At 45.2% G+C, this 121,896-nt stretch overlaps 1 protein-coding gene across 1 annotated transcript; it reads right to left on the minus strand.

The window, feature by feature from the left end:
• Window positions 1-81,789: 81,789 nt before the first annotated feature.
• Window positions 81,790-115,797, minus strand: LOC146776017 (uncharacterized). The gene is made up of 26 exons (XM_085637750.1): window positions 115,678-115,797; window positions 114,298-114,418; window positions 112,919-113,038; window positions 111,601-111,722; window positions 110,283-110,404; window positions 108,901-109,022; window positions 107,593-107,714; window positions 106,212-106,332; window positions 104,903-105,024; window positions 103,594-103,715; window positions 102,219-102,334; window positions 100,839-100,960; window positions 99,459-99,579; window positions 98,079-98,199; window positions 96,699-96,819; window positions 95,319-95,439; window positions 94,012-94,132; window positions 92,631-92,753; window positions 91,250-91,371; window positions 89,870-89,990; window positions 88,554-88,673; window positions 87,238-87,357; window positions 85,858-85,978; window positions 84,479-84,598; window positions 83,161-83,282; window positions 81,790-81,910 (listed from the first exon to the last, which is right to left on the minus strand). The coding sequence occupies exons 20-24, from the start codon at window positions 89,978-89,980 to the stop codon at window positions 84,585-84,587; spliced, it is 486 nt and encodes a 161-aa protein (XP_085493876.1). The 5' UTR covers window positions 89,981-89,990; window positions 91,250-91,371; window positions 92,631-92,753; window positions 94,012-94,132; window positions 95,319-95,439; window positions 96,699-96,819; window positions 98,079-98,199; window positions 99,459-99,579; window positions 100,839-100,960; window positions 102,219-102,334; window positions 103,594-103,715; window positions 104,903-105,024; window positions 106,212-106,332; window positions 107,593-107,714; window positions 108,901-109,022; window positions 110,283-110,404; window positions 111,601-111,722; window positions 112,919-113,038; window positions 114,298-114,418; window positions 115,678-115,797; the 3' UTR covers window positions 81,790-81,910; window positions 83,161-83,282; window positions 84,479-84,584.
• Window positions 115,798-121,896: the final 6,099 nt, after the last annotated feature.

A 121,896-nucleotide genomic window follows, 5' to 3' on the forward strand; every position in this document is an offset into this window, starting at 1 on the left:
AGTAAGGTGTGAGAAGAGAAATCTTGGCAAGAAACATGAAGACCTAATAAGGAGATGAAGCTTCCTATTCATCGCATATCAGGAACAGAGGGATGTTCAAGGTTACAGAAACTGTCCAAGTTCTGTGGGATGGTGTAATGAATCTGCTTTTCACAAAAAGGACACACCCAAACCCCAACACTCCCAAAAGGCAAGGCAAGACCTAGCACTTCCTTAAGGCGAGGTAAGAAAAACAAAACAAATGTAGGTAAAGTAACACACACACAAGTTTATTAAGGAACGGTAGGCCAAATATATCAGTAAATGCAGATTTGTTAGTATCAAACACTTTTAAATGAGTAAAATAAAATGAAGGGACTCTGTCTCTTTTAGAATACGGCTTGGGGTTTATTACACAACGCTCTCTAAACAAAGGCTGTCTCAGATGCCAAATGCACAAGATTCAAATATATGTAGCAAACTATTAATCAGTATTATTCATGCATTTAGATTATAAACAGGCAGCAAATAACATGTTGATATACTGGACGTCCTGCAAGAGGTTAGAAAGATGCACATCCAGAATAATCCTCTGCTGTATATATATGTACAACTCCCACACCACAAAGAAAACACCTCAAAGAATCAAAGCCACTGGCTAAACATCACAATGGCAATACCCACAAAACTCAATACATCACCTGGTGCAAACACTGCATCTGAGCCCACTTCTGAATGGGTAAGTTCACAGCCGGGGTTCAGAGCTTTAGCTACCAGGGTCACTCTGAGAAACTGGGAGTTTGAGGGCAGACGTGTCTAAAGCTGAGGGTTGCAGACTGAAATCCGAGTGAGATAAACATACTAGAAGATTCGCGAAATTCCTCCTCCCAGCACCAGAGGAATTTTTACCAGAACTGGCCAAGTTCCAAACAAGCGTCCCCATGGCAGTAAGGAGCTCTCACATCCCTTCCTCCATTCTCGCATCTTCCAGCCTGTATCTGGAAGGCCTTGTGAGAGCTTCGTCAAGAGTACATTCAACTAAAACAATCGCTAGGAAAACAGAAAGACCTTGAATCTGCATAACCCAAACAACTTGCAAGCATTGATGTGCACGCCGCAGCAAGGTAGAGTCAGACATGAGGCCCTGTCAAAGCCAATAGTAAGAACTCATAATTCACATAACCCAAACAACACCATACACATTTCTGCATCACATACTTCATCTCTCAATGTACAACACCAAGCACATGAAGTGCAGTGTTGTGAGCGGTGGTGCACACAAGACCAAAAAGTACATTCCACACCTCTCTCTCCCTCTCACGCCTTCAAATGCACATCACACACGCTCTGCTCTTGGCAAGACTGTTCCACTCCGTGACAGCTCCCACTGAAAGACAAGCAGGCATATGCAGGATCCAGGCTGTCTTCTGTCCTGTTATCTTGCTAAGGTAAAATAACAAACTAAAGTCAGTTAAAATGGGAGTTGAGGGTCATCATAGGGTGCTAAATCACACCAAGAGCGTCTCTTTACTTACAGATGGGAAAGTCTGGTAATGTTGCAAATGCACAACACAAGGAAAGAGTCTCTTGGTTCCAGGTGGTGTTGGTAGAGATACAATTGTTGCTGAATTTTCTTTTTGTTTTCATTGGTGTTCACACTGTTAGGAGTTAGAGAGGTCTCAAAGTCTAAGGGAATCTGCTCTGCTTTCTTTATTCTCGCAAGTGTGAAGCTTCATGATCCATACGTATCCCAATTCTGGGAGACTTCCACTGTAGTCATCACTATGCTGACTCCTTCTCGCACTTCCAAATTTCTCTGAGTGACTATTCTACAAACCGTCCATATTCTAAACTTAGAGCCTTGATTTGATAATTTTAGGACTTATTAATGTTTGAGAGAGAGATTCAGAGTTTTTTTTTAAGAAAAACCTTTTTTTAATTCTCAGTTTCCTTATATGCTGTGGCTGTTATTAATCTGTACCTTATCTTATTGAGTCTGAACCAATTGTGATATTTAAGCTTCCCAGCTGTAAATCTGTATCTTTATAATATTTTCCTGACATGTAGTGGATTGGCTATTAAATGGATATAAAACTACTTAATGTTCATTACTGATTCTTGGTCCTTATTGTGGGGCTGAATGGGCATCACAAACGTTGTCTTCTTTTATTAGTTCTAACTCCCTTTACATCTCAGTTAACTTAAAAAGATCCATCAGATGTGCAGGCTCAGATGGTAGCTTGATGGATGATTTAGTTATTGAGACAGAGGTTGTTACTGTATCTATGTGAAAGATCACTCTTGCCCACACCCAGTCCTTATACCAAAGACCATTTCCAGATTTCTCAAACACAGCTGCTCTTCCAAATAAGGACGAGTGCTGCAACAGCAGAGGAGTGAGAATCAATAGACTTGTGCATTGCAATTGCTTAGGTCTACTATGCTGTGTTTGGATGAGATTGCGTGGTGTGAGGCAGTGATGTTTTAAATTGTTGTACATATGTGGAAGCACTTAATGCAGAGAAGGTAATGCAATTTACAAGATTTGAAGCACATGCTACTCAAATGGAATTACAGTGTGATACCCTTTCAAAAAGTATAACACAACACAAAAGCTTCTGTATCTACTGTGGTTTTTTATTCCTTTTTATTCCTTACATGGTATGTAGTAAGATTACATAAAGTATGTGTATTACAACATTGTATTACTTTGAGCCCTGAGGAAGTCATAGGGTAACACCCCATATCCACGAAACGCGTTGGCTAAGGCTAAAAGAAGTGGATGGAATAAGGAATAAAAAACGCACAGAAGATATAGAAGTTTTTGTGTTGTGTTATGATACTTTTTGAAAGTGTATCACACTGCAATTCGATTTGAGTATCGTGTGTTTTGAATCTTATCAATTCAAGATTGCAAAAAAGAATTTACAATTAGGGGAAGTAGGATGTATCTCCCCATTCTGAAGGCCCCGCTAAAAACAAATATTATATTGATATTTGTTTGTGATATCCATATGAGCGCCTGATACCTATGCACCCATAGCATTAACGTCTTTCACTACTGCAAAGAAGTTAGATCCCTGGATACTAATAAGTTATCAGGCTTGATTTTAGACTAAAGTGGTTAGCAGACAATTACAACACAGTGCATTCTACACTGATAAGATTTTTGGTGCAAGTTGTGAGACATCGTTGACAGCACAATTGAGCTATGTAGATTTATCTTTGTGTGAGAGTAAGGAGTGTTTGGTGTAATGAATACTTTTGCGCAGGGGTGAAGCTGCACGAAACTGAGTGATTGACTCTCACTCGAGTGAAACCTCGACCAGTGGGGAGAGTAGCACGGAAAGTGTCGCTCAGGAGTATTTCTTGTGTGGTTGTCTGCTCCACTAAAGAATCAATAGTATTTAAAGTTGTTAAATTTGTTTTGCGTTTGTTGCAGTGTAAAGGAGAGTGAGCTCTCGCGAGGAGTGAGAAGATGTCACAGTGTGCCACACTGAGATTGGACAGTTGCCGTTAGTGCTGTGCTTATTGGTTGCTGACGCTGAACGAAAATTGTGGGTAAATAATTGTTTTCTGGTCGTAAATGTAATTCTATATGTGATTGTTGACTTTGTATAGAATTAAAGATTTTCATTTTCCAACAAAATATGATTAGGGGAGATGTGAGGATACCTGTTTGTGAGGGAAAGAGGCTCCACCTGGAGACATGGCAGGTCATTATGTAGTATTTCCCCTTCTGGGCCCACCTTGGTTCTCAGTTACACATAACAGCTTAAGGCTGCCTTTGCTTTGCACAGTCACACATATTACATCTGTTCTTGTGACATGCTATTATTTTAGAAACATGATACGCATATTTGTTATTTCAGTGACTTTTCTTGGGATTCAGCCTGCACATTTCATACAAGGTCGAACAACATGGTGTACTGTTTTTTTGTGCCTGGTCAGCAACATCTCCTAACATTTTTAGACATAACACAGAAAACCTGTAGATGTACTATCTAACACAACCCTTTTTATTATATAAACTGTGTCTCATCCCATTGGAGGTTAGTGGGGAGAATTCCAGCAGAGAGCCCAAAGAACCGAGGCAGCAGCCTTGAGTAAACTTAGTGTACACCTAGAATGCGGACCACCTAACACCGAACCCAATACCTGGTATGTGTAGTTAATCCAAGAGACCACTAATCTATCCCTGTGCTCACATAGTGAGGGGTATGCTTAGATAGATATTAGTTGCCATGGTCGGGTTGTTCCTATTTTACAGCCTGTTACTAATGTTATTTACTTCCTTAGTCTATTATGAAGCATGTTTGCTGCGATTAGTAGATAGAAAAGAGACACAACTACTATAGTTTCAATAAACATATTGTAAACTTCCTCCGTATCTGTTTACTATGGACATGCATGAGTGAGAGGGAAAGGTGATGATCTGTTTCCACAGTTCCCTTGGGGACTAGATGTTCATGTTCTAGGTTTGCCAAAATCGCCTGTTACGCTTGAGGATTAGGAGTTCAGGTGAGGGACAGTGAGCTAGTCAGATTTGAGCCTACAGGTACTGATGTGGTAGAGTGCCTTGAGAAAACAGGACATCAGAATGTAGGGACTGAGTCAGAGTTCTGTTTCCAAACAGCATCCCTGCAACAATCATATGGCCATAAATGTAGGCCTTTACATGTATTGGGCTGATTCAATGTCATAAGATCACAGAGAAAGGAGGTACATAAATTGATGATTCCATGCTATGGAACATTTAGAGAAGCATAGAAAATTTGAGAAGGGTATTGTAAGAAATTAAGCTGCCTCCTAGGCCCACAAGACAGGAAACATACAGAATACAGGCAAAGATATTGATAGCATATCCAGGAAATCATTGCTAGAATCACTGTTATCAATGACATATCTACTCCAGTAGGGACTATCAGCTAATGCACCTGTGGTTCCAAGAATGGGAGGAACTCCTTTAGTTCCGACTCAGTTAAATACCCCATGTGTTGCCTGTGCAATATCAACCATGATTTAGACAGGAGGGTCTGCCCAAAGATCGCCATGTTTATTTGGAATTTACCTCCAAATGTTAACCACAGTAGTCCCAGAGATTGGATTACTAATACCATTCTGTACTACAGGGGTATTAGGCACTATCCTATCATCTAGTTCTCGGGCACTTTTTTCAATAGGTCCCCAAGAGAAAGTGAAGGTCCAGGATTAGGCAAAGAAATAATTCAGAACCCGATCAGGAAAAATGCAGTGGATGTTGTCAAATTAAAGTTAGAACTGTATGAGATGATACAAGGAAACCTTGATCTTTCCTGATTAGATGCCTACCAAAAGAACAAACGTGTATTCATGTGCAGAGATGTTATCAAATGTGCAGTGCAGGCTCATGAAAAGCTGTCTGATCTTATATTTCGGAGCTAATTCAATTTGAATAGAGACAAATCTCTGCAGAAGAGTTACCATGTATGCTTTGATGAAAATGACATAACTAGCATAAAATCAATAGGAATAAAATTGCAGATTAAGGAATTAATTATTAGCATCCGAAAGTGGAGTGAGCTAGTTAAGTGGGAAGACAGATGGGTGAAAAAGAGAGAGTAAAAGAAAACAAAGGGAGAGCCACCTCCATCTTCAATGAATTGAGTGTGTGCTTCAACTTTTCACTTGAGGGAAGTGCCCGTTGGAGGTTATGTCCGTATGCCTTGGATTAGGAGTGATCTTGAATCATTCACTAATGATTTGCCAACATTGAGAGAAAAGCCACTGGAATGATATGTGTAGGTTGAGAGATTTGCGAAGATTTCACAGGTCTTGTGGGTGGATTTGAATACCTTCTTTGACAGTATGGTACCAAGGGATTTGTGGGTAGAATGTAAAGTGGTCACAGAGTGTCTAAAGGTGATGGGTCATGTGATACCGGATTTCTCTCAGGTTCCCACTTCAGTGATGAAAAAGTATCAACAGGTGGTGACCTTTCTGAAAGGGGAGATACCAGCTAAAGACATTTATTGGGTCAAGATTGACAGTATGGTTTAAGAGCTCAAAGAGTCAGTGCATGACTTTGCTGATTAAACACCTGAACCAATCTTTCATAATAGTGGTTTGGAGAATCTCAAAACTGAGGACTTGAGACATTTTTTCTCTCGGTTTATGACGGTGCTGAATCACCAAGCTAATCTCAGGACTCAATCCTATTTGGTTTGTGTTAGAACTGGGGGTCTCTAGTTGGCAGAGGTAGGTACCTTTAGAAGCAAGGGTCCTTTTTTGGTCAGTCAGGGATAGGGGATTACACTCCTGGATAACCCCTGTTCACCCCCTTTGTACGAGCAGACATGCTTAACACACTGCCTCTGAGATAAGCCTGTGTGAATACATACAGTAACGCAGTGAAAACACTACAGAAGGACACCACACAAGTCTATATAAAGAATACTTATTTTTATAAAACCTAACACAGGACCGTAAACAACAAAAATCCACTATACTGTACTCAAAATAGACTTTAAGATGGTAGAAGAAACTCCAGGAGACAGGGTGAGTCAGTGTCACCAGCCCCTCACAAACCAGACATATAATACACAAGCTAGCAAAGGCAGGCTGGATGGTTATGCAAGAAAATATCACTTTTAGAAAGTAGGTATTTTCAAACACAGAATGTTAGAATGATAAAATACATCTTTTAGAGAAGTTGGTAGAAATTCGTGTTTAGTATGCCAGAACTCAAAACCATGTTCCCTGGGTCAGTTAGGATTATAAAATGTTACAATCAAACTGCCCATTCTGGCCTATGGGAACAGGTAGCCTTGCAATACTGAAAAACGAAATAGGCTGTACTTCAGGGCATGACCTGATAGTGATGTGTGCGCCATGACCTATCTTTTACATACAATGCACCCTGCCCTAGGGCCTACCTTATGGGTGTCTGATATGTAGAAAAAGGAAGGTTTAGGGACTGGCAAGTGGGTGTGTCTGCACTTGGCAAGTCGACATGTCAGACTGCACACAGGCTCTGCAATGGCAGGCCTAAGAAACACTTTACAAGCAGCTCCTGTGGGTGGCACAACCAGTGCTGCAAGCCCACCAGCAGCATTTGATTTACAGGCCCTGGGCACACATAGACCTTAGTATAGTGCACTGACAGGTAAATCAAATAATCCAATGATGGAGTCACTATTCAATACATGAATTTACAATAGGGAACACTTGCACTGTGGCACTGAATTGCAGTGGCACATTAACCAAAGCATCTAAACCAGCAAAACATATAAAAAACATAGACCTGGTACCATTGACAGGAGTCTCCCTTCCTTTTTCACTGATTGCCTCCTAACAGTTTGTTTCGCAGAACAAATTAGTTGGTGAGATCCTGAGGTATGCAAAACATTGTAGTATTGAATAGGAAATGACCCAGAAGTGAAATGAAAGGGAAATTGGTAGTGGGACAGATGAAAGCAGCACAAAGGAGTCAAAGTCAACCTTTTGTAGGGAATGTTGGTTCCATGCAAGTGATGTATCAGCAGGGAACTCCTATGATGCAGAGTGGAAATGGGTTCCTGTAACACGGCCATGGTTGTGGTTTTTCAATTGACCAGAGTACTGGGATTGATGTGGCAACTTTGAAGAGATTGAATCCTTGTCAATATTGCAATAGGTTAGGGCATTTGAAGCAAGAATGTTGTCTTAATCCCAACACAGTGATAAATGAGACCAGGTTCAGAATCCAGGGTTTACTCATTCTCAGAGTAAAAACTTCATACATTTACATTTTTGCATTCTCTGTACATTCTGTAATGTGCCCCAAGCTGCAGTAATGCAGGTTCCACAAGCCCCAATACAACAGCAAAATGCAAATGGTCCCAGATTTAATTCCAATCAACTCCCAAATTTAAATCAGAATTCCTTCCAAAATCAGAATGCATTTCAACAGTTCCTTATGTATGATCCGCTTGAGGTGTACGGCTATGATCAGTCACAATGAATTTGCCTGTTGGCGGGAGGAAGGTTGCGTAATTGACAGAGTTGGAGGTAGACTAGAGTGTTCTAATCATAGAAGGTAAGGTGAATAGCCACCCTGTATCATTCTTGATCGATACTGGTGCTACCCGCTCTACTGTTACAAGGTGTAGGAGTCGTAAATAAGCAAATGGCAAACCACGTAACAGAAGAAGTACCTGTCAAAATAGGGTCCTTTGAGGAGAATCACCAGTTTCTGGTGTATGATTTGAGTCCTGTGAGTTCACTAGGGCGAGATTGATTGCGCAAGTTAAATTGCACTTTCTATTGGACTTGAAAAGGAGTAGAATTGTAGACCCATTGTAGAAAAGTAATATCTGCTTCTTATGGTTACCCCCACTTTTTTGCTGATGTCACACTGTTTTTGGCCTAGTCTGACTGGGATCCTGCTATCCAGGACCTCAATTTACAGGAGAAAGCAGATAGGATTCTGGGGTAAAGTACATGCATCCCAGTCTATCTGGAGTGTACCTACTGTTATCAGTCTCTAGCCCTGGGTACACCATGAACCCAGGGCATGGTACCCCAGAGGCCTCCCATGGGCTGAAGCATGTATTGTGCCAGCCCTGAGAGGCCATCCAAATTAGTGCTTGCACCAGTCTGCTGTAGAAGGCTGGTTGTGTCAGCTTACACACTTACTTAAGGTATAGTTTCACTATATCTATCGAAATCACTACACTTAAAGCCTCCCATAGGGGTGACTGATAGGTATTTAACAATCCTGAAGGCAGGGTGCTGGGTTTTACGTGAGAGGTTGCTCCTGAATGAGCAGAGCCACTCTGCAGCCTTCGGAGACCATTTTCCGGGGTTGTCTGTGATGCAGCCAGACATATATGTTTAAGTGCATTATAACCTTGCGGTAAATGCTAACTTTAAAATGGCAGCTTGACACCAAACAAGACGTGTCTAAACACCTTGGAATCAATACCTCTCCGTGAGTAACTGGTGGGGGAGGTATGATTCCACCCTTCTGAACGGACATATGTGGGTCACCGGTATACCCAGTCCCAGCTTTCTCGACCTGGGCAGCACAAAATGGATGCTGCCAGCCACAGACACTATTTTGCTCTCCTGCTGCTGAGCCAAGCTCAAGCAGAGGAAGGCATGACAATAGGCATCCTGTCACAGGGAGGTGTACACTGGGGGCACATTTGGTGTCCCGTGCATAGTCCAGCTCAAACCAGTTCCAGGAGCACTTTGCTCCGGCTCTGGCGCGAGACTGTACTAAGGACAGGGTGTAGCCACCCCTCTGTCCTGCCCATCCCCTAGGAGGGTCCACAGAATTTTTCTAACCCCTTCCCATGGGTATAAAGTGGTTACCTGATCACAGGACTTTTGATTTTACCTGGACAAGATTCTGTTAAGAAGAAACCAAGTACTTCAATTGCCTGCACGACTCTACTCCACGGGAGATTCTTCCGTTGTCCAAAGGAGTTACTCCCCTGCAGAAGCAGGCACCTAAACGCAACTGACCAGTTTGCTTCTCCCGAGCTCCGGAGGACTCTGAAGATTTCAGCACCACAGGAGGTGGGTTCCCGAAGGTCCCTGAGGTTGAGCTGCCCTCTCAACGATTCTGAAACCAGTATCCCTTGTGGAGACCGTGCAACCCGAACCCCTGTGCACTTTTGGAAGTGCATGTATTAGTGACGATTCCTGAGACTGTGATTTGGACTCCGTGTAGTTCTGACCCTGAGCAGTATTTGCACCAAAGATTTCCGGCCTCCACTCCACGAGTGTCCTGGGGGCTGGTGCTTTGCAGACTTCCTTGAGGTCTCCTCGCGATCCCTGGTCCGTTGGCCTGTGGGTCCTGGCGAGGGTCACCTTGTTAATTCTTGGCCTTACCTGGTTTCTCCAGACGTGCCCTGACTCCCCATTGCTTGGAGAGTCCCCTGGACCTTGCTGGTCCACACCGTAACCGGTTTCCTCTGACCTCGTTGGTTGTAGTTGCCAAAGCTTGTTGGTGCTCCAGCCAGTCATCGACACCTTAGCTCTTGACATCCCTCATGAGACAGCTCACCTCCAGAGTTTGCAGCCACTGGGACCAGGAGACGTCAAGGATGACAGAGTTGAGTGCTTCAGGAGTGAAGAAGGGTTGCTTGACATCGGTTAGCATTCGACTACCAAGCTCTGGTCACCCGAAGTGACCCAGACTCTGTCCCCTCTGCTTTCAGGTTCTTCTCACCCTGAATCCAGGCTTGGATTCTACTGGACATTCTTCGCCCTCCTGGCAGCAGCACTTCTTTGCAGCTCTCCATTGAAAATGACGAAGGTTTCCAACCCCACTTGACCCTTATGCACCTGGTTCCTCTGGGATAGGTAACATGGGTACTTAAGTACTCGCTGGTGGGTTGGCCTTCGAGCAAACCCTTTGGAACTTATGAGGTTCCAAGTCCTCTTAGAAGTGTCCTTAACTTGTAATTTTCAAACCGCAACTTTCCCATAAAGTTGTACGGAGCACGCATCTGTGTTTCCTCACTGCACCCATCCTCCGCGGGCTCCCTGTGCCACTCCTCGGGGTGGTTCATTGGAGTCCAGGCGATTTTACGTGCTCTAGACCCGGGAAAGCACCTCCTGGCGTGGGTGTCTCTGGGGGTTGGAGTCACCTCCTTCCTGGCAGCTCCGGTAATGCGGAAACCCTTCAGCACGTCTCCAGAAGTCATCACAAGGGCCCCAAAAACCTACATCGGGGGGGGGGGGGGGGAGTCACAGTCTACTAAGGGAATAAGCAAAAAAAACCTTGGTGTCATATCTGTAGAGAGAAGACACATTGGACAAAAAATGTCAATTGTCCAAGGGCCAACAAATCTACTCCAGCCACCACTGCCCCTAAGGCAACTGTTCCCCCTAGCTCAGTTCAAAGTGGTGGTGTACAGAACAAGGGTATAGTAGAGTTAACCCTGGTATCTGAGATGGATTCTGCCCTAGTCAGAATTCAAACTCAGGCTGTGTTAGTCTGAGATTGCCTCCTTGTCTGTTCTTGCCCAGATTACTGGGACTGCCAAATAACAGCCTTTGGTCAATGGTAAGAAGGCCATGGCGTACAGGGAAACAGGTGCAAGTGTCACAATGGTGACAAAAGATCTTGTGAACCCTGAACAGATCATACTTGGTTCAGATGTACCAAGTGACCAATGCAAGCGATGTCAGGACAGACCATTCCTTGGCAGTTGTGAATTTCACCTGGGGAGGGGTACTTGGCCCTAAGAAAGTTGTGGTTAGCTCAGACCTCCTTGTTGAATGCTTATTGGGCAATGATTTGGAAACTTCAGCATGGGCTAAAGTGGCACTCAGGACGCATGCAGAAATGCAGGGCATCCCTGAAGATATTTTTGCCTGTGACCTAGTCATAGCAAACACGTCTTCCACTGCACAGGCCCTGGATCCTGAAAAGATGGACCAGGTGCCTTCCAAGAGAAGGAGCAGAAGCGGTAAGGCAGTGTCTTCCCCCCTGCCTCAGAGTGAGGATCAGTCTCTTGAGGGAGATGATCTCAGCCCCTGTGCAGGAACTGTTTCAGAGGAACTTGAACCTGATCAGGTTGAGTTCTTGGGGACAGGGGGTCCTTCCAGGGTAGATCTGAGCCAGGAGCAGCTGAGCTGCCCCTCTCTTGAACCACTCAGACAGCAAGCTGCAGCTGAAGCTGCTGGGAGTGCCAGTGGATTCCACAGGATCTACTGGGAGGATGGACTTCTGTATTCAGAGGGTAGAGACCCCAAGCCTGGTGGTACCAGGAGGTTGGTTATACCTCTGAAGTTTAGAGGCTTCCTATTAACACTGGCCTAAGTGTCCTGCTAATAGGATGTCATGTGCCAAAGTAAGAACTGGGACAGGCTTGGCCCTCATTTTCACTGGCCTCACATGTCAGAAGACACAAAGGAGTTTTGGCGCTCCTGTATCACCTGCCAAGCCAGTGGTAAGGCAGGTGGCACTACAAAGGCCTCCCTGATACCACTACCTGTGTTGGGGGTTCCCTTTGAGAGGGTTGTGATTGACATTGTTTTTGCCCAGATGCAGTTGGAGGATCCATGGGACCGATTCATACTAGTGGGGGTGGACCATGCCACTAGGTATCCAGAGGCAATTCTCCTTAGGACTACCACAACTCCTGCTGTGGCTAGAGCTCTCCTTGTAGTATTTCCCAGAGTGGGTTTCCCCAAGGAGGTAGACGGAGATGCAAACTTTATGCCTGGTTATCTGATACTGACTGCTATGTGGAAGGAGTGTGGAGTGAATTACAAATTTACCACACCCTATCACCCACAATGCAGTGGGTTAGTTGAGAGATTCAACAAAACCCTCAAGGGCAAAAGGATGTCCCATCTGTAACTAAGCTTTTCAGGGAGACCTTTCTTTTGCCCTGCCTTCTCTTTGCCTACAGAGAGGTTCCTCAGAAGGGGGTTGGTTACAGCCCTTTTGAACTTCTGTTCGGACATCCAGTTGGGGTCCCTTATGTCTAGTTGGTTTGAAAGGTAACTCCCATCCCTCCTCAACCAAACAGACAATCTACATAGTCCACTATGTCCTGTCTCCACTACAACTCAACCATGCGGGAGCGCAGAGGTCCAGGTACACACATTGCTATGTTAGCATAAGCGTCTTAGAAGTTAAAACGCCATCTTGCCGCTTTTGCACACGACACTGCAGATAGATGTTTTTATATGAAAACTGCTTGCTTGCTTTTTCTTCACATGAGATCGGTCTGTTGTTCACATCCCTAGACGTGCACCGTGACCTTGATCTGAACATTGTTGCTTGGCCCTGACTGTTTCTGCACATAATGTATGCTTTTGAATTCCGGTTGATCTGCCCACGCTCTAGCCATAACACGCACACAGCTGCAAATATCTGAAATTCAAGCGCCTTTAATATTGCAGTTTGCATGCATGAGATACACACTTTGCTCTGTGTCTGGAAAAAGTCTTCTCCAAAGCTGATCCTGTGATGTGATTCACCTAAGCTGATATTTACAGTATGGGGTACACCGTTCACACCTAGAGACCTTCTATTAGTCTAATAATACTAGATTACTAGCGAAGGGAGGGTGGTTGTTATTCCACTATCATTTGTAACATGATTTCTCCCTTCATTTTCTATGGTATTGTAACAATGCTGATGGTTTTATTCTTAATCATTTGTCTGCTTATGTTAGCCAAAGTACTGCATCTTAGGACATGTAGTTTATAAAATAAACATTTTAAACTTTACTATGTCTCTGAGTACTCTTGTTGTGGACTGATATGAGAATAATAACTAACAGGTATTTCTAATTCCCACCATTCCTGAGAGTACTCCAAGTCGCTTGTTCTGGGTTGTCTCATTTGTTCTCCGTATCATCTCAAAGCTACCATTGATTAGACACTGATGCTAGTCGGATAGGGGTTCTGGGTACTGAGGTGAGTTTTTGGTACACCGCAATTGACTGAGGTCCTGGTTTCCTGCGCATAGTTCTGTGCATGAGCAGAATCCCTGCAACAGATTACATGAAGAAGATCAAGAATTAAAAAACAATTTCTGACAGCTACAATGGTTTCCCACTTTATGGAGAAACATCATACTGAGGAGGAATTCAGATGGACAGTGCTATCTGCGTTCAAACAGCCACCCAGAGGAGGAAATATAGAAACTCAACTTTTAAGGATCGAGGCATACCTTATCCTGAAATTTCACAGTGCCCAGACGGGGCTGAATGAAATTACAGAATTAACAAAAATTCCGCCTGAATAAACTACAAGACTTGTCAACACAACTACAATACCAAAAATGCATCAGTCGTATTGATATTGGAACCTGTGATGTCCCACAACATGGAACGTTAGCTTTACAAATGGATAGTTCAAAGTATACACCGTTTCTATCCAGAAAGGTTCACAAACATCAAAAATAAAAGGTCACGAAAATCATTCCAAAGTCTCATTTTCATAATTTATAAGACCACTTTAAGACTAACGCAATGAACTGGAAAAAGACCGGAGTCCTCCGGAAGCCAAGCCGAGAAGAGACAGAGCCGAGTACGTGCCACTTCCTTGCCGAACAAAGTAAGTGCATTTCAAATTAGCCTCGCCAGACGATGTCATTAACAAGAATTATACAAACATAAACTAATGAAAGTGTGTCTTTCCGCTTTCAGACTTTCGAATCAGCTGGCTATAAAGGCAACGGAAAACATTTTTCACTTCCGCACCATCCATCACGCTGCAACAAGTGAAAAGGAGTGAGATACAATGTTTCAGGAATGGCCCTTCTTTCCAAATTGCTAACAGACACTAAATAGCTTTCTGAATTCTTTACTTTGTAATGTTGACCATTTCTGTAAAGACAGAAAAAGCATGCCACAGGCAGTAGAGGAATTAAATAATCAAAGAAGGTTCATGCAACTGAGCTGCTTACTCTTGTGATCATTCGTGCTTAGGGAACTCCATAATACTCATTGTGTTTAAGTGAATTTTCCTCGTTTCTAGATCAAATGAAATCGTTTTATTTTTACAGAATTATAAATACCACCACCAGAAAAAAGCTTTTGAGACATAACCACAAGTAATAGTTAAGGTACTTTTAGGTACTTTTAGTCTCAACTGTTTATAGAACATTACTTTTGCCCCTTTAGAGACGGTGCAATCTGAAAAATTAAGAAAAACGTGATTGAAATTGCACCCAAGTCTATTTGCCCTGAAGATAATCCCTTGATAACACAGGGATTTGACACGCGTCGGCACTTTTCAGGATACCATGAAGGCTATGTACATAATGTAGCCCTAACGCACGTTAGGGATATTCAAACTAAAAGTACATCCCACAAAGACCTTGAGCTTAGCCCCATGGTTCAAGGAACTCGAAAAAATGCTAAATAGGTGCTAAAAGAGAGTTCCTACAAAATATGGATTTTGACAAATTGTAGGTGTAATGTGACCGTTGCACTTTTGATTAATTTGATTTATTGTACTTGTTTACACAAATATTTGTTTTCATCTTATGTATTCATCCGGTATGATTGCCATTACTCAATCTTTTTTAGATGTTGTGTGAGATTTAGATGCATGCTAGAACATAAATCAATACATTTGTAAAAAGAAATAGACAGGACTAAGATAAAGTACTTCTATTGCTGCTTTGCAGACTTGCTTGAGGTCTCCTCGCAATCCCTGGTCCATTGGCCTGTTGTTCCTGGCGAGGGTCACCTTATTAATTCTTGGTCTTACCTGGTTGCTCCAGATGTGCCCTGACTCCCCATTGCTTGAAGAGTTCCCTGGACCTTGCTGCTCCACACCGTAACCTGTTTCCTCTGATCACGTGGGTTGCAGTTGCCAAGGCTTGTTGGTGCGCCAGCCAGACATCGACCCCTCAGCTCTCAAAATCCTTTGTGGGACAGCTCACCTCTGGACTTTGACTCTGGTCATCCTCGACGTCTCCTGGTCCCTGTGGCTGCAAACAACCCTTCTTCACTCCTGAAGCACTCCACATCGGTGGGCAGTCGACTACCGAGCCCCTGGTCATCTGAAGTGACCCAGACTCTGTCCCCTCTGCTTTCAGGTTCTTCTCACCATGAATCTAGGCTTGGATTCCACTGGACATTCTTCGCCCTCCTGGCAGCAGGACTTCTTTGCAGCTCTCCATTGAAAACGACGAAGGTTTCCAACCTCAATTGACCCCTATGCACCTGGTTCCTCTGGAATAGGTAACGCTGGTACTTCGGTACTCACTGGTGGGTTGGCCTTTGAGCAAACCCTTTGGAATTTAGGAGGATCAAAGCCCTCTTGGAAAATTACAAGTTAAGGACACTTCTAACAGCAACTTTCCCATAGAGTTGAAACACCGACGCGTGCTCTGTACCTCACTGCACCCATCCTCCGTGGGCTCCCTGTGCCACTCCTCGGGGTGGTTCATTGGGGTCCAGGCAATTTTACGTGCTCTAGACCCCGTGTCTGTTGAAGTCATTGTTGTTAGAACCATATACTAAATAAATGGTATGTCTCCTCCTGGAGCCCCTCTGTGTATTTTGCAATTTACAAATGTTCTATTGATTAGGTATTGTGTGCTCTGTGCCCTAGTCTCACATCGAGACTAGTAGAGAGTGTTATATTCTTGTAAAACAAGCTGCTTTACATTCCTTCAAGATTAAGCCTGAAGGCTGCTCTCCATAGCTACCACTGGGATAGCTTTCAGTAAGGTTATCTTTGACCTCAGACATCATAAGTTGTGTGGCCTGGTACAAGGTGCCCACTTTAACTAGTGAACAGCATATACCAACCCACCTTCTCACATTCCATGATGAAGATGTCACCCTTAATCCAATGGTTTGCCCTTGACTCGCCAATTTGTCTCTTTTGATGACAAATGAGTACTTACTTCCGGACCTTAAGGAGACAGTGAAGCCTGAGGTCTGGGATTTTTCAGGGAACGATATCTGTCTCATAAAGGGAGTTGAACCTGTTCTTATAAAAGTAAAACCCAGTGTTGAGTACCCAAGAATCCCATACTATAATCTGGTCCCTGAAACTATTGCTGGGATTACTCCAGTGACTTCTTCAAAATGCCTTGTTGTATCATTGACTCAGATAATGGGGAGTCCATGTAATTCATACATTATGGGCTTGTGTAAGCCTAGCTGTAAGTACTGCATAGTGCAGGACCTGAGAGGGATTAACAGCTGTATTCAGTACCACAGCACTAGAGGGAATAGCAATGCTGTGATTTTGTTTCAGAATCCATGTGAGGCTAAGTGGTTCACTGTCATCAATTTGTGTCTCGCCTTCTTTTCAGTTCCCTTGCATGAGGACAGCCAGTACATCTTTGCTTTTCGGTTTCAGAACTGTGTTTTGGCATGGTGCAAAGTCTCACATGGGTATACGGAGAGCCCCTCAATTTATCGGATCCTCAAAAAGAAACTCTATGCTCTGATCTTGCCCTGTAACTCTGTCTTAATCCAGTATATTGACAACCTTTTAGTGGCGTCAGATACTCGGGAAGCTTGCAAACGAAAAACCATACCATTGTTGAGCCACTTAGTCGGGGATACTTTATGTTTATTTTCAGCAAAGTTGCAGTATTGTTAGAGAGAAGTCTTGTATCTCGGACATCATATTGATAAAGGAGCGAGGAAGATATCACAAGAAATAATCTGTCATTCTTAAAATGAATCTACTAACCACCCAGAGAGAAGTCAGGATGTTTTTGGGAATGGCAGGCTACTTATACCAGTAGATACCCAACTTTTCCCTCATGGCTAAGCCTTTACACAGGATGACACACAAGGATGTGTCTGATCCGATACCATGTGTAGTGCTAGAGGCACTCTTGTAGTCTGACACCCTGTGATGACCTTTGACTACCATTATTTTATCCTAGTCTGAATGTATGACGTCCTGCACATGCTTCTCTTAAAAGTTTTTCTTTTAATCTTTCAGTGGGAGCTGTCACGGTGTAGGACAGCCTTGCCAAGAACAGAATGTGTGGGATGCGCATTTGAACGCATGAGAGAGAGGTGTGGAATGTACTTTTTGGTCTCGAAGTGCAGTGTTATCAATGTACAATACAATGCACATTTGTGCACTACTGCTAATAAGTATTATGAAGTTCTTACTATTGGCTTTGACATGGCCTCATGTCATCCTGAATTCAGACTCTAACCCAAACAAATTGCAAGCGTGGCTGCCTGGCTTGAGATTTATCTGGGACAATCACGTTCAAGGATTGTTTTTGTGAGAGATTGTTTAATGTACCCTGGAAGGCTTTCGTGAGCTTTGTTAAGATAAAGGCTGGAACATGCGAGAAGGTAGAGGGGACGTGGGAACTCCTTCCTGCCATGGAATGCTTGCTTGAAAGCTGGCCAGTCCTGCTAGGATTCCTTTGGCGCAGGGAGGAAATTCTCAAACCTTCTCGTGTGAGTTTGGAGACTCTAAAGCTGGGGTTTGTTGACAGCTGAGTTGGGTGCTCACTTGCAGCTGCACGTCTACTCTGTAAGACAAACTGATCTTGAGTCCCGGTCGAGAGTCCAAGCAAGCTGTGAACGGGCCCCCCAGCGAGAATTGGCAAGGATGTCAAGTGAACAATCGGGTGAGGTGATTTGTTTCTGACTGGAACCATGCATCACAATGGCACTAGTGGCTGTGGTCATTTGAGGTGTTTGAGTTTTGATTATTGTGATGTGTGGCCAGTCACACATCACAATAAAGTAATAATTTGATGTATCTAGTGTATATATATCTTTCTGATCTCTTCCAAGACAGCAAATAATATGAGAAGACTCAAGCAAATATAATATGGGATGCCTGTTTATTCATGGTATTATTCATGCAGTTAACTGTTGCATTTATCAAGTGCGTTATTATTGCTTGCATATAAACATATACATCTCTGTGTATTTCAATGCACTTGTCATCTGGGAAAGCCTTTCCTGTTAAAGAGCATTGTGTAAAATAAAACCCCAAACCTTATTCTAAAAAGAGTGTCTTTGCATAATGTTAAATAAAATCCTTTTCTAAAGGTGTTTGTTGTGTTTCATGTTTCCTGCTTCGCCGTGTGTGTTTTTAGCCACCGTGTGAGAGATTCTGTATTATCTGACAGGCGAAGCATGACACCATGGGATTACGACAGCTCTAGGAAGACAATCAAGAAGAGAGAAAGTCTCTGATTACAATAAAGCTTTCAGTCATTCACAGTGCCGGGGTACAACAGTCATTTCTACAGTGAGAGGTAGGGCTGTGCTCTCTCAGTGCTTACACAATTAAACGGAAATGCAAGACAATCTGTGGCTTACTTTTCTGCTACTCTTGATCCTGTAGCTGCAGGGCTGCCTGGGTGCTTTAAAGCCATGGCAGTGGTTGGTGTTGGCATAGAAAGGTGTGAAAGTATTGTGAATGGGCATCCCCTAATTGTCCTTGTGCCACTCTCAGTTAAAAGTTTGTTGACACGGAGGGTGTGGTTTGGACGTTGATGAAGATGGCGGCATGAGCCTTTGTCTCCTCCCGTGGTGATGCCGGAGTCTGTATTTCCACCTGTCTCCCGCATTGATTGATATACTCCACCACTATATTCTTGTCAAGGATGACATGAGGAGATTTTGTGGAGCTGCCACTGCCCTCACAGATGCCCAGTCTCTACCCCTCTCTGACTGCTACTTGGCCCGGCCACACGCCAGACCGCATCACGCCTGCAGTACAGACGGAGCCAGAGAGTGAGTGTGTGCCCGGAATCAACCCCAACTGAGTGACGGGGCAGCCCCTGGATGCGGGTCTGCTCCAGCACAAGATTCAGGGCAAGATAATTACAGGATTTGCAGGAATTCAAGCCTTATTAACTGTCAAGCAAGACTGCGCGCGTCCGCCCCTAAGATGGTGGCCATTCCTGCATTCTGTGACTACTGCTACAGTGGATTGAAAGTGCGGGTCACTTAGTTGGGAGGATCTGGAATCAAGTGTGTAATTTTTACTTACATAGCCTACATATGCACATAGCCTGAACTCGCATTACGCCACTGATGCGCATCATAAGTCAAGTACTACCCGTTTTGAACGCACCATTAGTTGCGATGAGGCTCATAAACAGCGTTCACCACAGCAGTTCTAAATGCGTTCACCACAGTATTTCTGAATGTGGAGGGCTGTGCTGCATACAGTTGGGAAGGTGTGCTGAAGCACTATTAACAGTCTGTGCGACTGGTAGCTAAGCGACAAACTGTGCAGGCTTAGTGTTCAGAAATTACAAGTGGCACTCATACGAAATGGCAGCCAAATCAGCACAAATGATGCAATTTTGATTGGCGCAAATGTTGATCGGCGTTATTGATGCAAAATCAACAACAGCTGATGCCTAACTAGGTCTGAATAAATGCTCTGAAACCAATGTAAAACAAAGACAGGCATCTGGTTGCATTTTCAGGATTCACATTTAATCATATCACAATAATCTTGTTTTAAGATGGATGCTGCCATAGGAAAGCCTTAATATGTCTTAGCATTAACCTTAACCTGACTCTAAGATGGCGGCTGTTATAGGCAGACCTTAGCATGTCTATGCCAGACGTGCTCTAAATCTGTGCTGTTCTGCTCTGTTTCTTCTGGTCTGCAAGCTGTGTTACCAAACAATACCGCCCAAAATGATGCACTGGAACTGTGCGCACTGCTGTACCATCATGTAATCAAGATTGGCTGCTGCCTTGCTACTGGCTGCAGGTTGTCAACTCACTGTAATCACTGAACAGCACTGTAACAACTGATTACAGCATGTAATCAGTTGTTAGGCACATCCAACCAACAAATTAGTCTACCAACTATGTTGGATATCCTTGTTTGTAGACTATCCTTGATCATCCTAGCTAATGCCTACCAATTAGGGAGCTACAAGTGCCGCTGCAATCAGTCTAAACAAGTTAACCAGTGCTTGTACGACAAGCGGCAAGGCCGGTTATATCACATTCACCACGCGCACCAAGCACGCTGCAGAAAAAAAAGGAAATCGCCCAAAAATGGCCGACAAGGAAGCTAAGAACCTCAAGAGACTCAAAGCTGATCCTCCTAATACAGACTCGCCTACAAAAGGCAAACGCGACATCAATGCAACAATGGATACCATATTAAGCAAACTGTTGACTTTGCAAGATCATGCACCTCTGCCAAAGGAAGAAATCTCCGCAATTAACCTGATGTTAGTGTCCCTACTATCCTGTCTATCTGAAACGGAGAGCAGAATTAGCCAACTAGAAGACACCGAAACTAAAGTATGTAAGTCCCTCAAAAACCTAACAATCAGAACAGACTCTCTAACGAAACGGTTGTCAGGGCTTGAAGATAGATTCCCTCTTCTGTTCCTAAGAATTTTTGGAATACCGGAAGGAGAAGAGGATCCTTTTGGCTCATGCATCACCTTTTTGGAAAACTGGTTTGCGCAAGCAACTAACTTGTCCTTTAGCAAACCTCTGGAATTCGACAAGGCCCATCGGGTCCCAACTAGAATTGTGGCAAGCCAGAAAACACTGTTACCAGCATGTATAATACAATTGGCCTTGGAGAGGTTTGCAAAGATCCTTGCCTTCATGTGCAAAAAGAACCATATCGTGTGGAAAAACAACAGAATTTTTATCTCTCAGGACTACAGCAAAGAAACTGTGGCCACTAGAAAAGGGTTCTTAGCACCCCGACCAAGACTACGCTGAATCTTGCTCGACCTGCAAAGGCAAATTGGTAATTCAAGGATCGTAATGATTCAAGGGACTACGCACTTTTTCACAGACCACCTACAACTAAAAAGATTCCTTGATGCGCCAGATGACCCCGGAGCCTTCCACCACAGGCTCTTAGAGCGCCTTAACCTAGCTTGATGCTTTGTTGTGAAAGTCTATATGCTCATGGGCCGGTATTTTCTATCTTTAAGCAGGTTGTGTCCTTCTGAATACGTTTGAGCGAGGTTATCTGTACAGACATATTCTACCCTCACTTAGTTACCTAGAATTCACTGAATCCTATTTTGAATACGCAAACGTAGGCCAGTTTAAGCTGATCTGATATGCAACTGTGCTCCGTTTTTGATGATTTCATACTTTACCTGGCTACCTGATTTGAAGCCCTAGGTAATGAGGACAGGTTTAATATTTGATGGGTATGTTAATGTTTAGCCGAGTAGCTAGCCATAGTCTAGTAATATCTGTGAGGCAAGTTTTGGGAATTGTCTTTCATTAATGTGTAATGCAGTTAATTAGCGTTATGCACACACTACAGTTTGGTAGATAGTGCAATGGTCCACACTACAATCTAACGTTTAACCGCACTCAGTTCTTAAAGTTTATTACTCCTTAAGCCACACAATGATCCCATGCGTCCAATATACCCTTGTTTGGCTCCCATGGGAGGGGAGCTCTCTTCCCTTGTCACTATGCCTGTTACGTACCTTGAGGGTGGGAAGGGAGGGTTAGGGGTGAGGGTGGGGACAGGTAGGGTTTTGGATCTTGTTTTTCTAACATTTTTCATTGCTTGTTGTCTTTACCATGTTGCTTATAATTGTATTCTTCACTCAAGTGCCTTATTCTTTACTCAAGTGCCTTACTTCTCTTTTTAAGTGATGATTGCTACAGCAATGCCCGCAGTGACAACCCCGCACAGACAGGTTATACTACATTGCATGAGATGATCTATAGATATGGTACCTGTATTACAATATACGTCACGTTTTCTTACTTAACCCGTTGACCACGACGTAAAATCCGCCGCGGTGCGGGTAAATTCTTGCACGGGCGGGCCGTGTCAACCGACAGACGTGCGCAGCACTACAGAGGTAGTGCTCGCGACGGCCGTTGTCCAACGGGCGCATGGAAAGGGTTAAGCGTAATGCCTAACAGAATGTGAATGGTGCACTTCGCTGAGTTATTACTGTGTTGTAAACGCCAAATATGTGTCATATCTCTCTGCTTGCGTACCATACTTTTCTTTTACGATATCCCTATACACAAAGGTGTGCCCATATGGTTGTGTATTCCCTATGTAAGTAACAAGTTTCTCGACTCAAGTATCATGCCTCGTGTCTCAAGCCCATTGTTCAATGGTGATAGCCGTGTGTACATGTCAATTATATGGGGCATACCATTCAAAGGTTAACCAATTTTACGCAACTTTGGCCATTAACTTCATGGCATACACAAAATGGGTCTACAAACTCTACTCATATAGGAAGTAAGTTGCACAAAAATTACTACAGAACCAATGATCCGCTTATAATGATTATAATGATTATAATGCACTTATGACATTGCAAACTACCCCAGGTGTCTTGGCCCATAACAGCCTCAAGATAGTCGCACTGATAGGGTGGTTTAGGCCCTTAACATTCAAAAAGAAGAAGATACTTGATTACCTTCATAAACAAAAGGGTGACGCCTTCCTACTTCAGGAGACGAATATCGATTCAAAACAATTTAATTCACCTAGAAATAGATCTTACAGCGACGTTGCTGGCTCTGACGCACTAGGAAAGAAAAAAGGTGTCCTGACTTTAGAACCGGATGTACTTGCCACCATATCAATGTTTGCTACTAAAGGGAGGTGGATTACAACAAAACTATCAAAGAAATCAAAGGGCAATACGGTATTTGATGTCACTAATATTTATGCCCCAAACAAAGATGAACCGGACTTCTGGGAAGACTTAAGCAAACAACTTGATGCAATCCCAGATACTGCCATGCACATACTAGCGGGCAATTTCAATTTACCCATGGACCCGACAGTAGACAGGGACTCACGCTGTCCTTTTCACTCCAACAATTCTCACAAAGCCCTTAATCAGGTTGAAATGTGTGCAGAGATTAATGACACGTGGAGGATACAAAATCCCACAGGAAGGGAATATACTTTCTATTCATCACCACATAACTCTTACTCATGCATTGACGAACAAGTTACTTACCTTCGAAAACGATATATCTGTAAGAAACATTAGTTAGTTAGATTCCTTACCTTAAAAATCTTTCCGGATCCAGCCTGACGCCTGGGGATATTCTGTCAGCAATACCCTTGCTCATCGCTAGGCATCGTCTGCGGCTCCGCGTCCGTCGTCGGCGTCGTGATCTCCAGGATGACGTTGTCTGAGTACTTAGACGCCGCCCTCGAGTGCTGACGTCAGTTCTTGTAGATAGCTTTCTGGGCCAGGAACGCAGAGCCATGCAAGAAACAGATTCATGGCACCAGTGTTTAAGGCCCTGAAAGGGATGACGACCTTAACCCTAGATATCAGTTCGCAGAACGGGGAGGATATATCGTTACCGAAGGTAAGTAACTTGTTTATCTGAAAGAAACATGTTAGTTAGATTCCTTACCTTAGAATAGATGGTTCGCAGACCCACCACCGGGGTTGGTATTGCTGGGGTAAGATCCGTTCTCCAGGACTTCCTGGTGTGAACGGCCAAAGAAGCCGTCTCTCCGGACTTGGCTGTCCAGGCAGTAATGCTTGGCAAACGTGTGCAGCGAGGCCCACGTTGCTGCCTGACAAATGTCCTGCAGAGTGACTCCCCGTCCCAGGGCAGTAGTAGCCGCTGTGGCCCGAGTGGAATGCGCCCTCAGCAGGTTCCTTCTTAGCCAAGGAATAACAGGCCTTAATGCACAAAACGACCCACCGAGAGATGGTCCGCTTATGCACTGCCCGCCCCTTCTTAGCGCCCACGTAGCCAACAAAGAGTTGGTCGTCCACCCGGAACGGTTTCGTGCGGTCCAGATGGAAGGAGAACCCACGTTTCGAGTCCAGACGGTGGAGCCTCTTTTCCTCTTTTGAGGGATGCGGAGGCAGAAAGAAGGTGGGCAATGTAACAGACTGGCCGATATGAAAGGCAGTAACGTCCTTCCTTTCTCCCTAAGGTGGAGTCCTGAGAACAACCTTGTCCGGATGGACAGAGAGGAAAGAAGGTTTAGAAGAAAGAGCCTGGAGCTCACTCACTCGTCTGGCAGAGGTGATGGCAACCAGGAAAGCAGTCTTAAGAGTCAGAAGACTAAGAGGACAATTATGAAGTGGCTCAAAAGGAGTGCACATCAGATAGGTTAACACCAGGTTCAAGTCCCACTGAGGCCTTATGAAAGGGACAGCAGGAAACATGTGAGTAATGCCTTTAAAGAATCTAGCAACAACAGGTGACTTAAAAAGAGAAGGCTGATCAGCAAGCTATTTATGCCTTCTTACGGCTTCCTGAAGTTCTCCTCTTTCTTCTTTCCGTGGCCCAGCAGGGCTCTGCTCTGGGCACCCTCAAGGGATATCATTCAGAGGGGCGGAAAGGGGATCCACAGCCTTTGCTGTGCACCATGCCACAAATTTGTTCCACCTGCAGGTGTATACCGTTTTAGTGGAGGGACGCCTGGCTGCCAGAATAACATCACAGACTTCAGGAGGCAAGTCAAATGGCATCAACTGTCACCGTTCAATCTCCACGCATGGAGGTGGAGGCTGGACTGGTTCGGGTGGAGGACCGTCCCCTGCTGCTGCGACCGAAGGTCCTCCTGAAGAGGCAGTCGAATCGGGGGATTGATTGAAAGACTGAGTAGCTCGGGATAACAGTATCTTCGTGCCCAATCCGGAGCCACAAGGATGACTTGGACCCCGTTGCGCCTGATCTTCTTCAGCACTGTGTTGTACGCCTTTCCACCTATACCACTTCGGCCCAGACCGCAACTCCACTCGTGACGAAAAGCGTCTCCGAGCGAGTGCCGCCTTGGAAATTCCAACGCGCAGAACTGATGACATTGCGCGTTCTCTTTGGTGGCGAATAGATCTAACCAAGGCTCTCCCCACTGCCGAAAGAGGCCTTGCGCCACGTCCGAGTTCAGACGCCATTCGTGATCCGTCATGCACCGGCAGCTGAGTTCGTCCGCACTGGCGTTTAGAGAGCCCGCCAGATGTTGAACTACCAGGGTGATGCCCTGATGTTCCAGCCATGTCCAGAGGCGCAGAGCCTCCTGACAAAGGGTCCACAACCCCACCCCACCCTGTTTATTGCAATACCACATGGCGGTGGTGTTGTCCGTGAACACCTGCGCTACACTTCCCCGTACAGAGGGAAGGAATGCCTTCAGTGCAAGCCGGATCGCCCGCAGCTCCAATAGGTTGATATGGAGCCGGACTCCGCCGGAGACCAGAGGCCTCTGATCTCCGCCTCTCCCATGTGGCCCCCCCCATCCCAGGAGGGACGCATCCGTCACCACTACATGCTCCGGTTGGGGTAGGGAGAGGATCTCCCACTGACACAATCGTTGTCCGTGAGCCACCACTGCAACTGTCTTGCAGTGCCCTCCGAGATCAGGACATGGGACATGTTGCCCCGATGTTGAGCCCACTGGAACTTTAGGTCCCACTACAGAGCCCGCATCCGCCACCTTGCGTGATGTACCAGCAGCCGCAGGACCATCCTGACCGAAACTCGGGATAAGGGCTGAAAGATCAGAATCAGAGCCTGAATATCCCGAACCCGCTGTTCTGGAGGATAGACCCGAAACAGCGCCGAGTCCAGAACCGCTCCAATGAAAAGAAGCTTCTGGGAGGGACTCAGATGCAACTTCGGCATGTTGATGGAGAACCCCAGCAAATGCAGTCGGTCGGCCGTAGTCTGGTTGTTGAAGGCGGGCTCATCCCAGGCAGTCGTCTCCCACCTCCAGTCGTTGAGATAGGGGAAGAATGGAACTCCCGATCTGCGCAGATGAGCTGCGACCACCGCCATCACTTTCGTGAACACCCGAGGGGCACTGGTGAGGCCGAAGGGGAGAACGGTAAACAAAGTGCTCGTGGCCTACCGTGAACCGTAGGTAATGCCGGTGGGCCAGCAGGACGGGGATGTGGAAATATGCGTCCTGCAAGTCAAACACTACCATCCAGTCTCCAGGTTCTAGGGCAGCCAGAACCTGAGCTAAGGTGAGCATCTTGAACTTCTCCTTCCGGAGGAAGTCGTTGACGCTCCTGAGGTCCAAGATAGGGCATAGACCACCTTTGCCCTTCTTGGGAACCAGAAAGTAGTGGGAGTAACAACCCCGACCTACTTCTGGGCCAGGAACGCGCTCATGCAGAAGTTGCAAGTGATCCCCAGACATGCGGTGGTACTGCGGTGGCATGGCTGGAGGGGTCGCCTCGAAGGGGAGGGAGTAGCCCCTTCGGACGATTTGCAGCACCCACCTGTCCGACATGATGGTACGCCAGTGGAGCAGGTGATGGCGAACTCTGCCTCCCACTGGCGTGGAATGGGCCTGAAGAACAAGTTACTTACCTTCGGTAACGATGTATCTGTAAGAAACATTAGTTAGTTAGATTCCTCACCTTAGAATATCCCCAGGCGTCAGACTGGATCCGGAAGATTTTTCGTCAGCAATACCCCTTGCACGTCTCTAGGCGTCGTCTGCGGCTCCGCGTCCGTCGTCGGCGTCGTGCGCCGGGATGACGTCGTCGGAGTACTTAGACGCCGCCCTCGCGCGCTGACGTCAGTTCTTGTACATTGCATGGCTCTGCGTTCCTGGCGCGGAAGGCTAAGACCGACACTGGTGCCAAAAATAAAATCTAGGGGCCTGAAAGGACAACCTTAACCCTAGAAGTCAGTTCGCAGAACAGGGAGGATGGGTGGGTCGGTGAGGAATCTAACTAACTAATGTTTCTTACAGATACATCATTACCGAAGGTAAGTAACTTGTTCATCTGAAAGAAACACGTTAGTTAGATTCCTCTCCTTAGAATAGATACCCAAGCAATACCATCCCCGGTGGTGGGTCTGCGAACCAAGATCACACCAGAAAGTCCTGGAGGACAGAACGGCCAAAGAAGCCATCCCTCCGGACTTGGCTGTCAAGGCAATAATGCCTGGCAAACGTGTGTAGCGAAGCCCACGTCGCCGCCTGACAGATGTCCTGCAAAGGGACTCCCCGTCCCAAGGCAGTAGTAGCCGCCGTGGCCCGAGTAGAATGGGCGCGCAGCCCAACAGGAGGGTCCTTTTTAGCCAAGGAATAGCAAATCTTTATACACAAAACGACCCACCGAGAGATGGTCCGTTTGTGCACAGCTTTCCCCTTCTTAGCGCCCACGTACCCAACAAAAAGCTGGTCGTCCACCCGGAACTGTTTTGTGCGGTCCAGATAAAAGGAGAGCGCACGTTTTGGGTCCAGACGGTGGAGCCTCTCTTCCTCTTTGGAAGGATGCGGAGGCGGAAAGAAGGTGGGCAAGGTGACAGACTGCCCAAGGTGAAAAGGAGTCACCACTTTAGGAAGAAAGGAGGGACGAGGCCGAAGGACAACCTTGTCCGGATGAACAGATTGAGCTCCAGGCTTTATCTTCAAAGCCTCCTTTTCTCTCACCCGTCTAGCAGAGGTGATGGCCACCAGAAAAGCAGTCTTAAGAGTCAGAAGACGAAGAGGACAATTGTGAAGAGGCTCGAAGGGAGCGCACATCAGGAATGTCAATACCAGATTCAAGTCCCACTGAGGCATTACAAAAGGGACAGGAGGGAACGTGTGTGTAATGCCTTTGAGAAAGCGTGTAACCACAGGGGACTTGAAAAGAGAAGGCTGATCAGGAAGCCGCAAGAAGGCGGAGATGGCAGCAAGATAACCTTTCAGGGTGCCCAGGGCAGAGCCCTGCCGGGCCAGAGAAAGAAGGAAGAGGAGAACCTCAGAAAGAGGGGCGGAAAGGGGATCCACAGCCTTTGCTGTGCACCATGCCACAAATTTGTTCCACCGGCAGGCGTATACCGACTTTGTGGAGGGACGCCTGGCTGCCAGAATGATATCACAGACTTCAGGAGGCAAGTCAAATGGCATCAACTGTCGCCGTTCAATCTCCACGCATGGAGGTGGAGGCTGGACAGGTTCGGGTGGAGGACCGTCCCCTGCTGCTGCGACAGAAGATCCTCCCGAAGGGGCAGACGTATCGGGGGATCGGTCAACATACTGAGTAGCTCGGGATACCAGTATCTTCGTGCCCAATCCGGAGCCACCAAGATGACTTGGGCCCGGTCGCGCCTGATCTTCTTCAGCACTCTGGGCAGAAGTGGTATAGGCGGAAAGGCGTACAACAGATCGCAACTCCACTCGTGACGAAAAGCGTCGCCGAGCGAGTGCCGCCTTGGAAATTCCAACGCGCAGAACTGCTGACATTGCGCGTTCTCTTCGGTGGCGAATAGATCTAACCAAGGCTCTCCCCACTGCTGAAAGAGACCTTGCGCCACTTCGGAGTTCAGACGCCATTCGTGATCCATCATGCACCGGCGGCTGAGTTCGTCTGCTCTGGCGTTCAGAGAGCCCGCCAGATGTTGAACCACTAGAGTGACGCCCTGGTGTTCCAGCCATGTCCAGAGGCGCAGAGCCTCCTGACAAAGGGTCCACGACCCCACCCCGCCCTGTTTGTTGCAATACCACATGGCGGTGGTGTTGTCCGTGAACACCTGCACGACACTTCCCCTGACAGAGGGAAGGAAGGCTTTCAGTGCAAGCCGGATCGCTCTCAACTCCAACAGGTTGATGTGGAGACGAGACTCCGCCGGAGACCAGAGGCCTCTGATCTCCGCCTCTCCCATATGGCCACCCCAACCCAGGAGGGACGCATCCGTCACTACGACATGCTCCGGTTGGGGAAGGGAGAGGCTCTTGCCCTTGACCCACTCGCGGTCCGTGAGCCACCACTGCAACTGCTGTGCAGTGCCCTCCGAGATCAAGACATGGTCGGACAGGTTGCCGTGATGCTGGGCCCACTGAAACTTCAGGTCCCACTGCAGAGCCCGCATGCGCCGCCTGGCGTGATGCACTAGTAGGATGCAGGAGGCCATCAGCCCCAGAAGCCGCAACACTAGCCTGACCGAAACCCGGGATAGAGGCCGAAAGATGGGAATCAGGGCCTGTATATCCCGGACCCGCTGTTCCGGTGGATGGACCCGGAACTGCGCCGAATCGAGAACCGCTCCGATGAAGAGGAGCTTCTGAGAGGGACTCAGGTGTGACTTCGGCACGTTGATGGAAAACCCCAGCAAATGCAGGAGATCCGCCGTAGTCTGGAGGTGGGAGACGACTGCCTGGGGCGAGCCCGCCTTCAGCAACCAGTCGTCGAGATAGGGGAAGACTGGAACCCCTGATCTGCGCAGATGAGCTGCGACCACTGCCATCACTTTCGTGAACACCCGAGGGGCACTGGTGAGGCCGAAGGGGAGCACGGTAAACTGAAAGTGCTCTTGGCCCACCGTGAACCGCAGGTAACGCCGGTGGGCCGGCAGGACGGGGATATGGAAATATGCGTCCTGCAAGTCCAACGCTACCATCCAGTCTCCAGGGTCTAGGGCAGCTAAAACCTGAGCCAACGTTAGCATCTTGAACCTTTCCTTTCGGAGGAAGGCATTGACGTTCCGGAGGTCCAAGATAGGGCGTAGGCCCCCCTTGCCCTTCTTGGGAACCAGAAAGTAGTGGGAATAACAACCACGACCTACTTCTGGACTCGGAACGCGCTCGACGGCCCCCTTGGCCAAGAGAGCCGAAACTTCCTCGCGGAGAAGATTCAAATGATCCCCCGAGATACGGTGGTGCTGCGGTGGCATGGCTGGAGGGGTTGTCTCGAAGGGGAGGGAGTAGCCCCTTCGGACGATTTGCAGCACCCACCTGTCCGATGTTATGGACCGCCAGTGGAGCAGGTGATGGCGAACTCTGCCGCCCACTGGCGTGGTATGGGCCTGAAAGCTCGGACTAGGAGGGCTTTGAGGCGGATGCTGCCGGGGTGGAAGTGGGCTGACCACGTCGGCCTCCATTTCCGCCACGGCGGAAGCCACATCCGCGCGCAGGTTGGTTCTGCGGCTGGTGGCTTTGCGGACGTGAGGAGGCGCCCCTTCCTTGGCCACGAAAGGGGCGAAAAGCGGAGGTGTGCGCCCGCGGAGCCGAGAGGCCCAAGGACTTGGCCGTAGCCCGGGAGTCCTTAAAGCGGTTCAGCGCACTGTCCGCCTTCTCACCAAACAGGCGAGTGCCATCAAAGGGCATGTCCATGAGGGTGGTCTGGACATCCCCGGAAAATGACGTGGACCGCATCCAGGCGTGGCGGCGGAGCGCCACCGTGGTGGAAATCGCCCGACCCAGCGAGTCCGTGGTGTCAAGCCCACATCGTATGGCGTGCCGTGCTGCATCCCTCCCATCGGCCAAAGCCTGGTTAAGACGCGTCCGGACCTCCTCCGGACACAGGGGCAGCACGTCCTCCACCGTATCCCACAGGGAATGGGAATAACGGTCCAAGAGACAGGCGGTATTTAGGACCGCAGGCCCAAACTAAGGGACGAGAACAGTTTCTTGCCAAACTGCTCGAGTCTCTTGGAATCCCGGTCCGGCGGAGCGGTCGGGAAGGAGGATTGGGAGGTAGAGGCCTGGATAACCAGACTCTCGGGGGTGGGGTGTTGGGACAGCAAACTGGGGTCGCCCGGAGCAGGGCGGTGGCGCCTGGCAACGTTCCTATCCACAGGAGGAACTGTGGAGGGCTTGGACCAGGTGCCCTGCAGAACGTCAGTGAGGGCCTCGTTGAACGGCAGCAGAGGCTCAGTGGAGCTTGCTGAGGTTTGAAGCACCTCAGTGAGGATGTTAGTCCTCACAGCCACGGCAGGCAACTCGAGCCCAAGGGCCTCGGCCACCTTGCGCAGCACCACAGAAAATGCGGCACCCTCCTCCGAAGCCACGGTCGGAGGAGAAGTGAATCCAGTGTCTGGCGAGGTGTCCAGCCCACTGGCCTCCCCCAGTTCATCTGCCCAGTCCTGAGAAAGCTGTGACTGAACAGCCATAGGGTCCTCGAACCCCTCCCAGTCGCCCCCTTCTTCCGATTCCTGATAAACAGGAGGAATGATCGGAACCGGACTGTAGAGATGGTAGGACTCAAGCGGCGTTGGATGCGGCGTCGGACGACGCCGCTGCGGCGCCGGTTCCGGATGAGGGCTAAACTGGGGCGGTGTCGGCGCCAAAGGCGTCGGCGGCGCCGGAGGTGTAGGCGTGTTCGCCGGCGGCGCCGGTGACGGCGTCGGTGGTTCAGTCGCCGGCGCCGGTGGAGGAGTGACCAGGTCAACCGGCGTCGACTGGGGCCCAGGCATGGGCCCCGCGGGGACCTGCGGCGTCGAGACCGGAGTCGTCGCCGGGGCCGGAGCCGCCGGCAGGCAAGTTCGCCCAGTCGAGTCCGCGGGGCCCGAAGGCGCGCCAGCGGGCGTCGACGGCGGGGCCAGGCTCCTCATGGCCGAGAGGAAGGCACTGATCTCCGCCGGCGCCGCGTCAGTCCCAGGGACCGGAAGGTATGGGGGCGGACGCGGCACCTGCGGCTCCGCCGGAGCCGCGGGGGTGGAACCACCCTGACCCTCGGCCGAGTCGCGCGACCGGCGAGGGGAGTCCGAAGAGCGGTGTCGCCTCTTGGACTTCTTTGAGCATTTGGATTTACCCGACGACTTGGAGCCGGACGATCGATGGCGTCGGCTAGGGCTCCGCGAGCGATCCTTGGACCTCCTCCTGGACCGGGATCGCGCACGACGCAGAGCCGAGTGGCGAAGCTCGAGAAGCTTGCGGGACCGCTCCCGCCTAGCCTTCGAAGTCAGGGCCTGGCAGTCATTGCACGACTCCGCGTCGTGGTCGGGGCCTAAGCAGTAGAGGCACCGGTGGTGGTGATCGGTCACTGACATCAGTCGATGGCAATCCTCGCAAGCCTTGAACCCAGGCATCCTACCGGCACCAGATGTCGACAGACAAGGATCAAAAATGATCAAAAAAGATTTAGTCAAAAAAGACTAAAAGGGGTAGCTCTCCCGGATCTGCGCTTACTGGCGCGGAAAAAAGAAGAACTGACGTCAGCGCGCGAGGGCGGCGTCTAAGTACTCCGACGACGTCATCCCGGCGCACGACGCCGACGACGGACGCGGAGCCGCAGACGACGCCTAGCGACGCGCAAGGGGTATTGCTGACGAAAAATCTTCCGGATCCAGTCTGACGCCTGGGGATATTCTAAGGTGAGGAATCTAACTAACGTGTTTCTTTCAGATAGGTCGGACTAGGAAGGCTTTGAGGCAGATGCTGCGGGGGCAGATGTGGGCTGACTGGCTCTCTGTCCCACTGCTCCGCCTCAGTGGAATCCACGTCCGCGACCGCGTTGAGGCTGGTTCTGCGGCCTGTGGCTAGACTGACGTGCGGGGGTGCCCCTTCCGCTTTTCGCGGCCAAGGAAGTTTGCGGGCGTGGGGCCGAGAGGCCCAAGGACTTGCCCGTAGCCCTGGAGTCCTTAAAGCAGATAGTGCGCTGGAGCGCTTTGTCGCCAAAAAGGCGACAGCCATCGAAGGGCATGTCCATGAGTGTGCTCTGGACATCCCTGGAGAAATGTTTGGATCTCAGCCTGGCGTGGCGACGAATCGCCACCTTCGTCGCAATTGCCCTACCTAACGCCACACAATGGGTAAGCGCAAACAAGCAGCATTCCTAGAAGGGAGTGGGAAGAAAGCGAAAGTGCCCCGCAAATCTGACTGTATTATCTCATATTTGTCGTCCGCTGTTGGGGTGCTATCTAAGGAAATTGCCAATGCCGAACTGGTACCTCCTATCTTGCCTTGTGACCCTAGTGTGGGAGTGGTCACACCAAGTATCCCCTTGGAGCCCCTTGTCGTAATTTCTAATCCGCCAATTATACATGAGCCTGTGTCTTGTACCCAGGGTCTGGTGGTTCAATCAGAGCCTCAGGCTTAAGCCACTTCGGGAGCTGTGAGAAACTCTAAGAAGAAGTGTACGAAACGGCTTAAACCTGCACCAGTATTGACCTCTGAGGAGCATCTAGGGCCCCCCATGGCGGCCATCCTAGAAAAACTAATTGCATCTCGGGTGGAACCCTTACTGGTTGGCATTGCGAAAGACATTGTGGAAACACTTAATGCTTGTGTAGCAGATCTGCTTAAAAAATGTTCCAGCTTGGTAGCGTCCATTAAGGAGCTTCATCAACAGCAGGTGGGGATCAGGGTGGGGTTAGATCCCCAATCCAGGTTAGAGAGAGGTATCCCCTCTGGGTCATCGTTACAATCATGCCACCCAAAGGTTGGATTTCCCACTTGTAGAGAGTCGGCATTGGTTCCCTCCGCTCCTACCCCACATCCGTTACAAACCACCCTTACAAATAGCCACTTGGTGGGCGGGGCTGGCATTGATGTTCCTCAGCCCATAGTTAGGACCTTGATATAGGATAAGGGCAGTCAGGTTACACTTGATCTACCTCCGGAATCAGCCCCCCTGGTAGCCGTTTTTGTTGGGGTCCCCCCGCTCCAAACGGGCGTAATGGAATCTACGCATGACCTACTGAGGCTTACTAGATCATGGTGTACTATGCGTGGTTGTGGTGGGCGGGATTTTTCTTTAAACATCATTATGGCCAGAAGGGTGGGGTGGGTGGGACGACGCCCAAAGCGATTGATGGGGGATTGTGTAATCGTTAACTTTAATAGACCAAATATTGCTGACAGTCTGTTTTGGGATGGGTCTGAGATCAGGCAGGGGGATATGAGAGCAGTCCCCCTGGGGTTTTTCTACCAACCTGCCCCTCTATCCCTCCCTGGGTTACACAATCATCGGGTTTTACCCCGCAACACCAAGTATATCCCACCCCCACCCTTGAAGCCTCACTCTTTCCCAAGAGTGCCTTACCTGGGAGGGACTCATAATTATGGAGCTCCGCATATGCCTGTAGTTTCCCTACCTCCTCAGAACGTTTTGCCACCACAGCCTCCCATTTTGACCCTGAACAATTACTATTCCCCACTGTCAGACTTGACAACTAATGATTGACTGCCAGACCTGGTTCAGACATCTGATCCCTGTTTGGACTACTCTCCTGGTGGGGCCAGTTGTAAATTGCTGAGTTAGAATGTGGCTGGGATAAGCTCTAAAAAAGCGGACCCATCCTGGTTGGATTTTTTAGGTAAACATGATATTATTGCCATCCAGGAAACGTGGGACCCCTCTAGCAATATTTGTGTGGATGGCTACTCCAGCTTTGTCGTTCCGGCTGTTACAGGGGGGGCTGGTCGTCCCAAAGGGGGTTTATTGTTTCTTTTGTCACTACACCTGGCGGGTACTTTCACCCGGTTGGCTACTGACTCTAACAATTTCCTTTGTGTTGAATGGCTGGTTTCCCACACTTTGAAACTTTTATTAATTAATTTTTATAATGCAAGAGAAGGTGCTGATCTTACACAACATGTGGCTGCCTTGCAAACTTTTATGTTGGAATATAGTCAGAAACAAAACACCGGTTTCGAGTTCATCCTTATGGGCGATTTTAATATTCATCCTTGCGTTGACGAGTTTTACCTAAAGGGGCTTGATGTCTATGAGGGGCCGGTAGACGCTGTGGCTCCACATTTCGAGCATACTAGCAGGGGGAGGCCCTTGAGGTTCTCCTCGCCACAACTAACATCTTTGAATCTAATCTCATAGAGGCTGGAGGTAGGGCCTCTACTTTTAAAGGCTCGATCCTGGGCTCAGTAATCGACTACTTCTTTTTATCCTCTGGCGTCTTAGCTAGGGTTCTAGCTCATTCAGTTATTCCATCTGTACATAGTGACCACAATCCGGTATTTTTAGAGGTGGCCCTGCCGAAGAGCTTGGGCGTAATGCACCTTCCCTGTCCAAGAGACCTTTCCCTGATTGTGAAAGATCAGGGTCGCAGGGTTAAATGGGCTAAGGTGGCCCCTGCCTCCTTTTTACAGGAGTTGTGTGCTAAGATGGATGGGCCATGGACCACCTGTTTGAACCAACATTCGACAGCAGAGGAGGTGGTCGGGGCCTTTGAGGCCATCTGCGCACAGATTTCTAGGGATCTGACTTCCACTAATTCCCGTCGAAACAACAGTAATCCCCCTAGATGGTTTGATGGGAGTTGCTCTAGGGCACATAGGATTTTGTATGATGCACTAAAAAAAGAGCCCTAGGGATTGGGGAGAAATCTCACACGCGAGAAGGGCCTATAAAGCGGCCATTGCTAATAGGAAAAAGGCAATAAAATCAGAAGCCTGGAATAATCTTCTATCTATTGATGTCCTTCGGGACAGCGGTAAGTTCTGGGCCACAATAAATAACCCATTCTTCTCAGATGTTGAGGGTACCACCCAGGACTGTCATCCAGGACGACCTTTGGTATGACCATTTTAGTAAAATCTATGGGACCTGTGGCGCTAGCGCCAATAGTGGTCTTCTTCCCTCTGTAGCCTGCTCCTTGTCTTCCCTAGTTTTTGAGCAGGGGGATGTGGAAATGGCAAGTAAGGAGTCAGCTAGTAATAAGGCACCTGGCCCTGATGGTGTACCAGCCGACCTTTTCGCCTCTTCTCCTAATGTTTGGGCAAGGATCCTAGTTAATGTTTTTAACGCCGTCTCAAGCTATAGGTTTCCAGCCTCATGGGCAACTGCTCTTATTATACCCATTTTTAAAAAGGGCCAACGTGATGACCCCTCGTGCTACAGACCTATTTCCCTGCTAGACTCTACCAAGTAAGACCCTGCCCAAGATCTTAACTGCAAACTCAGGGATGCCTTAGATAGCCGAGGTATTTTATCTAATCTGCAATACGGTTTTAGACCAAAAAGGGGGACTTTGGACCAGTGTCTAAATCTTCAGCTTTTAATCAGCAAATATACCGTGGCGAAGGACGGGTCCCTTTTCATGGCTTTCATGGACCTGTCCTCCGCCTTTGATTTAGTCAACCGGTCCAAGCTCTGGCAAATCATGCTGGATCTGGGTATTGACCCGCCCTTAGTAAGTTTTCTTGCAACCTTGCATCAGGATCTATCCGCATCTGTGAGGGTCACACAGGATGGGAAATGCACGAAGCACTTTAGGGCGGAGAGAGGGGTGAGGCAGGGGTGTATCCTTGCCCCACTCCTCTTTACAATTTATATTAACGGCCTGGAAGGGTCTCTGGGGGTCCCGAGAGCTTATGCGCCGCGCGTGGGGGAACTGGTTGTACCGGTTCTTCTATACGCGGATGACGCTGTTTTGTTGGCCTGCACGGCGGTGGGGCTTCAGAGATTGTTGGATGCCTTTGGTACATTCATGGCTGCCCTGGATCTTAGAGTGAATATTAAAAAATCTCACTTTATGGTTGTGGGGAAACAACGTAAAAAGCCAAAGTCTAGATCCCTATTTTGCAACGGGGAAGAGATTTCCAGGGTTAAGGTCTTCTGCAATTTGGGAGTTCTCTTTGATGAGAATGGCTCCTGGGGCCCACAAATTAAACTTAAACGCAACTCTGTAGCCAGGTCTTCCTCAGCTGTGATCAGCTTTGCTAAGAAGCTGGGGGCAAGGCCAATGGAGGCCTTGTTGAAGGTCTATACAGCAAAAAGCCTGGCTATCGCCACTTATGGCGCGGCTCTGTGGGGCTATGTTACACAGGACATGATTCAAGTTGCAGAAAATAGATTCCTGCGTTCTTTGCTATCAGTTCCCCAATCAACACCTGTTTTTTCTATTCATGCGGAGGTTGGTTTGGGTTATGTTTCTGATAAATTGAAGTTGGCTCCATTGTTATTTTGGGTGAAAACCTGGTTAAACCAGGAAATCACTCAGGATCTGATGATTAAGGGAGATGTTTTAGCCTTTGATCATGCTAATAGAATCCCCTGGCTAGAGTACATTAGAGTGGCGTTCTCTAGCATGGGGCGCCCTGAGCTTTTTTCGTCTCCATCTCTCATAGTTAAAGCAGATATTGCATGGACCAGGCAGTCTTTTTTAGATAGACTTACTATGGACCGCGAGGAGACGGAACTTCGAAAACCAAATGCGAGAGCACATTTTTTGCTTCTCTCGTCTCCTTCGCTGGAACCCTATCTAAGCATTGTTTCAAATCCTTTCCATAGATTTTTATTACTGCGTTTTAGATTCAATCTGATTCACTACTCACTTGGCTCTTATCCTCTGTGGGGCAAGCCCGAATGCAGCATACCATGCCACTGTGATGACTTTTCATGTCAGGATACGTTGCATTTTATTATGTTTTGCGAGTTTTATTCTGCTAGCCGTAAAAAATACTTACTTCCAATTCTAAAGGAAGCTGGCTTCTCACAAGTTAGACCTGCCCTGCTGTTTCTTCAACAGCTGAGTAGTACTCGCATTATCTTTAGTGTGGCAAATTTTTTGGTGGCTGATATGCGCTGTAAGGCGAAACAATCTTCTAGCTTGGGCATCATATGAGTAATTTTCTAATGATTTTTAAATATGTTGCATGTTGTTTTATTATATGGTTTTATTGTAACCATATTTTTTATTGATTATGTCATGGCCTATGCTTTTATGAATTTCTGTACTTTTATGATTTTAACTAATCGAATAAAGTGTTTTTGACTGACTGACTGGCCCTACCTAGCGAGTCCGTGGTGTCAAGCCCACATCGACTTGAGTACCGTGCTGCATCCCACCCCTCAGCATGAGCCTGGTCGATCCGTGTCTGGGCCTCCGCCGGACACTGGGGCAGCACGTTCGCCACCGTATCCCACAAGGAGTGGGTGTAACGGTCCAAAAGGCACGCGGTATTAATGGACCACAACTCCAAACTGGGGGAGGAAAACAGCTTCTTCCCAAACTATTTCAACCTTTTGGATTCCCGATCCGGAGGAGCGGACGGGAAGACTGTCTTGGACGTAGAGGCCTGGATAACCAGGCTCTCAGGGGTGGGGTGCACTGACAGAAAGCTGGGGTCGCCCGGAGCAGGGCGGTGGCGCCGGGCCACGTTCCGGTCCACAGGAGTGAGTGTGGAAGGCTTGGACCAGGTGCCCATCAGAACGTCAGTGAGTGCTTAATTGAACTGCAGTAGAGGCTCCGAAGAGCTTACTGGCGGTTAAAGCACCTCGGTGAGGAGGTTAGTTCTCACGGCCGCTGCAGGGAGCTCCAGGTGAAGGGCTTCGGCAGCCATGTGCAGCACCACATAATAGGTTGCACCCTCCTCCATAGCCACGGAGGGAGGAGAGATGAAGCCAGTGTCAGGTGAAGTATCGAGACCACTGGCATCCCCCAGCTCGTCTGCCCAGTCCTGACTTAACTGGCACTGCTGTGCCAGAGGGTCCTCAGACCCCTCCCAGTCGTCCCCATCATCCGACTCCTGGTAGACAGGTTGAAAGGACGGAGCCGAGCGGTAGATGAATTGCTCATCCATCGGCACTGGAGACGGTGCCACTCCGACGACGAACCTGGACTGGGGCGAAAACTGGGGACGACGTCGTCCAAAGACGTCACGGGGGGCGGCACCAAAGGGGTCGGCACCGGCGGAAAGATCATAAAGTCAACCGGCGTCGACTGGGATCCAGGCCTGGATCCCATGGGGGCCTGCGGCGTCCGGCCCCGGCATCGGTCCTAAGCTGCCAGCTTGCTAGGCCTCCCAAGCGGACCCGCGGGCCCGAAGGCACGCCAACAGGCCGCGACAGCGGGGCGAGACTCCTAATGATCATGAGGAAGTCTCAAACCTCATCCAGAGTCGCGTTTGGCCCCATACCCTCCGGTCCCTGGGCCCGACGCGACTCCTGCGGGGGTGGTGCCACCTGAACCCTCAGCCGAGTCGCAAGACCGGCGAGGGGAGTCAGAAGAGCGATGGCGCCTCTTTGACGACTTCTTACTGTACCATCGACTTACCTGAATGTGAGGACTTCGAACCAGACGGGCAGTGATGACTTCGGCTCCGCGACCGGTCTTCGACCTCCTCCTCGACCGGGACCTCGAGCGGCGCGGAGCCGACTGCCAGAGCTCGAGGAGCTTGCGGGACCGCTCCCGCCTAGCCTTCGAGGTCAAGGCCCGACAGTCGGGGCACGACTGGGCATCATGGTCGGCCCCAAGGCAGTAGAGACACAGACGGTGGTGATCCGTAACCAACATCAGGCGGTTACAGGCGTCGCACGGCTTGAAAACCGGGCATCCCTACCAGCACCAGGAGTCGAGGTCGACTCGAAAGATGAACCAAAAAAGTCCCAAAAGTTTAGTCAAAAAGTGGCTAACGGGTATGCTCTTCCCGGATCTCCGCTTACTGGCGCGGAAAAAAGAAGATCTGATGTCAGCGCACGAGGGTGGCATCTAAGTACTCCGACGATGTCATCCCGGCGATCATGACGCCGATGATGGCTGCGGAGCTGCAGATGATGCCTAGCGACGCGCAAGGGTATTGCTGACGAAAAATCTTTCCGGATCCAGCCTGACGCCTGGGGATATATTCTAAGGTAAGGAATCTAACTGACAGGTAATCTGAAAGAAACACATTTATCTCCGGTTATGCCATAGCCAGAATCGAAGAAACCTCGATTGAACCAAGGGTGATCTCGGACCACTCATGCGTCACCGTATCTGTCTTTTGAAAGGCTTCGGCTCCGATATAAACTCTGGAGGCTCAACAACGAGGTCTTAGAAAAAGAATCCCACAGACAAACCATTGAGAGCGCTATAAAGAATTACCTTATGGTTAACAAAACAGGGGACACATCAGACCTCACACGATGGAAGGCTCTGAAGAGCACTATCAGAGGAGAGATCATAAAAATTAGAACAGCCTTGAATAGGGACTCCACTAGCAATCTTGAAAAGCTAGAAAGAGAAATTGCCACGTTAGAGGGGAAACATGTAATATCAAGAGATACCTCAGTCCTGAATGAAATAGTGAAAAAAAAAATATGAATATAATAAAATATTCAGTGATAGAGCAGGGATATGGATAAGTACACAAAAAAGCATCAAACTCTGCGAGTCAAACAAGGCAGGGAAGAGCCTAGCTTCATACTTAAAGTGTAAATTACAGAAGAACACAATTAAGAGCTTAACAGATCAGAAACGTCTAGCTCACTCTGATCCTGACAAAATTGTAGACATTTTTAGGGATTTTTATAGCACTGTATATATAGCAAGAACCAGGATCTAGACGGCGCAAAAAGACACGACTATCTAAACAAATGCACGCTTCCTGCACTATCAGACCAAGAAAAAAAAAAAATCGAAATTCATAGCCCAATCACCGCTGCATAAGTTGAAAGCTCAATTAATGCCCTCAAAATTGGAAAAGCTCTGGGGCCCGATGGGTTTAATGCCAAGTTTTACAAATGCTTCTCATTGGTACTAACTCTCCCACTATTAAACTTGCTAAATTCATGGTATAACTCTGGCCAAATTAATGGGACACCAGGAGAAGCCATTATAGCAGTAATCCCCAAAGAGGGAAAAGGACCCAACTCTCCCAAAATATTATAGGCCGATTTCTCTAATTAACTTAGTCTGTTTTTTAAAAAGCCAACTTGTGAGGGGTGGATAAGTTTGGATAAAAATTTTTGAAGGCGTTTGCAAAATCTATGGAATGATCCTCGCCAGTCTATCTAGTGAAAATACCCGTATTCTAGCTCATGTCCTGGAGAAAGCAACTGTTGATGAGTCAGTAAGTTTGGCTATCACTTTAGATGCCGAAAAGGCTTTCTATAAAGTAGATTGGGCCTACCTGGAAGCAACACTGGATAAATTTAACTTGGATTAAAATAAAGTGCCATTACCACACGCGTAAAATTCTCACCCTTCAGCCAGAGTATGAGCGGGAGGCTGCCTCTCGTCTTCCTTTAAATTAGAGGAAGGGTTCGATTGCAAGTAAAAATAGGGAGGGGGAAAGAGGGCAACCTTGTCTTGTTCCTTGTTCTATCACCTCAGGAATAATAATCAGATCTCAGGGATATGTTTCAACAATTGTACGGTCAAAATAACAGCTTATGCCGATGACGTATTAGTTGTATCTGAGAATGCGGAAGCCGCCATCCCGGCTCTCATATCCTCAATAGAAGACTTTAATTTATATCCAGGAACTGTATCAAATAAGGACAAGACTGGTGACTCAGGTCTCCTCTGGTAACCTATTATTTATTTGCCGCCAAGGTTGTTCAGGAGTTTTATCTCAAAGTGCTTCAAATACCTGGGCTTGGACTTTACGAGAGATCTGATCACTACCCTAATAACCAATGAGAATGCCCTACACAGAAAAAGATCTACATTGCTAGATGGCTGGTCACCAAAATGTGTATCCTGGTGGGGAATAGCTGAGACCCTAAAAATGATGATTACCCCTCTTAATAACTATGTAGCTAGTATGCTACCAATGACGTTGTCAAATGACTTCCTGAATAGGATTTATAAACTTTTCAATACGTTCCTTTGGCAAGGTAAGAAGCCCAGAATATCAATGAAAAAACTCCAGTTACCCAAAAAAAAGGTGGTCTGTGCCTCCAGAACTTTAGGAACCATCAAATGACGTATCTTTGCAAACAAGGTTCTAACTGGCTAATCCCTCAAACTGACTACAACCCAGTCAGGAAAGACATAGAAACGTCAATCATCAAAGATATGTCCATGGTGAGGAGAGCGGGTAGAGGCATATCAGATCTACCCCACTCAAAATACATGTTGCTTACTACCAAGAGAGCCCTATTACGAATGGAACAGTTCTCCACAATAAAAATCAATAAGTCCAATCTGACCTCCCTCTGGTGCAACCTGAGCTTGAAGATAGATGGAGGGACGCCCCAATGGGAGCATCGGTCTAAAAACAGCATAAATTTAGTCAGAAATCTTTTTATAGGAGCCCTTCCACTACCTTTTTCAGTCCTTCAGGCTCGTCACGGACTAAAGCCGTTAGATTTTTATAGATTCCTAAAGCTAAAATCTTTCCTCTTGATGCGCTCCATTAAACGCTCCGATCCATCGATAGTCTCCGAGTTGTCACAGCTCCTAAAGTCAGGACACACCATCTCTAAAATATATAAGCTTCTTTCCCCCAAACCTCGCAAATCTCACAAGAAATGTGAAGCAAATTGGGAATCTGAACCTAACTCCAGCAACATCCCATTTGACTGGGAGAAAATACATATGACCCCATTCTCGGATAAAATAGCTCCAATATTATCACAAACCAAACTCATGTTAATAAATAGAACATACTGGACACCCGAGGTCTCGGCTCGAGGGCTGCGCTTGCGCAGTCTCGCTCCGAGATTTAATGACTTGGAGAAGAGGGGGCTTGAACCCGCCCCTCTTCTCTCCTCTTCTCCATTGGCTAGCCTCTTAAATGCTGGCCAGCCATTGGAGAAGAGGTTCGTCTCGCAAAACAGGCCCCGTCCTTTTCGGATTCGGGGGCGTTTTTTTTTTATACTTTTCGCTGGGCGTGTTTTTCTCTCCTCCAGCCAATGGCAAGAGGAGAGAAAAAGAAAAACATGCCCCCGAATCAGCAAACACGCCCCCGAATCCGAAAATGCCGCTGCCTTTCTCCGAGGCATTTCTGCTTCACCTCGGAGAAAGGCAGTGGTGTGCTTGTTATATATCAGCAAACTGTTCAGGGACTTCTGGAGTTACCAACACCCCTGGCAGTGGCCTGCGTGCACATCTGCCCGAGTGGCGCGCAGGTACTTGCCCCCTCCCACGGACGCACTCCCTCTCCCTGGAAGGACGGGCTTTGAAAGGCACAGCTGACGTGTAGTCAGTCACCTCCGATGCCTGGCTAGGAGGCTCCGGTATGTCTCAGCCCCTCCCCGGCAATCATCGGCCGCAGGGTACAGCTGTCGGACCTTCACCTGCACACAGCCGAGGTCACTGGGCTGCGTGAGTAGATGTGTTATTTTAGGCAGCACACACGACCTCAAGCAGTAAGCTTTTAAAACTGGAAAATAAATGTCAGACTGCGTACTCTCCTTTTAGTTAGCTGCTGTGGAGATTACAGACAGCCTCCCTTGCGGGGTGTCTAAAAGTCCATCACTACAAGGGATCGCATAAGACTTTGATGGGGTAATGAGTGGATTAGTGCCCCTCTTGTTCTCCCAGCTGTTCCTTTCAGTTCAGACATGCTGTTCCTTTGCACCCTTTCCGTTTCTGTTCCCGCTATTGTCCTGGCAGAAGATGCGCCATTGTTTTATCATTTGGTGAGGTAATTTCCTATGTCAGCGTCTTTGGACAAATTAATATTTTTGCAGTATTAGCTATGCCAAATAGACTTGTGTGAAATTCGCAGCAAGGCAAGGGGACAGGGTATTGGCGGGACATTTTGGTTAACCTTTTCAGAAAGCGTGCTGCTACAGATAAAAATTCAATCACCTTTCAGTGTGGCTGTGCCACAATTATCACTCATTTAAAAACAGTGAAGCGAATGGAGTGTTTTATCACGGCAGGCAGGGCCGACATTGTTCATTATTTAGTGTTTGCTAAGCTGATGGTACTTCCACGGCTCTGCCCTTATCTCCTCTTCTTCACAATTGGATTTTATATTACTGGGGCAGTCAGGTATGACAAGTCGTTTTCTTTCCTCTTGTCTTTTGAAGGGAATACAAACTTCTACTTATTCAAACAATCAGAGTCGAGGATTAAAGCTGCTAGAAGTATCTGAATTAAAAAGGGTAGACGTGCAAGTCAAGTGTGAATGATTATACTGGGCTCTAGGTTTAATAAAAACATTTCGCTAAGAGAATAGAAAAATATAAAGAGTTTTAGCACAGATCTTTATTATACGTTGGTGACTTGCATGTTGGAGGCAGGTGAGCGGCTGCCATGTGAGATGTGCCCGACAGTAGCGAAGGGGCTTCTGGGCACCTGCTCCGGTGTGAGCAAATTGGACGTGCAGGAAGGGCTTCGGCTGGTAGGGACGTCGACCTGCCACTAAAAAAGGGGATTTGTGTGTTAATCCTTTTTGTAAGATTCCGTGAGGCAGTCCTGCAAACTCTGAAAGACCAAGCTTAACAGAATGTCTGACATTGCCCTTCTAATGCAGCACTCTGTGGCTGCGGTACCCACAAGGCACACTTTTATGTGCCTCTCCTTCGGGGTTTGAGTTGAAGTACTTCCCTTATTCTGAGCACTCCTAACCCCTCCTCATCACAGTGGTGAATACAGAACACGACTATCTCCAGTCTTGAAACTTCCGACCACACGCAGCCTGCCAGGCCAGAATTTCCCTGCCTTCCTGTCAGGGCTCTGTGTGGGGGTGGCTGTGTGTGTGCGGGTGGCTGTGTGTGTGTGTGTGTGGGGGGAGGGTCTGTGTGTGGGTGGGTGGCTCTGTGTGTGTGGCTCTGTGTGTGGGTGGCTTTTTTGTAGGTGGCTCTATACGTGGTGGGTCTGTCTGTGTGTGGGTAACTCTGTGTGTGTGTGTAGGTGGCTCTGTGGGTGGCTCTATGGGTGGTTCTATTTGTGTGTGGGTTGCTCAATGTGAGTGGCTCTGTGTGTGGGTGCAAATGCAATAGGTCTCGCATTTGAGAGTGATTAAGCTATTGACATTGTAAATAACAATGCCGTTTCTTTAAATGTTTTAAAAACAAAAACATAAACAAAAATAATGTCATGAGCAATGCCAATAGCTTTAACAATGCCGAGACCATTGCATTGTAAATGCTTGTTAAACTTAATCTCAGGGAGAGCTCGACATGTTGGAACTGTAAATCTCACATAGAAGAGCATGTGAGCAAGGTTGTCTATTGCCCTACCTTACAATCATACTGGGATAAGCTCTACAAGTGTATAAACAAGACTTTCAACATTACTCCTCCAAAGGAATTTTCCTATATTATACTAGGGGCTTTGGACCCTAAGATCGCGGATGTACATGACCGATACTTGTTAGATCCCAGTATGACTTTACAGGCTAGAGTGAGCATGAGTAAACGGAAAAACTCCACAGAAGACTTCTTTAGAATGTGGCAAGTATAGCTATCTTTTCTAAGAGGAGCAGACAATGTGGCACTCCATTCCTCTCCCTGGCATAAATCACACAGGAAATTGTGGAAGTCCGTTGACGCCTCATCCTTCTCATATGACCCCCCCCGTGAAAATCGACAACTCAGTTTGTAATGCCTTTGTCATTGCAAATGTGGCATTAAACTCTTGTATTCCTACATCCACAACTGTGAAAAACCTACCTGCTTTACACACTATATACTGTATAGTATCTTTTGTCAGCACTTGTGGGGTAACTGTGCCTGTTTGACCACCTGTATGGCACTGCGGGATCACTGCGGCTGTTATGGCCAGGCCCTTAAATAAATGAGCAAACTATAGTTTTCAATTTATTCTTTATTTATCCTGTACTTCTCATGATTTGTATTTTTATGATTTAGGTATGTCTTATTGTATGATTTATTGTATTTCTATTAGTCGCTTGTTCATTTGTTAATACTCAATAAAAATTATTATAATAAATAAAGTTTGTTAGGCGACTGTTCGTACTTTGACACGTATCCGCACACAGCACTTGACGAACAGATAATACTTTCTTTGGAAACCTTACTACATCTCCTGGAGAATGAAAATGATGATGGGGAGATTGAACTATGCACCAAGCCAAGAACAGTGACATTGAGACAGTCATGCTCAGACATATTCGATGAGCCACTATTAGAACATGAATACATACTGCTTGTAGATGGGTCATGTTGAAGGGACAATGAAAGAAATTTGAGCAGACTGCGTAAGAGGCTCTTAGTCTCAGGGGTAGTCAAAGCCTCCTGGCTTTGAGGGGTGTTCTCCGCACAAGTGGCTGAATATTAGCTGTTACTAGAGCTTGATGCATTTCTGAACAGCTGAGAGTGAGCATATTTACAAAAAGACAGTATGGCTTTGGTGTGGTTCATGACTTTTGAAAAAAGGTTGCTACTGTGACCAATTGTTCATTGTACTGCATAAATGTCCAAACAAAAGAAATAGAAAGCAGCATTCACGAAACCAATGTAGCATAGTCTGCTTTGAAAATAAATTGCATTTACTGCAAATATTCACTTCAGTTTCTGCAACGCAGTTGCTCTTTCATCTAAAGTAGATTAACCTTAAACACCCCATCCTTTCCCAACACTAGAGCACCCAAAAATACTTTAAAGTGAGTAAGTGAAGGTGGTGGACAAGGGAAAGGTGATGTGACATATATACACATCAAATTCACATAGTGAGATCAATCCGGCCTAACGCAGGTCAATTTTTCCAGTTATACCACATTGAAATTCATTATCAGTGTCTATGCAATGCTGTCGTCGGGGCTTGTGCAGTAGTAGTAGCCGGAATTTTGAGGGGTTGAAACATTAAGGTGAATCAAGCCTTAGTCTTGATGAAGACCCCATGCTGTGTGAACAGGGAGCACCTAATCATTCCACCAGCGCATACATTTCGGCTGTGCGGTCAATGAGAATGGGCTCAGCTGAGCTCTGAATCGAGTGAGAAGTACGCCAGACGTGCATGTACGGGCCTTAGTATTCTACTGTGGGTCAAAAGATCCTTGCAGTGACAAGATAAATCTTGAGATCCACCCTTGCGGCTCCGACTCACAGGAGAGAATTGGAAATTTATGGTCACAAGAGAGGATTTGTGACCTCATCTGGATCCCTTATACACAATTGAGAGCATGTCATGAAACTACTTGAAGCCCTACAGGTGCCTGCAGAAATTGCAGTTGTGAATTGTCCCGCTCACCGCAGCAGTGATTATGTGACAGTGGGCAACCGTTATGCTGACAAAGTAGTCCAATACTGTGCTCAAGGGTCATGAACATTCAATGGTCAATCCAAAAATGAGTCTAAAGGTGAGACGAACTATAACCTTTTGTTGTCAACAACTTCTTCCTGCAATCTCTTCACTTCCTCCCAGGTATAAGTGTTAGAAGCATAACAGCAGGGTTGGATCCGAGCAGGATGTTTGAAGAGAAATGATAATATATGGGTTTTTGTGGATGGCAGACCAGTGCTACTAGACACCATGCTGTCCCCAATCGTAAGAAAAATCATGGCATCCCTCCCAATAAGAGCGGGTCCATGGAAATGTGGTTTAAACCATTGCTGCTTAAACAACTATTTAGGTTGGGTCACCGATGTTTTGTGAGTCAACAGATGTATACGAAAATCAGGAGGCCCATTCGAGTCTCTTTCACTGGAGTTCTTTTCCCTACATTCAACAGGCATTTTGATGAAGTCCATTTGCATTCTATGTGCAATGGGCTGAGATATGTCCTGGTGATTGTGTGCATCTTCCCGCGTTGGGTTGAAGCCTACCTGACCAGAAGAAATGACGTCTCACAGTGGCCAAATTGTTGTTGAACGAGCTCATATCAAAGTTTTGTTTCCCAACCTCACTAGTCAGGATCTCCTTATTGAAATGAGTCCCTTGGTCTAAGAATATTGTGTGCAGCGTTGCAAGTGGAGCAGAGATTGCATTGCAGTAAATGGCCAAAGGCTTCTGGCATCATGGAGCAGGTGAATGGGATGCTGAAAAGCTAATTGACTAAAGTTTGTGCATAAACGTCCCTGAAGTGGGCAGATGCTTTGCCTCTTGTGCTGATGAGTCATTGCAGTGTCCCTGATCAAAAAACAGGATTGTCAGCCCATAAGTTAACCATGTGCAAATCAATGAGACTGCCTACACTGCAATATTCACAAGCGTATTTGCGGGCAGATCACCTAGTCCTTTGCAGTAGTCAAGAACCATGTTATGTGGTCCAGTCTGTATCCTGATAGAGAAGCGTTTAACAGCTTCAACCTATGTTTGGAGCAGTGCCATGACCTCAGTCCTGGAAACTGGGTCTTGGTGAAGAAACATGTTCGGAAAACGTGTTTATAGCAGTATTCATCAATAGGATGATCTGGTACGGTCCACGCCATCTAGTCTCCAAAGTGTGGGGTCTTCCCAACCGGATCCAGGCAGCCCACAATCGTAGAGTGGAGTGTCCTCTTGATGATGTGACAGTTGAGGTTTACACTTCAGGGAGAGGTACTGAGAGACTGCAAGAAGAGGGTGCACATAGCACATCCTCAGCCTGAGGAGGGTCTTGATGAACTGTCACAAGTTCTTTCCGAATCTCGGCCTAAACCTCTGTCAACCAGTGCTAAGACTCCCCAACTGAGTCAGGCTCAGATCCTGGAGAAGGGCCTAGTGTTGTGTCACGCCGAGTAGAAACTGAGGACCGTTAGGCCAGAATCCTTAGTATCCTCTGGGACAGCACTCAGTAAGATTGCCTACAGAACGAGAAACTCTCTCTTCTTCTTGCCCAAGTGACAGTGAAAGTGGACAACCTGTACTCAGGAGATCAAAAAGAGCTAGAGTGCCATGTCGGAGGTATTCATCACCTACATGTACACACTTTGACACAAATGAAAGAGAGGGAGAACTTTGGTACTTGGAGAATAAAAGTGCAAATCCAGTTGAACCTCTGAATTTTGACTTCCGGCTGCGCTGTGTTTTGACTTCATGTCTACCTTGCCACAGAAGAGATTAATTATCATTAGATTGATTTCTAGAATGAACTTTGAGATGTGTTTAAGTCTATTCAATTGTCTCTATTTAAAAATAATTAAGAAGATTACCTAGGCCTGAGGCTGCTGAAGGAGAGCAAGGGTGTCATTTTAGAAAAACACAGAGTAGGGCTAAGGAAGACTCATGAAGACTTTGGTAATAAGTTCATGACATCATTTATGGACTTTGTCATTTCTATAAGTGGAGCACACTGAAGAAAATCTGCGCTTGCTGCAAACTTTCTGCTTGAAGGTCTGATTTTACAGAAGTCAGAAACTGATAATAAAACTGATATAAAAATAGAACTAGAATCACATCTATTAATATGAACCTTTGCTTACTAATTGTTTTGCGTGTAGGATTATCTTCATCTACATTGTCCACAATAGCTGAGGTTAAGTCTAGTGTTAACCCTAAAGTCCCGATTCCTACAGATAATAGTTTGCATACACTAGATTAGAAAGCTTTGCATGTGAAGGAGATTATTCTTCAAATGCCTATTTTAAGTTGCTTTATGAGTATTTTGGCATTATGGGTGCAAGGGATTGTTATATCTGTATGTAGTTACTCGAATCAGCAGCAGAGGGAATTACCCATCACCTTATTCCGCTTACGTATGGTGTTATGTGTAACCTTCTGCAAAGTCAGCATGAAGATGTCTAGATACAGTTAACAAAGCAAAGACGATATTTAAATACTTGAGCATAGTCTTCTTAGACCTACAATTACACTGGAGATGGCTTATTCTCATAGACACAAGATTTCTTCTCAGTCACAGTAAAAGAACATGTCAAATTAAGATTTGAGAGAAGACAGGAATAGAGCAATGAGGGAAAGGGGGGAAACAGAATGACATCTCACTATCCTTGATATTTCTTATAAGGAAGAAGCAAAACATCAAGACTGTGTTGCCACTCTATAAGTAGCGCAGGCAAAGAGAAGTTGTGTGCGAGTATAGAGAAATCAACCCTTAACACTAAGTTCCTGGGTAAAAGTGATTATGAGCATACTTTCACGTATGTAGAAATTGTCCTCCCAATAACAGAAGGCAAAGATCCCATTATTACTGGAGTTTATTTCATTTGTGGGGAGCATGCATACTTCAAATTGCCCAAGGGATGGTATGGTACATGTTATTAGGTGCCGTTTTCACAAAGATTTATCATATAGAACATTTTATTGATCCTGTGTGAGAAATGAAAACTAGAAATAAATGAGGTAGTAGTGGTGTTGAAATTCTGTGAGACAGTTTTGCTGCAATGATTCCACCTGTAGGTGTAATCTTGAATGATCTCATGATTCAAAACTTGTGACCAATTTATCAAGTATGGTGGACAAGTACAGCAAGCTCCTTGTTGGCTGTAGATATTGAAATGGTAGCTATGAGATCCATAGTTTAGCAAAATTGTCTTACTTAACTTCAGCCTCTCTCGCAAGGAGGATGTCTAGTCAGGAATATAGGTACAGCATTGCTGGACCTTTAACATCTTGCAAAGAGTAAGGACCTAAATAAGAACATTACCAATCTGAAAGGAGAGTTAATGTATTTCAAGAGTTAGAAACTGCAGGTGATTTGGAAGGGATTGGCAATGGATTTGCTGCAGTAGGTAAAATGTTTGAAAACCTTGGAAGTGGAATGCTTGGTTCCATTTTGAGACCCCTTGTGATTATTGTCCTTTACAAACAGAGATATTGCACAATCTTTAAGGGGTACAAGTACTTGAAAGCAAAAAGAAAAGTATAAGAGAGAAGGGGGAAAAAGAAAAAGAGAAAGGATATGGAAATGAAGAAGAACCAGTGTAGATTTTATGAAGACATGAAACATCTGGAAAATACTAGATAAAAGTTTGTGAAAGCTTCAAAATTTTGAATTGATCTCACCTGAAAAGGATTCCTATGTGTGTTATTGTGATGGCTTACGTCACCATCAGAGGGGAGATTGCAGGAATGCAATTTGGACTCCATCACTTACATGTCAAATCCACAATTTGCATGTATACTTTATATGCTCACACGTTAATCTTATTAAGGCATACAGTAAATATAATGTCTTGCACGATTTAATGAAATGTAACCACTGAGAAAATGAAGCTTTAACTGAGCAGTACTGCACACATTTATAAACAAGAAGATGTATACTGTATTCAAGTTTGCACTTTTAAATAAAATAAGACTCAATAAAAACAGATTATATGCAATTGTGACAGATTTTTTAACATTAACATACAAACAAAGAAACCGTGGCTATGCGATACATCATTTGATACTGTTAGACAACCAATATGTAAGGTAAAAAATATGCCATTAAATTCCCTGAAAAAGAACATGAGGTTAGATTCAAGTTTCATACATTTGTGATTAATGAGAGCTATACATGGGTTATCTACTACCGTCGACAATGGGTCAGAGACAACAATTTTCAAGACTCCTTCCCCGAACTCCCCATTATCAAATCTGCTATCGCCTCCTCATCGTCTATTCCTAAGCCACATTACTCTATCCATGGGGTCCAAATCTTTCAGAACTTTCTGGGGCATCCCTGTGCTTTATATGTTATTTTCTCGGCTACCATGTATAGATCTAGGCACGCTCTCCATTCCTTGAGTGTAGGGAGTTGGTGGACCCCCTATTATCTAGCTATGTCCCTCTTGGCTACGACCAACCTCAGATTGGCCGACATGAGTTTATAACGTGGCAGGTCTACCTCCGTGTAGATTCCCAATAGGGCATACCTGGCTTCCAACTCAAGTTGAGCTTCCAATATGTTATTAAGTTCCCTTGATCCAGTATGTTTTAATCAGGATGCACTCCCAGAGGGTCTGTGTGGCATCGAAGACACTCCGGGGTGTCTGCTCTCCCCATGTTGTGTAATCTGGCTCTGTCAAAATAAGTCCTGTGTAGGATTTTGTATTGGATCAATCGTAGTCTTTGACTGGGAAGCCGCCCTTATGCAAGCATGTAAAGTGGCAATAGAACAATGTCTTCCATTAGGCCTGTGATGAGCTCCCATTTAGCTCTAAGTGGACTTCATTAACAACATGCCTGACGTCCTGCAAGAGGAGATTCCTACAAGGCTAGTTTACCTTGCTGATGTACAGAAGTCTGCCCTCTAGGGGGAGTATTCCGGGAGTGTTGTGGCATCTAGCCCCTGTCTGCCAGGCATGTTGCAATCTATGATAGGCATAAGCTTGGGTGTCATGTAGTTGGTATGTGGCTTGAAGCATGCTGAATGGCACCTGGATGCCTTTTTCTATGACATCTCCTAGTTTGGAGATCCCTATCAGATCCCACTATCTAAAGCCTCTCAGCTTTCTAATCTCAGTCAATCTCGTTTCTTCCCACAAAGGGGTTTTTCTCGTACGCTTCATGTCCCATTTCATTGTCTTTTCAGCACTTTTCCACCCTTCCAACACCCTCTGGGTGGCCGGCAGGAGGCGACTCTTGCCCGTGCCTCCGTATATATAGTTCAATTCCAAGATCATACTCACTTGAAGTCGTTCCAGTGTATATGTGGGGTGGTCTCGTGTGGTGTGGATCCATTAATTAATTACAATGAGATAGAGCCTCTTATAAAGCAGCCCAACTTTAGGGAAGGCCAATCCCCCATTATATCTGAGAGTCATACTTGAACGTGTAATCATGTATGTATTTTAAGTGCACATAAAATGTTTAGTTAAACTTAGCCTGACTAAAGGCCTTGTGATTTTGAAATATAATCCGCTCGGTCAACGTGTCCTTTTCTTTACCTAATGAAACCTTGAGAATGCACCTGAATAAGAAAGGAGTATTGATGTCTGTACTAGTTTCTTGTTAGTAAGGTCTGAGAAGAAAAACCGTGGCAAGAAACAATGAGGAGATGAAGTCTCCTATTCATCATATAAGTCTTCATATCAGGAACGGAGGGCTGATCAAAGTTGCAGTAGCAGTCCACGTTATTTGGATGGGAAAGTCTCGTGCATTTGCAATATTATAACACAAGGAGAAAGAAGATTGGTTCCTGGTGGTAAGAGATACGATTGTTTCTGAAGTTTCTTTTAGTTTTAATTAGTGTTCTTACTGTTAGAAGTTAGAGCAGATTCCCTGAGACTTTGAGGGGTTCAGACCTTTCTGCTTCCTTTATTCTCGCAAGTGTGGAGATTCATGCTCAACACTTATTCCAGTTCTGGGAGTCTTCTACTGGAGTCTTCACTATGCGGACACTTCCAAATTTCCTTGAGACCCTATTCTATGAACCATCCTTTTTCGAAACTTAGAATCTGAGGTTCTTTAAGGAACACCTATTTCTCTCTCTCAAACATGAATAAGTCCTAAAATTGTTAAATCAAGGCTCTAATTCTCAGTTTCTGTATTGCTGTGGCTGTGATTAATTTTACCTTATCCTATTGAGACTGGACTTATTGCAATATTTCAGCTTAACGGCTTGAATTCTGTTTTTAATATTATTCTAACAGGCATATATATATTGGATTAACTATGAAAATTGATGGTCAAGAAGGGTGCATGGTGGGGGCTTCATTTACTTATTGCCTGAGGTTGGATTGACACGCATTTCTTACCTGTGGACACCATCACTGCTGGGGCCCTGACGCTGCTGTTCTCCCCACCGCCGTTGCCTGTAACACCACACGGCCGCTGTGGGGGAGGACTACAGCTCCCAGCTAGCACAGCAGTGACCAGCACCGCCCACTTCCTGCCGTGCGCGCCCGGAGGCGCTTCAAAACCAGCTACTTCCTCCGCGTCGCGCGGGACGCGCGCGGCCGGCGCTGGGCTAAGCATGGGCCAAGGGCGGGCCCGTTTAAGCCCGTTAAAGACCGGGTAAGACTGGGCTGGGCCCCCCCTCTTATATTTGAACTTGAGACTCTAGTTATATTTCATTGTATATCACGCAAATTCATAGTAGTCTCTGTTTAGAACCTCTATTCGATAGTTTGTGGGGGAATATATTAATGTCATGATGACTAGGGGTAGCAGGAGTAAAATTGCACAGGGGTCAGCGCATGTCACTGGCCCAATCGACCAGTATATTACTAGGGCTAATGAGGCGATAAACCAAGGCATATCACTCCTGGAGCGTAGGGTGTCTCAGGATCTGGCCTTAGCCAAGCGTTCATCAATGGGCTCTCTAGTTTTAGCCAAGTCACCCATTAATCCAAGGGAGAACAGACCCCTAATTGAAGCACGAGTAGAAACACATACTATGCCAAATTTGGCTGATCTTTCGGTATCCCTGCTACTCTTGGATACGCAGTTGAGTGAGGCGCTTGAGAAGACGCCCAAACTTTTTTCGAGCCCGAGGCAGGAGGATCACAACACAGACCATTCCAGGGGAAAGAGGGAGGGCGCTATATCAAAGCGAAAGAAGCCCAAGGAAGTGAAACATCGTAAATCCAATAAAAAACTTCCCATTATTCATACGCCAGGAAAAAATGCATCTACATTGAGTAGCTCAATCAATGTAGCAACAGATATGATAACCCTCTCTTTGAATCCATCAAATCTTAACGACCCTGGTAGTCTGGGTGAGGGCAGCAAAGTTTGTGAGGTAAACAACCAACTATTACTCAGATTGGGAGAACTTATCAAAATCTATATGCAGCCCATCAAACTATCTCTTTCAAATATCGAAAAGCAGATAGCTTCAATGAATGCAACTCCTAATATTCAGACGGGTGCCGGGTGGGTTAAACCAAGGGGGTCAAAAACAAATAGAAAAAATTCAATGGGGGAGTTGCAAACCAAAAAAGTAGCCACTGATGGGCCAAACAGAAAAACGAAGCCAACTCCAGCAGTATTGAAGAAGGTTATTGAGCCACTCAAAACCCCAGTCCCTTCTGACAATACTAAAGCTATGCCGGTTAAACCATCAGGGTCACTGTATAAAAATGATAAGACCAGGGATGGGGGTGGGTACCCAACACATCTACCACCAGAGGCAAGTCCATATGTTGTAATTATGACCGGAGTTCCCGAGCTAAGTCAAAATGCGGAGGAACCGACATGGTCTCTAAAAAATAAGGTACAGCATTGGCTTACTACCAATAGACCGCTGCCACCTCATTGTAGCAGCAGGATCCTAATGGTGCGCAGGGTACCCTGGATAGTAAATGAGAGTAAAAGGACTGGGGGGGGGGGGGGGATTGCGTCACAGTCAACTTTGACGACCCCCAAACGGCCGAACATATTTGCTGTTGGGATATGCGGGCAAAGAATGACGGAATAGAGACAAGAAGGCTTTCTTTTTTCTACCCCCCCACAAATCGATACAATGATGTCCCTGATTGGAGCAGGTCACAAGTAAGAAATTGGGATAGAAGAAGGGAGTGGGCTGATTGGTCAGGTCATGGAGGTGGTGACATAGCTCCTCTTGTAGGTTGGAGAGGCATACCAGTCACAAATAGGTTCAGCTGCTTAGAAGCAGTGGATTGACCACTATTGCGTACTGGACATGACCTTGAGGGCATTGAATTCCTTAGTCCCAAACCCTTACAATCCTTGGGTAGCTCTAAGACTAATACAAATATAGATATTAGTCATATGACCCCAGCGATGCAGACAACTGACCAAACAATCTCACAGGTCCCAGCTTTTTGTCCCCACCTTAACTCCGTACCAGGGCCTAGTATTGCTCAGTCCATGACTTCTATTAATCTCATGCCTTCTGCTGTACTCATGCCTTCTATTGAATGCCTGGGTCCTCAAAATAGCGATGGCCATGATCCTAGCGTTACATTAAAGATTCTTAGTTGGAACCTAGCAGGTATCCATAGGAAATTATGCTCACCAGAATGGAATGCTTTAGTAGAGGGCCATAAGATCTGCCTGTTCCAGGAGACCTGGAGCTTAGAACCACTCCATCGAGTTGGGTATGTTACATACTCTGTGCCTGCAGCACTCCCTAGAAATGGGAAGGGTCGCCCTTCGGGAGGTCTTCTCATCTGGGTAAGCATTTGCCTTAATTGCCGCATAACACCTAAGCATATTAATAGCCCAGATATTCCAGAAATTTCCTTGAGAGGTCCCCGCAGGGGGCTAACCCTCTATTTGTTTAACATATATGTTAGAGGTACCAAATATGGGTCTATGTCCCCGATAGTGACCATTCTTGAAACAGAGCTCAGAGAAAATACTGTTGGTGCCCAAGTCCTGGTTGCGGGAGACTTTAACTGCACCTATGAGCCTCTCTTAACAGATGACATTCTGGACCTGGGTGAGGATGATGTTAGAAGGGGTATCCCAGCCCTAACTATTCCTCCGATTAAAAGATGGACCCAAAGTGCGATACAGTTAAATGCTCCAACATTGGAGTTTGGCCTAAGAGCCACAAATGGTTGTACAAACTCAGACCCTATGGGTGCTGCTACATTTAATAGAGTCAACCACACCTCAAGAATTGATTACATTCTCCTAGATTTTTCACTGTGGGGTTTAGTACAGGATATGGTAGTTCTACCTACTGTTGAAAGCGACCATAATTCGCTTTGACTCTTAAAAACCCTTGGCCTAGCAAAACACTCGAAGTACCCTCCAAGCAAGCTCATAAAATTTCTGTCTCCTCTTGCGGCAGACGTTTGAAGTGGAATAAAGTTTCAGTTGATGAAACTAAACTTAATATCAATGAAATGCTTAAAGCCTCACAAACTGAGTTGGATACTATTGATCCGGCCCTGCTAACAACTGGAAGGGTTACATCTATTTTCGAGGGACCACTTAGGTTTATTGGGGATGTTTTCTTGAAAAAGGTACATGTGGGTAGGAACATGGGAACCCGGAATCCAAGGGGCAAGCATGATTGGTACACATCTGCATGTAGACACGCAAAATCTCTTTTGATTGAGGCTATTAAAGGCAAATCCCAAGCCCTGATACAGGGTGCTAGGTAAGAGCATAAGCGAACATTGGCAAGTGCAAGAAAGGAGTGGGAAGAAGAGTATTGGCGCACTTTAAAAGAGGCAAGCTCTGAAAATGATTCAAGGCGTTTCTGGGATACAATCAGAGCCAGAAATAGACCAGATAGCGACCTCATAACATGCAACATTACTAGCCAAGTGTGGGTTAACCACTTTTCTAAATTGTATACCCGCCAATCTGGAAATGTCACCACAGCTATACCCAATGATGAACAGGGCTGGGAGGTGGCTCTAGCAAACCCTGACTTCCCAACAAAAAGAGTAGAGCATGCTATTGGTACTACTATGCCCCAAAAGGACTGGGAGGCAGTTTCTGTAGACCCCGACTTCTCAATAAAAGAAGTAGAGTATGCCATTAGTACCATCATGCCCCAAAAGGCGGTTGGTCCAGATGGCATTCCCGGGGACCTGCTTCGCTCAGACATTCCGAAATGGGGGAAATTTATCTATTGCCTGCTCATTGCTATCTGCAGGGGTGCACCGATTCCCACATCCTGGAAAGGGGCGGAGGTTGTCCCTATTTTTAACAAAGCCGCCAGGGACGACCCGTCGAATTATAGACCTATAAGCCTGCTGGATGTAACCCAAAAGGTAGTCGGCAAGGTGCTGTTGGTTAGAATATTACAATGGATTAGCGAAAATAACGTTCTCTCTGACTACCAGGCAGGATTTAGAGCAGGCACTGGCACAATAGAACAAACCTTTAGATTGCTGCTAGTGTACTGGAAGGTGGTGGTCTTGGGCAAAGGCAGTCTTTATCTCGCGTTTATCGATTTAAAGATTCCAGAGAGTCTCCCTAGGTACAAGGTCAAAGGCAGAGTTCTTACTGACATGGGGATACCACATTACATTCTATTGCTACTTGTAAGGCTCCATGAAAACAGTTTTGCCCAGATAAGATGGGGTATAGAGGGAGAGAAAACTAGCAGAATCCCGGTAGAGAGAGGGGTTCGCCATGGTGTCGTGCCTTCCAAATCCGAGTCCTCAGGGCTGTGTCGATGCTCTATGGGGGCCCACCTCTGAATCGACCCAAGTCTGGCGCATGTAGAATACACAGACTCTTGGGGCAATTGAGCGGGGGAAGGAAAGGATGGGGACTGCTGGGAGGGAGACCTGTAAAGAAAAGAAAGGCAACGTGCAACACATACACATAGGCAAATGAAGCAAATGAGAAAACACAACTACTGCACAATAAAGTGCTCCACCCTGGAACACATATCGGAACACGTTGTTGCCTGTAGAATGCCCCACCTGGAGCAACAGATAAATAAGTGAACTCTGAGGTTGCCGCCTCACAACAGTTGCGTGGCTAAGGACCCCGCACCCTCTTTCTATATACTCAAAGTCAAAGTGAGGAGGACGGAAAAATATGGAGGTGTGTTTAATCCTCCCTCAAGTCAATTCACACACCCACACTCACTGCGATGAGCGTTCGCTCTGTTGTGTACTGTACTTCCAAAGTACGAAAGGCACCGCACACTGCACGCTCTCCAAACAACTGTTTATACTTGACTGTGCAGTGTCTTTCGTACTTTTGAAAGAGACACGCACTCTCCAACAACTGCTTATGCGAGACTGCGTGTCTCTTTCAAAAGTACGAAAGACACGGCACACAGCACGCTCTCCAACAACTGCGTAGACGTGACTGAAAGTTAGCTCGCGGGCACTATACCCTCCCTGCAATAAAGGACCACGAGTCGGCCTTTTTCCAACAGGGAGCAGGTAACCCACGCGCCACTACGGGCGACGACTCCCCTCTGCATGTAACGGCTAGGAAGCACGTTACGGCCAACAGAGGAGATCCCAGGACTTGGGTTGTCCGAAAGACGGACCAAGGCTATGAAATGGCGGTTCCGAGAGTAAAGACTCCAGAACCCTCTTACCGCTACCACGGAGGCGAAGACTCTCTCTCTGCCACTGGAGCAGACCACAATGGAGGAATAATCGGCAACGCCGCCCGGGGCTCTGCCGCTTTGTATCCTGCTTCTTGGTTCCGGCTCCGCCCTGCTGGCGCACGTCGCGTCACTCTGGGCATTCTGGGGATTGTAGTTCCTGGCCGGCAATACGCGCGTACAGCTAGCGTAACACCCGGCCAGGAATCGTGACACATGGATGTGTTCTAGCTCCCACCCTCTTTTCTTTGTATGTCAACGGTGTGGTTGAGCACCTGTTAAAGATCCTTCAGATGAACCTTCCCTGGCGGGGGAGCGTGTCCCCACCCTTCTCTTTGCGGATGATACACTCCTGCTGTCCAAATCACCAATGGGTCTTCAAAAACTACTTAATAACTTCCAGTCCTTTTGTGCAGAACGGGGCCTGGTAATCAATACTGATAAAACAAAATATCTTGTGATGAACCCCCCTAAAAAACCTGTACGTCCCCCAAAGTTGAACGCCGTACCTCTGGGGAGGGTGGATGTATTTGATTATCTAGGCATCCGTTTGTCGCACAATATGCAGTGGGCTCCTCATTTATGTAAAATGCTGCTAGCCCACAAGAGGTAACAGGGGCTCTTTTGAAGGAGCAGTGCTCCTGTGCCATTAGACCTATAGCCCCTGTTATTGAAATCTATGCAGCAAGGGGAGTTAGCTCTGCTCTTTATGGGGCAGAGCTATGGGGCTCATGCAACACTAGCGAATTGTCAAGATCTGAGAGGAAGTTTTGTAGGGCCATCATGTCACTTCCCCTGGGAACTCCCATGATTCCACTAATGCTTGACCTAGGCTGCCGCCCTATTGGTGATTTGGCAAAGTTCCGGCCTTTACTTTGATGGGCCCGGTTGTGGCGAGCCCCTGAGCTTGCCAAATATGCCAAAGGCCTCTCTGAAGTAATGTCACTCCCTGGGTGGCATAGGATAAAATGGCTGAGAGATATGAAAGCCCTCCTGTGTAACTTGGGTTTAAGTGAAGCTTGGGTAAATATGTCTTCCCCCCCAAAGGCAACACTCAAGAGTTTGTATTGGAACTGGATTACACCCAACGGAGCACTAATTGTACATTGGGTAGACTTACGGAGGACTTTCTGAAATTTAAGGATTTGCCGATCCGGGAACTCTACTTAGACATTATTGAGAGACCATTTGACAGGACGCTTTATTTTAAATTTAGGACTGGGACTCTTCCACTACATGCTTTTACATCTCGGTGGAAATCCCCAGCACAGACGACAGAATTTTGCCCTATTTGCATATCCAGACAAGAGACAGTGTCACTCTTTCTGTTTGAATGCCAGGAGTATGCACAACCAAGAAGAAGATGGCTCAAGCAATTGTGTCGTTTGTTGGGAACCAGGCATCATATTGAGGCACTACACATTTTAATGTCGGACTCTCGCCCATTGTATGTTTGTGCCCTTTCCAAATTCTTATTATGGGCCTGGTGCATTAGAAGCAAAAGGCTTACAGGAAATGTTTAATCTTTTTTTAAATATTTATTTATTTATGATGTGCTTCTTTTATTTGAAAATCAAGTTTTTAAGGTTAAATGTAATCAAATTCTTGCTTTTCTTTTTCTCTGAAGCTTTTATGATACGTTTTTTATCGAAATAAAGCCTTTGACTGACTGACTGGCATGGTGGGTATGACAGAGTTCACGTTTTGTTGTGACATTTTTGGCCACTTGGGCTCTGTGTCATACTTCCCAGTTCCAGCAGTTGTCTGTATTTTTTAGGAAGCCTAAATGATAGAATAAGAGTGCAGAAATCCAAATTACAGGGAGGAAATGTTATAAAAGTGGGGAAAGACTCAAATATAGCAAAAAATATCAGCTATTTCACACTACACATTGTATACAACTTAAAATCAATACGGTGCCAATTACATGCAAGCTTGAGAGAGCAGCCAACTTCGAAGCAGAGCCTCCTAGATTATACTATTTCTGTTTTGGAGTGGAAACTACAGAAGACCGGACATGCGAACAAGTGCAGGTATGTAAATTAGAATGGAGGTATTTTTTCCAAAGTCTTTACCTCAAGAAGAGTCTTGAGTAAGTGTCCTTTTCTACACGCTATGATGTTGCAGTCATTTACAGATTTCCATTCATGGTTCCAGACTCTTTTTCGCATTTTAAAATCTGATCACCTCCCTTTAATTAACCCAACCTAGCCAGAATGCGTTGCTTTAGGCACATCTGTCATGATTCTATTCCAATAATTATTAATTTGAGCTGTAATTCTCATATCCTCAATGGCTTGCAGTCACCCTCTACATTTTGGACTGATGCTGCTGGTTTCTTCACCAGAACACTGCACTGAGGCCTGCTAAACAGACCTCTGTGCCACTCTCAAACCCCTTACAACCTGTATGTTGAATTGGCTAACCCCAAATGGCACAAGCTGACTTACTTAGAAACCCCCAAGTTATGGTCCCCAGGGTATAAATGGCATGTAACACAGTGTCCCCCAGGGCTGCAGCCCTGGTTGTTCCACCGTCATTGTGACCAAGTACAAATTGGCTCCAAGCCTGCTGTTGCAGCCTGGAAGAGTAGTTTGCTGATGGTTTAAATTGCAAAGTCGAATTAGTTTCAAAGCCCCCACTTCCCTTAATAATATCTGCAAGTCTTCCCTAATAAATGGCCTATGGAGCCCTGAGTCAGAGAGCTGTATATTAATAAGTAGGACATTTGCTGTCAAGACATATTAAAAGCATATCTTACAAATTGACGTTTTTGCTGTGGAAAGGTTTGTAGCCCCCATGGCTAACACAGGGTTACTGGCTGACTTCTCAGCCCAGCTAACTTCTGAATGGGGCTACTGAAATGGGTACTGCAAGCTGTTAAATAAATTGTATTATTAAACCCAACTTGATTCACAAGTAAAATTTAATAGCAACCCAAAAAGATGATAGATTTCTGTAATGGGGTGCATTTTTGACATTCCGTCAATGTTCTGCATACCTTCCAATTTGGACCCAGCCATATGCAAATAAGTCTTGACCCTGCTCCCCATGGGGACATTCCAGCCTGAACTGTGAGGTAGGCCTCGGTGGAGTTCGCACAGTTTTACTCTGCGAAATTCCACGGAGTTACCAAAAAACTGTTGAATTTCGAGCGCGGTTGGAGTATTTTTCAGCCACCCCTTATAATTGAGGGTAAATGGTTTCAAAAACAGTAGATTGGCAATGTTGTGCAATAAAATTCATTGTATGCAATATAACTCCCAGACTGACTATGTACTAACTCTTCATCCATTCCAGTGAAATAATGTGTTCTGCTGTGCTGCTGATGAGGGATGCGCTGCAAGAGAGTGTGAAAGATTAAGCTTTCACCCAAACCCGCTCCGCACAGCAGTATATGCTTCAAGTCTCCCTCCCAGCTAAGGAACCGGAAAACCTGTACCACTGAGGCACTCCGCCCGTGGCCACTTGGTGCCGGCCCCGTAAGTAATATGATGCACGCTAACAATTAATTTTAATAAATCTTGCATTCTCTACTTACTTTCAACCGTCCTTGCCAGTACCATGCTCCACAAAACGGCAGACTCAGTCTAAGGTAGCGTCATCGCTGACAGAAAAAAAAACAAGAAGCATGGGGGGACTTAATACTATGTTAGCTATGCGTAGACATAGAAAAAGGGTTTGGTAGTGTCAGATGCATTAGCCCCACGTATCCCTCCTTGTTATAGTAATAACTGTCAGAGGCAGAGGAAGCCTCATACCACTAACTCGTTCACATTCATTAATCCACATCCAAAGTGCCAGCTTGGATAACTCACCTGCCGTGCCATTGCCTGTTTGCGACCTCAAAGGCAGAGCCTACATTCCAGTTGTGCTCATTGATTTCAGAAGTATTAATGTGAACACTGCAGCCATCTTGAAGTTGAAATGTCACTTATGCCCTGTGTACTCTTATACATTCCCCTATAGCTAGATGTTCCCTTTGTTTCACTGGGGAGGGGAGAGATGTACTGTAACCCAAGAGCATGGATTCATGTTCACTTCCTTCTGATCTATGATGTCACCTGCATCCTCAGTTGTGCCACATGTGATCAGATGTATCTCTCTATAGAGGACACCATCTCCCACCCTGGGCTCCTATGAATGCAAGTGTGTGTACACAAGCCATGTCTCATATGCCAGCCATGTCCTGTAAACTGTCTTGTTTTAAAGGGGGCAGGGCATGTCCTGGTGACAGAGTCCAGTCCAGGCAACGAAGAGTGCAATGAATGGGAGACCCACGTGTGTTAGGTATATATCCCTGGTTAGAAATGCTGCTGGGGTGCCCAGTGAATGATAGGGTTAACTTTCGACAGCCGCTCTTGCCCTAGACACAAGGGCAGGTCAAGGGCACCTTTTACCAGAGCATTCAGTAGTACTAAATTGGTACAGTCTGCTCCGCCAGCAGTTGGCAGAGAAACTTTGCCAAACTCCACATGGAGTGCGGAGTCAAAAAACTTTGTGAACTCCACCGGCGGGATGGAGTTCACTGCCTAGACCTACTGGGGTGGCATGGCGATCAAAAGAACAATGGAATTAACCCATCTCTTTGACTGGGGGTGAATGTTGGATGGAATGCTGAACAGATCAATCATCATTTTGTGTTGCCCACATGCAGTGAAGAGCGGTGGGGCGGGGATTTGACAGACAATGGTGAGGGAAAATTAAATAAATACTTATTTTACTGTCGTACTCTGTCAAATTACCCCCACCGCTCTTACATTCAGACCACGCCTGGTTGCCCAAGTAAAATTTAATGCCACTTTTAAGGAAAAGTAACATATTGAAAGTTGCCTCTTTGTTGCCCAGTTGTTCCAGTGGCCTCACAGTTGCTGGCCACCAGACATTTTTCCTGAGACTGGGAGGCTTGCACACCACTCCCCAGGATGACACAGAAAGCTAACACCTATCCCTGCAGCAGGTTTCTACCTCCCCTTGTAGGAAGCCAGTGTTGGCTCAAAAGGCGAACTTCACAGGTGAAGCGGGCTCTGGTGGGTAAATGGTGATTATCTGAACAAAGGGGCAACCCTTCAGGAGTGTAGACAGGCTGTTTGTGGGAAAAGAGAGGGGAGACCAGTGGGCGTTTAGCCCACATGTAGCCACACCTCTAGGCTGGTCTCCCAAGCTCCTAACATCCAAGGTAGAATAGTCCTTGGGAATCTAGGGAATGGGCAGAATAGTGCACTCTCACTTTACTAGATGCCTCACATAGCCGGAAGTCATCACAGGGTGGAAGGGATCATGGAAGCCCATTCGCTGCATCTTCGGCCAGCAAACTAGAGTGACTTTTTCTCAAGCCAGGAACCACAGGCAGTCCTCCTACGTCACATAGTAAAGAAGTGACGGCTGACCACCTGGAACCATGGCCATCTAACCATTGCAATCAAAGCTGAAGCAGCCCAACTCTGCAGGTTGTAGGCGATTCTCCAGTAGCCGTTACTGACTGCCACTGGGCACTCCAAGAGACCGATCCTAAATGCTCAAACGCTGCACCCGAGGCTGCTAGACCCAGGAGTGTTGTCTTAGTACAAATTGGTCACCCAAGAGAGACACTAGCCTCCACCAAAAGATACTGCTCGACCCACTCTGAGGCAGTAGAATGCCAGCTGCTGCTGGCCTACCGGTCTCTGTCCAAAGAGGACTTCAAGAAACCCCGACTTAGGTGGGATGACTTTGGCCACAGGTCATGTGGACTGAAGAAGAACCACAAGGACTCCTCTGTCAACTGCACACCACCCAGACTATCCTTGAGCATTCTCCATCTCCTGTGTCCCCAGCATCAGGACTACTCTGTTATTATTTTTTCATTTTCTAAGCAGATGCAGACCCCCAGGGGTTTCCAGACGACAGGCTAAGAACCACTGACCAAATACTTTAACAGTTTATAAATGTGTATTCAAATAATGAAGCAACATAAAAAAGTTTACATCTTAAAATGGTCTGTAAATGTGAAGGAATTTGAAATTGGAGGCAAAAAATTCAGAATGATTTGACGGAGCAGTACAAGCGCATCAAACAGAATATAGCATGAATGATGAGTGGACCTCAAATTAATTTGGAAAAGCTTCAAATTTGCAATTCAAAAAAAGATATGTAATTTAATTTACAAACATATTTAAAAAATCACAAATTTCATCATTTCTGTGTTTGACACATGCTTGTTTCTGTATTTTTGTGTACTTGTTTGCAGTTCACATAATCGATAATGCTTAGACAGCGTTTATCTGCTTCCAGTAATGACTCAGTAGGGGCTCACCCAACTCAAATAACGATTCAGTTGGGGTCCCCAGGTTCCAGTAATGATAAAGTAGCTGTCCACAGAAGTCAAATGATTAAGAACCACTGGTTTAGGTAACAAAATTATTTGGCTGAAGTAAACTACAAATAGGTCATTGGTACACATAAACTGTTTTGGGGCTATTATAAACACCTATGACAGCCAAGTAGCCAGATATCATGTGAGCCTGTCCTGCTCTTTCCCCCAACTATGCTGCATTCTGGGAAATTCAAAGTGATTTCATGATGAAATGTAAGCACATTTTGATTGTTACAAAGTGCTCTTTGCTTAAAAGCCAGGATTGGTTAAAAGTGGTCCACCTTGACATGATCTCACTTTTCACAGGCAATGTTACTAGCTGTAAACGAAATATTGTATGGTCAATTATCTTTTATATGTTAAGTTGTTCGAGATTGTGGCTGTTCCAATATTATATCACCACTAGTTATGGCACAAATTAATACCCTTAACTGCATCTGTGCAGCACCTGTGTCTTCTGGGCCTTACCATGGTCACGTCTTTGGACACTACAAGATGCCTGAAAGCTATCTCTTGATTGCTGGATCCCAGAGAGTGAAAGGCGGGAGGTGCTCGAGCCATGGCAAAGTAATTCATGCCAGTGTAATACACAAATGTTCAAAGCTAAAGAAATTCCTCACTGGAATGTGTTTTCATTTCTTACAGATCTCTGGGAGGAGGTGATTGTCTGCCAGACTAGTGATCTTGAGCCGCTGGACTTGTCTCTGCAGCCACTTACAATTGTGTGACCCCTGGAAGAATGCCTTACAATCCTCTGCAGTGACCAAAACAATGTAATTTAACCCCTTCGATGCGGCGCGAATTCCGCCGCGGCGCTGGGGGGTTCGGGGTGAGCGTGGCGCCGCCATGCTCGTGACGGAACCACGCCGTCATGAGTCATGGGCGAGCTGTGCTCATGACGGCGTGGTTCCGTCATGACTGCGCCCACTCAGTACTTCGCCCGCACAGGCGGGGAATTAGTGCTGCGTGGGCGGAGCGGCCGCAGCATGACGGAACCATGCCGTCATGAGCACACGCCGCCCGTGACTCATGACGGCGTGGTTCCGTCATGAGCGTGGAAGGGGTTAATAAAAGATTTAAACCATAAAAATATAATCATAACAAACAGGACTGTCCACCCCGTGAAGGCAGCACAACATTATTGCAGCGGTTCTCCGCTTCCAGAGACATATTCCGGTCTTATCGATATGTCCAAAGGAAAACGAAAAGGAGAAACAACAACGGAAACCTATTCTACCCCCCACCTCCCTCCACCCCATTCCTCGTCCACTGGGAAATGAAATTGGGAAAGGAGTCAATGACATAATATCGATGGTTAGCCTTACGGATCTGGTTGCGGCGGATCCGATAGGCGGAGGAGCCTGAGGTACCTGGGACAGGATAATTCACGAAACTCCGGAGTGAGAAGGGAGAGAAAGGGCTGCCAAAGCTCTTGAAACTCTGATCCTTTCCCCTTAAGTGTAAGCAATAACTTCTCCATCCCCAGTACGTGCCATAAGCGGTGTAGCCACCCCGTGATGGTAGGGGCTTGGGGGGGAAACGCCAGAGGGCCAGTAGGTTCTGGAGGGCAGAGCCTATGGCAATCGCTATCAGGCGACCCCTTCTGGATTTAAGGGGATAGGTAAGGGGGTTAGGGAGGCCCAGTAGAATGTATGCTGGAAATCGTGGGAGTTGTGTGTCCAGGTGAGTATCTATGTCGCCGAGAACCTGTTTCCAGTAGGCTTGGACGTGTTCGCATTCCCAGCATAGGTGAGTTAGATTCCTGGGCCCCCGCAGCCCCTCCAGCATGTAGTGCTTTGCCGCGAATCCCAGTGGTGAAGCCGCTCAGGTGTGTAGTACCAGTAGGTAACTAGTTTGGTTAGTGTCTCCGTGAGTCCCAAGTGGTAGGCTGAGTGTCTGACACACAAGGACTGGTAGGTTATTTATTACAGGGCCAGTGTTCTGCCCAGATCTCGCGGACCGTGTTATCGAAGGGCAAACACACCGATAACAAGAAACTTCTATCTGACCTCTATAAGCTGCTGTCGGATGTGCGATTTAAGAGCCATTTTTCATAGGTGGTGAGGAAGCGTTGGGCATTAGGTCGGACCTGCGGGTGTAGGGCAAAGTGGTGGAGTTGTAAGTATCGTAACCGTTCCGTCTCTACTATGCCGTACTCAGCTTTAAGTTGTGCGAAGGGTATTATCCCATCTAGGTCAAACAGGTGGCCAAGGGAGCGACCGGCGCGTTCTCCACGTGGAGACCCACAGCACATCTCGGAACCGGGCTGAAAGTTCAGGTTATCGAATAACGGGGTGAGGGGGGAGGGGGAAGGTAGTCAAGTGGTATTGGACACTGGTGTGATCCCATGCATCCATGAGCGGGCGAGTGACATGAGAGGCGTAGAGATTGGGTGGTCTATGACACCTGGGTAAGAACGGGTTTGGCTGCAGAGGAGTGGCAGCTACTGCTTGATCTTGGAATAGCCATATTTTCCCGTATTCCAGACGGTTCCACTCAACAAGATACCGCAATTGGGTAGTATAATAGTACAACTGAAAATCGGGGACCCCCACTCCTCCCTCCTCCGGTGGATGTATCGCTACGGTGTGCTTAAACCGGGGTTTGCGGCCCTGCCAAATAAATTGTGCTAACTCGGATTGCGTCTGCTTGATCCAGCCCTTCGGTGGAGAAAGCGGCAGGGTTTGGAAAAGGTAGAGAATCTGGGGCAGGATAGTCATCTTAATTGCTGCGATCCTGCCGAGCCAGGAGAGGAGACCGTGTTTCCAGTGCACTAGTTCTTTACGTATGAGGAAGCGCAGATTAGTATAGTTGATATCGGCGGTGGCCCAGATGGTGGGGCCCAAATGTATCCCCAGATAAGGAACCGATGTGGAGGACCATTGAAGGGAATGTTCGGCTTGAAGGTGGGACAAGGTGGGCGGCGACAGGGAAAGATTAAGTGCCTCCGATTTTGTCAGGTTGATTTTGAATCCCAACGCCAGTACCAAGGAGCGCATTTCAGCGAATAGCGCTCGTAAGGCGAGGATTGGGTGGGACAAGGAAAGCAGGATGTCGTCTGCATAAAGGCTGATGGTGTGCACATCCCCACCGAATCGTTTCTCCCCCAAGCCCACCTGCGAGAGAACCCCCTCCAGATAGGGCCAATGAACCCGATTGAAGGGCTTCTCGGCATCTAACGTAAACAGCATATACTCCCCATCCGTCCGAGAGGCCTTCTCGATTAAGTGGAGCACTCACTTGGTATTGTCACTAGTTTGGCGTTCTGAGATGAATCCTGCCTGGTCCGGCTCCACCAGTACGGGCATATGGGGTGCCAGGCGGGAAGCCAAGATACTAGTGTACAATTTGAGGTCTATGTTAAGGAGAGATATCGGCCGGTACGCTCCACAGGAAGACCTGTCCTTGCCAGGCTTAGGGATAACTACGATAGCAGCCTCAAGCATTTCTGCCGGGATCGCTCCGAGTTGCGTGAAGGAGTTGAATAGACTCGTTAAGAGCGGGGCCAGCAGAGAGCAGAAGGTCTTGTAGAAGACCACTGAATAGCCGTCGGGCCCAGGGGATTTGCCCACTTTGAGGCGAGAGATGGCGGCGATGACCTCCTCAATGCCGATATCCCTGTCGAGGTAATCCGCCTGTGCCGGGGTAAGCAAGGGCATGTCTGCTGCGGCGACATACTCCGTGCCATCAGAAGTGTTCAGCCTGTCCCCAGAGTATAACTGGGCGTAGAAGTCACGGAAGGTCTCTGCGATTTCAGAGTCCTCTGTGGTGAGGTCTCCCCCGACCTTGCGTATGGCTTGAATGCCCTGGGCCTGCCGGGCTAAGCGGAGCCTATGCGCTAACAGGAGGCCGCACCTGTCCCCTCCAGTGTAGAAGGAGTGACGCAACCTAAGGGCTGCAAATTCCGCCCGATCCTGGTCAAGGGCAGCCAGCTGCTGTCGGGCCGTACGCAGTTTCCGCCAGATCCTGTGTGCCCCCGTCTGTTGAGGGATGAGTTCGAGTTCCTGCACCTGTTGGGTGAGGGCGTCCCTCTTGCACCCTCGCTCGGCGTTGTCCGCCGAGGCGATAGCTATGAATACTCCCCTCAGGACTGCTTTGAGAGCTGTCCATTGCGTGGACAAAGTGGTGTCGGTGTTGGCGTTGTGGTGTAGAAAATCTTTGAGCGCTGTTTGAATTTGCTTCACCACCGAGGCCCGTTGGAGATGGGTATCACGGAGGCACCAGAGACGACTGAGTTGGTGCACCGGTGGAAATGTAAACGACGCAAGAACGGGAGAATGATCGTAAAGAGAGGCGGTGAGGATCTCACTCTCCGTTGCCAATGAAGATAAAACCTACGCTAGGCTTGATTACTTCCTCTGCTCTTCTTCTTTGTGTGCCCCAGAGTTGTGAGTGTACGCACGTGTCTGGGGGTGGAAGGGCCGCCATAGGTCCATTAGTCCAAGGTCCGCTAGCCGGGTGAGCCCGGCCGCAGAAAGGGCACCGGTTTGGCCCGAGCGCTGACTGGAACGGTCAGTGATATTATCAAAGACTAAATTTAGGTCGCCCCCCAACAGGATCTTGCGTTCAGTGTTGGCCGTGGCCTCCGCTAGGGCGCGATGGAGAAAGCCTTCCTGCCCTTCGTTCTGGGCATAGACCGACCCCACGATGAAGGACGTGCCCCCCACCTGTGCATGATATGTGAGAAGCCGCCCTCTAATCTCCACCGCCTTGTGAAGTATCCTACCCGGGAATGACCGTGACACCAATATGGCCACCCCTGCTGACTTAGTCTGAGGCTGATACAAAAGTTTTCCTCCTGCCCTACCGTCACCGGTTGAAATCCCGTCTGTCTCCTTCAGGAAACTCACCTCTTGGGAACAGATGTCCACTTTGGTGTGCTCCAGGCAGGAGAGAACCGCCCTTCGTTTGACGGGGTTGTTGAGGCCCCGCACATTCCAGGTGAGAACCTTAAGTGTATAGGGAGGCATCTAGAGGATATGACAGGAAAGAAGGCTACACAGGCAATTGTCAGAGGCAGCTGGGACCGCAAGTGGCCAGGGAGGAAATCAGGAGCCCAGCCCGCTCGGGGGGGGGGGGGGGGGGGGCAAAGGAGATACCGGGACAGTGGACGAGGAATCCCAAACCCAAATTTAAAAAAAAAAAAAAAAACATGTCCAGCGGGAGGCTGGTACATCTATTGTTGTGTATACATGTCGTGGCGCACCCTGGGTTTTCTCCTCGGGATGACGCTGATGCTATAGAGGGTTCCCCCTCCCATCCGTCCCCAACCCGGATTCGTATGAAAGACCCTCGGGCTCGCGAGACAGGTGGGCGAGGGAAGGAAGGGAGGAGTCAGCTGGGAGAGATACCTGCAACGAGACAAAGAGGGGATTTAGATGCTATTCATTCCCTCCCTGCAGCTAGAGTGTTCCCCAACGTGTTCCCAGTGTTACCTGCCTCTTCCTCTCTTCCCTTGGCGGGTGGAGCTGGAATCAGTGCCCAAGTCAAGGTCTCGATCCAGTTGGATGCACTGGGGCGAGGCCACAAGCTCGCAGGTGAGGTCTAAGCCGACCTCTGATTCCGCTTTCGTTCTAGGCTCGGGGCGTGAATGACCCAAATGTGTTTCTTGAGCTTCATGGGAGCCGACGATGGCGCTTCTACTCAAAGCCCAGGAATCCGTGGGGCCGAGAAGCGCCGGGAAGATAGGCTCAGGAAATGGAGATCTGGAGCACCCGGTAACCGCTGGTGGCGCTTCCACTCTAAGCCCAGGAATCCTTGGGGCCGAGGAGCGCCTGGATAGCGGGTTCTGAGGGGGTGCTGCGAGGAACACCAATGAAAGGACTAAACAGCAGGAGAAGCTCCTGCGCGGAAGAACGGAGTGCACTCGTTACCCCCCCGCGCTCATTAGGATGGAGCAGAGGAGCGAGATGTGCCAATCAGGTGCCGAGGATAGCCCGGAACCTCCGAGGTCTCTTCGGGCGTTGTAGTGGTGAAATCACTCACCTCTCGCTGTCGGTTGAAGTGGTAGGGATCGGAACGCTTCTGGTGGCGGGGAGCGTCGGGCTGGAGACACGGGCTGTCCGACGCTTCTGGAGGCGGGGAGCTCCGGGCTGGAAACACGGGCTGTCCGAGGCTCGGAAAACTCGGCTGGGTTTGACGACGCAGGGTCGTGGGCCGTTGACCGGATACAGGTTGAAAACGAATCATTGGCACCGCCCCCTGCGTTATTCCGTCTTTTGTTCGGCCGCGCTCCCGGTCACGTGGGGGAGCGTGGTCGCTACGCCTCGTGGGTGATGTAGTCCCGGTGCGTGATTCTCCCTTGGACTGAGCTCCTTTCTGCCCTGCCCACCGGAGCGATCATGACAGCATATCCCCCTTCCCACCGCGTCCCGCGGCAAGAGGGGGACTGGGTTTGTCCGGGCAGCGGCGGTGGAAGGCCGCTACCAGGCGCTCCGCATGAATCGCCGAAGCGGGTTCCCATGAGTTTTCCTCCGGCCCATAACCCTGCCATGCTAGGAGGTACCACAGCTTGCCCCTTACCAGCTTAGAGTCTTAGCACCCGCCTCACCACGTATTCCTGCTCGTGGTGTACCCAGACCGGGTCAGGGACTTTTCGGACCGGACAGAAGGAGGGTTTCAGCAGGGAAACGTGGAACACGGGGTGTATGCGCAGGTGCTGGGGCAACCGCAGCTGCACTGCTACGGGATTCACATGTCGCACCACAGGATATGGTCTGATGTATTTGAGTGAATACGCTAGGTTTCTTAAACAGGATGTGCCTCGTGGACAACCACACCCTGTCACCCTTGTGGTATTCCGGAGGGGCTGGGCGATGTTTATCAGCTTGGACCTTATAGCGTGTCTTAGCTAAGCGTAGATTGTCCCGGGCTTGTTTGAGTGCAGCGTGAATTATTTCGATTCTGTCCTGCACCTCGGGAAGGTTACTGTGTGCCCGCGGGAGGAGAAACGGGAGAAAACGGGGGTGATGACCTGAAGCAAGAAAGAAGGGTGAGTGGTGCGTGGAGGAGTGCCTAGAGTTGTTATAGGCTATTTCTGCCACCCAGAGCCAGTCCACCCAGGAGTCCTCTGCCTGATCCACGTAACAGCGCAGGTACTGTTTCAGGGTTTGGTTCAGTCTCTCTGTCTGGCTGTCTGTTTGAGGATGGAAGCTGGTGGATAGTGCGGAGTGAATGCCAAGTTCGTCACACCAGACCTTCCAAAAACGGGCGGTGAATTGCGATCCTCTGTCCGATATTATCCCCAGGGGAAGGCCGTGTAGCCGGACCACGTGGTCCAACAGGAGTTTGGCTAGAGCCCCTGCCAAGGGTACTTGTTTGCACGCGATAAAATGTCCCATTTTAGTGAGGTAGTCGATGACGACTACTATCGCCATGCAGCCTTGATCCTTGGGCAGACCGACAATGAAGTCAATAGAGATCTTTTCCCACGGATACGTCGGGGTCGGAAGAGGCATCAGGAGGCCTTGTTCTTTTCGATGATCGGCCTTCATTTGGGCGCAGATAGTGCAGTTTTTTACCCAGGTCAGGATATCTGGTCGAACAGAAGGCCACCAGCATTGTCTCAACACCAGCTCCAGGGTCTTCGTTCCTCCCATGTGACCGGCGCAGGGTACATTGTAACACCAGTCGAAAACGAGTTTGCGGAGTCGAAGAGTAGGGATCAACACTCGAAAGCCACACATGGGAAGGCCGCTATGGAGTCGCCATTCTTTATGTCGCTTCAGCCAGGTCGACCAGGTGAACGTCTGTATCCCTTTCATCATGTTCTGCAGGAATGACTCGGTCTTCAGACTACCCACCACTTGCTCTGGTGACAGTATTGGTTGGTCGAGGGTCTCCGCCGGGAGGCTGGGAAATTCCTGACGGGACAAGGTGTCCGCCTTCTTGTTTTGTGCTCCTGGCCGGAAGGTAACCAGAAAGTGGTACTCCGCAAAAAAGAGCATCCATCTTTTTTGGCGGGGCGAGAGATGACGTGCGGATCGGAGGAACTGAAGATTACGATGATCGGTGAACACCGTCACCTGATGTTGCGCGCCCATCAACCAATGCCGCCACTCAAGGAATGCTTCCCGTATGGAGAGCAGTTCTTTTTCGGAGATGGTGTAGTTCAGTTCGGCCGGGCATAGTTTGAGACATGAAGGCGACTGGATGGAGCTGTCCAGTGTCTGGTTGCCGTTGAGACAAGATAGCGCCGACCGCCACGTCTGAGGCGTCTGCTTCCACGATAAACGGAAGGTCGGGTTTGGCATGGCGTAAGATGGGAGCGGAGGTAAATGCCTCTTTGAGCAGATCGAATGCTGTTTGGGCCTCAGTAGACCAGACAAATGGAACCCCTTTCCGCGTTAACCGGGTGAGGGGTGTCACCAACTGGGAGAAGTGGTGGATGAACCTCCTGTAAAAGTTTGAGAAGCCAAGAAAGCTTTGGACTTCCTTCACGGTCCGGGGTCGGGGCCACTCAACCACGGCTTGTACCTTGCGATGGGTCATGATCTGTCCGGCAGGGGTCAACAGGACGCCGAGGAATTCCACCGTCGTTACATGGAACTCACATTTTGTGAGTTTGCAGAACAAACGATGGTTTTTCAGGGCTTGTAGCACTGTCGTCACGTGGTGTATATGGTCGTGTAGGTTAGACGAAAAGATGAGAATGTCTATATACACCACGACGTACTTGTCCAAGAAGTCGCTCAGTACTTCGTTGAGGAAGAACTGGAAGGCGGCCGGGGCATTGCAGAGCCCGAAGGGCATGACCAGATATTCAAACAGGCCGAACCTGGTTTTGAAGGCGGTTTTCCATTTCGTCCCCTCTGCGTATGCGTACCAGATGGTATGCCCCTCGAAGATCCAACTTGGTGTATATGTTGGCTTCCCGTACTTGTTCCAGGAGCACTGGAATCAGTGGTAATGGGTATTGGTTTTTTATGGTTAGCGCATTGAGAGCGCGGTAGTCTATACAACAGCGGAGTTCGCCGTTGGCCTTCGGGATGAAGAAGAGGGGTGACGCCGCCGGAGACCTAGATGGGCGAATAAAGCCGAAGTTCAGGAATTCGTCCAGGTATTAGCGGAGATGCTGGGTTTCAGGGCCCGTAAGGGCGTATATTCTGCTGCATGGGATTGTAGCCCCAGGTATCAGGTCTATGCGGCAGTCGTATTGCCGATGTGGGGGTAATTCTTCGGCTCTTTGTTTATCGAAGATGTCCACGTAGGGGCAGTACCAGTGTGGGAGTGTGACGTCCTTCTCGGCTGCTGTGGCCACGTGTTGTTTGGGGGTGACTTCCATGTCCGGGTGACCTCTTGGCTGCTTGCACTGACGGTGACAGAAGACGGAGTTGAACTGTATCAAGTTGGTTGCCCACGTGATGTAAGGCTCATGCATCCTCAGCCAGGGCAACCCCAGGATGAGGTTGCAGCGCGGTGCGTGGATGACGTTAAAGGTGAGCCACTCACCGTGGTCTTCCCCTATGGTGACCCACAGGGAAGGGGTTTGATATGTGATGGGACCGGAGTCCAGCTCTTTACCGTCCACCGCATAGACGAGTTCTGGCTGGTCCTTGAGCAATAGTGGGATTCCCAGCCTTTCTGCTTCAGTCTTATCTATGAAGCACCCGGTGGCTCCGGAGTCGACCATGGCGCGAACGAGTCGGGGACTGTGGTTCACCACTACGTATAAGGAAACAAAAAAGTGGTTGGGCTCCTTGGTGATGTCTGCTTCCGTAGAAGGGATAGACAGGTAGCTTGAAGATGTCCCTTCCTGAACCTTCAAGTCCTCGGGTTTCCCGTCGGTTCTTCGTTGGTAAGGGCTGCTGCTTGGCTGGTGCGGTTACGGCCGATCTTGGGGCACACGGGACATTCACGTAGGAAGTAGCCCTTCTTGCCGCAATATAAGCAGAGACCCTGCTTACGTCGATGGTCTCGTTCACTGAGGGTCAGAGACGCCCTCACGGTCCCTATTTCCATGGGGTCTGAGCGGGTTGTTACGTGATCTGTAGTACGGGGATGTTCGTACGACGCAAGAGGTTTCTCCTTGCGTTTGTGGTCTCCTTTTCTTTACCTCAGACGATATTCCAGGCGGGAGGCCAATTCGATCATAGCTGCACAGGTGCGGGGTTGGGGGTCTATTTGGGCGATCACGTCCTTCAGGTCTTCCGTTAGCCCTCGGTAGAAGATCGCTGCCTGCTTAGATTCGGGCCAGTCTGTTTCGGCCACCAACCGTCGAAAGCTGTTGACGTAGCCGATGAAACCGTTGTTGCCTTGCCGGAGTTCAAGGAGATCGCTGTCGGCGGAGAAGGTGTCTGCCCGGCGATCAAAGGTCTTTTCGAACTCCAGCCGAAAGGTGTCCCAGTCATATAAGAGGGCGTCATCTCTCCTGACGATTGGAACGGCCCATTGCGCAGCTTCCCCGGCCAGGTAGGAGATGAGGAACGCTACCCTGGCTTGGTTAGTCAGAAAAAGTTTAGGCTTGCAATGGAAGTGCAGCAATATCTGGGTCATAAATACCTGCACCTTTTGTATCTCCCCGTGATATCTTTCCGGGGGAGCCAAAGGCACGTGGGATGGCATCTCGACTACCACTTGGGGTGTGGTTGTAGGGAACGTGTTCCCTGCATCAAAGGGGTTTCTCTGAAGGCGGTCCAAGCGGGTATGCAACGCCGCTGTTTCTGCCCGAGACGTGGCCAACTCTGCCTGTACTAGGGCCAAAGCGGCAACTACGTCGTCTAACGTGGCCATCTCTATATCAGCGTTATCAGGAGGAGGGTAATTCATGGGCCAATGATTCTGTCGTGGCGCACCCTGGGTTTTCTCCTCGGGATGACGCTGATGCTATGGAGGGTTCCCCCTCCCATCCGTCCCCAACCCGGATTCGTATGAAAGACCCTCGGGCTCGGGAGACAGGTGGGCGAGGGAAGGAAGGGAGGAGTCAGCTGGGAGAGATACCTGCAACGAGACAAAGAGAGGGGATTTAGATGCTATTCATTCCCTCCCTGCGGCTAGAGTGTTCCCCAACGTGTTCCCAGTGTTACCTGCCTCTTCCTCTCTTCCCTTGGCGGGTGGAGCTGGAATCAGTGCCCAAGTCAAGGTCTCGATCCAGTTGGATGCACTGGGGCGAGGCCACAAGCTCGCAGGCGAGGTCTAAGCCGACCTCTGATTCCGCTTTCGTTCTAGGCTCGGGGCGTGAATGACCCAAATGCGTTTCTTGAGCTTCACGAGAGCCGACGATGGCGCTTCTACTCAAAGCCCAGGAATCCGTGGGGCCGAGGAGCGCCGGGAAGATAGGCTCAGGAAATGGAGATCTGGAGCACCTGGTAACCGCTGGTGGCGCTTCCACTCTAAGCCCAGGAATCCTTGGGGCCGAGGAGCGCTGGGATAGCGGGTTCTGAGGGGGTGCTGCGAGGAACACCAACGAAAGGACTAAACAGCAGGAGAAGCTCCTGCGCGGAAGAACGGAGGGCACTCGTTACCCCCCCCCCGCGCTCATTAGGATGGAGCAGAGGAGCGAGATGTGCCAATCAGGTGCCGAGAATAGCCCGGAACCTCTGAGGTCTCTTAGGGCGTTGTAGTGGTGAAATCACTCACCTCTCACTGTTGGTTGAAGTGGTAGGGATCGGAATGCTTCTGGTGGCGGGGAGCGTCGGGCTGGAAACTGGCGGGGAGCGTCGGGCTGGAGACACGGGCTGTCCGACGCTTCTGGAGGTGGGGAGCTCCGGGCTGGAAACACGGGCTGTCCGAAGCTCGGAAAACTCGGCTGGGTTTGACGACGCAGGGTCACGGGCCGTTGACCGGATACAGGTTGAAAACGAATCATTGGCACCGCCCCCTGCGTTGTTCCGTCTTTTGTTCGGCCGCACTCCCGGTCACGTGGGGGAGCGTGGTCGCTACGCCTCGTGGGTGATGTAGTCCCGGTGCGTGATTCTCCCTTGGACTGAACTCCGTTCTGCCCTGCCCACCGGAGCGATCATGACAATACAGGGGTTTTGTTTAGAAGTCAGTCATCGCTAGATGACCAGATTAACACCGTAATGGGGTCCATTTCGTGGTCAGAAAGAGGAGGCTCTGGCCCCACCCGCCGCCCGCCCTAAAGTCATAACAAAGAGAACAGAATGTCGAAATGTCTCAGCTGGGTCCCCCTCTGGAGCCTCCTAACGCTCCCATCGTGGCCTTAAGGGCTGCTCACTGTCCCCTGGTAATTTCGGCTTTGTCTGGCCGCCTGTTTTGTCGCCTCCCGCGAGGCCGCCTCCATCCCGACGGCGCGGGGTCGGGTCCCGAATGTGCGTTGGAGCGGTCTTCATCCTCTTTACTTAGTGGGGTAATCCCCAAGATGCGGCATGCATCAGACAGGGATCTTGATTGGATCAGTTTGCCATTGTGGCGAAATATGAGCCTGAAAGGATGGCCCCAGGGGTAGGAGGTCCCAGCCTGGCAGAGATGGTCCGTCACCGGGCAAAATTGCCGGCGGCGCTGCAGGGTTATCGGGGATAGATCCTGGAAAAGCAGAGGCGATTGATCCTGGAAATGAAGGGGGTGCTGCACTCTCGCCTTAGTGAGGATGGCCTCCTTTGTTCTGAAGTCTTGAACGCAGACAAGGATGTCGGCTGGTGGTGCATCGTTCGCTCGAGGTGGGCCCACCCTGTGCACCCCGTCACGGACGATTTTGGTGCCAGGCAGGTTACCCAAGATGTGGTTGAACAGGTCTTTAGTGAACGTGAACAGATTGTCGGTAGCTGCGGAGTAGCCAACTCCCCGAATGCAAACGGTGTGCCTGCGGGAGCGGTTCTCTAAATCCTCCAGGTGTAGTTGGATGTCCAGGTGGTGTTCGTGCATCCGCATGACTTCCTGCTGGAGGTCAGAGAGCTCCATTACGGTATGGTCACTGCGGTGTTCCAGCACCACCACCCTCTCACCTACACTGTCCACATCACGGCGTATGTCCTTTATTTCGGCGGTAAGGTCCTTCTTCACCGTCTGGAGGTCGTCGCGGAGGGTGGCGAATAGTGATTCGAGGAAGGCCTTGGTGTACGGCTCCCCGCCAGTGGGCGTCGCAGGTGCCGGGGGTGGGCTGCTGACAGTGGCACTAGCCATGTTGGGTATAGAGTGGGAGCGGCCAAAGATGTCCTTCAGGGGCTTACTTTTCGATGCTTTGGTAGGGGCCATCGGTGGTCAATGAGCACCAGTGCAGCAGCCGGCCGGGGAGCACCAAACAAGACCGGGGGGGCCAGATACCCGGTGAGACGCCCCCAATCGCGGAGGCACCCCCCACAGCGACTCAGCGCACCATGCAAGGGAGGAAGGGTTCCAAAAAGGTCCAAGGGCCCCACCGCAGCAGCGGCCCGAACTCGCCAGAGGAAGTGTAGGGCTCACGTCCCCAAATCATTAGCCAGGCAAGGAGGGCTCCAAGGGGCGAAGGAGGCGGCAGCCGAGCTTCAACATACAAGATCCGCCGTCCCGGCCAGCAGCCGCGCGGCCAGTCCACCAGTCACCACGGGGCCCACTGGGCGTGGTGCAGGGGACGCCCAAGTGTGCCTCTCAGGCGTCTTCTCCCTCCGCTCCCTATCCTGCGCAGCGGCGCCCAAGGTGCAGCAGGTTGCAGCGGGGGATCGAGGGGGATCAAAGGGTGCCAGCTAGGCCCCGCGGACAGAGCTCGGCGGTGTCAAGAAATGTCCAGCTCAGGGTCCTGCAGGCGCTGGTGCAGGCCTCTCGATGGTCCCCTACCCGGGGTCAGGCCGCCTCTATGTAGTCTGCTGCCTCCTCGCACTCCAGCTGCAGCGCCAGCCCCAAGGCCCACCGGCCAGCAGCCCACGACGCCAGTCCGAGGATCCACAGGCCCGCTAGGCCGCTCGCCGATGCGTCAGGGTTGTCGGCGGCAATGCTCCCTGCCCCGGCGATGAATTTTGGGGGGCAGCGCCCCTAGGCAGGGAGGAAGGGCGGGTCCCTGGCTACCGAGACCACCACCGCTGGCATGGCCCGACCGCCGCACACGCCCAAGAGCAGAGGCGGCGCGGCCGGAACAGGCCTCGAGGAGGCAGCGCCTGCTGGACCGTAGGGCCGGGGCTACAGGGTCACCCCAGGGGCGTCTCGTTGTTAGCGACACCGCAGAGCCCGGCAGGGCTCCGCTGATTGGCGCCATCAGCCCGGAGATGCGGTGAAACGGCGGGTAGGAGCTGAATTCAATGCGACTCACTGCTCTGCCATCTTGACCACGCCAACAAAATATTTTTAGATGGACTGATGTCCTTGAGCCCCGGTGAACTTGGCACTGTGCTAACGAGTTCCCCTGTGAAACCTGCCACCTCTTGAGGGGGTTGGGCTGTCTAGAGGCCTTGTTTGGCATGGCTTCAGTAAATGAGTTTCATCCAGGAAAATTGTCTCTCTTGCCTTTGCGATTGATTCTTGCTCTAGGCAGGACAGTGGTTCACTTCAGCCTTGGTTTCCTGAATTCCCCAAATATTCCTTACCCTTTTGTGCTCTCAGGCAACAACCGGACACCAGGACAAGATCATACAAAACATAAAAGAACCAAGGTGTAAATTGTGCAATACGGCAGGTGATTTATACTAAAAGAAAGGTCCAACACAATTAGTTTATTTTCTGTATTTATCTATAAGCAGTTTGAGCAGAAATCTAGTGAGGTATCAAGGAATTCAGACGTAGAGCTTGTCTCACAGGTCTGAAGGTCGACTGGTGTTAAAAGGTACTGTGTGCTGAGTATTCTCTGTTCTTTTCCCCTTTTCCCATGTAGCCATTGTGACCCTGTTGTCTCACCACAGAGGTGTTCTTGGTCAGATGGGAGAGTGAGGTTTCCCATTGTTCGTGCAAGCTGGAACAAAAGGCTAGTGCTACTATCTTGTGGCTTCCTACTAGGCTTAACACCAATTAGGAGATGCAACTCAGGACAACGCAGCCCCCCTCCCTTCATTTTTTTTTTTTTTTTTTTTTAATAGAAAAAAAAACCTCCGGCAAGTCGCCAAAGGCCACGCCTCCTTCACCACCACTCTGCAAACGCACCTCCTGGCACAGTGGTGGTTGGGAGATGAAGGCTCCTTAGATACTGGAGGTAACAGAAGGGGTTCTTGGACCCCAAGGATCCTCATCAAGTCCCAGACATCTGCATTACTGAGAGGACTTGGAGGCCCTGCCCCCTTTTGCCACCACTTTGCAAATGCGCCTCCTGGCATGTTGCTGGACTCAGGTCTCAGTTTGCGACCCACTACCTCATTAATATTAATGAGGTAGGTCTCGGTTTGCAACCCACTATTTGTGACCTTCTAGAAATCACAAAACTGTAGTGATATCTAGACTATTGGTGTCCAGCTTTGCTCTGACTGGCCACTTTAAATGGGATGGGTCAATCCTGATTGGCTGGCCATTGCATGAACGGGGCAAGATGAGCACACCTGATCCCCAGGGATATATGGGGCGGGGACCCCTCTGATTGCTGCCACAATATGTTGCCCATGATGTGTCCAACCAATTACAGGCATCGGGACACCATAATGGAAGCCTGTTTTTGAGGGTTACAAAAAACAATAGAACATACATGACGGGTGATGATTTATGACAAAAAGAAAATCCTAACAATAAATAGATGCTTAGTCCTTTTTAGAAAAATTTGCCCGATTTTAGTTCTCAAAATTCTCAAATATATGTTTTACTTCAGCCTAACCATGGTGTTATATCGAGCAATGCAAGAAAAAAGGCTGGGTTTCTGCGTGAAACACTAGGGTAATCAAATCATAGTGTGCTAGTTGTTTATTGTACTTCCAAACCAGCACAAGCTAACATTCAGTATTTATAGCAAAAGTGTGGCACACCTAGACACCACCTTAATGCAATCATATCCGTAAAACAAATGAATACAATGTGGGGTTTCATTCTATCTGTTGGAAATTGTTTGTCATCGAAATAATTGTTAGAAAATATTTCCTGGTTTTAGCTCCCAACTGCACTATGAGATCTGAAATATGTTTTAGGATATGTTATGCCAGTAGCAAGTAAGCCAGCTGATAAGTTGAGAGAGGGGGGGTTTGCTACACTTAATGGGAATAATAAAAACTATGAATAGCATAATTACCATCTTCATTTTAGCCAATTGCTACCAGTTCAGCAATAGTGAAGGTCAGACTCCTGTGCTCAAACTTGCGTTTATACACATTTAGAAGTCTCAATAAATGCCATACTTTCTTTCATCTTAGTTTTCAGTTGGGCATCCTGTCTATCCTGCTACTCATTTCATTACCAAGAAAAATGTATCCTACTGCTTGCTAGGTAACCGAGTGGCCTTCATGTCAGACAACATCTTGCTTTCGCTTTATGATGTAAGCTTGCTAGGCAACAAAGTGTCCCTCATGTCAGACACAACATCTTGCTTTAGCTTTATGATGTCAGAGCGGCACTGGACCAATTGTCCTTGTGGAAGCTGACCACACAGGAGGATGAGAGATCAGACATCTGTATTCATGACTACAAGGCAAATAGGAGGGGGAATGGTAAAAGACTATGAACCACTCAATGCACTGGAGCCTTTTTGAAAGTGGGATGGAGATGGATACAAAAAAGGAGATTATCATTAACAACAATCCATCTTGAGTATCAGAGTCCAACACACAGAGTGCAGGGGAAGAGACTACATAAGCTTCCTTCCTTCAGAACGTAGCACTATCGTTCTAAAGTGAGATAGTGCATTTCAGCCTCAAAGGCAGCAATTTCCTCAAATGGAACATTGCTAGCACCAGAATATAAAAGCAGGCTTTAGTAGCGTTGGAGGCAGTCAGTCTTTTATTAACTATCATGACCAACACAACGTGATTCATATTACTTCCATCTTGACAAATTGTATTCAGGCACAGACTCCGACTATAAGGTAGTGAGGACATTCTGATGCTGTGAACGTCTTTTTAAAGCTTAAAGGAATGATTGTGAGTTTTGCTTACCATATAAATTGGTAAAATGATGCCGTTTGCCGGAAGACTTCTTTTTTTTTTTTTCTTCAGTCTCGGCAATGCAGAGAAACTCGGTTGGCAAACACTGCCACTGGTGGTCATTCAGTATAATCTGCAGATGGAAAAGTCCACTGTTAGCACATTTACATTAGGCAATAGAAAAAAAATCTTGATTTTTATAAAGGGTAAACAGATCAATACTGTGGAGACTGTATTATTGTGAAAATCAACAGCTCATTAGAAAATAAAATCTCAATTTGTGTTTTTAACCTCCTATACTTCTCTGCACCCATGTCTCATTTGCTAACAGTCTCTAAACAACTGTAGCACGTACATTAGGACGTAGGTAAATAGATCTGTTTGCCATCCAAGTGGCAGCGTACCCTTCTCACTTCATTTGTTTTAGGATATGTTATGCCAGTAGCAAGTAAGCCAGCTGATAAGTTGAGAGGGGGGGTTTGCTACACTTAATGGGAATAATAAAAACTATGAATAGCATAATTACCATCTTCATTTTAGCCAATTGCTACCAGTTCAGCAATAGTGAAGGTCAGACTCCTGTGCTCAAACTTGCGTTTATACACATTTAGAAGTCTCAATAAATGCCATACTTTCTTTCATCTTAGTTTTCAGTTGGGCATCCTGTCTATCCTGCTACTCATTTCATTACCAAGAAAAATGTATCCTACTGCTTGCTAGGTAACCGAGTGGCCTTCATGTCAGACAACATCTTGCTTTCGCTTTATGATGTAAGCTTGCTAGGCAACAAAGTGTCCCTCATGTCAGACAACATCTTGCTTTAGCTTTATGATGTCAGAGCGGCACTGGACCAATTGTCCTTGTGGAAGCTGACCACACAGGAGGATGAGAGATCAGACATCTCTATTCATGACTACAGGGCAAATAGGAGGTGGAATGGTAAAAGACTATGAACCACTCAATGCACTGGAGCCTTTTTGAAAGTGGGATGGAGATGGATACAAAAAAGGAGATTATCTTTAACAACAATCCATTTTGAGTATCAGAGTCCAACACACAGAGTGCAGGGGAAGAGGCTACATAAGCTTCCTTCCTTCAGAACGTAGCACTATCGTTCTAAAGTGAGATAGTGCATTTCAGCCTCAAAGGCAGCAATTTCCTCAAATGGAACATTGCTAGCACCAGAATATAAAAGCAGGCTTTAGTAGCGTTGGAGGCAGTCAGTCTTTTATTAACTATCATGACCAACACAACGTGATTCATATTACTTCCATCTTGACAAATTGTATTCAGGCACAGACTCCGACTATAAGGTAGTGAGGACATTCTGATGCTGTGAACGTCTTTTTAAAGCTTAAAGGAATGATTGTGAGTTTTGCTTACCATATAAATTGGTAAAATGATGCCGTTTGCCGGAAGACTTCTTTTTTTTTTTTTTCTTCAGTCTCGGCAATGCAGAGAAACTCGGGTGGCAAACACTGCCACTGGTGGTCATTCAGTATAATCTGCAGATGGAAAAGTCCACTGTTAGCACATTTACATTAAGCAATAGAAAAAAAATCTTGATTTTTATAAAGGGTAAACAGATCAATACTGTGGAGACTGTATTATTGTGAAAATCAACAGCTCATTAGAAAATAAAATCTCAATTTGTGTTTTTAACCTCCTATACTTCTCTGCACCCATGTCTCATTTGCTAACAGTCTCTAAACAACTGTAGCACGTACATTAGGACGTAGGTAAATAGATCTGTTTGCCATCCAAGTGGCAGCGTACCCTTCTCACTTCATTTGGTTTAGGATATGTTATGCCAGTAGCAAGTAAGCCAGCTGATAAGTTGAGAGGGGGGGTTTGCTACACTTAATGGGAATAATAAAAACTATGAATAGCATAATTACCATCTTCATTTTAGCCAATTGCTACCAGTTCAGCAATAGTGAAGGTCAGACTCCTGTGCTCAAACTTGCGTTTATACACATTTAGAAGTCTCAATAAATGCCATACTTTCTTACATCTTACCATTCTTAGTTTTCAGTTGGGCATCCTGTCTATCCTGCTACTCATTTCATTACCAAGAAAAATGTATCCTACTGCTTGCTAGGTAACCGAGTGGCCTTCATGTCAGACAACATCTTGCTTTCGCTTTATGATGTCAGAGCGGCACTGGACCTATTGTCCTTGTGGAAGCTGACCACACAGGAGGATGAGAGATCAGACATCTGTATTCATGACTACAAGCCAAATAGGAGGGGGAATGGTAAAAGACTATGAACCACTCAATGCACTGGAGCCTTTTTGAAAGTGGGATGGAGATGGATACAAAAAAGGAGATTATCTTTAACAACAATCCATCTGGAGTATCAGAGTCCAACACAGAGAGTGCAGGGGAAGAGGCTACATAAGCTTCCTTCCTTCAGAACGTAGCACTATCGTTCTAAAGTGAGATAGTGCATTTCAGCCTCAAAGGCAGCAATTTCCTCAAATGGAACATTGCTAGCACCAGAATATAAAAGCAGGCTTTAGTAGCGTTGGAGGCAGTCAGTCTTTTATTAACTATCATGACCAACACAACGTGATTCATATTACTTCCATCTTGACAAATTGTATTCAGGCACAGACTCCGACTATAAGGTAGTGAGGACATTCTGATGCTGTGAACGTCTTTTTAAAGCTTAAAGGAATGATTGTGAGTTTTGCTTACCATATAAATTGGTAAAATGATGCCGTTTGCCGGAAGACTTCTTTTTTTTTTTTCTTCAGTCTCGGCAATGCAGAGAAACTCGGGTGGCAAACACTGCCACTGGTGGTCATTCAGTATAATCTGCAGATGGAAAAGTCCACTGTTAGCACATTTACATTAAGCAATAGAAAAAAAATCTTGATTTTTATAAAGGGTAAACAGATCAATACTGTGGAGACTGTATTATTGTGAAAATCAACAGCTCATTAGAAAATAAAATCTCAATTTGTGTTTTTAACCTCCTATACTTCTCTGCACCCATGTCTCATTTGCTAACAGTCTCTAAACAACTGTAGCACGTACATTAGGACGTAGGTAAATAGATCTGTTTGCCATCCAAGTGGCAGCGTACCCTTCTCACTTCATTTGTTTTAGGATATGTTATGCCAGTAGCAAGTAAGCCAGCTGATAAGTTGAGAGGGGGGGTTTGCTACACTTAATGGGAATAATAAAAACTATGAATAGCATAATTACCATCTTCATTTTAGCCAATTGCTACCAGTTCAGCAATAGTGAAGGTCAGACTCCTGTGCTCAAACTTGCGTTTATACACATTTAGAAGTCTCAATAAATGCCATACTTTCTTACATCTTACCATTCTTAGTTTTCAGTTGGGCATCCTGTCTATCCTGCTACTCATTTCATTACCAAGAAAAATGTATCCTACTGCTTGCTAGGTAACCGAGTGGCCTTCATGTCAGACAACATCTTGCTTTCGCTTTATGATGTAAGCTTGCTAGGCAACAAAGTGTCCCTCATGTCAGACAACATCTTGCTTTAGCTTTATGATGTCAGAGCGGCACTGGACCAATTGTCCTTGTGGAAGCTGACCACACAGGAGGATGAGAGATCAGACATCTGTATTCATGACTACAAGCCAAATAGGACGGGGAATGGTAAAAGACTATGAACCACTCAATGCACTGGAGCCTTTTTGAAAGTGGGATGGAGATGGATACAAAAAAGGAGATTATCTTTAACAACAATCCATCTGGAGTATCAGAGTCCAACACAGAGAGTGCAGGGGAAGAGGCTACATAAGCTTCCTTCCTTCAGAACGTAGCACTATCGTTCTAAAGTGAGATAGTGCATTTCAGCCTCAAAGGCAGCAATTTCCTCAAATGGAACATTGCTAGCACCAGAATATAAAAGCAGGCTTTAGTAGCGTTGGAGGCAGTCAGTCTTTTATTAACTATCATGACCAACACAACGTGATTCATATTACTTCCATCTTGACAAATTGTATTCAGGCACAGACTCCGACTATAAGGTAGTGAGGACATTCTGATGCTGTGAACGTCTTTTTAAAGCTTAAAGGAATGATTGTGAGTTTTGCTTACCATATAAATTGGTAAAATGATGCCGTTTGCCGGAAGACTTCTTTTTTTTTTTTTCTTCAGTCTCGGCAATGCAGAGAAACTCGGGTGGCAAACACTGCCACTGGTGGTCATTCAGTATAATCTGCAGATGGAAAAGTCCACTGTTAGCACATTTACATTAAGCAATAGAAAAAAAATCTTGATTTTTATAAAGGGTAAACAGATCAATACTGTGGAGACTGTATTATTGTGAAAATCAACAGCTCATTAGAAAATAAAATCTCAATTTGTGTTTTTAACCTCCTATACTTCTCTGCACCCATGTCTCATTTGCTAACAGTCTCTAAACAACTGTAGCACGTACATTAGGACGTAGGTAAATAGATCTGTTTGCCATCCAAGTGGCAGCGTACCCTTCTCACTTCATTTGGTTTAGGATATGTTATGCCAGTAGCAAGTAAGCCAGCTGATAAGTTGAGAGGGGGGGTTTGCTACACTTAATGGGAATAATAAAAACTATGAATAGCATAATTACCATCTTCATTTTAGCCAATTGCTACCAGTTCAGCAATAGTGAAGGTCAGACTCCTGTGCTCAAACTTGCGTTTATACACATTTAGAAGTCTCAATAAATGCCATACTTTCTTACATCTTACCATTCTTAGTTTTCAGTTGGGCATCCTGTCTATCCTGCTACTCATTTCATTACCAAGAAAAATGTATCCTACTGCTTGCTAGGTAACCGAGTGGCCTTCATGTCAGACAACATCTTGCTTTCGCTTTATGATGTAAGCTTGCTAGGCAACAGAGTGTCCCTCATGTCAGACAACATCTTGCTTTAGCTTTATGATGTCAGAGCGGCACTGGACCAATTGTCCTTGTGGAAGCTGACCACACAGGAGGATGAGAGATCAGACATCTCTATTCATGACTACAGGGCAAATAGGAGGTGGAATGGTAAAAGACTATGAACCACTCAATGCACTGGAGCCTTTTTGAAAGTGGGATGGAGATGGATACAAAAAAGGAGATTATCTTTAACAACAATCCATCTTGAGTATCAGAGTCCAACACACAGAGTGCAGGGGAAGAGGCTACATAAGCTTCCTTCCTTCAGAACGTAGCACTATCGTTCTAAAGTGAGATAGTGCATTTCAGCCTCAAAGGCAGCAATTTCCTCAAATGGAACATTGCTAGCACCAGAATATAAAAGCAGGCTTTAGTAGCGTTGGAGGCAGTCAGTCTTTTATTAACTATCATGACCAACACAACGTGATTCATATTACTTCCATCTTGACAAATTGTATTCAGGCACAGACTCCGACTATAAGGTAGTGAGGACATTCTGATGCTGTGAACGTCTTTTTAAAGCTTAAAGGAATGATTGTGAGTTTTGCTTACCATATAAATTGGTAAAATGATGCCGTTTGCCGGAAGACTTCTTTTTTTTTTTTCTTCAGTCTCGGCAATGCAGAGAAACTCGGTTGGCAAACACTGCCACTGGTAGTCATTCAGTATAATCTGCAGATGGAAAAGTCCACTGTTAGCACATTTACATTAGGCAATAGAAAAAAAATCTTGATTTTTATAAAGGGTAAACAGATCAATACTGTGGAGACTGTATTATTGTGAAAATCAACAGCTCATTAGAAAATAAAATCTCAATTTGTGTTTTTAACCTCCTATACTTCTCTGCACCCATGTCTCATTTGCTAACAGTATCTAAACAACTGTAGCACGTACATTAGGACGTAGGTAAATAGATCTGTTTGCCATCCAAGTGGCAGCGTACCCTTCTCACTTCATTTGTTTTAGGATATGTTATGCCAGTAGCAAGTAAGCCAGCTGATAAGTTGAGAGGGGGGGTTTGCTACACTTAATGGGAATAATAAAAACTATGAATAGCATAATTACCATCTTCATTTTAGCCAATTGCTACCAGTTCAGCAATAGTGAAGGTCAGACTCCTGTGCTCAAACTTGCGTTTATACACATTTAGAAGTCTCAATAAATGCCATACTTTCTTACATCTTACCATTCTTAGTTTTCAGTTGGGCATCCTGTCTATCCTGCTACTCATTTCATTACCAAGAAAAATGTATCCTACTGCTTGCTAGGTAACCGAGTGGCCTTCATGTCAGACAACATCTTGCTTTAGCTTTATGATGTCAGAGCGGCACTGGACCAATTGTCCTTGTGGAAGCTGACCACACAGGAGGATGAGAGATCAGACATCTGTATTCATGACTACAAGCCAAATAGGACGGGGAATGGTAAAAGACTATGAACCACTCAATGCACTGGAGCCTTTTTGAAAGTGGGATGGAGATGGATACAAAAAAGGAGATTATCTTTAACAACAATCCATCTGGAGTATCAGAGTCCAACACAGAGAGTGCAGGGGAAGAGGCTACATAAGCTTCCTTCCTTCAGAACGTAGCACTATCGTTCTAAAGTGAGATAGTGCATTTCAGCCTCAAAGGCAGCAATTTCCTCAAATGGAACATTGCTAGCACCAGAATATAAAAGCAGGCTTTAGTAGCGTTGGAGGCAGTCAGTCTTTTATTAACTATCATGACCAACACAACGTGATTCATATTACTTCCATCTTGACAAATTGTATTCAGGCACAGACTCCGACTATAAGGTAGTGAGGACATTCTGATGCTGTGAACGTCTTTTTAAAGCTTAAAGGAATGATTGTGAGTTTTGCTTACCATATAAATTGGTAAAATGATGCCGTTTGCCGGAAGACTTCTTTTTTTTTTTTCTTCAGTCTCGGCAATGCAGAGAAACTCGGTTGGCAAACACTGCCACTGGTGGTCATTCAGTATAATCTGCAGATGGAAAAGTCCACTGTTAGCACATTTACATTAGGGAATAGAAAAAAAATCTTGATTTTTATAAAGGGTAAACAGATCAATACTGTGGAGACTGTATTATTGTGAAAATCAACAGCTCATTAGAAAATAAAATCTCAATTTGTGTTTTTAACCTCCTATACTTCTCTGCACCCATGTCTCATTTGCTAACAGTATCTAAACAACTGTAGCACGTACATTAGGATGTAGGTAAATAGATCTGTTTGCCATCCAAGTGGCAGCGTACCCTTCTCACTTCATTTGTTTTAGGATATGTTATGCCAGTAGCAAGTAAGCCAGCTGATAAGTTGAGAGGGGGGGTTTGCTACACTTAATGGGAATAATAAAAACTATGAATAGCATAATTACCATCTTCATTTTAGCCAATTGCTACCAGTTCAGCAATAGTGAAGGTCAGACTCCTGTGCTCAAACTTGCGTTTATACACATTTAGAAGTCTCAATAAATGCCATACTTTCTTACATCTTACCATTCTTAGTTTTCAGTTGGGCATCCTGTCTATCCTGCTACTCATTTCATTACCAAGAAAAATGTATCCTACTGCTTGCTAGGTAACCGAGTGGCCTTCATGTCAGACAACATCTTGCTTTCGCTTTATGATGTCAGAGCGGCACTGGACCTATTGTCCTTGTGGAAGCTGACCACACAGGAGGATGAGAGATCAGACATCTGTATTCATGACTACAAGCCAAATAGGACGGGGAATGGTAAAAGACTATGAACCACTCAATGCACTGGAGCCTTTTTGAAAGTGGGATGGAGATGGATACAAAAAAGGAGATTATCTTTAACAACAATCCATCTGGAGTATCAGAGTCCAACACAGAGAGTGCAGGGGAAGAGGCTACATAAGCTTCCTTCCTTCAGAACGTAGCACTATCGTTCTAAAGTGAGATAGTGCATTTCAGCCTCAAAGGCAGCAATTTCCTCAAATGGAACATTGCTAGCACCAGAATATAAAAGCAGGCTTTAGTAGCGTTGGAGGCAGTCAGTCTTTTATTAACTATCATGACCAACACAACGTGATTCATATTACTTCCATCTTGACAAATTGTATTCAGGCACAGACTCCGACTATAAGGTAGTGAGGACATTCTGATGCTGTGAACGTCTTTTTAAAGCTTAAAGGAATGATTGTGAGTTTTGCTTACCATATAAATTGGTAAAATGATGCCGTTTGCCGGAAGACTTCTTTTTTTTTTTTTCTTCAGTCTCGGCAATGCAGAGAAACTCGGGTGGCAAACACTGCCACTGGTGGTCATTCAGTATAATCTGCAGATGGAAAAGTCCACTGTTAGCACATTTACATTAAGCAATAGAAAAAAAATCTTGATTTTTATAAAGGGTAAACAGATCAATACTGTGGAGACTGTATTATTGTGAAAATCAACAGCTCATTAGAAAATAAAATCTCAATTTGTGTTTTTAACCTCCTATACTTCTCTGCACCCATGTCTCATTTGCTAACAGTCTCTAAACAACTGTAGCACGTACATTAGGACGTAGGTAAATAGATCTGTTTGCCATCCAAGTGGCAGCGTACCCTTCTCACTTCATTTGGTTTAGGATATGTTATGCCAGTAGCAAGTAAGCCAGCTGATAAGTTGAGAGGGGGGGTTTGCTACACTTAATGGGAATAATAAAAACTATGAATAGCATAATTACCATCTTCATTTTAGCCAATTGCTACCAGTTCAGCAATAGTGAAGGTCAGACTCCTGTGCTCAAACTTGCGTTTATACACATTTAGAAGTCTCAATAAATGCCATACTTTCTTACATCTTACCATTCTTAGTTTTCAGTTGGGCATCCTGTCTATCCTGCTACTCATTTCATTACCAAGAAAAATGTATCCTACTGCTTGCTAGGTAACTGAGTGGCCTTCATGTCAGACAACATCTTGCTTTCGCTTTATGATGTAAGCTTGCTAGGCAACAAAGTGTCCCTCATGTCAGACAACATCTTGCTTTAGCTTTATGATGTCAGAGCGGCACTGGACCAATTGTCCTTGTGGAAGCTGACCACACAGGAGGATGAGAGATCAGACATCTGTATTCATGACTACAAGCCAAATAGGACGGGGAATGGTAAAAGACTATGAACCACTCAATGCACTGGAGCCTTTTTGAAAGTGGGATGGAGATGGATACAAAAAAGGAGATTATCTTTAACAACAATCCATCTGGAGTATCAGAGTCCAACACAGAGAGTGCAGGGGAAGAGGCTACATAAGCTTCCTTCCTTCAGAACGTAGCACTATCGTTCTAAAGTGAGATAGTGCATTTCAGCCTCAAAGGCAGCAATTTCCTCAAATGGAACATTGCTAGCACCAGAATATAAAAGCAGGCTTTAGTAGCGTTGGAGGCAGTCAGTCTTTTATTAACTATCATGACCAACACAACGTGATTCATATTACTTCCATCTTGACAAATTGTATTCAGGCACAGACTCCGACTATAAGGTAGTGAGGACATTCTGATGCTGTGAACGTCTTTTTAAAGCTTAAAGGAATGATTGTGAGTTTTGCTTACCATATAAATTGGTAAAATGATGCTGTTTGCCGGAAGACTTCTTTTTTTTTTTTTTCTTCAGTCTCGGCAATGCAGAGAAACTCGGGTGGCAAACACTGCCACTGGTGGTCATTCAGTATAATCTGCAGATGGAAAAGTCCACTGTTAGCACATTTACATTAAGCAATAGAAAAAAAATCTTGATTTTTATAAAGGGTAAACAGATCAATACTGTGGAGACTGTATTATTGTGAAAATCAACAGCTCATTAGAAAATAAAATCTCAATTTGTGTTTTTAACCTCCTATACTTCTCTGCACCCATGTCTCATTTGCTAACAGTCTCTAAACAACTGTAGCACGTACATTAGGACGTAGGTAAATAGATCTGTTTGCCATCCAAGTGGCAGCGTACCCTTCTCACTTCATTTGGTTTAGGATATGTTATGCCAGTAGCAAGTAAGCCAGCTGATAAGTTGAGAGGGGGGGTTTGCTACACTTAATGGGAATAATAAAAACTATGAATAGCATAATTATCATCTTCATTTTAGCCAATTGCTACCAGTTCAGCAATAGTGAAGGTCAGACTCCTGTGCTCAAACTTGCGTTTATACACATTTAGAAGTCTCAATAAATGCCATACTTTCTTACATCTTACCATTCTTAGTTTTCAGTTGGGCATCCTGTCTATCCTGCTACTCATTTCATTACCAAGAAAAATGTATCCTACTGCTTGCTAGGTAACCGAGTGGCCTTCATGTCAGACAACATCTTGCTTTCGCTTTATGATGTAAGCTTGCTAGGCAACAGAGTGTCCCTCATGTCAGACAACATCTTGCTTTAGCTTTATGATGTCAGAGCGGCACTGGACCAATTGTCCTTGTGGAAGCTGACCACACAGGAAGATGAGAGATCAGACATCTCTATTCATGACTACAGGGCAAATAGGAGGTGGAATGGTAAAAGACTATGAACCACTCAATGCACTGGAGCCTTTTTGAAAGTGGGATGGAGATGGATACAAAAAAGGAGATTATCTTTAACAACAATCCATCTTGAGTATCAGAGTCCAACACACAGAGTGCAGGGGAAGAGGCTACATAAGCTTCCTTCCTTCAGAACGTAGCACTATCGTTCTAAAGTGAGATAGTGCATTTCAGCCTCAAAGGCAGCAATTTCCTCAAATGGAATATTGCTAGCACCAGAATATAAAAGCAGGCTTTAGTAGCGTTGGAGGCAGTCAGTCTTTTATTAACTATCATGACCAACACAACGTGATTCATATTACTTCCATCTTGACAAATTGTATTCAGGCACAGACTCCGACTATAAGGTAGTGAGGACATTCTGATGCTGTGAACGTCTTTTTAAAGCTTAAAGGAATGATTGTGAGTTTTGCTTACCATATAAATTGGTAAAATGATGCCGTTTGCCGGAAGACTTCTTTTTTTTTTTTTTCCTTCAGTCTCGGCAATGCAGAGAAACTCGGTTGGCAAACACTGCCACTGGTGGTCATTCAGTATAATCTGCAGATGGAAAAGTCCACTGTTAGCACATTTACATTAAGCAATAGAAAAAAAATCTTGATTTTTATAAAGGGTAAACAGATCAATACTGTGGAGACTGTATTATTGTGAAAATCAACAGCTCATTAGAAAATAAAATCTCAATTTGTGTTTTTAACCTCCTATACTTCTCTGCACCCATGTCTCATTTGCTAACAGTCTCTAAACAACTGTAGCACGTACATTAGGACGTAGGTAAATAGATCTGTTTGCCATCCAAGTGGCAGCGTACCCTTCTCACTTCATTTGGTTTAGGATATGTTATGCCAGTAGCAAGTAAGCCAGCTGATAAGTTGAGAGGGGGGTTTGCTACACTTAATGGGAATAATAAAAACTATGAATAGCATAATTACCATCTTCATTTTAGCCAATTGCTACCAGTTCAGCAATAGTGAAGGTCAGACTCCTGTGCTCAAACTTGCGTTTATACACATTTAGAAGTCTCAATAAATGCCATACTTTCTTACATCTTACCATTCTTAGTTTTCAGTTGGGCATCCTGTCTATCCTGCTACTCATTTCATTACCAAGAAAAATGTATCCTACTGCTTGCTAGGTAACCGAGTGGCCTTCATGTCAGACAACATCTTGCTTTCGCTTTATGATGTAAGCTTGCTAGGCAACAGAGTGTCCCTCATGTCAGACAACATCTTGCTTTAGCTTTATGATGTCAGAGCAGCACTGGACCAATTGTCCTTGTGGAAGCTGACCACACAGGAAGATGAGAGATCAGACATCTGTATTCATGACTACAAGCCAAATAGGACGGGGAATGGTAAAAGACTATGAACCACTCAATGCACTGGAGCCTTTTTGAAAGTGGGATGGAGATGGATACAAAAAAGGGGATTATCTTTAACAACAATCCATCTGGAGTATCAGAGTCCAACACACAGAGTGCAGGGGAAGAGGCTACATAAGCTTCCTTCCTTCAGAACGTAGCACTATCGTTCTAAAGTGAGATAGTGCATTTCAGCCTCAAAGGCAGCAATTTCCTCAAATGGAACATTGCTAGCACCAGAATATAAAAGCAGGCTTTAGTAGCGTTGGAGGCAGTCAGTCTTTTATTAACTATCATGACCAACACAACCTGATTCATATTACTTCCATCTTGACAAATTGTATTCAGGCACAGACTCCGACTATAAGGTAGTGAGGACATTCTGATGCTGTGAACGTCTTTTTAAAGCTTAAAGGAATGATTGTGAGTTTTGCTTACCATATAAATTGGTAAAATGATGCCGTTTGCCGGAAGACTTCTTTTTTTTTTTTTCTTCAGTCTCGGCAATGCAGAGAAACTCGGGTGGCAAACACTGCCACTGGTGGTCATTCAGTATAATCTGCAGATGGAAAAGTCCACTGTTAGCACATTTACATTAAGCAATAGAAAAAAAATCTTGATTTTTATAAAGGGTAAACAGATCAATACTGTGGAGACTGTATTATTGTGAAAATCAACAGCTCATTAGAAAATAAAATCTCAATTTGTGTTTTTAACCTCCTATACTTCTCTGCACCCATGTCTCATTTGCTAACAGTCTCTAAACAACTGTAGCACGTACATTAGGACGTAGGTAAATAGATCTGTTTGCCATCCAAGTGGCAGCGTACCCTTCTCACTTCATTTGGTTTAGGATATGTTATGCCAGTAGCAAGTAAGCCAGCTGATAAGTTGAGAGGGGGGGTTTGCTACACTTAATGGGAATAATAAAAACTATGAATAGCATAATTACCATCTTCATTTTAGCCAATTGCTACCAGTTCAGCAATAGTGAAGGTCAGACTCCTGTGCTCAAACTTGCGTTTATACACATTTAGAAGTCTCAATAAATGCCATACTTTCTTTCATCTTAGTTTTCAGTTGGGCATCCTGTCTATCCTGCTACTCATTTCATTACCAAGAAAATGTATCCTACTGCTTGCTAGGTAACCGAGTGGCCTTCATGTCAGACAACATCTTGCTTTAGCTTTATGATGTCAGAGCGGCACTGGACCAATTGTCCTTGTGGAAGCTGACCACACAGGAGGATGAGAGATCAGACATCTGTATTCATGACTACAAGGCAAATAGGAGGGGGAATGGTAAAAGACTATGAACCACTCAATGCACTGGAGCCTTTTTGAAAGTGGGATGGAGATGGATACAAAAAAGGAGATTATCATTAACAACAATCCATCTGGAGTATCAGAGTCCAACACACAGAGTGCAGGGGAAGAGGCTACATAAGCTTCCTTCCTTCAGAACGTAGCACTATCGTTCTAAAGTGAGATAGTGCATTTCAGCCTCAAAGGCAGCAATTTCCTCAAATGGAACATTGCTAGCACCAGAATATAAAAGCAGGCTTTAGTAGCGTTGGAGGCAGTCAGTCTTTTATTAACTATCATGACCAACACAACGTGATTCATATTACTTCCATCTTGACAAATTGTATTCAGGCACAGACTCCGACTATAAGGTAGTGAGGACATTCTGATGCTGTGAACGTCTTTTTAAAGCTTAAAGGAATGATTGTGAGTTTTGCTTACCATATAAATTGGTAAAATGATGCCGTTTGCCGGAAGACTTCTTTTTTTTTTTTTCTTCAGTCTCGGCAATGCAGAGAAACTCGGTTGGCAAACACTGCCACTGGTGGTCATTCAGTATAATCTGCAGATGGAAAAGTCCACTGTTAGCACATTTACATTAAGCAATAGAAAAAAAATCTTGATTTTTATAAAGGGTAAACAGATCAATACTGTGGAGACTGTATTATTGTGAAAATCAACAGCTCATTAGAAAATAAAATCTCAATTTGTGTTTTTAACCTCCTATACTTCTCTGCACCCATGTCTCATTTGCTAACAGTCTCTAAACAACTGTAGCACGTACATTAGGACGTAGGTAAATAGATCTGTTTGCCATCCAAGTGGCAGCGTACCCTTCTCACTTCATTTGGTTTAGGATATGTTATGCCAGTAGCAAGTAAGCCAGCTGATAAGTTGAGAGGGGGGGTTTGCTACACTTAATGGGAATAATAAAAACTATGAATAGCATAATTACCATCTTCATTTTAGCCAATTGCTACCAGTTCAGCAATAGTGAAGGTCAGACTCCTGTGCTCAAACTTGCGTTTATACACATTTAGAAGTCTCAATAAATGCCATACTTTCTTACATCTTACCATTCTTAGTTTTCAGTTGGGCATCCTGTCTATCCTGCTACTCATTTCATTACCAAGAAAAATGTATCCTACTGCTTGCTAGGTAACCGAGTGGCCTTCATGTCAGACAACATCTTGCTTTCGCTTTATGATGTAAGCTTGCTAGGCAACAGAGTGTCCCTCATGTCAGACAACATCTTGCTTTAGCTTTATGATGTCAGAGCGGCACTGGACCAATTGTCCTTGTGGAAGCTGACCACACAGGAAGATGAGAGATCAGACATCTCTATTCATGACTACAGGGCAAATAGGAGGTGGAATGGTAAAAGACTATGAACGACTCAATGCACTGGAGCCTTTTTGAAAGTGGGATGGAGATGGATACAAAAAAGGAGATTATCTTTAACAACAATCCATCTTGAGTATCAGAGTCCAACACACAGAGTGCAGGGGAAGAGGCTACATAAGCTTCCTTCCTTCAGAACGTAGCACTATCGTTCTAAAGTGAGATAGTGCATTTCAGCCTCAAAGGCAGCAATTTCCTCAAATGGAACATTGCTAGCACCAGAATATAAAAGCAGGCTTTAGTAGCGTTGGAGGCAGTCAGTCTTTTATTAACTATCATGACCAACACAACCTGATTCATATTACTTCCATCTTGACAAATTGTATTCAGGCACAGACTCCGACTATAAGGTAGTGAGGACATTCTGATGCTGTGAACGTCTTTTTAAAGCTTAAAGGAATGATTGTGAGTTTTGCTTACCATATAAATTGGTAAAATGATGCCGTTTGCCGGAAGACTTCTTTTTTTTTTTTTCTTCAGTCTCGGCAATGCAGAGAAACTCGGGTGGCAAACACTGCCACTGGTGGTCATTCAGTATAATCTGCAGATGGAAAAGTCCACTGTTAGCACATTTACATTAGGCAATAGAAAAAAAATCTTGATTTTTATAAAGGGTAAACAGATCAATACTGTGGAGACTGTATTATTGTGAAAATCAACAGCTCATTAGAAAATAAAATCTCAATTTGTGTTTTTAACCTCCTATACTTCTCTGCACCCATGTCTCATTTGCTAACAGTATCTAAACAACTGTAGCACGTACATTAGGACGTAGGTAAATAGATCTGTTTGCCATCCAAGTGGCAGCGTACCCTTCTCACTTCATTTGGTTTAGGATATGTTATGCCAGTAGCAAGTAAGCCAGCTGATAAGTTGAGAGGGGGGGTTTGCTACACTTAATGGGAATAATAAAAACTATGAATAGCATAATTACCATCTTCATTTTAGCCAATTGCTACCAGTTCAGCAATAGTGAAGGTCAGACTCCTGTGCTCAAAGTTGCGTTTATACACATTTAGAAGTCTCAATAAATGCCATACTTTCTTACATCTTACCATTCTTAGTTTTCAGTTGGGCATCCTGTCTATCCTGCTACTCATTTCATTACCAAGAAAAATGTATCCTACTGCTTGCTAGGTAACCGAGTGGCCTTCATGTCAGACAACATCTTGCTTTCGCTTTATGATGTAAGCTTGCTAGGCAACAAAGTGTCCCTCATGTCAGACAACATCTTGCTTTAGCTTTATGATGTCGGAGCGGCACTGGACCAATTGTCCTTGTGGAAGCTGACCACACAGGAGGATGAGAGATCAGACATCTGTATTCATGACTACAAGCCAAATAGGACGGGGAATGGTAAAAGACTATGAACCACTCAATGCACTGGAGCCTTTTTGAAAGTGGGATGGAGATGGATACAAAAAAGGAGATTATCTTTAACAACAATCCATCTTGAGTATCAGAGTCCAACACACAGAGTGCAGGGGAAGAGGCTACATAAGCTTCCTTCCTTCAGAACGTAGCACTATCGTTCTAAAGTGAGATAGTGCATTTCAGCCTCAAAGGCAGCAATTTCCTCAAATGGAACATTGCTAGCACCAGAATATAAAAGCAGGCTTTAGTAGCGTTGGAGGCAGTCAGTCTTTTATTAACTATCATGACCAACACAACCTGATTCATATTACTTCCATCTTGACAAATTGTATTCAGGCACAGACTCCGACTATAAGGTAGTGAGGACATTCTGATGCTGTGAACGTCTTTTTAAAGCTTAAAGGAATGATTGTGAGTTTTGCTTACCATATAAATTGGTAAAATGATGCCGTTTGCCGGAAGACTTCTTTTTTTTTTTTTCTTCAGTCTCGGCAATGCAGAGAAACTCGGGTGGCAAACACTGCCACTGGTGGTCATTCAGTATAATCTGCAGATGGAAAAGTCCACTGTTAGCACATTTACATTAAGCAATAGAAAAAAAATCTTGATTTTTATAAAGGGTAAACAGATCAATACTGTGGAGACTGTATTATTGTGAAAATCAACAGCTCATTAGAAAATAAAATCTCAATTTGTGTTTTTAACCTCCTATACTTCTCTGCACCCATGTCTCATTTGCTAACAGTCTCTAAACAACTGTAGCACGTACATTAGGACGTAGGTAAATAGATCTGTTTGCCATCCAAGTGGCAGCGTACCCTTCTCACTTCATTTGGTTTAGGATATGTTATGCCAGTAGCAAGTAAGCCAGCTGATAAGTTGAGAGGGGGGGTTCGCTACACTTAATGGGAATAATAAAAACTATGAATAGCATAATTACCATCTTCATTTTAGCCAATTGCTACCAGTTCAGCAATAGTGAAGGTCAGACTCCTGTGCTCAAACTTGCGTTTATACACATTTAGAAGTCTCAATAAATGCCATACTTTCTTACATCTTACCATTCTTAGTTTTCAGTTGGGCATCCTGTCTATCCTGCTACTCATTTCATTACCAAGAAAAATGTATCCTACTGCTTGCTAGGTAACCGAGTGGCCTTCATGTCAGACAACATCTTGCTTTCGCTTTATGATGTAAGCTTGCTAGGCAACAAAGTGTCCCTCATGTCAGACAACATCTTGCTTTAGCTTTATGATGTCGGAGCGGCACTGGACCAATTGTCCTTGTGGAAGCTGACCACACAGGAGGATGAGAGATCAGACATCTGTATTCATGACTACAAGCCAAATAGGACGGGGAATGGTAAAAGACTATGAACCACTCAATGCACTGGAGCCTTTTTGAAAGTGGGATGGAGATGGATACAAAAAAGGAGATTATCTTAAACAACAATCCATCTTGAGTATCAGAGTCCAACACACAGAGTGCAGGGGAAGAGGCTACATAAGCTTCCTTCCTTCAGAACGTAGCACTATCGTTCTAAAGTGAGATAGTGCATTTCAGCCTCAAAGGCAGCAATTTCCTCAAATGGAACATTGCTAGCACCAGAATATAAAAGCAGGCTTTAGTAGCGTTGGAGGCAGTCAGTCTTTTATTAACTATCATGACCAACACAACCTGATTCATATTACTTCCATCTTGACAAATTGTATTCAGGCACAGACTCCGACTATAAGGTAGTGAGGACATTCTGATGCTGTGAACGTCTTTTTAAAGCTTAAAGGAATGATTGTGAGTTTTGCTTACCATATAAATTGGTAAAATGATGCCGTTTGCCGGAAGACTTCTTTTTTTTTTTTTCTTCAGTCTCGGCAATGCAGAGAAACTCGGGTGGCAAACACTGCCACTGGTGGTCATTCAGTATAATCTGCAGATGGAAAAGTCCACTGTTAGCACATTTACATTAAGCAATAGAAAAAAAATCTTGATTTTTATAAAGGGTAAACAGATCAATACTGTGGAGACTGTATTATTGTGAAAATCAACAGCTCATTAGAAAATAAAATCTCAATTTGTGTTTTTAACCTCCTATACTTCTCTGCACCCATGTCTCATTTGCTAACAGTCTCTAAACAACTGTAGCACGTACATTAGGACGTAGGTAAATAGATCTGTTTGCCATCCAAGTGGCAGCGTACCCTTCTCACTTCATTTGGTTTAGGATATGTTATGCCAGTAGCAAGTAAGCCAGCTGATAAGTTGAGAGGGGGGGTTTGCTACACTTAATGGGAATAATAAAAACTATGAATAGCATAATTACCATCTTCATTTTAGCCAATTGCTACCAGTTCAGCAATAGTGAAGGTCAGACTCCTGTGCTCAAACTTGCGTTTATACACATTTAGAAGTCTCAATAAATGCCATACTTTCTTACATCTTACCATTCTTAGTTTTCAGTTGGGCATCCTGTCTATCCTGCTACTCATTTCATTACCAAGAAAAATGTATCCTACTGCTTGCTAGGTAACCGAGTGGCCTTCATGTCAGACAACATCTTGCTTTCGCTTTATGATGTAAGCTTGCTAGGCAACAGAGTGTCCCTCATGTCAGACAACATCTTGCTTTAGCTTTATGATGTCAGAGCGGCACTGGACCAATTGTCCTTGTGGAAGCTGACCACACAGGAGGATGAGAGATCAGACATCTGTATTCATGACTACAAGCCAAATAGGACGGGGAATGGTAAAAGACTATGAACCACTCAATGCACTGGAGCCTTTTTGAAAGTGGGATGGAGATGGATACAAAAAAGGGGATTATCTTTAACAACAATCCATCTGGAGTATCAGAGTCCAACACACAGAGTGCAGGGGAAGAGGCTACATAAGCTTCCTTCCTTCAGAACGTAGCACTATCGTTCTAAAGTGAGATAGTGCATTTCAGCCTCAAAGGCAGCAATTTCCTCAAATGGAACATTGCTAGCACCAGAATATAAAAGCAGGCTTTAGTAGCGTTGGAGGCAGTCAGTCTTTTATTAACTATCATGACCAACACAACGTGATTCATATTACTTCCATCTTGACAAATTGTATTCAGGCACAGACTCCGACTATAAGGTAGTGAGGACATTCTGATGCTGTGAACGTCTTTTTAAAGCTTAAAGGAATGATTGTGAGTTTTGCTTACCATATAAATTGGTAAAATGATGCCGTTTGCCGGAAGACTTCTTTTTTTTTTTTTTCTTCAGTCTCGGCAATGCAGAGAAACTCGGGTGGCAAACACTGCCACTGGTGGTCATTCAGTATAATCTGCAGATGGAAAAGTCCACTGTTAGCACATTTACATTAAGCAATAGAAAAAAAAATCTTGATTTTTATAAAGGGTAAACAGATCAATACTGTGGAGACTGTATTATTGTGAAAATCAACAGCTCATTAGAAAATAAAATCTCAATTTGTGTTTTTAACCTCCTATACTTCTCTGCACCCATGTCTCATTTGCTAACAGTCTCTAAACAACTGTAGCACGTACATTAGGACGTAGGTAAATAGATCTGTTTGCCATCCAAGTGGCAGCGTACCCTTCTCACTTCATTTGGTTTAGGATATGTTATGCCAGTAGCAAGTAAGCCAGCTGATAAGTTGAGGGGGGGTTTGCTACACTTAATGGGAATAATAAAAACTATGAATAGCATAATTACCATCTTCATTTTAGCCAATTGCTACCAGTTCAGCAATAGTGAAGGTCAGACTCCTGTGCTCAAACTTGCGTTTATACACATTTAGAAGTCTCAATAAATGCCATACTTTCTTACATCTTACCATTCTTAGTTTTCAGTTGGGCATCCTGTCTATCCTGCTACTCATTTCATTACCAAGAAAAATGTATCCTACTGCTTGCTAGGTAACCGAGTGGCCTTCATGTCAGACAACATCTTGCTTTCGCTTTATGATGTAAGCTTGCTAGGCAACAAAGTGTCCCTCATGTCAGACAACATCTTGCTTTAGCTTTATGATGTCAGAGCGGCACTGGACCAATTGTCCTTGTGGAAGCTGACCACACAGGAGGATGAGAGATCAGACATCTGTATTCATGACTACAAGCCAAATAGGATGGGGAATGGTAAAAGACTATGAACCACTCAATGCACTGGAGCCTTTTTGAAAGTGGGATGGAGATGGATACAAAAAAGGAGATTATCTTTAACAACAATCCATCTTGAGTATCAGAGTCCAACACACAGAGTGCAGGGGAAGAGGCTACATAAGCTTCCTTCCTTCAGAACGTAGCACTATCGTTCTAAAGTGAGATAGTGCATTTCAGCCTCAAAGGCAGCAATTTCCTCAAATGGAACATTGCTAGCACCAGAATATAAAAGCAGGCTTTAGTAGCATTGGAGGCAGTCAGTCTTTTATTAACTATCATGACCAACACAACGTGATTCATATTACTTCCATCTTGACAAATTGTATTCAGGCACAGACTCCGACTATAAGGTAGTGAGGACATTCTGATGCTGTGAACGTCTTTTTAAAGCTTAAAGGAATGATTGTGAGTTTTGCTTACCATATAAATTGGTAAAATGATGCAGTTTGCCGGAAGACTTCTTTTTTTTCTTCAGTCTCGGCAATGCAGAGAAACTCGGTTGGCAAACACTGCCACTGGTGGTCATTCAGTATAATCTGCAGATGGAAAAGTCCACTGTTAGCACATTTACATTAGGCAATAGAAAAAAAATCTTTATTTTTATAAAGGGTAAACAGATCAATACTGTGGAGACTGTATTATTGTGAAAATCAACAGCTCATTAGAAAATAAAATCTCAATTTGTGTTTTTAACCTCCTATACTTCTCTGCACCCATGTCTCATTTGCTAACAGTCTCTAAACAACTGTAGCACGTACATTAGGACGTAGGTAAATAGATCTGTTTGCCATCCAAGTGGCAGCGTACCCTTCTCACTTCATTTGGTTTAGGATATGTTATGCCAGTAGCAAGTAAGCCAGCTGATAAGTTGAGAGGGGGGGTTTGCTACACTTAATGGGAATAATAAAAACTATGAATAGCATAATTACCATCTTCATTTTAGCCAATTGCTACCAGTTCAGCAATAGTGAAGGTCAGACTCCTGTGCTCAAACTTGCGTTTATACACATTTAGAAGTCTCAATAAATGCCATACTTTCTTACATCTTACCATTCTTAGTTTTCAGTTGGGCATCCTGTCTATCCTGCTACTCATTTCATTACCAAGAAAAATGTATCCTACTGCTTGCTAGGTAACCGAGTGGCCTTCATGTCAGACAACATCTTGCTTTCGCTTTATGATGTAAGCTTGCTAGGCAACAAAGTGTCCCTCATGTCAGACAACATCTTGCTTTAGCTTTATGATGTCAGAGCGGCACTGGACCAATTGTCCTTGTGGAAGCTGACCACACAGGAGGATGAGAGATCAGACATCTGTATTCATGACTACAAGCCAAATAGGACGGGGAATGGTAAAAGACTATGAACCACTCAATGCACTGGAGCCTTTTTGAAAGTGGGATGGAGATGGATACAAAAAAGGAGATTATCATTAACAACAATCCATCTTGAGTATCAGAGTCCAACACACAGAGTGCAGGGGAAGAGGCTACATAAGCTTCCTTCCTTCAGAACGTAGCACTATCGTTCTAAAGTGAGATAGTGCATTTCAGCCTCAAAGGCAGCAATTTCCTCAAATGGAACATTGCTAGCACCAGAATATAAAAGCAGGCTTTAGTAGCATTGGAGGCAGTCAGTCTTTTATTAACTATCATGACCAACACAACGTGATTCATATTACTTCCATCTTGACAAATTGTATTCAGGCACAGACTCCGACTATAAGGTAGTGAGGACATTCTGATGCTGTGAACGTCTTTTTAAAGCTTAAAGGAATGATTGTGAGTTTTGCTTACCATATAAATTGGTAAAATGATGCCGTTTGCCGGAAGACTTCTTTTTTTTTTTTTTCTTCAGTCTCGGCAATGCAGAGAAACTCGGTTGGCAAACACTGCCACTGGTGGTCATACAGTATAATCTGCAGATGGAAAAGTCCACTGTTAGCACATTTACATTAAGCAATAGAAAAAAAAATCTTGATTTTTATAAAGGGTAAACAGATCAATACTGTGGAGACTGTATTATTGTGAAAATCAACAGCTCATTAGAAAATAAAATCTCAATTTGTGTTTTTAACCTCCTATACTTCTCTGCACCCATGTCTCATTTGCTAACAGTCTCTAAACAACTGTAGCACGTACATTAGGACGTAGGTAAATAGATCTGTTTGCCATCCAAGTGGCAGCGTACCCTTCTCACTTCATTTGGTTTAGGATATGTTATGCCAGTAGCAAGTAAGCCAGCTGATAAGTTGAGAGGGGGGGTTTGCTACACTTAATGGGAATAATAAAAACTATGAATAGCATAATGACCATCTTCATTTTAGCCAATTGCTACCAGTTCAGCAATAGTGAAGGTCAGACTCCTGTGCTCAAACTTGCGTTTATACACATTTAGAAGTCTCAATAAATGCCATACTTTCTTTCATCTTAGTTTTCAGTTGGGCATCCTGTCTATCCTGCTACTCATTTCATTACCAAGAAAATGTATCCTACTGCTTGCTAGGTAACCGAGTGGCCTTCATGTCAGACAACATCTTGCTTTAGCTTTATGATGTCAGAGCGGCACTGGACCTATTGTCCTTGTGGAAGCTGACCACACAGGAGGATGAGAGATCAGACATCTGTATTCATGACTACAAGCCAAATAGGACGGGGAATGGTAAAAGACTATGAACCACTCAATGCACTGGAGCCTTTTTGAAAGTGGGATGGAGATGGATACAAAAAAGGAGATTATCATTAACAACAATCCATCTTGAGTATCAGAGTCCAACACACAGAGTGCAGGGGAAGAGGCTACATAAGCTTCCTTCCTTCAGAACGTAGCACTATCGTTCTAAAGTGAGATAGTGCATTTCAGCCTCAAAGGCAGCAATTTCCTCAAATGGAACATTGCTAGCACCAGAATATAAAAGCAGGCTTTAGTAGCGTTGGAGGCAGTCAGTCTTTTATTAACTATCATGACCAACACAACGTGATTCATATTACTTCCATCTTGACAAATTGTATTCAGGCACAGACTCCGACTATAAGGTAGTGAGGACATTCTGATGCTGTGAACGTCTTTTTAAAGCTTAAAGGAATGATTGTGAGTTTTGCTTACCATATAAATTGGTAAAATGATGCCGTTTGCCGGAAGACTTCTTTTTTTTTTTTTTCTTCAGTCTCGGCAATGCAGAGAAACTCGGTTGGCAAACACTGCCACTGGTGGTCATACAGTATAATCTGCAGATGGAAAAGTCCACTGTTAGCACATTTACATTAAGCAATAGAAAAAAAAATCTTGATTTTTATAAAGGGTAAACAGATCAATACTGTGGAGACTGTATTATTGTGAAAATCAACAGCTCATTAGAAAATAAAATCTCAATTTGTGTTTTTAACCTCCTATACTTCTCTGCACCCATGTCTCATTTGCTAACAGTCTCTAAACAACTGTAGCACGTACATTAGGACGTAGGTAAATAGATCTGTTTGCCATCCAAGTGGCAGCGTACCCTTCTCACTTCATTTGGTTTAGGATATGTTATGCCAGTAGCAAGTAAGCCAGCTGATAAGTTGAGAGGGGGGGTTTGCTACACTTAATGGGAATAATAAAAACTATGAATAGCATAATTACCATCTTCATTTTAGCCAATTGCTACCAGTTCAGCAATAGTGAAGGTCAGACTCCTGTGCTCAAACTTGCGTTTATACACATTTAGAAGTCTCAATAAATGCCATACTTTCTTTCATCTTAGTTTTCAGTTGGGCATCCTGTCTATCCTGCTACTCATTTCATTACCAAGAAAATGTATCCTACTGCTTGCTAGGTAACCGAGTGGCCTTCATGTCAGACAACATCTTGCTTTAGCTTTATGATGTCAGAGCGGCACTGGACCTATTGTCCTTGTGGAAGCTGACCACACAGGAGGATGAGAGATCAGACATCTGTATTCATGACTACAAGCCAAATAGGAGGGGGAATGGTAAAAGACTATGAACCACTCAATGCACTGGAGCCTTTTTGAAAGTGGGATGGAGATGGATACAAAAAAGGAGATTATCATTAACAACAATCCATCTTGAGTATCAGAGTCCAACACACAGAGTGCAGGGGAAGAGGCTACATAAGCTTCCTTCCTTCAGAACGTAGCACTATCGTTCTAAAGTGAGATAGTGCATTTCAGCCTCAAAGGCAGCAATTTCCTCAAATGGAACATTGCTAGCACCAGAATATAAAAGCAGGCTTTAGTAGCGTTGGAGGCAGTCAGTCTTTTATTAACTATCATGACCAACACAACGTGATTCATATTACTTCCATCTTGACAAATTGTATTCAGGCACAGACTCCGACTATAAGGTAGTGAGGACATTCTGATGCTGTGAACGTCTTTTTAAAGCTTAAAGGAATGATTGTGAGTTTTGCTTACCATATAAATTGGTAAAATGATGCCGTTTGCCGGAAGACTTCTTTTTTTTTTTTTCTTCAGTCTCGGCAATGCAGAGAAACTCGGGTGGCAAACACTGCCACTGGTGGTCATTCAGTATAATCTGCAGATGGAAAAGTCCACTGTTAGCACATTTACATTAAGCAATAGAAAAAAAAATCTTGATTTTTATAAAGGGTAAACAGATCAATACTGTGGAGACTGTATTATTGTGAAAATCAACAGCTCATTAGAAAATAAAATCTCAATTTGTGTTTTTAACCTCCTATACTTCTCTGCACCCATGTCTCATTTGCTAACAGTCTCTAAACAACTGTAGCACGTACATTAGGACGTAGGTAAATAGATCTGTTTGCCATCCAAGTGGCAGCGTACCCTTCTCACTTCATTTGGTTTAGGATATGTTATGCCAGTAGCAAGTAAGCCAGCTGATAAGTTGAGAGGGGGGGTTTGCTACACTTAATGGGAATAATAAAAACTATGAATAGCATAATTACCATCTTCATTTTAGCCAATTGCTACCAGTTCAGCAATAGTGAAGGTCAGACTCCTGTGCTCAAACTTGCGTTTATACACATTTAGAAGTCTCAATAAATGCCATACTTTCTTACATCTTACCATTCTTAGTTTTCAGTTGGGCATCCTGTCTATCCTGCTACTCATTTCATTACCAAGAAAAATGTATCCTACTGCTTGCTAGGTAACCGAGTGGCCTTCATGTCAGACAACATCTTGCTTTCGCTTTATGATGTAAGCTTGCTAGGCAACAGAGTGTCCCTCATGTCAGACAACATCTTGCTTTAGCTTTATGAGGTCAGAGCGGCACTGGACCAATTGTCCTTGTGGAAGCTGACCACACAGGAGGATGAGAGATCAGACATCTCTATTCATGACTACAGGGCAAATAGGAGGTGGAATGGTAAAAGACTATGAACCACTCAATGCACTGGAGCCTTTTTGAAAGTGGGATGGAGATGGATACAAAAAAGGAGATTATCTTTAACAACAATCCATCTTGAGTATCAGAGTCCAACACACAGAGTGCAGGGGAAGAGGCTACATAAGCTTCCTTCCTTCAGAACGTAGCACTATCGTTCTAAAGTGAGATAGTGCATTTCAGCCTCAAAGGCAGCAATTTCCTCAAATGGAACATTGCTAGCACCAGAATATAAAAGCAGGCTTTAGTAGCGTTGGAGGCAGTCAGTCTTTTATTAACTATCATGACCAACACAACGTGATTCATATTACTTCCATCTTGACAAATTGTATTCAGGCACAGACTCCGACTATAAGGTAGTGAGGACATTCTGATGCTGTGAACGTCTTTTTAAAGCTTAAAGGAATGATTGTGAGTTTTGCTTACCATATAAATTGGTAAAATGATGCCGTTTGCCGGAAGACTTCTTTTCTTTTTTTTTCTTCAGTCTCGGCAATGCAGAGAAACTCGGTTGGCAAACACTGCCACTGGTGGTCATTCAGTATAATCTGCAGATGGAAAAGTCCACTGTTAGCACATTTACATTAAGCAATAGAAAAAAAATCTTGATTTTTATAAAGGGTAAACAGATCAATACTGTGGAGACTGTATTATTGTGAAAATCAACAGCTCATTAGAAAATAAAATCTCAATTTGTGTTTTTAACCTCCTATACTTCTCTGCACCCATGTCTCATTTGCTAACAGTCTCTAAACAACTGTAGCACGTACATTAGGACGTAGGTAAATAGATCTGTTTGCCATCCAAGTGGCAGCGTACCCATCTCACTTCATTTGGTTTAGGATATGTTATGCCAGTAGCAAGTAAGACAGCTGATAAGTTGAGAGGGGGGGTTTGCTACACTTAATGGGAATAATAAAAACTATGAATAGCATAATTACCATCTTCATTTTAGCCAATTGCTACCAGTTCAGCAATAGTGAAGGTCAGACTCCTGTGCTCAAACTTGCGTTTATACACATTTAGAAGTCTCAATAAATGCCATACTTTCTTTCATCTTAGTTTTCAGTTGGGCATCCTGTCTATCCTGCTACTCATTTAATTACCAAGAAAATGTATCCTACTGCTTGCTAGGTAACCGAGTGGCCTTCATGTCAGACAACATCTTGCTTTAGCTTTATGATGTCAGAGCGGCACTGGACCTACTGTCCTTGTGGAAGCTGACCACACAGGAGGATGAGAGATCAGACATCTGTATTCATGACTACAAGGCAAATAGGAGGGGGAATGGTAAAAGACTATGAACCACTCAATGCACTGGAGCCTTTTTGAAAGTGGGATGGAGATGGATACAAAAAAGGAGATTATCATTAACAACAATCCATCTTGAGTATCAGAGTCCAACACACAGAGTGCAGGGGAAGAGGCTACATAAGCTTCCTTCCTTCAGAACGTAGCACTATCGTTCTAAAGTGAGATAGTGCATTTCAGCCTCAAAGGCAGCAATTTCCTCAAATGGAACATTGCTAGCACCAGAATATAAAAGCAGGCTTTAGTAGCGTTGGAGGCAGTCAGTCTTTTATTAACTATCATGACCAACACAACGTGATTCATATTACTTCCATCTTGACAAATTGTATTCAGGCACAGACTCCGACTATAAGGTAGTGAGGACATTCTGATGCTGTGAACGTCTTTTTAAAGCTTAAAGGAATGATTGTGAGTTTTGCTTACCATATAAATTGGTAAAATGATGCCGTTTGCCGGAAGACTTCTTTTTTTTTTTTTTCTTCAGTCTCGGCAATGCAGAGAAACTCGGGTGGCAACCACTGCCACTGGTGGTCATTCAGTATAATCTGCAGATGGAAAAGTCCACTGTTAGCACATTTACATTAAGCAATAGAAAAAAAATCTTGATTTTTATAAAGGGTAAACAGATCAATACTGTGGAGACTGTATTATTGTGAAAATCAACAGCTCATTAGAAAATAAAATCTCAATTTGTGTTTTTAACCTCCTATACTTCTCTGCACCCATGTCTCATTTGCTAACAGTCTCTAAACAACTGTAGCACGTACATTAGGACGTAGGTAAATAGATCTGTTTGCCATCCAAGTGGCAGCGTACCCTTCTCACTTCATTTGGTTTAGGATATGTTATGCCAGTAGCAAGTAAGCCAGCTGATAAGTTGAGAGGGGGGGGTTTGCTACACTTAATGGGAATAATAAAAACTATGAATAGCATAATTACCATCTTCATTTTAGCCAATTGCTACCAGTTCAGCAATAGTGAAGGTCAGACTCCTGTGCTCAAACTTGCGTTTATACACATTTAGAAGTCTCAATAAATGCCATACTTTCTTACATCTTACCATTCTTAGTTTTCAGTTGGGCATCCTGTCTATCCTGCTACTCATTTCATTACCAAGAAAAATGTATCCTACTGCTTGCTAGGTAACCGAGTGGCCTTCATGTCAGACAACATCTTGCTTTCGCTTTATGATGTAAGCTTGCTAGGCAACAAAGTGTCCCTCATGTCAGACAACATCTTGCTTTAGCTTTATGATGTCAGAGCGGCACTGGACCAATTGTCCTTGTGGAAGCTGACCACACAGGAGGATGAGAGATCAGACATCTGTATTCATGACTACAAGCCAAATAGGACGGGGAATGGTAAAAGACTATGAACCACTCAATGCACTGGAGCCTTTTTGAAAGTGGGATGGAGATGGATACAAAAAAGGAGATTATCATTAACAACAATCCATCTTGAGTATCAGAGTCCAACACACAGAGTGCAGGGGAAGAGGCTACATAAGCTTCCTTCCTTCAGAACGTAGCACTATCGTTCTAAAGTGAGATAGTGCATTTCAGCCTCAAAGGCAGCAATTTCCTCAAATGGAACATTGCTAGCACCAGAATATAAAAGCAGGCTTTAGTAGCATTGGAGGCAGTCAGTCTTTTATTAACTATCATGACCAACACAACGTGATTCATATTACTTCCATCTTGACAAATTGTATTCAGGCACAGACTCCGACTATAAGGTAGTGAGGACATTCTGATGCTGTGAACGTCTTTTTAAAGCTTAAAGGAATGATTGTGAGTTGTGCTTACCATATAAATTGGTAAAATGATGCCGTTTGCCGGAAGACTTCTTTTTTTTTTTTTTCTTCAGTCTCGGCAATGCAGAGAAACTCGGTTGGCAAACACTGCCACTGGTGGTCATACAGTATAATCTGCAGATGGAAAAGTCCACTGTTAGCACATTTACATTAAGCAATAGAAAAACAATCTTGATTTTTTATAAAGGGTAAACAGATCAATACTGTGGAGACTGTATTATTGTGAAAATCAACAGCTCATTAGAAAATAAAATCTCAATTTGTGTTTTTAACCTCCTATACTTCTCTGCACCCATGTCTCATTTGCTAACAGTCTCTAAACAACTGTAGCACGTACATTAGGACGTAGGTAAATAGATCTGTTTGCCATCCAAGTGGCAGCGTACCCTTCTCACTTCATTTGGTTAGGATATGTTATGCCAGTAGCAAGTAAGCCAGCTGATAAGTTGAGAGGGGGGGGTTTGCTACACTTAATGGGAATAATAAAAACTATGAATAGCATAATTACCATCTTCATTTTAGCCAATTGCTACCAGTTCAGCAATAGTGAAGGTCAGACTCCTGTGCTCAAACTTGCGTTTATACACATTTAGAAGTCTCAATAAATGCCATACTTTCTTACATCTTACCATTCTTAGTTTTCAGTTGGGCATCCTGTCTATCCTGCTACTCATTTCATTACCAAGAAAATGTATCCTACTGCTTGCTAGGTAACCGAGTGGCCTTCATGTCAGACAACATCTTGCTTTCGCTTTATGATGTCAGAGCGGCACTGGACCTATTGTCCTTGTGGAAGCTGACCACACAGGAGGATGAGAGATCAGACATCTGTATTCATGACTACAAGGCAAATAGGAGGGGGAATGGTAAAAGACTATGAACCACTCAATGCACTGGAGCCTTTTTGAAAGTGGGATGGAGATGGATACAAAAAAGGAGATTATCATTAACAACAATCCATCTTGAGTATCAGAGTCCAACATACAGAGTGCAGGGGAAGAGGCTACATAAGCTTCCTTCCTTCAGAACGTAGCACTATCGTTCTAAAGTGAGATAGTGCATTTCAGCCTCAAAGGCAGCAATTTCCTCAAATGGAACATTGCTAGCACCAGAATATAAAAGCAGGCTTTAGTAGCGTTGGAGGCAGTCAGTCTTTTATTAACTATCATGACCAACACAACGTGATTCATATTACTTCCATCTTGACAAATTGTATTCAGGCACAGACTCCGACTATAAGGTAGTGAGGACATTCTGATGCTGTGAACGTCTTTTTAAAGCTTAAAGGAATGATTGTGAGTTTTGCTTACCATATAAATTGGTAAAATGATGCCGTTTGCCGGAAGACTTCTTTTTTTTTTTTTTCTTCAGTCTCGGCAATGCAGAGAAACTCGGGTGGCAAACACTGCCACTGGTGGTCATTCAGTATAATCTGCAGATGGAAAAGTCCACTGTTAGCACATTTACATTAAGCAATAGAAAAAAAATCTTGATTTTTATAAAGGGTAAACAGATCAATACTGTGGAGACTGTATTATTGTGAAAATCAACAGCTCATTAGAAAATAAAATCTCAATTTGTGTTTTTAACCTCCTATACTTCTCTGCACCCATGTCTCATTTGCTAACAGTCTCTAAACAACTGTAGCACGTACATTAGGACGTAGGTAAATAGATCTGTTTGCCATCCAAGTGGCAGCGTACCCTTCTCACTTCATTTGGTTTAGGATATGTTATGCCAGTAGCAAGTAAGCCAGCTGATAAGTTGAGAGGGGGGGTTTGCTACACTTAATGGGAATAATAAAAACTATGAATAGCATAATTACCATCTTCATTTTAGCCAATTGCTACCAGTTCAGCAATAGTGAAGGTCAGACTCCTGTGCTCAAACTTGCGTTTATACACATTTAGAAGTCTCAATAAATGCCATACTTTCTTACATCTTACCATTCTTAGTTTTCAGTTGGGCATCCTGTCTATCCTGCTACTCATTTCATTACCAAGAAAAATGTATCCTACTGCTTGCTAGGTAACCGAGTGGCCTTCATGTCAGACAACATCTTGCTTTCGCTTTATGATGTCAGAGCGGCACTGGACCTATTGTCCTTGTGGAAGCTGACCACACAGGAGGATGAGAGATCAGACATCTGTATTCATGACTACAAGCCAAATAGGAGGGGGAATGGTAAAAGACTATGAACCACTCAATGCACTGGAGCCTTTTTGAAAGTGGGATGGAGATGGATACAAAAAAGGAGATTATCTTTAACAACAATCCATCTGGAGTATCAGAGTCCAACACAGAGAGTGCAGGGGAAGAGGCTACATAAGCTTCCTTCCTTCAGAACGTAGCACTATCGTTCTAAAGTGAGATAGTGCATTTCAGCCTCAAAGGCAGCAATTTCCTCAAATGGAACATTGCTAGCACCAGAATATAAAAGCAGGCTTTAGTAGCGTTGGAGGCAGTCAGTCTTTTATTAACTATCATGACCAACACAACGTGATTCATATTACTTCCATCTTGACAAATTGTATTCAGGCACAGACTCCGACTATAAGGTAGTGAGGACATTCTGATGCTGTGAACGTCTTTTTAAAGCTTAAAGGAATGATTGTGAGTTTTGCTTACCATATAAATTGGTAAAATGATGCCGTTTGCCGGAAGACTTCTTTTTTTTTTTTCTTCAGTCTCGGCAATGCAGAGAAACTCGGGTGGCAAACACTGCCACTGGTGGTCATTCAGTATAATCTGCAGATGGAAAAGTCCACTGTTAGCACATTTACATTAAGCAATAGAAAAAAAATCTTGATTTTTATAAAGGGTAAACAGATCAATACTGTGGAGACTGTATTATTGTGAAAATCAACAGCTCATTAGAAAATAAAATCTCAATTTGTGTTTTTAACCTCCTATACTTCTCTGCACCCATGTCTCATTTGCTAACAGTCTCTAAACAACTGTAGCACGTACATTAGGACGTAGGTAAATAGATCTGTTTGCCATCCAAGTGGCAGCGTACCCTTCTCACTTCATTTGTTTTAGGATATGTTATGCCAGTAGCAAGTAAGCCAGCTGATAAGTTGAGAGGGGGGGTTTGCTACACTTAATGGGAATAATAAAAACTATGAATAGCATAATTACCATCTTCATTTTAGCCAATTGCTACCAGTTCAGCAATAGTGAAGGTCAGACTCCTGTGCTCAAACTTGCGTTTATACACATTTAGAAGTCTCAATAAATGCCATACTTTCTTACATCTTACCATTCTTAGTTTTCAGTTGGGCATCCTGTCTATCCTGCTACTCATTTCATTACCAAGAAAAATGTATCCTACTGCTTGCTAGGTAACCGAGTGGCCTTCATGTCAGACAACATCTTGCTTTCGCTTTATGATGTAAGCTTGCTAGGCAACAAAGTGTCCCTCATGTCAGACAACATCTTGCTTTAGCTTTATGATGTCAGAGCGGCACTGGACCAATTGTCCTTGTGGAAGCTGACCACACAGGAGGATGAGAGATCAGACATCTGTATTCATGACTACAAGCCAAATAGGACGGGGAATGGTAAAAGACTATGAACCACTCAATGCACTGGAGCCTTTTTGAAAGTGGGATGGAGATGGATACAAAAAAGGAGATTATCTTTAACAACAATCCATCTGGAGTATCAGAGTCCAACACAGAGAGTGCAGGGGAAGAGGCTACATAAGCTTCCTTCCTTCAGAACGTAGCACTATCGTTCTAAAGTGAGATAGTGCATTTCAGCCTCAAAGGCAGCAATTTCCTCAAATGGAACATTGCTAGCACCAGAATATAAAAGCAGGCTTTAGTAGCGTTGGAGGCAGTCAGTCTTTTATTAACTATCATGACCAACACAACGTGATTCATATTACTTCCATCTTGACAAATTGTATTCAGGCACAGACTCCGACTATAAGGTAGTGAGGACATTCTGATGCTGTGAACGTCTTTTTAAAGCTTAAAGGAATGATTGTGAGTTTTGCTTACCATATAAATTGGTAAAATGATGCCGTTTGCCGGAAGACTTCTTTTTTTTTTTTTCTTCAGTCTCGGCAATGCAGAGAAACTCGGGTGGCAAACACTGCCACTGGTGGTCATTCAGTATAATCTGCAGATGGAAAAGTCCACTGTTAGCACATTTACATTAAGCAATAGAAAAAAAATCTTGATTTTTATAAAGGGTAAACAGATCAATACTGTGGAGACTGTATTATTGTGAAAATCAACAGCTCATTAGAAAATAAAATCTCAATTTGTGTTTTTAACCTCCTATACTTCTCTGCACCCATGTCTCATTTGCTAACAGTCTCTAAACAACTGTAGCACGTACATTAGGACGTAGGTAAATAGATCTGTTTGCCATCCAAGTGGCAGCGTACCCTTCTCACTTCATTTGGTTTAGGATATGTTATGCCAGTAGCAAGTAAGCCAGCTGATAAGTTGAGAGGGGGGGTTTGCTACACTTAATGGGAATAATAAAAACTATGAATAGCATAATTACCATCTTCATTTTAGCCAATTGCTACCAGTTCAGCAATAGTGAAGGTCAGACTCCTGTGCTCAAACTTGCGTTTATACACATTTAGAAGTCTCAATAAATGCCATACTTTCTTACATCTTACCATTCTTAGTTTTCAGTTGGGCATCCTGTCTATCCTGCTACTCATTTCATTACCAAGAAAAATGTATCCTACTGCTTGCTAGGTAACCGAGTGGCCTTCATGTCAGACAACATCTTGCTTTCGCTTTATGATGTAAGCTTGCTAGGCAACAGAGTGTCCCTCATGTCAGACAACATCTTGCTTTAGCTTTATGATGTCAGAGCGGCACTGGACCAATTGTCCTTGTGGAAGCTGACCACACAGGAGGATGAGAGATCAGACATCTCTATTCATGACTACAGGGCAAATAGGAGGTGGAATGGTAAAAGACTATGAACCACTCAATGCACTGGAGCCTTTTTGAAAGTGGGATGGAGATGGATACAAAAAAGGAGATTATCTTTAACAACAATCCATCTTGAGTATCAGAGTCCAACACACAGAGTGCAGGGGAAGAGGCTACATAAGCTTCCTTCCTTCAGAACGTAGCACTATCGTTCTAAAGTGAGATAGTGCATTTCAGCCTCAAAGGCAGCAATTTCCTCAAATGGAACATTGCTAGCACCAGAATATAAAAGCAGGCTTTAGTAGCGTTGGAGGCAGTCAGTCTTTTATTAACTATCATGACCAACACAACGTGATTCATATTACTTCCATCTTGACAAATTGTATTCAGGCACAGACTCCGACTATAAGGTAGTGAGGACATTCTGATGCTGTGAACGTCTTTTTAAAGCTTAAAGGAATGATTGTGAGTTTTGCTTACCATATAAATTGGTAAAATGATGCCGTTTGCCGGAAGACTTCTTTTTTTTTTTTCTTCAGTCTCGGCAATGCAGAGAAACTCGGTTGGCAAACACTGCCACTGGTAGTCATTCAGTATAATCTGCAGATGGAAAAGTCCACTGTTAGCACATTTACATTAGGCAATAGAAAAAAAATCTTGATTTTTATAAAGGGTAAACAGATCAATACTGTGGAGACTGTATTATTGTGAAAATCAACAGCTCATTAGAAAATAAAATCTCAATTTGTGTTTTTAACCTCCTATACTTCTCTGCACCCATGTCTCATTTGCTAACAGTATCTAAACAACTGTAGCACGTACATTAGGACGTAGGTAAATAGATCTGTTTGCCATCCAAGTGGCAGCGTACCCTTCTCACTTCATTTGTTTTAGGATATGTTATGCCAGTAGCAAGTAAGCCAGCTGATAAGTTGAGAGGGGGGGTTTGCTACACTTAATGGGAATAATAAAAACTATGAATAGCATAATTACCATCTTCATTTTAGCCAATTGCTACCAGTTCAGCAATAGTGAAGGTCAGACTCCTGTGCTCAAACTTGCGTTTATACACATTTAGAAGTCTCAATAAATGCCATACTTTCTTACATCTTACCATTCTTAGTTTTCAGTTGGGCATCCTGTCTATCCTGCTACTCATTTCATTACCAAGAAAAATGTATCCTACTGCTTGCTAGGTAACCGAGTGGCCTTCATGTCAGACAACATCTTGCTTTAGCTTTATGATGTCAGAGCGGCACTGGACCAATTGTCCTTGTGGAAGCTGACCACACAGGAGGATGAGAGATCAGACATCTGTATTCATGACTACAAGCCAAATAGGACGGGGAATGGTAAAAGACTATGAACCACTCAATGCACTGGAGCCTTTTTGAAAGTGGGATGGAGATGGATACAAAAAAGGAGATTATCTTTAACAACAATCCATCTGGAGTATCAGAGTCCAACACAGAGAGTGCAGGGGAAGAGGCTACATAAGCTTCCTTCCTTCAGAACGTAGCACTATCGTTCTAAAGTGAGATAGTGCATTTCAGCCTCAAAGGCAGCAATTTCCTCAAATGGAACATTGCTAGCACCAGAATATAAAAGCAGGCTTTAGTAGCGTTGGAGGCAGTCAGTCTTTTATTAACTATCATGACCAACACAACGTGATTCATATTACTTCCATCTTGACAAATTGTATTCAGGCACAGACTCCGACTATAAGGTAGTGAGGACATTCTGATGCTGTGAACGTCTTTTTAAAGCTTAAAGGAATGATTGTGAGTTTTGCTTACCATATAAATTGGTAAAATGATGCCGTTTGCCGGAAGACTTCTTTTTTTTTTTTCTTCAGTCTCGGCAATGCAGAGAAACTCGGTTGGCAAACACTGCCACTGGTGGTCATTCAGTATAATCTGCAGATGGAAAAGTCCACTGTTAGCACATTTACATTAGGGAATAGAAAAAAAATCTTGATTTTTATAAAGGGTAAACAGATCAATACTGTGGAGACTGTATTATTGTGAAAATCAACAGCTCATTAGAAAATAAAATCTCAATTTGTGTTTTTAACCTCCTATACTTCTCTGCACCCATGTCTCATTTGCTAACAGTATCTAAACAACTGTAGCACGTACATTAGGATGTAGGTAAATAGATCTGTTTGCCATCCAAGTGGCAGCGTACCCTTCTCACTTCATTTGTTTTAGGATATGTTATGCCAGTAGCAAGTAAGCCAGCTGATAAGTTGAGAGGGGGGGTTTGCTACACTTAATGGGAATAATAAAAACTATGAATAGCATAATTACCATCTTCATTTTAGCCAATTGCTACCAGTTCAGCAATAGTGAAGGTCAGACTCCTGTGCTCAAACTTGCGTTTATACACATTTAGAAGTCTCAATAAATGCCATACTTTCTTACATCTTACCATTCTTAGTTTTCAGTTGGGCATCCTGTCTATCCTGCTACTCATTTCATTACCAAGAAAAATGTATCCTACTGCTTGCTAGGTAACCGAGTGGCCTTCATGTCAGACAACATCTTGCTTTCGCTTTATGATGTCAGAGCGGCACTGGACCTATTGTCCTTGTGGAAGCTGACCACACAGGAGGATGAGAGATCAGACATCTGTATTCATGACTACAAGCCAAATAGGACGGGGAATGGTAAAAGACTATGAACCACTCAATGCACTGGAGCCTTTTTGAAAGTGGGATGGAGATGGATACAAAAAAGGAGATTATCTTTAACAACAATCCATCTGGAGTATCAGAGTCCAACACAGAGAGTGCAGGGGAAGAGGCTACATAAGCTTCCTTCCTTCAGAACGTAGCACTATCGTTCTAAAGTGAGATAGTGCATTTCAGCCTCAAAGGCAGCAATTTCCTCAAATGGAACATTGCTAGCACCAGAATATAAAAGCAGGCTTTAGTAGCGTTGGAGGCAGTCAGTCTTTTATTAACTATCATGACCAACACAACGTGATTCATATTACTTCCATCTTGACAAATTGTATTCAGGCACAGACTCCGACTATAAGGTAGTGAGGACATTCTGATGCTGTGAACGTCTTTTTAAAGCTTAAAGGAATGATTGTGAGTTTTGCTTACCATATAAATTGGTAAAATGATGCCGTTTGCCGGAAGACTTCTTTTTTTTTTTTTCTTCAGTCTCGGCAATGCAGAGAAACTCGGGTGGCAAACACTGCCACTGGTGGTCATTCAGTATAATCTGCAGATGGAAAAGTCCACTGTTAGCACATTTACATTAAGCAATAGAAAAAAAATCTTGATTTTTATAAAGGGTAAACAGATCAATACTGTGGAGACTGTATTATTGTGAAAATCAACAGCTCATTAGAAAATAAAATCTCAATTTGTGTTTTTAACCTCCTATACTTCTCTGCACCCATGTCTCATTTGCTAACAGTCTCTAAACAACTGTAGCACGTACATTAGGACGTAGGTAAATAGATCTGTTTGCCATCCAAGTGGCAGCGTACCCTTCTCACTTCATTTGGTTTAGGATATGTTATGCCAGTAGCAAGTAAGCCAGCTGATAAGTTGAGAGGGGGGGTTTGCTACACTTAATGGGAATAATAAAAACTATGAATAGCATAATTACCATCTTCATTTTAGCCAATTGCTACCAGTTCAGCAATAGTGAAGGTCAGACTCCTGTGCTCAAACTTGCGTTTATACACATTTAGAAGTCTCAATAAATGCCATACTTTCTTACATCTTACCATTCTTAGTTTTCAGTTGGGCATCCTGTCTATCCTGCTACTCATTTCATTACCAAGAAAAATGTATCCTACTGCTTGCTAGGTAACTGAGTGGCCTTCATGTCAGACAACATCTTGCTTTCGCTTTATGATGTAAGCTTGCTAGGCAACAAAGTGTCCCTCATGTCAGACAACATCTTGCTTTAGCTTTATGATGTCAGAGCGGCACTGGACCAATTGTCCTTGTGGAAGCTGACCACACAGGAGGATGAGAGATCAGACATCTGTATTCATGACTACAAGCCAAATAGGACGGGGAATGGTAAAAGACTATGAACCACTCAATGCACTGGAGCCTTTTTGAAAGTGGGATGGAGATGGATACAAAAAAGGAGATTATCTTTAACAACAATCCATCTGGAGTATCAGAGTCCAACACAGAGAGTGCAGGGGAAGAGGCTACATAAGCTTCCTTCCTTCAGAACGTAGCACTATCGTTCTAAAGTGAGATAGTGCATTTCAGCCTCAAAGGCAGCAATTTCCTCAAATGGAACATTGCTAGCACCAGAATATAAAAGCAGGCTTTAGTAGCGTTGGAGGCAGTCAGTCTTTTATTAACTATCATGACCAACACAACGTGATTCATATTACTTCCATCTTGACAAATTGTATTCAGGCACAGACTCCGACTATAAGGTAGTGAGGACATTCTGATGCTGTGAACGTCTTTTTAAAGCTTAAAGGAATGATTGTGAGTTTTGCTTACCATATAAATTGGTAAAATGATGCTGTTTGCCGGAAGACTTCTTTTTTTTTTTTTTCTTCAGTCTCGGCAATGCAGAGAAACTCGGGTGGCAAACACTGCCACTGGTGGTCATTCAGTATAATCTGCAGATGGAAAAGTCCACTGTTAGCACATTTACATTAAGCAATAGAAAAAAAATCTTGATTTTTATAAAGGGTAAACAGATCAATACTGTGGAGACTGTATTATTGTGAAAATCAACAGCTCATTAGAAAATAAAATCTCAATTTGTGTTTTTAACCTCCTATACTTCTCTGCACCCATGTCTCATTTGCTAACAGTCTCTAAACAACTGTAGCACGTACATTAGGACGTAGGTAAATAGATCTGTTTGCCATCCAAGTGGCAGCGTACCCTTCTCACTTCATTTGGTTTAGGATATGTTATGCCAGTAGCAAGTAAGCCAGCTGATAAGTTGAGAGGGGGGGTTTGCTACACTTAATGGGAATAATAAAAACTATGAATAGCATAATTATCATCTTCATTTTAGCCAATTGCTACCAGTTCAGCAATAGTGAAGGTCAGACTCCTGTGCTCAAACTTGCGTTTATACACATTTAGAAGTCTCAATAAATGCCATACTTTCTTACATCTTACCATTCTTAGTTTTCAGTTGGGCATCCTGTCTATCCTGCTACTCATTTCATTACCAAGAAAAATGTATCCTACTGCTTGCTAGGTAACCGAGTGGCCTTCATGTCAGACAACATCTTGCTTTCGCTTTATGATGTAAGCTTGCTAGGCAACAGAGTGTCCCTCATGTCAGACAACATCTTGCTTTAGCTTTATGATGTCAGAGCGGCACTGGACCAATTGTCCTTGTGGAAGCTGACCACACAGGAAGATGAGAGATCAGACATCTCTATTCATGACTACAGGGCAAATAGGAGGTGGAATGGTAAAAGACTATGAACCACTCAATGCACTGGAGCCTTTTTGAAAGTGGGATGGAGATGGATACAAAAAAGGAGATTATCTTTAACAACAATCCATCTTGAGTATCAGAGTCCAACACACAGAGTGCAGGGGAAGAGGCTACATAAGCTTCCTTCCTTCAGAACGTAGCACTATCGTTCTAAAGTGAGATAGTGCATTTCAGCCTCAAAGGCAGCAATTTCCTCAAATGGAATATTGCTAGCACCAGAATATAAAAGCAGGCTTTAGTAGCGTTGGAGGCAGTCAGTCTTTTATTAACTATCATGACCAACACAACGTGATTCATATTACTTCCATCTTGACAAATTGTATTCAGGCACAGACTCCGACTATAAGGTAGTGAGGACATTCTGATGCTGTGAACGTCTTTTTAAAGCTTAAAGGAATGATTGTGAGTTTTGCTTACCATATAAATTGGTAAAATGATGCCGTTTGCCGGAAGACTTCTTTTTTTTTTTTTTCCTTCAGTCTCGGCAATGCAGAGAAACTCGGTTGGCAAACACTGCCACTGGTGGTCATTCAGTATAATCTGCAGATGGAAAAGTCCACTGTTAGCACATTTACATTAAGCAATAGAAAAAAAATCTTGATTTTTATAAAGGGTAAACAGATCAATACTGTGGAGACTGTATTATTGTGAAAATCAACAGCTCATTAGAAAATAAAATCTCAATTTGTGTTTTTAACCTCCTATACTTCTCTGCACCCATGTCTCATTTGCTAACAGTCTCTAAACAACTGTAGCACGTACATTAGGACGTAGGTAAATAGATCTGTTTGCCATCCAAGTGGCAGCGTACCCTTCTCACTTCATTTGGTTTAGGATATGTTATGCCAGTAGCAAGTAAGCCAGCTGATAAGTTGAGAGGGGGGGTTTGCTACACTTAATGGGAATAATAAAAACTATGAATAGCATAATTACCATCTTCATTTTAGCCAATTGCTACCAGTTCAGCAATAGTGAAGGTCAGACTCCTGTGCTCAAACTTGCGTTTATACACATTTAGAAGTCTCAATAAATGCCATACTTTCTTTCATCTTAGTTTTCAGTTGGGCATCCTGTCTATCCTGCTACTCATTTCATTACCAAGAAAATGTATCCTACTGCTTGCTAGGTAACCGAGTGGCCTTCATGTCAGACAACATCTTGCTTTAGCTTTATGATGTCAGAGCGGCACTGGACCAATTGTCCTTGTGGAAGCTGACCACACAGGAGGATGAGAGATCAGACA

Source organism: Triturus cristatus, chromosome 12, assembly GCF_964204655.1.
Source record: "Triturus cristatus chromosome 12, aTriCri1.1, whole genome shotgun sequence".
Classification (NCBI taxonomy): Eukaryota; Metazoa; Chordata; class Amphibia; order Caudata; family Salamandridae; genus Triturus; species Triturus cristatus.

What these genes read in the sequence shown, in the direction of transcription:
- LOC146776017 (XM_085637750.1), bottom strand. Translation starts at nt 89,980, where the DNA reads ATGACCACCAGTGGCAGTGTTTGCCACCCGAGTTTCTCTGCATTGCCG. An exon ending in TCATTTTACCAATTTATATG is followed by an intron (nt 88,674 to 89,869) that starts GTAAGCAAAACT and finishes TTCCATCTGCAG; the next exon opens with ATTATACTGAATGACCACCA. An exon ending in TCATTTTACCAATTTATATG is followed by an intron (nt 85,979 to 87,237) that starts GTAAGCAAAACT and finishes TTCCATCTGCAG; the next exon opens with ATTATACTGAATGACCACCA.